Source organism: Martes martes (genome assembly GCF_963455335.1).
Source record: "Martes martes genome assembly, chromosome: 5".
In the NCBI taxonomy this organism is placed as follows: domain Eukaryota; kingdom Metazoa; phylum Chordata; class Mammalia; order Carnivora; family Mustelidae; genus Martes; species Martes martes.
In genome coordinates, this window is record NC_137892.1 from 157410394 (window position 1) to 157529334 (window position 118941).

Consider the following 118941-nt stretch of genomic DNA (forward strand, 5'->3'; position numbering starts at 1 on the left):
AAGGAGATTCAGTTACTAAAGGTACCTCCATCTCCCCCCCGACTCCCCCCAAAAAAACTCATTACAAGGGGGCTTTGGGCTGTGAAGATGAGCAGATGGCATGACACCCCTACAGTTGTTAGCCCTCTTCCAGTGCAGAGTAACTTCCAGATACGTGTTAGTGGTCATTGTGGCACTGACAGCATCCTATCTGTCATGGATCACACTTTGAACCTTGTCCGTGGGTCACATGGACCAAAAGGGTATGGCTATCCCTGGCTGATGCCCCCAGCAGGTCCTCTCCTCCTTACTGGCCATCAGAATCCCAGCTGTGTTGAGAAGTTAGAAGGCCCTATGCTTCTGAGGACCAGACTCTCTCTCCAGTCCCATGATAAATCTTGATTGGTCTAAGCCAGTCACTACCATTTTATACCCCTTGTAGGTGACTGATTCAGGTATGGAAGGAATGCAGTCATGGTCAAGTGCCGCGGGAGAGGGAATCTGCCGGGAAATACCAGGGAAATTATTCACTGTTCATAAAATAGGACACAGCTGCCATCCATGTGGCGTGGCTGGAACTGTAGCAGCCTTCTCTGAACTGTGAGGGAAGCCAGCCTCACAGGACAAGCCAAGCCACCAAGGATAGCAGGGAGAGCAGGTGGGGTGAACTGAGTCCCAGTTGATTTTGTTGTTAGTTTATTCGTGGCTTCCAGCCCAAAGTACCCTAGTCTGTATAACTCCCTTTGGTCCGTGTGGAAGGGTTTGGCTCCTCTTCACCTGGTGCATCTCTGTTTCCTTCACCCAGACTAGGAGAAGAGTCTAGAGGTCCCCGGGCCGGGCTCCATACACCAGCGGTTACCTATCCCGGAAACAGCTTCCTCTTGGAAGAACCCGGGGAAACAAGTACACGTTCCTGGTAGCCAAAGTCACACATTTCATGCTGACTTCCTCCCAGTTTGGGCCTTCTGTTCTGGAGTAACTCCCATTGCTTTTCCCTGGACTCCTTCCAAAGATTTCAGCATCCTGGTGCTCGTGTTTCTAAACCCCAATGCAGAATTCCAACTGTGGGCTCATCAGCTTTCTCCAGACTATGTTCTTAGTGTCTGCCAGGCTTCTTTTCTGATATGAGTCACAATGCTTTTCCTACTTTATCTGCCGATAAAGAAGCAATTCAGCCTCTCCACCCTGCAACCCTGGGCTTTCTGCCAGGCTCCCCAGATCCAAGATCCCTGCTGGACCTGAAATAGTCGCCATTGTAACCGTGCCTTACAATGCACAACACGGTTCTCAACAGTTTACAAAGCACTTCCACACGTGTCATCTAATTTAATCCCTGCACTGAAGGACGACATAAGTAGAGCAGACGGGATTATTCCTAGGTTATGGAAAGAGAAACACGTTTAGAGAGGATGACCGGTTGGGCCAAGGCGAACTGGCAGTTAGCTGGCACAGGGAGGATCGGAATCCAGCTAGACTGAGTAACTCTGCATCTAACTCAACTCTGTCCCACAGATATTTACTCAGTCTTCCCTCAACCGTGAGGAGGAGGACTATGTTCATGCCACACTTAAAAGACAGGGAAGGAGGTTCAGCTGATGCCAAACACCAGTGCTTGATGTTTGTGTTTGTGCTTGTATTTGTCGTGTAAATGTAATGTGGTCCCAGGAATTTGATATACTCTGCTGTTTCCTCTACTGGGAGGAAGGTCTTTGGTGTGTTTTTCTTGGGTACTACACAGGGAAGTGAAAGGCAGGAAGTGGGGGGGCGGCCATTGTGTGTGAAGCTGGTGCTTGGCCCAGAGAGCAGGGGTTAATGGCGACCGGAGAGGAGAGCCACACAGGAAGGAGGGCTCGCGCGGAGCACCCGGGACTTCCTTGGTGAGCTGATATGAACTGAAAATATCAGCCACATGTACCAAACACTTATTAGTTATTGATGAGTAACAAAATGCCCTCAAAGTCCAGTGCCTTAAAACTACACCCATTTATCATTTCTGAGTTAGCTGTGTGGTTCCAGGGATGTGGGGCGGGCTGTTGTCGACCTGGCATGCTCGTGAGTCTGTGATCAGTGGGTAGGGTAGCTGGGGACGAGCTGCTCTGGGATGGCTTTGGCTGCGGACTGTCCTCCAACAGGCTAGACTTGGCAGGTCCTCATGGCAAAACAGAGTAGCATGAAAGGGAGCAGAAGCACCCAACGTCTCTGTCATCCTGTCACATCCACTGTGTCTCTGGGTCAAGTCACATCACAAGGCAGCCCACGCGCGGGGGTGGGGAAATAGATCTCATACTTTGATAAGCAGTAGCTTGACAAAGGGCTTGGGAAAAAGGAGGGTTAAGGAATTGAGGCCCATTCCATGTGTTGAATTTTGAGGGCTGAGATAAAAACCATTTACAAGTTTGTCATAATTCTACCACGTGGAAAATAATTAGAGGTTGCTTCCATGACCTGTTAATGCACACAGAGTAGGACCACTAGAAAAGCATCATTTGAGACATCACTGGTGACTGCAAGGTTAAGAGGATATTTTTGCATGAGGAAGGAAGGCAGTCCATGCACCTAGAAATTAAAGAGCAGACCAAGATCAATGGCTTTGGTCAAGGTCAGGGCTATCAGCACCCCCAGGGACAATGCCATTTGGGAGGTTTTGAACACTCACCATGTCCAGTAGCCTGTGCTCACCACCTGAAGACGGCTTTACACACGTTGTTGCATGTAATTCCCACAACATCTAAAAGTAAGGACTGCTCTGTGATTTACTGAGTTTTATTCAGCATACTTTTGAGAACTCTGATGGAGGGAGCAGATGTCAGGTACATCTGAGATGGGCTGCACAAGAAAACTTTTTTGACTGGAGCAAAGAGGAAAGGAAGCTCTCTTCTACACTTTGTGTTCCACAAAGAACATCATTATCTCCAACCAGGCCCCTCAGAGCTATAGAATATTTTAAGGCTTGACATTCCTCTGTTCAAAGCTAAAATCAACCCTTAGAAAAATATAGTATCTGAAACTTAGTATTCTGAATATATGTTTGTAATTATCTAAATACTGATCGTCAAAATCTTCATGGAATGCTAAAGATCAGACTCAATGTGACATCCATTAACAGTAAACAAGTGGGCCAAAAATGGACATCTCTCAATGCTAAAAATCAAAAATTTATGAAATTCATAAGCTTATAAAATTTTAGCATATTCCCTTTTACTAGCAAGCAGTAAGATGACAGCCATGCTCAAACAAACAGATCCGGTTAAGAAAAGGAACACAACCATAGGCCCTATTTGATCCTTGCTAGGGTCAGAGTCATTAGAACGGCATCAAGGATATTGGCCTGTAATTCTCTGCTTCCTGGGAAAAAAAGCCCATGAAGGCAGCCAGACCGATGAGCTGTCAAGAGCGTTGCTGTTCATGCCTGCTTTGCCTTCTTCATCTGTCACCACGTATTCGGAGCATCTGCTTTCTGCAGAATGTGGCCTCAGAGGTAGAAATCTCTTGCTGGCCCCGGCTGTAGCTGTGTGAAGTCTAGGCTCTCTGGGGAGGACAAGAGGCTCGTGCCCCAGCAGTCACTGGTTTTGGGGTCACGTCAACGACGCCCACATTTACGTGGCTTCTGCAGCCCCATCAAGCACCAGGCCATTTCTGCATCTCTTCTCAGGCATTCCTGTGGTTCATCTGCAGCAATAATCTCCTGTCACCTTGCAAGGGGTTCCATGCACCCACCCTCCACCCCCAGCAGAGCCCAGTCTGTACTTTCAGGTGGAGGGAAGGGTGCAAGGTGGGCCTTTGCTGAGCTGGTGGCGCACATTCTACCTTGGGCAAATCTCTGCACTCCCACGGCTGTAGTTTCCCCCACAGTAGAAGAGGGCCTAGACGAAGGGCTGGACACCCTCCTCCAGCTTTGTCTGTCAAGTCTCAACAAGGGGCCGTCTCCCACCAAAGCTGGGGCATGGAGGCAAAGGCCACACAGTGAAGCAGACCCTTGCATAACGGGTTCCACACCAACACCCTCATGTTGGCCTGGGAAGGAAGGATTCTGATGGTTAGGCTTGACATACAAAATGCGTTGAAGGGAGAACCATGTCTAAAATCACAGAAACCTGCAAATAAGCTAAAAAAAAAAAAAAAAAAAAAAAAGCTTCTGCCCCCCAGACAGAATAGAAAAGCGACTTAGAGTCCAGAACTTTGGCGTTCACCTCTGCTTCTGCTACTTGCCGGCTGTTAGATCTGGGGCGAGTCACTTCATGTCTTGGGATCTCAGTCTGCCCAGTAGGGAAATGGGAGTATGAGGGACCTACCCCAGTGCATCCCTGTGTAAAGACTGTAGAGCAAAGAGGCAAACCATAAGCACATGGAGGGGCTGGAGCAAGCCAGCCTCAGGGCACAGAGAAGAAGCCCCAGCTCCTACCCACATCTCTAACTCTGGGTGGTCACTCAGGCCTAATAGGCTAAACAGTAGCTACAATGGCCAGAAAACAACCAAGAAATGCACAAGGCCACAGGTCCCTGAGTTCCATCTTAGTTTTCACTGGGGAGGAAGAGGAAGCCCAGATGGACGTTTCTAGACAATCCCCAAGGCTCTGACATGTGGACAGCCCACAAACTCCCCCTCTTACCAAGTAAACAGGCAGCATTAGCACTCCCGCCTCTCCTACCCCACCAACCTCCCCATTGGCCACCATTTCCTGAATGTTAAGTTTAACAGACAGGAAAGAGCAATAGACAGGAGAAGGGGAAAAATGGGATGGGAGTTGCCCCTGTCCCCAGTTCTCCTAGAGAGCCATTCCTCATTCCCACAAAGCCACGTACTGCCCTGAGCAGCTGTTTGCCTCAGCTAACAAATGCCCAGCCCCGTCCAATGGGGGCTGCTTTGTGAGCTTGCTGGCAGGAGCCTTAGGACACAAGTACACACACACACACACACACACACACACACACACGCACACATACACACACGTGTACACACAGGGTCAATCAAACACGCATGCAGAAATGCACACATGTGCACACATGCACACACAGGGACACACACACATTCTCACACACACACACACACACACACACACACAGGCTCACACACACAGGTACAGCAACAACTTCCAGGTGACTGATGGAGGAGGTGGCAGTAGGAGTGCCCGGCTTACTCATCTGCTGATAAAGCCCAGACCAGTTTCTTTGACAGTGACTTTCTTTCCTGCTTTTCTTTTTAATATAACCCATTTATGATTAGTATCATTGTGACAAAAATATTTCTGAAGGAAGCAAAATATTTCAATCTAAGCCTACAGTTACTAAATTTAAGTAATATTCATTTGAATAACAACTAAAAAAATTTTTTTTATTTTTTTGTTTCAACTTTTTATTTAAATTCCAGATAGTTAACATATAGCAGAATGTTAGTTTCAGGAGTAGAATGCAGTGATTCATCACTTACATACAACACCCAGTGCTCATCACAAGTGCCAACCTGAATGCCCATCACCCATATAGCCTCTCCCCCACCCACCTCCCCCCAGCAGCCCTCAGTGTATTCTCTATGTTAGGAGTCTCTCATGGTTTGTTTCCCTTTCTGTTTATGTCTTCTTTTATTTTTTCTTCCCTTCCCTTTGTTCATCGGTTTTGTTTCTTAAATTCCACATATAAGTGAAATCATATGGTATTTGCCTTTCTCTGACTGACTTATTTCACTTAGCATAATACTCTTTAGCTCTGTCCATGTTATTGCAAATGGCAAGATTTCATTCTTTTTTATGACTGAATAATAGTCCATTGTATATGTACACCACATCTTCTTCATCCATTCATCAGTTGATGGACATTTGAACTCTTTCCATAATTTGGCTATTGTTGATAATGCTGCTATAAACATCAGGGTGCATGTGCCCCCTTTAAATCATAAAGGGGAACCCTCTTATACTGCTGGTGGGAATGCAATCTGGTATAGCTACTCTGGAGAACAGTATAGAGATTCCTCAAAAAGTTAAAAATAGAGCTACTCTACCACCCAACAATTGCGCTACTAGGTATTTATCCAAAAGATACAAAAATACAGATTTGAAGGGGTACATGCACTGTGATGTTTATAGCAACATTAGTTATGAATAGTGGAAGTCTGACTTTTCCTTGCTAAGTTGGATGCCTTTTATTTCTTTTGTTGTCTGATTGCTAAGGCTAGGACTTCCAGTACAATACAAAACAGTAATGGTGAGAGTGGACATTCCTGTCTTGTTCCTAACCATAGAGGAAAAGCTCTCAGTTTTTCCCCATTGAGGAACATATTAGCTGTGGGTCTTTCATATATGGCCTTTGAGGGATGTCTTCTCTATCCCTACTTTGTGGAGGGTTTTTATCAAGAAATGACGCTGTGCTTTGCCAAACGCTTTTTCTGCATCTCTTGAGAGAATCATATGGCTCTTACCCTTTGTTTTACTAATGTGGTTTATCACATTGATTGATTTGTAAATTTTAAACTATACTTGCAGCCCAGGAATAAATTCTGCTTGATTGTGATGAATGTATTGTTGGATTAGATTTGCTAGTATTTTGTTGAGAATTTTTGCATCCATGTTCATCAAGGATATTGGCCTGTAATTCTTTTTAGTGGGGTCTTTATCTGGTTCTGGAATCAAGGTAATGTTGGCCTTGTAGAATGGGTTTGGAAGTTTTCCTTCCATTTCTGTTCTTTTGGAATAGCCTTGAGAATAGATATTAACTCTTCTTTAAATGTTTGGTAGAATCCCTCTGGGAAGCCATCTGGCCCTGGACTTTTGCTTGTTGGGAGATTTTCGATTACTGACTCAATTTCTTTGATGATTATGGGTCTGTTCAAATTTTCTATTTCTTCTTGTTTCAGTTTTGGTAGCTCATGATTCTAGGAATTTATCCATCTCTTCCAGATCGCCCAATTCGTTGGCATATAATTTTTCATAATATTCTCTTATAATTATTTGTATTTCTGTGGTGTTGATTGTGATCACTCCTCTCTCATCTATAATTTTATTTATCTAGGTTCTTTCTCTTTTTGATGAATCTGGCTAGGGATTTATCAGTTTTATTAATTTTTTCAAAGAACCACCTCCTAGTTTCATTGATCTATTCTACTGTAGGGTTTTTTTTTTAATTTCTACTCCAATCTTTATTTTTTCCCTTCTTCTGCTGGCTTCAGGCTTCATTTGCTGTTCCTTTTCTATCTCCTTTAGGTGTAAATTTAGATTGTATATTTGAGATTTTTCTTGCTTCTTGAGGTAGGCCCATATTGCTATATACTTCCCTCTTATGACCACTTTTGCTGCATCCCAAAGGTTTTGGACCATTTTGGTTTTCACCCTCATTTTTTCCCATGTACTTTTTTAAAATTTCTTCTTTAATTTCCTAGTTAACCCATGCATTCTGTTTTTTTTTTTTTTAAGATTTTATTTATTGATTTAAGAAAGAGAGAGAGAGAGCACAAGTGGGAGGGGCTGGGGGAGAAGCAGATGCCAGCTGAGCATGGAGCTCGATGTGGGGCTCCATCCCAGGACCCTGAGATCATGACCTGAGCCAAAGTCAGACACTTACCTGACTGAGTCACCCACGCTCCCTTCCCCTGCCCCATTCATTCTTTAGTAGAATATTCTTTAACCTCCGTGTATTTGTGGTCTTTCCAAATTTTTCCTTGTGGTTGGCTTCCCATTTCATAGCGTTGTGGTTGGAAAATACACATAGTATGACCTCAATCTTTTTACACTTATTGAGACTTGATTTGTGACCCAGTATGTAATCTATTCTGGAGAATTTCCCATGTGCACTTGAAAAGAATGTGTATTCTGCTCCTTTAGGATGAAATGTTCTGAATATATCTATTAAGTCCATCTGGTCCTGTGTGTCATTCATTGTTTCCTGGTTGATTATTTCCTTACATGATCTGTCCATTTCAGTGAGTGGGGTATTAAAGTGCCCTACTATTATTGTATTATTATTATTATCAGTGAGTTCCTTTATTTTTGGTATTAATTGTTTTATATATTTGGGTGCTCACAAGTTAGGGGCATAAATATTTGCAATTGTTAGAGCTTCTTGTTGGATAGTCCTATTTATCATGATATAGTGCCCTTCTTCATCTCTTGTTACTGTCTTTGGTTTAAAATCTAGTTCATCTGATGTAAGTATGGCTATTCTGGCTCTCTTTTGACATCCATTAGCATAATAGGTGGTTCTCCATCCCCTGACTTTCAATCTACAGGTGTCTTTAGGTCTAAAATGAGTCTCTTGTAGGCCTGGACAACATTTACAATGTGTCTTCTAGGGTTTGTCACCAAGATTCAACAGCCATAGGCACTGGAGAACCATAAATATTTAAGAATAGGATCTCAGGGTGGGAAAGGGGCAGGAAGGAGGCCCTGGTTTGTAGGACTCGTCAATTCCTGTGGTGTAAATACTTCTTCGAGGCTGGTTTCAAGCTACCAACATGACATTGCTGAAAGCCAGGCTGGGAGAGAGAGGAGTGTGATCAGCTCTAATAGACTCCCATCGGCCGCTCAGCTGCTAGGGAAGCAACAGTATGAATCACAGGAACAACTTACCTTCCCAAAGACCATGACACCAAACTCTAAGAAGGAACAGAAACAGATCACCTTCCCAACTACAGGCCAAACTTTATTTGTTCATTTGACAATACTTACTCAAGCTAACTAAATACTATGGAGAAATATTAGGGGGAAAATTAAAAACTTCCTTTCGACGTTTGGCAAAATGTATAGTTAACAAATGTAGGATATTTTTCTGTCCAGAGATTAGCAGAATAAATATGACTGGGTAAGCTCCAGCAGCCAACTTTTATGGAAATTTTTTTGGTCTGTTTGGGTATGGTTTAAATAACTTCAAACAGCACATAAAGTCAGAAAAGAAGAACTGACTGGAAATGCACCCCAATCTAAGTGAGGCCAGTGTGGAAGGATCCTCTGCCTTATGTATGTAGTTTTCTTGAGGGATGAGGGGTCCTAAGAATCCTCAAGAATGACGACTGGGGTGAGCAGACACAAATGCCCGCCTTCCCAAGAAACCTCCAAGTCGTCCTGCAAGGACGCTCTGTGCCATTGTTCTGCAAATCCTCGCCAAACATCTTCTTTTCATTCCCCTGCTTTAGCTCAGTTGTTTGCTGCCCACATTTTTATTCCGTTTTCTGAATGTAAACCTGAGATGACTCCCAATGCAAACAGAGAAGCTTCTGTTACAGTCCATTTGAAAAACTGCCCACTGGAATAGAGAAAGAGAAAACACATTTTCGTATTTATCCAAAAGCAATGGAGCCTCAAACAATAAGTTAAGATTATAATATTCTTGAGGGAGGCAAAATTCTCAATGCCAATATAAACTGTACAATTGGTTATCTCTATACCATTAAGGAAGTGTCCCAGCCGAATGAACTAGATACACTCTGGATGGCCAGGATCCTTTACAGAATAGCAATCAGAACAAAGGCAAAAGAGAGATAAAAATAGAACACCTCCCCGTGACAGCAACCTCCAAGCAGAAAGCTCTAAACCTATTAGGAGTGTAAGTTTAACATCTCATCCTCAGGGGTTTATTAATGAATCTGTGTGACTATGAGAACCTGGATCTGTGATGCTTCAAGACTCACACCAGGACACCAGAAAGGTGAACTTGGAGCCACGTTACCACTGTAGGTATGTGCAGGAGGGAGGACCAGACCCTCATCCTTCTGGCTCCAGGATAAATTCTCCTTCTACCAGATTAGGAGGGCATGGGGAGACTACACAACAAAGCATTCTTCCCGTAGTCCCTCTTTAAGAAATGAAATGCCCCTTATGAATTTGAAAAATACAAGCATCCCGTTTTGTGTCCTCTCTAGAAACTTGTATGCTAAGTGAACTGAGGTGCACCTGCTTTCTGGGGTAACTGGGAGTAGAAGAGAAGCAGAGGAAGACACAGCCCAGTGTTCACCAGAAGGCTGACGCCTGAGAGCCCTGGAGTTTATCTTTCTTCCAACATTTTGGAGCTCTGCAACCCTGGGCAAGTTACTTAACCTCTCTGAATCTCAGTTGTCCTCATCTAAAACACGGGGATAAGAAGAAGTATCATTGCATGTAATAGGCATCACCCCATTGAAAGTGTTCAGTGAGATAAACTGGGCATGTGCGAAAGGCTCAGAGGTTGTCAGGTATCATTTCTGCTCTTCATTGATCCTAATATGCACATTTTCCCACATTTTAACATTTCTTCAGTGCATCTGACAGTCTACAGCATCCCAGATTGTGTCAGATTTTAATGGCACATCTTACAATCAATGGATTGCTTTGATGAAATATGGCGTTGTAATTATCAATACTATTATCGCCAGAGATTTGACCATAAAATAATAATGAGACTGCTTCCACGAGCTGTGGACAATAAGCAGCCTTATTATTTTATAATAGCACGGCAGATTTCCCAGCTAGAAGACTCTCCTGGGGACAGCTGTACAATGGCTAAGATGGATGAATGTTGCCTTCTAGCAGTAACAGACTTGCAATAGATCTGTCTGACTTTAAGCAAGCTCAAGATATGAAAATCCACCTTTCTATTGAAAAACTAATTAGAAGGTAATACTATAAAATAGAAGAATACGAAAAGTACCCATTGGGACAGTGTTTCTCAACCTTTTTTTTCCATATCCCACAATGAGCCTTTTAAAACGTTTTAAGACATTTTTGCCCAAATCCCTCTCCCAATGAAATTTTAATATTAAAGACATACTGTATATTTATTCATGTATTGAATGTATATCTATGCTTTACGCATAAAAATCTACATAAACATTGTAAAAAGGAGTCTGATTTTCACGCTCTCTTGAGTACAATGTTGCTCCACTGAGAATGCATGCTTTAGAGACAGCTCTTAAAGGACATTTGAAATCCTGTATGATGGGAAGTTTTCATTTCACTCAATTTTTCCATGATGCATCAACTCTGGAAAAGAAGAAACACAAGTAGCCTGTTTGATAAAATGTCCACAGCGGGGTTCCTACTCCACAGTCATTGCTCTCTCAAGTCATTGTCTCTCGCGCGGTTCTTTAGACTGTGTTACCCAAACACACCAGGACGGTGGCACACCTATGAGAGAGATTCGACTATTTATAATTGAAGAAAACTTGTCTCCAAGTTAAGTAGACTTTTTTAAATGTACACGAGTGTTTATCTGCCCCGTGACAAACAGGCATGGGCGATAAGCATTTCATTCAAATAACAGTGGAATTATCTCTACAAGAGTTCTCAGTATTTTTTTTTCTTATTTCACGCTGCTATTTCTCTAGTAGCTGAAATCAGCATCCTGGTCAACAATTTTCCTGAATGTTCTCTACAGGTTAGCCCCAAGGGCAGGATTCTCTGCATCACTCATCTCCTTGCCCCTGGGCAGGCTAAAGTTTCTTGGACCCCAGAGGAAGAACACTTGAAGCAGCACAAATAACTGCTTCCTGCTTTCCACTTCCTGCTTCCTGCTTCCCATTTCCTACTTCCTGCTTCCTGCTTTAGTTTTGGCCAGAAGTCCAAAGCAGCAGGAATGATGGACTCCAGGCACCTCTGCCTCAGAGTAGGTGGGAAACCCAGGCAGAGGCCTGGACAGAAGATGCACAGAAGGTTCACAGGCAATGAGCTCTGCAGAGCTGGAACTCTTTACCCAGGGGAAGGGAAGAAAAGAGGCTAAAGGAAGGTTAATAAGGGGAGCCCCAGCTTCTGTGATGGCAACAAAGGTGGGGAGCCAGTGGGGGAAAGCCAGGAAGGAGGCGGCCAGCTCACAGGGCAGAGCTACCAAGGAAATGGTAGCTTCAGTCCTGGGCTGCAGAGGGAGTCTAGCTGCCCCCAGCCCATGCTTGGGGACATGTGTGCAGAAACTTGGAGGCAGCAGCAATGGCTCACCAGTGAACCTGACCCCCATCCAGAGGCCCCTCAGGAGCAGCCTGGGAGGTTCCTTTGAGGACTGCTCCAACCCAGGGTAAGATTTCAGAGGGACCCGAGGCTGTGCTCAGAGCAACACCCATACCCTCACCCCACTGCACAAGAGATAGGCCATTCCGTCTGCTAATGCCTGTTTAAAGAGGCCAGGGCCTTCCGCTTCATAAATGAGATCGTTTACCTGACATGTGGAAGGAGGATGGTAAGGAAGGGAGGGAGGGAGGGAGGGAAGGGGCAAGGATGAAGAGGGCTAGAAGGGGAAATGGGCCTCACCGAGGAGATGAAGGGCAGAGAAACAGGAAGGAGGGCCCCTTGCTCAACGCCCCAGCTTCTCCGGGCCCCACTTTGCTTCCACTGACACTCACATGACAGACATGTTTTCAAACAGGTCATTTCATACCCGGTGTCCACAATCACGCACAACTCAACAAGAGCACTGGCAAGAACCACTTGTAATTTTCAATCGGCTGAGTGCATACTTAATTACTTCTAATTCCGCAATTGGGGTAAATTCAAAATTTACTTTGCACATCTCTACCTGGCAAATGATGGAAGGTGACATAGGTGACCCAGTGCTGACATAAAGGTATGTCAAGAGAATGTAGCTCTGCTAAGGGTACATAAGCCAGAAACTGGAAAGATTAGTATTGGAGGAACCTGGGAGGAGGAGGCTCATGCACACACACATGCACATGCAGATACACACACGTGCACACACACATGCACGTGTGCACACACCTTGTTGTCCTGTCTACTTTCAACACTGCTGTTATCACAACCTGAGCATACTTCATTGGTTTTCTTGCTTGTCACCAGGTGACCCACCATTAGAACATCCCTGAGAGAAGGAACCTTGTCTGTCTTGTTCAACCCGAGGATCCCCAGGATCTAGAACAATGCCTGGAACCAGAGCCCATCCCTGTCGGTGAGGGAGGTGGGGAGGACTTAGCAGTCAGGCACCTGTTCCATAATAAACACGGAGACCAGCCAGGCTGTACGGCCACAATCAATGTGGTGATGTCAACCTCTTTGTTGCGGAAAATCTGAAGCGACCAAGGAAACTCAAGCGCCACACGGGACATCAGGGAAAACTTGGCTTTATTAATGCCAGCGGGCTCAGCAGGATTCCTTCCCAAAGGCTGAGCACCCAACAGGGTTAGGAGTGAGTTTTTATGGTTATGGGTAATGGGGGGTGATAACGGGGTGTTTTCATGCTTAACCAGTCTCTCAAGGCCGAATGGCCCTTTCATGTGGCAATATAATGTTTGTGGAGGTGTCTCAGGAGAGTGTTAAATCACCCCCAGGATGGTTTCTTTTTCTTCTCTTATTCAAACAGGGCAGGCATCTGGTCTTTTTCTTCTGTCTCAGCAGGAGCAATGACTTGTTATCTTATCTTAGTCCAACGGGATGGCTCTTTGGTCTTTCCTTGGCCTTAGCAGGAGCAAAGGGGAGCCAGGGACAGAAAAGGGCTGGAGCCCAGAGTCTCTGTCCCCCTCATCTTCAGTCGTTTAGGATAGGAAACCACGAGTCTGGGACAATGACCATCTCTCAAACTCTGAAGTTATCTAAAGGGCAACTGCATAAGCTAAAGTAAAACAGTAAGATGGAGAAAAGGAAAGTCCTTCCTGGTTTCAGGTACACAGGAGACTTGCAGTCATGGAGGGGAGGGAGAAAACCAGCCATTGACCAAGCCCCGCTGCGGGCTTGCTCGCCATGAGAGGCCTATCTAAGGGGGGGATGCTTGATGTTGGCACAGCCCCGTGAGTTGGAAACGTGGGGAAGGGTCCTAACAGTAGGGCCTTTGCTCTGTCCCAAGCCCTAGGGCTTGCGCACCTTGGTTTCTAACTTTGCCCTGGTCTAGAGAGTGGGAACGTACTCTTTCAGCTGATAGGAAGTGGGCATCGAGTTCTGGCTTACAATGCGTGCTTCGCCCCTGTTCTGATACACTTGCACAGAAGGGACAGAAACAGCATGTCATCTGTCTTGATAAGACACTAAACCCATGTAGCTGGGAGATTTTTGTGTACAATGAGCATGAACCAACATTTGGAGTAGGACTGTGTCCAAACCCAGTTCCAGTCTACACTGCGGACAACACTTGAAGGTGCATCAGCAAACCGGAGAGGTCCAAGGAGATGCAGCCACCGTGGTCAGAGGACTCGGGGTGTGTCACCCCGGAAAGAACAAGGGTGTGTACCCTGCAATAGTGAACTCTTGGAAGGGCCTAGAAACCCTCTACAGGCTTCTGAAAAAGAAGAGAAATACTGTCAATCTGCCCCCCCAAAAAGACAAAGGAATTAGACCAAGGGCATAGGGGAGCAAATACTGTCTCAAAGCAAAGACTTGCACAACAGTTAGAACCTCTGACAACCGAATATACAGCAGAAAAAAGCATGGAGTTTGGCATCATTCCTCCACTGCCTTCTGCTACTGGTGGGGCCTTGGGCAAGTTAGCTAGTTTCTGTAATTTCCGGAAGCCTCAGTTTCATTGTCTCCAAACTGGGAAACATAACAACATCTTCAAAGTTTGCCGTGAAGCTTAAGATTAAATACTGGGTGTTATACACAACTGATAAATTATTGAACCCTACATCTGAAACTAATGATGGTTAATGAGTATGTTGGCTAATTGAATTTATATAAATAAATAAATAGTATATGTAAAGCACTTAGCATAGATCGTAAGTACCCTGAAACATTAGCTCTGATCGTGTTAGTATCATGGGACGCTCACAACATAGTCATCTGTTATGGGAAGGGGTACTGTTATGGGTCGAATTGTGTCTCCGGGGAAAGGATATGTTGGAGCTCTAACCATCGGTATTTCAGACTAGGACTTTATTTGGAGACAGGGTCTTTACAGAAGTAATTTGATTAAACTAAGTTCATGAGGCTGCCCAATCAAATACGACACGTGCCCTTATCAAAAGGGAAATGTGGACACAGACACACGTAAATGGAAGACGGGCTTGCAGAGACGTAGGGAGAAGATGGCCTTTGACCGGCCACAGAGAGCAGCCTGGAGCAGACTCTCCCTTCCCGCTGCAGACTTCCAGCCTCCGGAACTGGGAGGCAATAAATGTCTGTGGTTTAAGCCCTTGGTCTGCAGTTCTTTGTTACTGAGGGGCCAGGAAACCAAAACAGGTCCCCACACACCCAACAGGAGAAAGGGGTGGGGAGTGAACAGGGGAGGGGGTATGACCAGTATTGTTACATTGTTATACAATATAACAGTATTGTGTTATAAATACAGACTCCTGGGCCCCACCACCAGACACTTCGATTCCATTAGATCCAGACAGGACCCCAAAGCTTCATTTTGGAAAATAGGCCCAAGGTACAGCCAGCGGAGGCTTGGTTTAGAGCCTCCGGCTGGACAAGCCTCAAAGTTTTCTTCAGCTCTGTCTGCCATCCACAAGAGGCAAAGCATGACAAGGGAAGGTGTGTGTGCCCACAGGTGTGTGTGCATCCATGTGTCCACGCCTGTGTCCTAAGCATATGTCCATATTCAGAAAGGAGCCTCATTTCCAGAGTCCACAAATGTACATGAGAAAAGGTAAAGAATACAAGTCCAGTGGATTTGTCTTTGCCCAAATTGGCTTCCATCCAGACCCAAGTAGCCACAGCAGCGGTCCTGCCTCTGCCCCGGTCACAGTTCCCTCTGGCAGGTTTCCGGCATCCCCCGACGCCACTGCCACCCGACCCAGAGCAGCCTCGGGGCCCCAGGGCAGCCGCGGAGCAGGACCAGACCCAGCAGGACCAGACCCAGCAGGACCAGCCCGAGCAGGACCAGCCCGGGCAGCCACAGGCGGTCAGCGCCGGCCGCTCACCCCTCCTCTGCCGGACCGCGACGGGTCCTGGGAGCGGCCAGAGCGCCCAGGCTGGCCCGCAGCATGCCTACAGGTCCAAGTGCAGATTCTTACCAAGTCCAGATTGTATTTGTGATAGGCCATAGGTTCATGTTCAAAGAAGGAACTAGCAGCTCAGTACAAACCGACTTTTCTGGCGTCTTGGTTTAGATACATATTGGCCAGTTCGGATACATTGAGACCATTTTCGCATCAGCTATGGGAGCTATGGCATCAGCTCTGGGCGTAAAGATCGGTGGACACCCGCCTGCACGTCCTGCCCGGCCCCAGAGCAGCAGGCTAACCTACACCACGACACGGAGGCTACTAGATGGGGACATCTGAACTCATGGAAAATAGTAGTACACTTGGAAAGAGCACTAATTTACCTGCTGTATCGTACGGGTGGGGGGTTTCTGCGATGTGTCCCGCATAACCGACCAGCTGACCTGCACGTAGGCAGCCAGGCTAAAGCATGTTGTCCGTGAGACTCGCGCTACAGGAGGGACCTCGGGAGCCTGGTTAGTTGACATTAGCTGGCCTCCGGGTCACGAATGGCCCTTCTGATCTGGATGCCAAGAGCTGTAAATCTCGCCCTCCGTCCCCTCTGGCTCCAGCCCAGCCTGGAGGAATGGAATCCGGGAGGGAAAGCAAACACACCTAACCCATCGTCCTTGAAGATGTCAAGGCGTGATAACATAGAAAGGCAGCTCGCTCCAAACTGCACGTCAGCACACAATTGTTTAACTTCAGACCCTGTCATTTGCACTATAAAAAAGACCCACACGCAGATGGTCAGGAGATGATCAGTTGGAAGTCTCACCCGAGGGGAAGATGTTCCAACCAGGTTCTCAATCGAGACTCTAGCCCGGCTATCTCTGGTGGGGCGGGATGGGGGGTGGGGGGAGTTCCCACAGCTAATGAGGGGCTTCCCACCGGCTTTCCCGGCTGATGAGGTTGGATGCTGTAAGCCCCTGATCTGCTGTAACTCTTTTTTTTTTTTAATTGCTTTTCTGCATAACAGGATTCATTGTTTTTGAACCACACCCAGTGCTCCATGCAATCCGTGCCCTCCTTAATACCCACCACCAGGCTCCCCCAACCTCCCACCCCCTGCCCCTTCAAAACCCTCGGGTTGTTTTTCAGAGTCCATAGTCTCTCATGGTTCACCTCCCCTTCCAATTTCCCTCAACTCCCTTCTCTCCATCTCCCCATGTCCTCCATGTTATTTGTTATGTTCCACGAATCAGTGAAACCATCTGATAACTGACACTCTTCATCTTCACTGCTCACGGTTGCCCTCATCGATGCCAGACTTCCCTTGTCTTCTGTCTCCATGAGATTTTTTATGACATCAATAATGTGGTTCTCCTCTTCGAAACTGGGAGTACGGCTGCCGTGAATCTTGTCTTCAGAACACCTGTGTAATGTTTTCCAATGTCATTTAACTTAAATAAAGCAGACTGAAAAAGTTACATCCGCCCAAAGTTGTATCATTTCCTAATTCAGCTCTGGTGTTTCTTTCCCAGTAATAGGTACCTATAGCTGCGTCACAAATTACCCCCAAAATGTAGTGGCTTCAAACAACAAGCATGTGTTATCTCACCGTCTCTGTGGGTGGGGATCCGAGGCGGCGTAGCTGGGTTCCGGCCGCTCAGCGTCTCTCAGGAGGCTACAGGCAAGCTGCGGGCCGGGGCTGGGCCCTCGTCGGGGGTGGGGGCCCGGATTCAGCTTCCGGTTCACTCCTGTGGTTGTCGGCAGGGCCCAGTCTCTTGCCCACGGGTCTCCTCACAGGACTGCTTCCCGGGCCGGCTGTCCCAGCGGTAAGCAAACCAGGAGAGCGAGAGAATGAGAAACAGAAGTCACGGTCTTTTCAGGATCTGATCTCAGAAACAACATCCACCCCTTCTGCCACATTCTGTCCTAGAAGCAGTCATCAGATCCAGCCACAGTCAAGGAAGTGTGCTTACACAAGGACACGACCGCAAGGAGGAGGGGACGGGGCGTTATCCGGGAAGCTGCCTCCCATATTCTGACCCAAAGAAGAGTTTCAGCATGGCCCCTGGGACAATGTCTTCCTACATTCTACCATAAACTCTTCTTTACAGCTCATATCACCATGTCACAGGTAGGAAAGATGGCACTCCCTCAAAGGATCTATCTGTGTTATATTTCTAAACACAAAAGAAATAAAGGCTTAAAAATAAACCATGGGGGGGGGCACCTGGGTGGCTCAGTGGGTTAAGCCTCTGCCTTCGGCTCAGGTCATGATCCCAGGGTCCTGGGATCGAGCCCCGCATCGGGCTCTCTGCTCAGCGGGGAGCCTGCTTCCCTTCCTCTCTCTCTGCCTGCCTCTCTGCCTACTTGTGATCTCTGTCTCTCTAATAAAAATAAATTTAAAAAAATAAATAAATAAACCATGGAAAATCCTAAAGCAGTCCATTATCAAAATATTTACCGGGTGGCAAATCTCTTTGCTTCTACTTTTTTTTTCCCCCTGCACTCTATAGGGTCAGCAAACTTACTGCAAAGGATCAGACAGTAAATATTTTTTGGCTTAGAAGGCCCTATGACCTCTGTCACAGCCACTCAACCTTGCCATTATAGCACAAAAGTGGCATTAAGCAGTTTGCAAACAAACGGGCAAGGCTGTGTTCTGATAAAACTTTATTCACACAACAGACACCAGACAAAATTTTACTCACAGGTTGTAGTTTGCCAAGTGTGCAGTAGAAAATAGCCTGTGGTCTATTTGAGAACAAAACAGAAATTGGCAACAAAAATGCAGTAGAACTAACATGTTACTATTTCTGACAAAGGCATTCAGGTGACACATGTATGAAATGCTTCATCATAAACACATGCAAATAATACTGAGTCCATATAGGCAATCACCATCCAGGTAGAGAATGTATGACCTGCAAACTCTCTTGTCATCTAGAATATTAGTAGTGTGCGGCTGTTGAGTCAATGGGGTGAGACTGGAGGTTTCTTTAACCGTCTTAATGAACTTCTACTAATCACCTGGAACAGCACTTCCATTCATTTCTTTTGTTTAATGACACAACAAAAGAACATGGGGCTGGCCATGAACATCCCATCTGTTAGGCGGATACAGATCATCTAAATGGAAGGAAAAGCTCATACACATAATTTCTGACTCTGAAGGGAAGACGGAGGAAGAGCCTTCCTCAGGATGGTTCTTCAAGTCTGAGCATCTGGAAACCAGAGCCAGACCAGCCACGAGTTCAAGGGAGTTGGATGACATTTTTTCTGCCTGTAATTGATTCATGTTCCTAGAGAAATGCCGAACAACGGGCTGAGGGCTCCCAGCACTTACCTTCTATTTCATCATTGTCCGTGCACTTCAGAAATCCCAAACATTTAAACTCCATGTGCCCCTGGCTCAGGGTTTTTTCCTCTTTAGAGGAGGGCGAGAGTGGGCAAGAGTCAGCAGCACCACCGGGTATTGGTACCCTGGGGAAGAAGGGGCGGCATCTGCATGCCCTTCCTGGGCCTGGCACAGCAGTCTGTCCCCCTGGGACGATAATCACCATGCGCTGCTACCAACAATCAGTCAGCATCTTCTGCTCAACAGCGATCAAAAATTAATTTAAAGAGATTTAATTTTAAAAGGAACATTGATGGGATGTTCATAAATCAATGAGCTAAATATTAGCCCCCCCCCCCCCAGTGTTACAAACTCAGTTAATGCTCCTTTGTGCCGTGAACACCGTTCTTAATCATAATGCCATTAGATATGGCTTCTCTTAAAATGCCTCAGCCAATGCATCTCAGTGTGTGATGCTCCCTTCCTAAGTGATCCCATGAAAAAATAGGGAGAGATCAGGAATGTGGAAACTGCTGCCGGACTTTGACTAACCGGTAGGTTATGTATGGCTCCTTAAAATCATAAGGGAAAATCATATGTTGGGTGATTCTCAAGCTTTAGCTCAAATCAGGATGCCCTGGGAGGCTCGCTAAAGCACAGGTTGCTGGGCCCCAGCCAAGTCTCTGACTGAGTACATTTTGCAGGGGGGGCGAGGCATGTGAACATGCATTTCTTTACAAGGCTTCGGGTGATGCCCGTGCCTCTGGAACAGGGACCACACTTTGGGAACCACTGCTCTAGAGAAGGAGTCTGCAGACCTTCTGAAAGAGCCAAATAATGAATATTTAGGCTTTGCAAGCCAGACTGTATCTGAACTTTGCCACTGTAGCAGGAAAGCGGCCATAGACGGTACACAGATGAATGCAGGTGGTTTTGTTTCAGTAAAACTTAATTTATGAAACAGCTGGTGGACCGGGGTTGATCTGCTGGCCACAGCTGGCCCATCCCTGCTCCAGAGAATGAAGGACTCCTACCATCAGAGGTGCCCTAGATCCCAGGGCAAAAACAATGCCTGAAAGGGGTAAGGGGTGTACAAAGACAATCTCTCCCACCCCACGTTTCTTCCTGAAGGATATTACCCAGAGAGGAACAGAGAACCAGAAATGATATGACACCTGAATTTTGTCTTTTAAAATGTGTCCCAAGGACCTCTATGAAATATTTGTTCAGAAACAGCCCAGGATATTGACATTGCAAAGCTTCAGAAATTGGAGAGTTGTTCCGCATTTCAGCCTATTTTAGAGGAGAACGTGGAACCTTAACTCTGTTCCTTGTCGCTATGCACAATTTCAGCCTCTAATAGACTACAGTGTAAGCTCTGAGAAAGCTGAGACCTTATCTCCAATTTCTAGAAAAGTACCTGGTATCGGGTAGGGCCTCAAAAATGGTTGTTGAGAGGCGCCTGAATGGCTCAGTGGGTTAAGCCTCTGCCTTCGGCTCAGGTCATGATCTCAGGGTCCTGGGATCGAGCCCCTCATTGGGCTCTTTGCTCAGCGGGGAGCCTGCTTCCCTCTCTCTCTCTCTCTGCCTGCCTCTCTGCCTACTTGTGATCTCTTTCTCTGTGTCAAATAAATAAATAAAATCTTTAAAAAAAATAGTTGTTGAGTGAAATCAAGTCTACACAAGCAATACATCACTTCCTAGTCTTGAGATTTCTAGATTGACCCTCAGAGCCTGGTAGCCAACGGTGCTTCCCCTGGGATGGTAGGAACAGGACAGGGACCCTAGGAAGGATATGTCTCCCAGGATCAACACATGCGTTGATGATAAGGACAGGGCTCCTTTCTGTCTCTCAGCTACCTCAGCAGACCCAGCTTGCTCCCAGAGTCTCAAGGAACACTCGGTTCTCCAGCCACCTCAGTGAAAGTTGGAGAAGTTGGAAATGAAGCCCAGGGAGACTGGGATAAAAGCAGAGCGCCTAGGGAAGTTGATAGATAGAGCCTGCAGTGAACGTTAGGTTTGATGAGATGGGACAGACTTCAGTATCAGAGGTAAGCAACAAGGTAAAAACAAGGGGAGACGGTGGGGAGGAGGGGAGGGAGAAAGGGAGGGAGAGTGAGACTTCTTGTTGTGTAAAGAACCCATTAGAGGCAGTGCTTTGAATTTATGTGCAATTTGTAAATGTGCAAGGAAGAAACATTAGACCCCAGGGTCTGAGAATCTTCTGACAAGCAGGAGAATTTCTGTAAGATACCTATATTCTATGGTGGTTGGTTAAACTGATACAAGGCCAGTGAGGTCATTTTGCAGCGTAATAATGCTACACCCAGCGAGCGGTAGCTTTAGAACCTGATGCAATTCTTGCTGTTACGGAAGGCATGGGGCTAAAGGGTTACAGTCACAATGAATAAACCAGGGAAAACAGGATTGTTCCTATCTCTTGACATCAAATTCCAGGAAAAACCTGTCAGAGAGGATCAGTAACATTTTACGAGAGGTAGCAAGGCATAATCAAACCTAATGCTACTTAAATTCTTCTCAGCCTGGTTAGTCAGTTAACAGGGCTCCTCATTGGAAATGCCCTATCCCCTTCACCTTATTTAACAACACCCGGGAAGGTCTTTGAAAACATAGCACCTGAATTAAAGTAGCTTGAGACCTAAGGATGTTTCCTGTTCTCTGAATCAGATCTCAAATGGAGATGGAAAATAAAACAGTGGTAGCTCAGGGTATGAGTCAAGGTTCTCCAGAGAAACAGAACTAGTAGGAGGTCTCACTGTCTCTCCATGGATAAATGATAGATAGATGGATAGATAGATAGACGATAGATCGAGACAGAGAGAAACAGAAAGAGAGGCAGAGATTTATTTTAAGGAACTGGCACGTGCAGTCATGGCAGCTGGCGAGTCCAAAATCTGCAGGATAGGCCAGCAGGCTAGAGACCCAGGGATGAGTGGCAGTTTGAGTTGGAAGGTGGTCTGTTGGCAAAATTATCTCTTCTTCCTGGGAGGCCAATCTTTTTTCTACTAAAGCCTTCAACTAGTTGGATGAGGCCCACCCATCTGCTTTACTCACAGTTTACTGAGTTAAATGTTAGTCTCCTCTAAAAAAACACCTTCAGGGGATCCTGGGTGGCTCATCTGGTTAACTGTCTGCCTTCAGCTCAGGTCATGATATTGGAGTCCTGGGATCGAGCCCCATGTCCGGGCTTCCTGCTCATTGGGGAGTCTGCTTCTCCCTCTAGCTCTGCCCTTCTCCCCACCCCCACTCCTGTGCTCGCTCGCTCTCTCTGCTCTCTCTCTCAAATAAATAAAATCTTTTTAATAAGATAAAATAAAATGAAAAACCACCTTCACAGAAACATCTAGAATCACGTTTGACCAACTATCTGGGTGCGGTGCCTCGCCAAGTCAACACACAAAATGCACCCTCGCACGGAGTCGTCCTCCGACAGCAGACCAAAGAGAAGGTCACCCTCGGAGGGTCTGGAGCTCCCCTGCTGTGCCTCCTTCCCGAAGCCACTGGCAGCCTCTCCCTAATCCCATGAGCTCCACCATATTCCACAAACGTTCCAGTAACCATTCAGACTAGGTTTCCCTGAGGAGAGGAGGGGAGAGCCGAGGGGAGGAAGGGAGAATCACATCCTCAGCTGACGAGGAGCAAAAAATAAGCCAAACGCACCCAAGCCCAGTCCGGCGTGTTACCCTCTGCTATTCGTGGGTGTGACGTCACCACCTTTTCCAGGGACCCTCAAGGAATAGCCCAAGGGTAGCGTTTCTGTACCCAAACATGCTGTGGCTCTGTTAAGAGGATGAGTAGTTATGCTGTAAGTCTTAACCGAGCTACTGAAACTCGTGTATTTTCTTTTATCTTTTCCACGGTCAAAGGCAGTTTGTTAATTTATGTCAGTAAAAAGGTCTGAATGGTGCCCCAGAGGGTCCCTCCACGCCAGAAGGATGGACTTGAGGTTCGTTCTTATCTGGATTAATCGCAGTTGTATTTCCCAAGCTCGGAGCTTTTCCTAAAAATCGAGCAAGAGCAGAACTGGCTTTTCTGAAAACATGGGGAGAAGCGGGACGCCCGCCGAAATCCTGATTTACAGCCTGCTTCAGCCTGCAAAGTCAGATACTTGAGCCTGAACGAAAGAATTGATCAATTTTCTTAAATCATTTCATTGAGAAGAAAGATGACTTAAAAAGAAACCCAGGTGGGACACCTGGGTGGCTCAGTTGGTTGGGCAGCTGCCTTCGGCTCGGGTCATGGTCCCGGCATCCTGGGATCAGGTCCCGCGCCGGGCTCCTTGCCCCGCGGGGAGCCTGCTTCTCCCTCTGCCACTCTGTCTGCCTATGCTCGCTCACGCTCTCTCTCTCTCTGACAAATAAATAAATAAAATCTTTAAAAAAAAAAAAAAAAAAGAAACCCAGGTAATTTCAGCAGGGAAATAGGCTTTAAGAGTGTTAGGGAAATTACCTGCCATCTCTAACTTCAGAAGAGTGAGAGAGAATAAAACAGTCCCTCTCACTAGCAAGCGAGCAAGCAAGAGAGAAAGACAGAAGCGGCCAAAGGTATCTTCCAGAATCACGGACGTGCATTTGTTTATTGATACAGGTTCATCACTTGAAGGTTACGATGCAAAAAACAGCCCCTGTTCACACTGATTCCTAAGAGCTGAAATCACCAAGAAATTAACTTAAAACCATAAAATAACCATACATAAAGCCCTTTCTATCCACAACGTAATCCGGGCTAACATCAGCTGTGGTAAGTCACAGGGATAACACGTGCCTTTGAAATTATGTGACAAAAGTGGCACCTCACTTCTACGGTATTCCTTCTAAAAACCCATAACCCCTATTTAACAATGAGAGAAGCATTAGACAAACATAAATTGAGGGACAGTGTACCTAATGAGGGAGTTCAGAAGAATCCTGATCTATTTTTCTCTGGAAGCCAGATGTCAAATGTGGCACACGCGAAGGCTGACAGGATTATTGAGAAGTGGTGACGTGCTTTCTCCTTTGGACACTGCTCTGTCATGTAGGTTTTCTAAAGTATATTAATTTTATTTATTTATTTTAGAGACTTTATTTCTTTATTTGACAGAGAGAGAGAGACAACAAGAGAGGGAACATACATGGGAGGGGGGAGTGGAGAGGGAGAAGAAGGCTTCCCACCGAGCAGGGAGCCCAATGCGGGGCTCGATCCCATGACCCTGGGATCATGACCTGAGCCAAAGGCAGACGCTTAATGGCTGAGCCACTGTTAAGCAAAATTAGGCTGCCCCTAATTTTATTTTTTAAAATGTATTCATAAAAAGTGATTCTCACATGAAAGTCCCCCATCTACTATGTAGTTGTCAAAACATCTACGCCTGCTGAAGTAAGTCACAACACGCAGCTTTGAAGGGAAAGAAACAGCCACCAGGCTCTTGAGATCATTTGCCATTCCTCACTTAAAAACCTGTCAGTTGTTTTTTCTGTTTCTGTGAGAAATGCCGTTTGAATTTTGACAGGGATTGCATGCAGTCTGTAGATAGCTCTGGATTGTGGGTGGATGCTGGGGGACATTTCGATTATAGTAATTCTTCCAATCTATGAATATGGGCTATCTTTTCATTTGTTTGTGTCCTTAATTTCTGGGTTTTTTTTTTTAAGATTTTATTTATTTATTTGACAGAGAGAGCAGGCACAAGCTGGGGGAGCGGGAGAGGGAGAAGCAGGCTCCCCACCAAGAAGGGAGCCCGATGGGGGGCTCGATCCCAGGACCCCGGAATCACAACCTGAGCCGAAGGCAGACGCTTAACCCACTGAGCCACCCAGACATCCAAGTGTCTTTAATTTCTTTTGTCAAAGTCTTGTAGATTTCATCGTACAGAACTTTCACTTCCTTAGTTAGATTTGCCCTGGAGTCTTTTATTGTTTTGGATGTTGTTGTGAATGGGATGGTTCTTGTGGGCATTATGCTATGGGAGATAAATCACCCAAAGACAAACACTGTGTGATATCACTTATATGTGGAACCTAAAAGAAATGAATCATAGAAACAGAGAGTGGATTGGTGGTTACCAGGAGCTGGGGGTTGGAGGAATTGGGGAGATGTTTTGGAGTACAAACTTGCAACTAGTAGACAAATACATTCTGGAGAGCTAGTGCATAGCACTGCGATTATAGTCAATAATATTATATTGTAAATCTCATGTCGCTAAGAGACTAGGTCTTAAGTGTTCCCACTGCACACAAAAAAAGGATAATTATGTGACCTGATAGAGATGTTAGCTAATGCTAAGATGGTGATCATATTGGAATATATAAATGTATCAAATCAACATCATACTGGTACAATGTTATCTGTCTCCGTCTTTTGAAAAGCCGGTGCAAACAGCTTTTTTGAAAACTCGTGTCTATAAGACTATCAACATTCTAAGATTGCTCAAACTGCCTTTTCGAAGGCAAGCGGCACAGCAGGCGGGCTTTGTGGATCTGGAAACAGCTGCGGTAAGCAGGGAAGCCCAGACAGTGGGGGCTCCGTCTGTCATTCAGGAAGCCGATCCCCACCACCTTCCCATCTGACCTGGCTGGCCCAGCACCTGCGAATCAGGCCAGAAGAGGAAACCCCTGAGTGTCCACCTGCTGATCCGGACCACCCCTGGGGGATGCCAGGTGGCATTGCAGTGCAAGCCTGTTGTAGGGCTGACGTCCCCACTAACGACAGAGTGGTGGTTGGCTTTTCTTTTTAACCCAAATGCTTTTTTATCCTTACTCTTAAATCAATATTTGTCTAAACAATGATTTCAAACAGCAAACTTCAAAATGTGGACCAGGGACCTCTGGAGGCTCCCTATACCTATTCAGAGGAACTGTGAGGTCAAAACTGTTTTGTTTTGTTTTGGTTTTTATGATACTGAAATGCTTTATGCTTTTTTGCAATTTCATTCCCTTTTGAATGTACGAGGAAGCGTTCCAGAGGCTACAAGATGTGATACTGCAGGAGACTGAATGCAAGAAACAGAGATGAGAATTCCACTGTCTTCTCTTCAGCCAGACCTTAATCCAGGACCTCCTGGTCTTCCGTTACCTTCCCATGCCCATCCCGCCCTCAAGTCACACTGGGGGAATCACTGTTTTGGGCACGTGGGCCGCTGCCTCCCACCACCAAGCTTCTCCTCTGTTCTTCCTCCACATGGTAGGCCCTCCTGCCTCCTGCCGCCTGAAAAGGCATTCTGCTCAACCCGCCAAGATCAACTCCATGTCCCCTATCCCTTGAAACCAGCTCGTTACCACCATTCCTACTCATCCACAAACCAGTAGGAACCTCGTATTGTTCCAGAGTATTTCTCCCATCATGTTCTATCTTGCGCATGTATACCTTGAATATTCATCATGTTCTGTCATGTGTGTTTTGCCATTTCTCTAAAATCTCTAACAAGTAGGGTGCTTTGGGTAGCCTTGTATTTAGTTCCTTAAACTTTACCCAGCAACTTCAACATGCTATCATATACACTTCTTGTAAAACTTCTAGAAGGGTGCATTATTACTCCCATTTCTTAAGAGGAGGGAGGCATCAAGACTCAGAGAGGATGGCATTTCCCCAGTGTCAAACATCGGTGTGATCAGGCTGGGTCTCAAACCTTGGTCTGGTCGCCCTGAGTCCAGCCCTCCACCACCTGCAGATTCCCCTTCCCAGGCTGATCCCACGTGGAAAGTCTGAGCAGAGGCTCATGGCTGAAAGGCAGAAACAGCCCCTCAATGTCCCGTTTGTCCTTCACTTTAGCTTTCTACAAATGACATACTCACCTTTGAAGAAATTTCTGAATTTTTTTAATGGGAAAAGGGTCAAATGATGTCCTAGTACCACTGAATCCTGGATAGATTAAGAAAAAGAAGGAGGGAAGGAAGGAAGGAGAGAGAAGAAACTAAGCAATATATGTCGTTCTTCAATTTCAGACTCCCTTGAGATGATTTTATCTTGCTAAAAGCCTCTTCATTCTTGATCTTTGTCATGTTTATTTTTTATATGTAGAGAAATTCATACACCCTTGTAAGAATTTTATTTAAGGCGATAAATGCTAAGACTAATATTGAATAACTCTTTGAATCCCCGAGTAAGATTCGTATTATTGCCTCCACCGTGGAACAATAATCCCAGAATGTGGAAGTAGCTTTGCACAAGGTCAAATCATGACTCCGTGAAAGAGTCAGAAACGAAATTATCCCTGCCCCCGCCCCATGTCTCTCCACTAAAACACATTTCTCATAAACAGCTCCTACAGCATCTGTGTTCCATGGGAAATCAGCATTCGTGGCCGTAGCCTTCTCATCTTTTTGTCTTTTCTATCTCTCACTTCCAAATACAGATAAGAAGAATATGTTGCCAAGATTCAGGCTGGTTATTTTTCCTCCAAATATCCTTAGCAAAAGGGTAACCTCCCATGTGACCAAAATTGACCTCCATGTCCTTTATTGGCTATTGAATTACTTTTGAAAAATGCCCCAAAGTGCTTCTAGATTATCCTGTGACTGACTGACAAGTCATAGCCCAATGAAATCCCAAAGGATTCCCGTGTGTGTGTGGGGGGGGGGGGGGTGTGCGTGTGTGTGAGACACATGATATTCTATTATTTTTATTTGTCTCTAGGATATGCATATTCTCCTCAAGTACTGTACATGTATGTGTGGGTGTCACATAAATTATCTTTAAACTAATATTCTTTAAAAACTCCATAATAGGGGCACCTGGGTGGCTCAGTGATTTAAGCCTCTGCCTTGGGCTCAAGTCATGATCTCAGGGTCCTGGGATTGAGTCCCACATCGGGCTCTCTGCTCAGCAGGGAGCCTGCTTCCCTCTCTCCCTCTGCCTGTCTCTCTGCCTACTTGTGATCTCTCTCTGTCAAATAAATAAATAAAATCCTAAAAAAAAACAAAACTTCCATAATATAATAAGAAATCTCTTGGATGTTACAAAGTCAAGAAGACTGCCCTCCCTTTCTGAGCAAAATCAACAACGGAAGAGCAATTCTGTATAGTGAGTCATAAAAATCCTCATCCGTCAGACAAAGACCACAAGAAGACAGAACTTATGGGCCAGTCTGGAATAAGGAGGGAACATTCATCAAACTGATTGATAGGTGGGGTTCCTTCAATACTCCCCAGGACAATTTGTGTATTTCCTGAGTGCTAATGAAAACTCCCTTTGCAGTAGTAACACTACATGCAGCAGTATGTTACGGTTTACAGAACAGGACGGCAACAAGCACAGGGTTCTCTCAGGTCTCCCCACACCTGCCACGGGTCCCTGTGCTTGGACTTTCACAGGCTGGGTTTCTCCATCAGTGAGGACAGAGAAGCCCTTGGGTCTCAGGATCTTGTGGGCACTTAATGTGACCACAAAGAGCGATGCAGCTTGTAGGCAGCACTTAATTCTGAATTCACATCAGGAAATGGGGACGTGAGAGTTCACATCTCTGATGTATCCTGCAGATGAGGAGATAGGCTCAGAGAGTTTCAGTGCTGTGGCCCAGAGTACAACATACATACATGGAGGAGAGGATGTGAACTTTCTGTTCCTTCCTTGAATACTTTTCCCAGTGCTTAAGTATTCACATTCAGAAGTATCTCACATTCAGCATCATTTTTTTCAGCACCGTCTGGGATCCAACAAGTCTACTTAAAGAAGAAGGGAAAACAGCTCCAATGCTCTATTTAAAGGCAGCCAACAGTGGGAGAAAATGGGATTGGGACTTTGAAAAGCCAGCTTTTGGTCCCAGCACACACTCAAGTGTTGTGTCCCATATCAACCCAACAATCCTTCCTTCTCCCTTTTGTTTACTTCTCTTTTTCTTGGTAAAATAAGTGAAACTGCCTTGTTCTCAGAATTAGAGTGAGCTTCAAATAAGATTAGTCACTTGGCAATTCTAATAATTCCTGGGTGTGCATGGTGACATGGGAACCTTCCCATGGGTGTCACCTGGCATTTTTCCTCAGCATCTGGGACCGGTGGGGCTTAACACACCCACACGTACACATACACATGCACATACACATGTGCATCCACAAACATGTGCACGGTGGAAGTGAATGTTAGAAAGGATATGTGGCCATCTGTATTGATGGTACCCTACATACTAGGTATATTTTCATTCTCTGCATGATCCTAATTTGCTGCTCTTCATTTTGGCAACAGCTGAGAGAAATTAAACATATCCAGGCTCTGGAATTATGCGGGAGAACACACACTGAATGCTTTTTGGTTTTAGATGCTGCCCATGCAGTGGGCAAAGTGGACAAGGTCTCTTCCCACGTGGGGCTGATGCTTAACCGGTGTTATAGTCAGGAGAGACAGAGAGCTAATGCCCAGAAGATGGAAGAGGAATTTTGGATGAGGACAAAGTGCTGTGATCACAAGGGTTGAGAGTCGAGTACCTGGGCTGGCTTCTTCAGATCTGGTGGGCAGGGTAGACTCTACAGAAAAGCTGACTCCAAATAAGGAGCGAGTTGTGCAAGGATCTGGGAGAGGTAGTTCCTGGTGGAGGGAACAGCTAATGGTAAGACCCCAGAGGGAAGTATTGGCTTGGCACACTAAAGGAGTACCAGAAAGGCCACGGTGGCCAGAGACAGGGGGCAAGAGACACGAGCTCCTAGAGGTGGGCATGGCCCCCATCATGTAGGGCCTGGGAGACCATGTGTGTTGGGGACTGCATTTGGCTACATCTAAAGACACCAACCAAGGAGACTTGATCTAATAGGGGTTTGTTTTCCACACAACAGAATAGTCTAGAAGTGGGGTCCATTGCTCTGCAGAGCCTCCATGGGACCTCACATCCCACGTGCCACACGCCTCTGATCGTCATTTGGCGTGCAGAGCTTTATTTGTCTCCTGCTTGCAATATGGTTCCTCTGCCTTCCACGTTCTGTCTCAACTCAAGGCAATATGAACAGTGAAGTCAATGAGAGGTAGTCTGCATATCAAGCACGCAAAAAAAATTTTTTTAAAGATTTTATTTGTTTTAAGGGGGGCCAGAGAGAGAGAGAATCTCAAGCAGACTCTGTCCTGAGTACATAGTCTGACCCAGGGTTCGATCCTAAGACCCTGAGATTGTGACCTAAGCCGAAATCAAGAGTTAGACACTCAACCAACTGAACCACCCAGGTGCCCCTCAAGCATGCAAAATTTTGCCAGAAATCTCCCAACAAACTCTCACTTACATTCCAGTGGCAGAATTTGCCCCCGACTCCCAGCTGCAAGGGAGGCTGGGAAGCACGGGTGGTTTTCCCAAGCCAAGTTGCTTACACAGCCACACCTTCTTCAATAGCAATGCTATTGATTAGGGAGTTACCCCACACTGCAGTCTTGGTGCTATTCTAGGTGGGAAAGTATTATGCAGTAGGTGGGTGAATCAGGAATTCTGCTTTGAACAAGTAAAACTAGACCTGATGATTATACCAGAGTGTTCCAATCAGTGTAGACCCAGAACAGGCCTTAGGCAAAGAAATGGATCCTCTGAGGCCTCAGAGCAGCCCAGTGGGGCCAGCAAGGCCCACGGGTAGCTTGACTTCCTTCTCAGAAGGCTCCTTCTTTTACCCAAGGATTCCCTAGGAACGCCACATGTCACAGGAGAGAAAATGTCATCACTCTCAACGTGCAACCTTATATATCACTAAGGGAAAAATGCTGCCAATTAAACTGTAACAAAATGTTTCAAACCTAGGAATGGTATACTTCTTAGAAATGGTTCCTTTAGACTTATTAAAACATGAGTTTTAAACGATATAGCACTCATTACATACATAAAAAAGAAAATATTCACACAATTAATTGGTAAGGTATCCTCAAAGGGCCTTTCCATTCAGAATCCAAATCAGTAGTGTCCGTGGATTTTCTCACTCTGTTCCACTAAGCATGTTAGTGATGCAGCATGTCTTAAAAAGAGTGCTCTGCTATTTATTTCAGATTTTCTTCTAAGCTGCTGACACCTGTCTGTGAGTTTTGATGTGAATGAATGTAAGGGAATGACAAGTATATCATGACTGTCATCTGGCCAACAGCTATCTTGCTATTAATGCTGTTGAAACGCGGGGAGAAAGCCTCGGACACAGGGGCAGAACGTGCCCTTCTATGCGTGCTGCGATGCGGAGTTGGGCAGTGCTGTGTTAGACATCCAGAGGTCAGGGAGACAGATTTGGTATTCATAAGCATATGGGTGACGGTCATACCCATGGGCCTGCGGGGGACCACTGAAGAAAAATCCAAAGAAGGCTGGTGCTGAGCCTTAGAATACCCAAATGTTTACAATCTAGAAGAGAAGCCAACACACCCACAGAGTTAGCAGCCAACCACCAGCCAGAACACTGAACGTCAAGGAAGGGATGTAGCATCCCTAAAGCTAAGGAGGTGGAGGGTCGTCTAGGTCAAGTGCTGCGGAGAGGCCAAGAAGGATGAGAGTGAGAGAGCAGCCACTGGACTGGGCAGCATGCAGGCCAGAAGCAACCCGGACAAAAGAAACTTCTCCGTTTGGCGGCAGCCTCTTGGCAGCTGGGGGATCACCAGATGGACTGGGCTGAGGGATAAGAGGGGGTGAGGTGCTCAACCTCTTTGATCAGGTGTATCGTCAAAAGTAGATGTAGAGGCAAGAGAGGTGGTGGTGTTTCCGTCTCTAAAGACACCGGGCATGTCTGAACGCTAACTTAGCAAGGCGGGATTGATGGTGCGGGAGGGGAGATCTGTTCATTGCAAAGCACTTGAAAAGGCGGGAAGGATTCGAACCAGGACAGGAGAGCGAGGGATCAGCTCTGGACAGAATCAAGAGATCCATCCCAACAAGAAGACGGCACCCAGGAGGCACGGACGCTAACAGTCCAAGAACTCTGTGCAGGTCCCTGGCTTCACAGCGCTGTCTTTCTCAAAGTCCCATTTGCAGCGTCTTTTAACAAATCCCTGCAATCTTGAGACTCCTGGTCGGTGCCATCTGGGGTCTCACTTCTGCACGTGATTAGTCGCTCCAAGCGTGAGCTGGACGCAGGCATCTGGCAGACGGGCCGGTCGCCAGATCACCGACACCTGCCCCCGAGGGCGCCCCACCGCCGACACCGTCCAGCAGGCGGGCTGGTAGAACGCGGCTGGGGGAAGGTGCCACCCTCCCGCCGGGCCATTTCAACCTCCGCCGACAACCCTTGCCAGTACCAGCCCCGCCTCCTTCACCACAAACACACAGCCCTCACACAGCCCTCGCCCTCCTTCCTCCTCCCGCGCCCCAGGACACCGCTTCCAACGTGGCGCTGCCCACTGCGCAAGCTCAGCACACTGCAAGCGCCGAGAGCCGGCGGGGCGGGGCCAGGCGCGGTGACGACAACGCGCAGCCGCGGGTGGGCGGGCCGCGCCACGTCGGCGCGCGCCGGCCGCGCCCCCTCCCGGCGGCCGCAGTCACCGCCTCCGAGCGCGGCCCCGTCGCCTCCCGCGCGCGCCTCTCCGCTTGTCCGGCGCTCCCGCTCGCGCGCTCCACTCGCCCGGCCCGCTGGCCCGCTCGCCCGCTGTCTCCGTCGTCGCCGTCCCGGCCCCTCGGACACGCGGTCGCATCATGTCTTCGCCTCCCGAGGGGAAGCTAGAGACGAAAGCCGGACACCCGCCCGCCGGTACTGACTCGTTCCCACTTTCTGTCCTGCCGCGGGGCGCGAGGGCGGGCTCGAACCCGCGGGCGCGGGCGCGGGGCGCGGGGCGTGGAGGGGGCGGCGGGCTCTGGGGGCCGCTCGGGGGCTGTGCGGACCAGCTCGGCCCGCGCTGCCGGGACCCCGGGCGCGCAGGGTCCGCAGCCTCGCCAGCCTGCGGGAGCTGCGTGCGGATCGGAACGACGTGAAGCCGCCCGCGTGCCCAACTTCCCCGAAAGTTTGCGCCGAGCGCGCGCTCTGGTTGGCAGATGTCTTAGGGGAACGAGTAGCCGCGACGGTGGAAAGTCCGTGTTTATAGCGTCGTGGGGATGACGGATTGTAGGCTGACAGCGTTTCGTACCGACAGAAGACCCGGAGGAGCGCAAATAATTTTTATCATTAATCACTCGCTGTGACGTTCCCCCCCCTCGCTTGACTTTCCTTCGCATTCAGCTTTCTCTTAAGTGTTTTTTCCGTGAGCTTCCCCCTCCCCCCAAGTCCTAAACTTCTGAGCCAAGGAAGTTAAATCCAGGAAAGAGCCATTTTTCTTAAAAACAAAAATGTATCCGAATCTAAGCAGGCTTTCGGCTCGGACCGCCTCCTTTCTGAGCGCGGTTCCCGTTCGTTCTTTACTCTGTACGAGCGCGGTGATGTCTGTTCCTCCGCTCCTTTGCCGTGACAGTCCATCCAGGTGGAAGGACCCCGGCGGGGAAGCAAAGGCCACCCGTCGCAGAAATGTGAGTCACTCGGTGCGTGGGCTTCTTTCAAGGGTCTTAGTTGCACCGTTAGTGTTACCGTCGGTCTTCCAGGGGCAGAAGCCCTGTGGAAACATGGCTGCTTTGGGGGCCGTCCGTGCCCCTTCTTGTTACACAGGAGGGCCCCATCTCCCTCTGCCCTCCCCACCACAGGGCCCTAACTCTGCCTCAACAGGGACAACAAAGCAGCTTTTAAATTAGTCGCATTCCAGAGTCGGTGGTATTTTTTTTCCGCGGTGAAGGAGGCTGTCCGCAAGAGTGAGTGAGTGGCACAGGGAAGAAGAATGGCTGACCGGCGGCCTGTGAGGGGCTGGCAGGGCATGGGATTTCCGAAGACAGCTCTGCCGTGCTGGAGAATAAGCTCCGGGGCCCTCTGCGTTGCTTTAGTTATAAAAAAGGGAGAGAGAAGCTCAAAGGGATTTCTTTTAAAGATAACTCTGACCTTTGGTTCTACTGCTATTGATCCACACCCAGCTGCCCGCTGACCTGGGCTGTCCGGCAGGAGGAAACACCTCTAGTCACACTCCAGGGCCTTGGACTACGTGGCAGGAGTCTGCCCATGACTCCCCTGTCCCTGGCTGTTGTCTGTTGGAGCGATACCAAATCAAAGTCGCCGTAATTAGATTGCATGGAGAGACACATCCACGTGCGATGGATATCCAGATGAGATTTTTAAGATCAGAGATATAAACTGTGCATATTAGCTCCTTGGGAGAAACTTCATAAAGGACCCTGATTGTCTTTGAATTGTAACGGCTAGGCTTTGTGAATTACAGATTAAATAGCTTACTTATGCCCTGAGGATCAAGGAACCAACTTATTTGTGCTGGTGAGCAATGAACTTGGGTTCTAAGTTTTGAGGCCCGTCTCTTCGCTCGGGCTCAGTGTTGCTATTCTTCCAAATGGGAGGGTTGGTCCAGCTGACCTTCCTCTGGGAAGGGCTCAGGACAGGCCTGCCTTTGCCACTTCTTCATCTCCGTTCCTCCCATCCATCAGGACCAGCCCCAAAAGGGCGTTTAATCCCACAGGTAAACTCCTCAAGTGACTTCAGTACAGGCCCCTTAGCCTTTGGGGCCCCAGTCAAACAGATGCTACATAGGGATCTGTCACTGTTATCCTGCATTTTCCAAGACCAGTCACTCTTGGCCAGAGTTGGAGGAAGGGCCTGGCATCCTGGCCCAGGGGTACAGGTTAGAAAGAGGCCCCTTTGCTGCTTGAAGCATTTTGCTTCCCGGCAGTGCCCCTCAGTGCATTCTCCTGTATCATAGAGGCTCCAGCAAGAAAGCTCAGGGTGTCCGTACTGACTCTGGCATGGCCAGAGAGGAGGCAGTTCTGCAGAGTAGATGTTATTAAAAAATAAACCGAAAAACAACAACCCGCTATAATAAAGAGTAATCTATCAAAGGTAGCCAAGAGCACAGTTCATAAATCAAAGTAACAGCCTTAAAAACGTCGGGAACCCTTTCATTAAGTGCTTAAGCTGGGCAACGAAGACTTGTGTTTAAATCCTCGATTGGAAACAATAAAATGCTCTCTCATAACCATCTTCATATCCTTTGGTGTTTTCGCCTTCCTGCTATCTGAGCCAGGTGCCCTCCTGTGCATTCCCACAGCATCCCATTGCCTTATTACCACACTTAACCTCACCTATGTGCCTCTCTTCTCCTTGCTTCTGGGCTGAGTCTTTTTTTTCTTTAAGATTTTATTTATTTGAAAGAAAGCACGCACACACATGGGGCGCGGGGTAGGAGCAGAAGAAGAGGGACGGGCAGACTCTGCTGCACTCAGTGTCTCTCACATCCCCCAGAGCCTATGGGATCTGCCACGTCCCTCTACTTCTGAGCCCTCTCCAGTGTGTACTAGTGCCACAAGGGGCTCTCAGCCAGTTCAGGTAGCATGTTAGTGGTGGAAGTAGTAACTAATGGGTGCTGGGTATTGCAGTGGACGGGTGTTTCCCGCTACCCTTCTAGACTCGTGGCAGATTAACCAGAGAAAAACAGAAGTCTAGTAACATGTGGGCCTCCTGTCTTCATAGGAGAGGCAGAGGAAAACTGAGTAACTCCCTGATGTGGCCCGGGCCACCACCTTGAGTACCAGCTTGAGCTAAAGGGCCGGAGGCTCTCCCTCACCCCACAGGGCACTGTCATGGGGCTCTCAGTAAAAGTCATGATGTCTTAACGACTTGAGACCCCTCCACGCCTCTCCACTACAAAGCATCCTTGGAGAAATGGACTGAGACGGCTTGTTTTATGAGCGTTATTGCAAATACGGATTAGCAAAGTGAGAATTTGCCAGTGAGGTTCTGTTCCATCAAATAGCAGGACCGGGATGCCTCAGCAGTGTGGGGAACGTAACTTTGAGCCGCGCTGTTACTCATTCCTGCCTGTCTTTGGGCGTGTGTGGTGACAACGTGGATGAAGTCTGTTAAATACATTCTGCTGCCCCATTCCCCTCCATTTCCCAGGGGAGCCAAAACCATATGTCAGTAAAGTTCTTGTAAGTCTAATATGTGGTAGCTCTGCACATTACTAACTTTACATATGGTTCCCTTTCAAAAGTAGACTTTCTGTTCCTTCCAGAACTGAGTCAAGTGGAAATGTAAACACAATTGTGTTTAGTTAAAGTGAAACGGAAAACAGATTACTTTTTTCAGTAACTTCAGGAACATTAAATTCTCTGTTACATTAATCATTCAAACTTGAGTTAAGGATGCATTTAAAAGGTTGTGGGTGATAATTCTCCCTAAATTGTCTCCCGCAGGAAGGTTTTCAGGATGTCTATGCCACTCTCTGGCCAGCAGTGGACGACTAATGTGTCTTTTATTGTAGTAACCATTCAGTCACGGATTTGCTAAGCACGGTCCCAGTGCCCTCCATCTAGTCACTGACTAATGCTTACAGAGTACGGGAAAGTCGGCTTTTGCTCCCGACATACCAAGAAAAAAAGAAAAAAAAAAAAAAAGACCCTTCTAGTCACTGCATTTTTTCCAAAAAGAAAAAAAGAAAAAAAAAAAAAAGACCCTTCTAGTCACTGCATTTTTTCCAAAAAGTTCCAAAAGTTCCAAAGGGTGGAATGCAGCATTTCTAAAACATAGTTCAGATTTTTCATTCTTCCGTACTTGGTTTCGTCTTGCCTGTGCTCTGTCCATTCCACACGATGCCGCGTGCATTCTTTGGTGATTTGGGGAATGCTTTCCGCTTCCCAGCGTAGGAAGTCTTCCCGTTTATGTAGGGAGCACTCACAATTGTGTCGAGTGCTGTGTTAGTTACTGTTACATCCAAGTACAAAGCACTAGTCACAGTTAGCTGAGTGAGTCCAGTGGGGCTCACTGTTGTTTACAGACGACCAGAACCTCAGGGCTGGGCTGAACGAGGGCAGGTGTGTTTCCTTTCCCGGGAGCCTTCCTGCAAGGAACAAGGCAGAGGCCAAGGCCCGCTTTGTGTGGCCTGTGTGCAGGGGACGGTGAGTGGGGGCTTATGGGGACACCTGTGGCCTACATCTGTCACTGCATCGCTTTCCTGTGGCTGCTGTAGGCACAGCACAAGAAACTTAGAGCCTTAAAATAACACAGCTGTCCTGTCTCTAAGTCCGGGAGGTGAGACCTGCCAGTAACATGTCGGTCGCTCTTCTCCGGTAAGAACGAGAGTGGCGCACACCTGCCGGTCATGTGGCGGCTCCTGCAGCCAGTGCTTCAGGGTCAGAAGCGAGGCTGAGTCGTGAGCAGCCCCAGGAGAAGCCTGCTTGTCCCCCGGCCCGACTTGCAGCTGTGGATCTTTCCAGCCTGCTCCTGAGTGCGACAGAGAAAGCTGTCAGTGACCCGCTTACAGCTGGGCACCCTGACACCGAGGGGATGCCCCAGCCGCAGGAGAACAAATCAGCTACCTCCCCAATCCTCCTTACCTGGCAAAGGCCGCCACGCAGGAGGCTTCCCCCCCACCCTTCACCCCATAGGCAGGAAGCCGTTGTGCAGAGCCTTTGAATGTCAAACTCCTCCTCTCCCTCTCCTGGGGGGCATAGTAACCAGAGCCTGCCCTTGGCCCTCACTCTGTGTTTCTCTGAGGGGCGATGACGCTCTCCGTTTCCCGGAAGGTCCAAGCCAGGAAAGGCCTGCAGGGTGTGACGAAGGGCGCAGGCTGCCAGGGTCCATTCCAGCTCCGGGCTTGCTACTTGTGCGGCTCCGACCTGGCCTGCCACTCTTCACCCCCCCAGGATCTGCTCCCTAGAGTCATGTGGCCGGCGGTGAGGAAGGGGCCTGCACATAGCAGTGCTGTGTCGAAGCATTATCCAGAATCTGTGATTCTCCAGAAGCTTCCATACTTGGCTGGCGATACACTGACGACAATCCTAGGGATGCTAAGCCGACCACGTCAGTGGAGGGCCACAGGGGGAGCAGTTCACGGGGGTCTCACTCCCCTCCGTTCCCACAGGTCCTTGCTGCCATCCCCGTTTTACATCCAAGGAAACTGTCAAGAGGGACATGAAAGCACCAAGGACACAGACTATAGCGGTCTAAGTACTAGATGCTAATTGTTAAAACCCATTTAATAAGAGTAGCGAACAGTCGAGAACTTGCTAGGTGCCGGGCCTAGTGGGAAGCATTGCCCGTGTGCTGACTCATTTAGTCCTTGGCAAACCCCTGGCGGGGAGAGCGCGGTCACCCTTTCTTCACAGACGGAGCACCAGAGGCACAGAGGGCACCAGCAACGTGCCCAGACGTACACACGTGCACACACACACACACACACACACAGCCACACATGCACACGCGCGGGCAGAGCTAGGATTTGAGCCCGGGAGTCTGCCTCCGGGACCCATGTCCCTGTCGTCTGCAGAGCATTTCTGCTAATACTAGATCCGGCATTTGGTATCCTTTTCAGTTCAGAGCTCTCCTTTGAGTAACGACCACTACACCAACTATCCGAGTTCTTTTTTTTTTTTCCTAATGTCTCATAAAAATACTTATATTTACAAGTCATTCTGCAAAGATTTTTGCAGAAATAACTCTGCCTTTGTATTTGTCACAAGCGAGAGTCCCTCTGACGGGTAAAACAATCACGATAAATATGTTGCCGTCATACATTTTGGCAGTATTGCAAGTTCAAATGAACCTGTCTCGGCGTTGAGTTATTACTATTATTGCCACTTTTTATTGCAGCATTAATCACCACACACACTGTGAGGGATTGATGAAGTTAATTGTTTTTATAAGCCAAATTAAATGAAGCACTAATGGGGGGGTGACTGAGCCTTGACATATGTAGTCAATGGAGGGGGGGGGCGCTGGGCTCCGGGCTTATTCCAAATGTCACCTTGACCTTCATCGTTGGTCTTCTTTGTAGTTAGTGACACAGCTCCTTTCCCTTCAGCCCCCTTACAGGGCATGTCTGTGAGTTGTTTAAAGTTTGAGGTCTGCCAAGTTGAGATGATTCAGACATCCTCTTTTTTTTTTTTTTAAGATTTTATTATTTATTTGAGAGAGAGAGAGATCACAAGTAGGCAGAGAGGCAGGCAGAGAGAGAGGGGGAAGCAGGCTGCCCACTGAGCAGAGAGCCCGATGCGGAGCTCAATCCCAGGACCCTGAGATCATGACCTGAGCCGAAGGCAGAGGCTTAACCCACTGAGCCACCCAGGTGCCCCTGGACATCCTCTTTTAAAGGATATTCATCTACTCTGGCTGCTGTAACAAAATCCGCTGGCTGGGGGACTTAAACCACAGAAATCTGCAGTTCTAGAGGCTGGGGGACTAAGATCAGGGTGCCCACAGGTCCGGTGTCTCCTCTGTCTGCGAATACAGTCGCAGTCTGAGGTTATAGGGCTGAGGGCTTCAACCCATGAGCTTTTGGGACGCAACTCAGCCCATAGCAGTGCCTCTAACCAATTCTTAATGGGTGTGCGCTAGGGGTGGGAGGGATGGGAGGAAATGAATTTTAAAAAAAAAGTGTAGGGAGACAATTCTTCCAGCCCCCTCCTTTGGCCAGAAACACACTTATATTTCAAAAGAGTAGAAAATTATCTTAACATAGCTACAGAATTTTATTTCCGTTTCTGTTTCTTGAGGTTTGACTGACTACCCAACCGGAAATATCTTGATAAGCCACCTGCAATGGTGTTTTTGTTTTCTTTCCTTTTGAAAAACATCTGAGCCCAGAGGGAGGGAAATCCCTATGAACCACACCAGAAGAAACTGAAATTCAGTGCTGTTAGCACAGATCACAGGCCCCCACGAGGCAGGGAGTGACCTGGTTTCTCTTCCTCCTCATGTAAAGACACCAGTAGATTGGGTTAGGGCCCACCCCCACTGGCCTCATTTAACCCAAGACCCCAGGGTACAGCGGGGGGCTCAGAGGCCAAGCCTCCAGAGCCAGGCCGAGCATCTGTGCCCAGCAACACAGTGGGATGATGGGGCTCTGATCTCTTTCCACCTGGGCTCTGGGCAGCGGGACAAGAAAGTCTCCCTAAGACTTTGCAGGCCTCCCTTTACATGGGCTGTGGGTTCAAATATATACTGTTTCTCAGGTCCTGTTCTGAGAAATCGGACATAAAAAGGATTTCCAGGTGCCTCTACTCCTGGTTTGACGGAAGTATGTCGAGCATCTTTCCAAAGGGAGGCTGTGTACACAGAGAGCGCCATACCGAAGGAAAGCTCATAATCCGCAGTCACCACCACGAGAGGGAGACTCAGCAGACAAAAGCAAGCAGTGGAATTAGACTCCCAGGGGCCTCAGATCATAAAATAATCAAATGTGCAACTACAAAACAAGTATGCCTAAAATGATTAAATATGGAAAAGGATTAAAACCATGAGGAATGACGAAGACCCTATCAAATAAAGACGGGGTGAACCTGACAGGGAAATAAAAGCTCTAGAAATGGAAAATAAAATGATGTAAAATAAAAATCAATAGATGGGATAAAAATCAGATTTGGGGAAGAATTAACCAAACAGGATTATATTTCCTTCTCTCCGAAGCAGAACGTCCCCTTCAAAAGAATTAGTGGTGGCAACAGATACATGGTTTTCCAGAGTCCTTTTTGTCACCTGTCCTCTGCCTTGGATTTTTCCAGCAGCCTGCTGCTAGGGACCATTAGCCACGCAATGGGCACCATCAGCTTCCTGAAGGCAGGGGCCCGCAGACTCTCCCTGGGAAATTGAAAAACTGACAGCCTCGAAGTGTGTGAGCCTCAGGGTGTTTTTCACCTTCTCCCTCCTTTTGCATCAGAAGGAGACTCGTCCTGGACTTTTCTTAATGCGGCAGGGTCCAACCCAATTTGTCACAGCAGAGGACGTGGCCTGACAGGCTGGGTGGCGGTCCGTGTGATCGGAGCTGTGCTGTGGCACCTGGGGGGTAGCTGACCCGAGGAGGGAGGATGCCACGAACCGGGGGGCCAGTGAATGCAGATCACACAGCTCTGCTTTCTCACCTGTGCCGAGAATCTTCCAACACCTCTGTCTTAGTCCCTATAACACAGTACCACAGACTGGTGGTTTGTAAAGAACAAAGATTTCTCATACTTCTGGAGGGTAGAAGTCCGAGGTCAAGGCACCAGCAGATTTGGTGCCTAGGGAGGGCCCACTGCCTGGTTCATAGACAGCTGTCTTTTCTCCACGTCTTTACATGGGGGAGAGAGAGGACAAGGTGCCTCTGGGGGGCTGGGGGTGCGGAGGGAGGGGTCTCTTTTACAAGGGCCCTAATCCCATTCAGGAGGGCTCTACCCTCATGACCTAATCACCTTCCAAAGGCCTCACCTCCAGATACCATCAGGGGGAAGGTTTCGCGGCTTCTCTTATTTAAAGATCTTAGGATTCGGCTCTTACCCCTTTCTGCGGATGAAGCAGCAAGGCTTTGAGGGACTGAATGGTCTGAGACCTATAGCTGAGGACGTGTTGTAGCTGACCGAGCCCAAAGCCCATGCTGGTGACAGCCACATGAAGCTGGCTTTTTGATACAAGGCCAGCATTTCCAAACTCTATTCTGTGGAACACTGAAGTCATAAAGGATAATAACCAGCATTACTGGGGGTGGGGGGAGTTGTGGGGTCAGATGAGTTTGGGAAAGGTGGTACGCTCTGTGTCCCCCATAAAGCTTACGAGGCATGCTAGAGGCCAAGGAAATATGTCTTGATAACACCCATATAATGTGTTCAACTGCGCATTTCCAACACTAAGAGATCCTCGAATCCCCATTTTGGGGGGACGGGGGTTGGTTAGTTTTCTTGCAAAGCAGTATTAACATATTAGCCATCAAGAAAACACAAATCAAACCACAGTAAGATAATATTCCACTCCCACTACAGTGGCCATAATTTAAAAGTTGGACAACAGCTAACATTGGCAAGCATGGGGAGAAATTGGAATGCTCAGACGGGCTGGAATGTAAAATGATCCGCCATTCGGCAGCTCCCCAGAAGGATGGAGAGTTACCGTGTAACCCAGCTCCTCCACTCCTAGGTCTGTACCTAAGGAAATGAACGTGTATGTCCATGTATCCACATAAAAACTTGTACACAAGTTCTTCACAGCTGCCCTATGAGTAATAGTCAAAAGGGAGAAACAGCCTAAATGTCCATCCACAGATGAAGGGGTAAATAAAATGTTGTCTGTCCCTGCAGTAGACTGTAATTGTGCCATAAAAAGGAATGTTTGAAGGCCTGACCCAGGCTGCCCCCTGGGTAAACCTTGGAAACACAGAGTGAAAGAAGGGGGTCGAATATGCAGAACAGGGCACCTGGGTGGCTCAGTGGGTTAAGCCTCTGCCTTCGGCTCAGGTCATGATCCCAGGGTCCTGGGATCGAGCCCTGCATCAGGCTCTCTGCTCAGCAGGAAGCCTGCTTCCCCCTCTCTCTCTGCCTGCGTCTCTGCCTACTTGTGATTTCTGTCAAATAAATAAATAAAATCTTTAAAAAAAAAAATGAATACACAGAACAGGCAAGCCCAGAGGAGGGGTTGCCAGGAGCTGGGGTAGGGGCTGGGGGAGCGACCGTTCATGGGGATGGGGTTTCTGTCTGGGCTCTTGGCAGTGGGCTCGAACTGATTGTGGTGATGGTTGTGGTGACGGTTGCACAGCCCCGAGTACATTCAGAGCCCTAGCACTAGGGCTAGCCCTAGCACTAGTCCCTAAATGAGTGACTCATATTGTATGTGAATTACATGTCCCTAAGGCCATGTTTAAAAGTTAACACGTGCCAACACTGAGGCTTCCCAACACAGTTTGGGAAAGGTTGCCACAGACGTCCCTGGCTGCCGCCTGAGTGGGCTCTGGGACTGTCCCGTGTCCCCCAGGGGCCGTATCGCCCCATCAGGAGCATCAGTGGTGTTTGAGAAAAGGTCACGGACGGGGATTAAGGGGGACCCCGTTATATCGAAAACCTAAAGCAAGCAGCCACTTTCTCCACGTGATTGGTACTGCTCTTAGGAAGTCCTCGTAAGAAACAAACAGAGCCAGCAGGAGCCTTACGAGGTTTCTAAGTGGGTCTGGAGTAAAAGATCGCATCGACTGCCACATCCTACCGAATGTCCCTCAACAGCGGGAACTTCTGTGGTTCATCCCTGTCGCTGCCGGCTTATCTGGACCAGCTTGTGGCTCCAGGGCCGCTGAAAGCTTTCAGGGTTGTTCCCCTGGTCCCCTGCCAGGTCCATCACACCCCCCTCTGTTTTCGTTTTAGTGAAAGCTGGTGGAATGCGCATTGTGCAGAAACACCCGCATTCAGGAGACACCAAAGAAGAGAAAGACAAGGACGACCAGGAGTGGGAAAGCCCCAGGTGAGAATGGGGGCGCTCTCGGGTCTGTTCCCCAGACAGCCGTGACTTGGTTAAACATTAACATTTGTTCTCTTCTCCGAGTTTCTGATAACCCCTCGCATCATGGAGCCCTGCACTGTGTGTTTTTCCTTTCCTAATAATCAGTGAGGCTCTGTCCCCTCAGACGGGAGACGCCAGGCCCCTGGAGCACCTGCCGTCCCTCCGTGTGCAGTGGCCTTGACTCCCACGACAGTAATGAAATCACCTTGAGACCTTCGAACGTGCCATTCTAGTTGATTCTCCGGGGTGGGCCTGGCGTCTTGCAGCCAAGGGAGGGAACTACTGGTTTAAAACCGTGCACACACGTCTGGACTCTTCCATTCGGCAGCCAAATCCAAACCAACGAGGCCACACCCTTATGAGTGCTCAGGTGTCCTTAAATGACATCTCTGTCCCCAGCTCCCCTGGTCCCCGACAGCTCGTCTGTCTGCCGTGCCCCCGGCTCAGTTTACTCCCTGTTGTCCTCAGAGCTTCTGGTGTCGGATTTGGGTCCAGAATCTCCGTACACATCCATTTCCTTCCACCCGTCATAGGTAAATGCGTACCCCTCTGTCTGAGCTTGCCCACGGAGACGAAGGTGAACGCTGAGCTCTCTGCCTGACACCTTGTCCCGAGAGTGTCTCCACCAGAGGAGGAAGCTAAGTGCAGGAAGGGTGTGGAAACCAGCTAACCTGTGTTTCTGTGGGCCAGGTGCATTATTTTGCTTCAGTGCAATAGCCCTGAACAGTAGGTAGTGTTCTCCCCAACTTTTGCATGGGAAACTGAGTCCACAGGGGCTATAAACTTGCTCACACCAAGTGCCTTGCGAGTGAACGGATCGGGAAATTAAACCAGGGTCTAACAGGGTCCCAAGAGGCCCAGCTTCCAAGAAAGAGTAGCTCCCAAGAATGCACATCCCGTAAAAGGACATGAGTGTCCCTGTGCGTGTGTACCACTGAGTGTTTTCTGTAGAATCTTGTAGGATGTAAGTTCTAGTGCGGTCACCTGAGGGGCAAGCAAAATTGGGGACAAAGTCTTTTCTGAGTGATTATTCCCTGTTTAAAATCACGAGATCCACACTGTGGTGGTTTGGCCCAAGTTCTGGTTTTAAAAGAAGGCGGCATTTAAGAGAAAATTCTAGAATTCCCTTTTTCACTGGCTGTTTTCACACACTATCTGTACAGAACAGAACAGAACAGCATCTGTATCTCTCCTAGAGGTCCACAGTCCCATACCTGAAAACCTTGGGACCCAGTTTATTTCAGATTTGGGACATTTGGGGGAAGGGGGCTCATGAGAATTAAAGGGCGTGCATTCCATCCAGCGCCCATAGTGGGGCCTCGGGCGTCTTACTCGATCTGTGTGTGATGTTCACAGCAAAGGAGGTAAGTTCTTTACTCTTACAGGCGTGGGCCGGTTCGGGTTGATTTTCGCCTCCATACAGGTTGTAAGTAAGTTTTCCGTTTTTAGAAAATTCTTGATCTCAGTATCAAGCATAAGAGAGTATGAGCCTATGTCATTCCCCTGCTAGAGGACCCGGGAGGTCCCGTCTGCGGATCCCGAGCTTCCGTGGGGAGAAGGAGAGCGAGAGAGAGGGCCTTGCCTGGGGAGTTAATGGAACACGCTCATCTGTGTGAGTTGAAGTGGAGTAAGGTACGGCGAGCTCTTTCCCTGTGAAACACAGTGTCAATACGGTGAGAGTAGATAATTTATTAGCATGTTTAGAAATAAAGACAAAACAGCCCACCCGTTTTCTTTCTATTGATTTTTTTTCATGAGGTGAAATACAGTCTTTATCGGAGACATGCAATTTGAATAAATATGCCAGAGGATGAGTGATTGCAAGACAAAGGAGCGAGCTCCCCGGCTCTCCAGACCTCGGCGTCTTCTCACCTCTCAAGATTTGTTCTCTGTGGAACCAGGAACTCTGTAGCAGGCTGAGTGCAGGGTGGGGTTTGCATAACACAGGAGCAAGGGGTTTTTCCTGTGGCCGAATGGCTGTAGTGTGTTCCTTATGAGTGTGTCAGCGGCTGTCTCATGACTTCAGCTTTGCTCTTGACTGCTGTGGGTTAGACCGCTCGACACGCCGTAGGCAGGTGGGGTAAGCCTCTGAGCACTCCGAAGCTGTGGACAGGTGTGGCCTGCGTGTCTCCTTCCAGACCTCTGCACCGGGCCAGTACTCTGTGTGAGAGATCACCCCCTCCACGATGGCCGCCTCGCCCGTCTGGCGGGCGGGCTTGATCAGTCTAGCTAACCATCCTCGCCGGTCTTCTAGAGTGTGGTACCTCTGGCCTCGTTCTCTGTGCTCTGTCCGTATCAGCTCACTGGGTCCTGGTACCTTCTCGGTTTGCTGCCTGCGCTCTCTCAGAGTTGGTTATTGATTATTATCCCCTCTCCACGTTACTGCTCCCTCTTCAGCAGCTCAGAAAGGTTCAGTGACTTTTCCAAGGTCACACAGCCAGTGAGTGGCAGAGCCAGCATTCCAGCAGAGCCCACAGTCCTCACTATTAACTGCACAGCTGTGCTTCCCCAGGGAGCACTTGGTTTGCAGCGGGTGCTTACTGAGTTTTTCACGTCAGGTTCAAAGCTCTTGCCACCCACAGGTTGGTATCACCGTGCCCGTTATCGAGATGAAGAAACCGAAGCTTAGGGAGGTTGTCTGGCCCAATGACATATAGCTGGTTAGTGAGAAGGCCAGGATTCAGCCCCTGTTTTGTCTTGACTTGGAGACTTGTGCCCCTACTAGGCTACCAGCTCCCCTGACGTGACACAAAATATACCACATATTGACAGGTGTAGAATGTCGATCCAGATCCCTTTATGAAATAAACTTGTTGACTCTGGATCGCCCGTAACCTTTTCCATATCCTCAAGCCTGTGAGTCTGCCTGCACGGCTTTGCTGTCAGTAGATGGTATGAGCATCGTTGTACAAGGTTTTTGAGGATGGGGATGTCTTTACATATAAAATGGCCTATTTCTTTGAAGAATTTGCCACACATTTAATTACTCACTTGGAAATGTCATGGCATGTGACTTCACTATCCACATTACCCTGATCCTAAAGTTTTACTATTTTTCATGTTTTGATCCAAGTGTCCTCTGGATAAGTGTAAAGTCTCAGCTGCCAGTTTCCTCCTTAGGTCCGCATTTGCAAGACTCTTTGCTTTCCTTCCCAGATTTCTAGAACTGGCTTTACGTTCACTGACTCATCCTGGTGACTTCCTTCCTCATTAGTCTAAAAATCAAATCCTGATTTCAGAGAAAACGAACAGCTAGAGCCTTACTATGTGACAAAACAAAAAAACACAGCCTTTACTCAGAATGATTTTTTCCCTGCAAATATTTGTGCTACTTAATTTTCCAGAGATTTACAAATCATTCTCTAGGCTGCCAAATTGTTTTGGAGATGCTACATTTTTAAAAGGAGGGAGAAAAGGAAGTAGAGGAAATTTAAAAATGTTACCCAAGAATTCCCGTCAAGCTGAGCGGTAGTTACCCATGGCTCTTCATCTCCAAGAAGAAGCCTGGGTTTCATTATTATTCACCAGTACTTTCCTGAGTGGCTGCTGGATGGTGTGCACTGGGGCTGGTGGGAGAGCAGTGGAAGGAAGGGGAAGATAGGGATGACAAGAGGAAGAGTATGCAGTCCTTCTAGAGTGTGGCTCTCTTTTCAGCTCTGACTTAGAACCTCATGTACCAGGGCGCCTGGGTGGCTCAGGAGTTAAGCGTCTGCCTTGAGCTCAGGTCCCAGCCCGCTCCCGGCTCCGTGGGGAGCCTGCTTCTTCCTCACCCTCCATCCCTCCCCCCGCTTGTGCACTCTCTCTCGCTCTCTTGCTCACACTCTTTCAAATAAATAAATAAAATCTTTTAAAAAAAGAAGAAGAAGAAGGACCTCACATACCCAAAAAATGAACAATTCAAATTATCCAGCATGTGGGAGAAACCCAAAATGGACTCCGAACAGTAACAGATGAGCTTAATTATAATACAGATGATTACTGTAACCCATTGCAAGGACCGGGGGAGACAACACCTTACCCAAATAATTTTTGAAAACAGTGTGTTGACCGGATACTCTAAGACTAATAGCAAAAAACTGCCCAAAAATGTTGTATACTCCGGTTAGCAGATGTGTTTTTTACAGGGGCTTGGGTTAGGAATTCTGAAATGACTTTGTGTGTACACTGGGTTCAACAAGTATGTGAATGGGTGGTGGGCAATGAGAGCCAAGTTTCTCACGGCCCGAGAGCAGTTACAGCTAGAAAGGAGGAAGACCGGAACGGGCTTTGTGGTGCTGGATCAGAATCGGAGGTATTTGTCTGAAGTCAGCTGTAAGTGGCGGGTGGATGGAGAGTAGATACATGCAGACGTGTAAGTCCGTGCAGGGATAAGGGGGATGGGGCGGGCTGGTGCACATACCGGGACGACCTTGCTGTGTTCACCGAAAGAGCCAAAACACCCATGAGGACCCGTGTAAGTTATGTGTAACCCATGTGAGTTACCGTGTAAGCATGAGCATCCCTAGAGCCCAGATCCTTGTTTCTAAACACTTTTCTCCCCATTGAGGGAACCGGGATTTCTTGGAGAAGCGGCAAATTCCAGGGCTGGGACAGGAGAAATCTAGATGAGCCTGGGACAGCTCGTAGTGCCGAACGCGAGGGCATGTGCTGTAGAGGATGGGGCTTGTCTGAACAACAGAGATGCCAACCCGTAGGAGCTCCGAACGGCCAAAGCCAGAGCAGTTTGCAACGAAATGATAGTATTGGAGGGGTGCCTGGGTGGCTCAGTGGGTTAGAGCCTCTGCCTTTGGCTCAGGTCATGATCTCAGGGTCCTGGGATCGAGCCCCGCGTCAGGCTTTCTGCTCAGCAAGTAGCCTGCTTCCTCCTCTCTCTCTGCCTGCCTCTTTGCCTTCTTGTGATCTCTGTCTGTCAAATGAATAAATAAATAAAATCTTTTTTAAAAAGTTAGTATTGGATTATAACTCATAAAGTGAACATTCATGAGTGCATCCTGATATAAGCAACTGAATGTATGAATGAGGAGAAGGGGCAGCTCTTTGCAGAAGAATTTTAATTAATAGGGGCACCGAGGTGGCACAGATGGTTAAGCGTCTGCCTTTGGCTTGGGTCGTGATCCCAGGGTCCTGGGATCGAGCCCCGTGTCAGGCTCCCTGCTCAGCAGGGAGTCTGCTTGTCTCTTGTCCTCTGCCCTTCCACTCCCCTCCCACTCATTCTCTCTCTTTCTCTCTCTCTCAAATGAATAAAATCTTAAAAGAGAGAGAGAAAAATGGAATATCACCCACAGGCAAACAGCTCAGTAACTATTGCAAACTGGATCTCCCAAGTTTCTCCCCCAGTGTCTTTATTAATTAAACAAGGAGTATCTGTACAGTGGAGACCCTGAAAAGTTTGCTTGTTTGCAGTGTAAAAGCTGAAATAAGAAAGCCGAGCACCATCGTGTTCGACCTCCTGTGGGAGCCGGACCACTTTTTCGCCGCTCTGCGCGTGTCTGAGGACCAGCACACAGGTGCTGCGAGCCCCTGCTTCTCATCGGGTTTCACCTGCTGCCTTCACCATTCGCCCATAACCCTTGGCTGAAACAGCCACTGCTGTGTGGACGCCCTGTTATTACAGGGCCACAGTGACAACACAAACTGGGGGGCTGAGATACCGCAAATGTAGTTTCTCACCGTGCTGGAGGCTAAAAGTCCAAGGTCAAGGTGTCACCAAGGTTGGTTCCCTCTGACGCTGTGAGGGAGGATCCGTTCCAGGCTCCCTCCTGGCTTCCGGCGGTTTGCTGGCAATCTTTGGCGTTCCTTGGCTCCTAGATGCCTCACCTCGCTCTGTCCCCATGGTGTCCCCCTGTGTCTGTTCACATCATCTCTCTCTGTGTCCAAGACGCCCTTTTTGTGGGGTATCAGTCACCCTGTTAACTTCATTTAACTCAATTACTTCTAGAAAGACCCTGTTTGCTACAGAGGTCAATTCTGAGGTACAGGGGGGTGAGGATTTTACATATCCTTTTGGGAGAAAGCAATTCAGTCCTGACAGACACCAAATGGCTGTGTTTAATGGTTCTCTCACTTGAAACGAATTCTTACAAAATAAAAATTTTAAGGGACACCTGGGTGCTTCGTCAGTTGGGTGTCTGCTTTTGGCTCAGGTTGTCGGGGTCCTGGGATCGAGTTGTGCTTCTCCCTCTCCTGCCCACCCCCCGCTTCTGCTCTCTTTCTCTGTCCAAAAATTAAAGAAAATCTTTAAAAAAAAAACAAATAAAAATTTAAAACTCTGAAGTTAAGAGGTGGCACAACCTATATACCTAGGGATTTTTTTTTTCTGTAAGCCATTATCTGTGTGCTTAAACTTCAGTTAAACCGTGTGATGAACCAATTTCAACACCATCCTTATTTTCCAAGATCATCTTTTCTGTCCAGGCTACTTGCTGGTTTGGAACAGATGTGTCCTTTCCCGTGAGACGCGTGGAGATGCCAGTGGGCTAGGGGTGCTGAGCACCCACCAACCCCCAGCGCCTCTTCTGGTCCGGGCGCCCTGTGTTGGTGGGCGGGGCCCATGACCCAGACATTGAGGGGGCAGCAGGCCTCAGACCCCTGCCCCAGGCCCAAGGCCGAGTGTTGATGTGGTGAGGCATCCAGTGACTTGGAATGTCCTTGGGAAGGGGCTAAGTGGTTGTCACCTGCTTATGGATAAATGCCTCCTCCAGGGAGAGGCAGTTCTGAAGGCGCTGTGAGAACCTGGAGCAGAAAGCCTGAGAGGCACGATGCTGTGGTGGAGGGAATAGTGGGGAACGGCCCTGACTGCCCTGGGGTGGGAAATAGGGGAGATTCTAGGCGCCGTTGGCCACCTCTCACTGTCAGATTTGCCCCCATGAGACTCGTAGCTCAGTGTTCTCTGTCTGCAGGCAGCATGGGGCGCTGATGAAGGGCTCGCGTTCATACACCAGCAAGGGAGTGATGAAAGGGATTGTTCTGCCAGAGGCGGCTAGGGCAGCAGAAAGGTGGCAGAGTGGGGACCGGTCCCCACATCCCTGCATTCACGGAGCCTGCAGCCTGTCGCGATGTCCGCTCTCTTCCCTCCCTCCCTCCCTCCGTGAAGGCTCGGAAGAGCCCACGCTCACGTCCCCCGGGTTAGAGCAGGCAGAACGCCTGTGGGCTGGCTGCCTCCCTTAAGAGGCAGGGTGTTCATTTCCTAGGACTGCCAGAACGAAGTCCCACAAACAGAAACAGTCTCTCGCAGTTCTAGAGGCCGACGTTCGAGAGGAAGGTGTCAGCGGGGCCGTGCTCCCTCTGAAGCAGTAGGGTTGGATCCCAGGCCTCTGTCCCAGCACCTGGTGCTCCTTACTCGGGACAGCATGACGGCGATCTTTGTGTGGCCTTCACCCTGCGTTCCCGTCTTGTGAGGACACCAGTCCTGTTGGATCAGGGACCCATCCCACTCCAGGGCGACCTCATCTTAACTAATTGCACCTGCAATAACCCCATTTCCAAATAAGGTCACATTTTGAGGTACTGAGGGTCAGGACTTTAAGTTAGAAATTTGGGGGGGGACACGGTTCAACCCATAATAAGCAGGCAGCATGTCGTGCCATAGGCCTCAGTTGACAGTACCCAGCTTCACCAACAACGTACCAACAATAACGGCAGCATACTAATTTATTGAGCATGACAATTACAAGGCGAGTGTCTCTTTTCTCCATGCCAGCCTGCACCATTGCCCGGGTTGAGCACTGCAGCAGTATTTCTGCCCAGCTGGGCAGACACTCTGACCCAGGGATGTGGGGCCCATACATTGGTCACACAACCCATCAGTTGAGGGCCTGCACCCACAGTATGTGTATATTCATTTTTAAATATATGCATGGGTACTCTACTAATGTTTTATAAATTATAAACGGGATCCAAAATGAGTGTTTGTGTATTAGATAAATAAGCAGTATCTTCAGTGTCTTGCTGTCGCTGTGACTTTGTATTAACATAAGCGAGTAGATCTCAAGGTCCAAATACCCTTCAGGTGAGCTTTCTCATTAGTGATTCAGGATATAAAACTAACGTTCTAATGGCTTTCTTGGTGATTTGGGGTTTTGTGGGTGAGGGCCACATCTTGTCACATCTGATTAGACCGTTGGTGTTTGTAACGTGGCTCATGAGGCCTTTACACGAGGAGGAGAAGGGTGAGCCCTTCTCTGTTATTACTGTTCACTTGGGCTTCTGTGGGTAGGGGCTCCGCCACTGGAATTCTTCTGTGGGGAGCTTTTTAAGCCATCACGTTAAGTTCATTTTGTAAAAGTTAGGTTAAATTCATTCCTAATACATTTGAGCACAGTTCTGGGTGTGGATATGTCGAGGATGACACTAGAGAATTGAACTCGTTACCCCGTTAGCTGGTGTCCTGTATGTTGGAAGATGCTAGAAGCCACTGAAGAGGCACAGGGTATGTGGGAGGGGCCCCCGCTCTTTCCTCCGGAGCCCCGAGGACTGTGAGATCCCAACAGAGCAGACACATAGTAAATAGTGCGAAAGTGTAATTCATTTTGTTTGGGGTTTTTTTCAGATAAAAAATAAACATAAATAGAAGAGATGTGCGTGCTTATCACATTTTCCTGACAACACTGAGGCCCAAAAAAGCACAAAGGATGGCTTTTGTTGCTGATGGATTAGGGGCAGCCCCCCATACCAGTTTTCCTGTTACGTGTGGTATGAATGAAACATTCCCTCCAAAAGCTGCAGCTTCGTATGCCTTAGTGCTATCCTAATAGGAAGGCAGCTGCGCACACGAGGAAGTTCACAGAATCGCTGGACGGACCCAGAGCGTGATGTGTGGGACCCAGACACTTTGTGTCCTAGAACTCCCGGGCATCAGCCTCACCAGGAACTCAGTCTCTGAGTCCTCTTTTCACGTGGACAGGCACTAGCGGAACGCCTGAGTCTGGCAGGTCGTGAATCAAAGGCTCCCTGCTCCGCCGAGGGTTGGAGCATATGGGCGTCCATATGTCTCGGGAGCTGGGCTGGACTCCTGCAGTTTGGGGATGAGAAGGAAGGTGCTGAAGGCCCGGCTTTCCTCCAGCGCCTGGTGCTGCTGGTGATGCGCTCGTGGGCAATGCTTCCACGGCGTCCGGTTCTCCGGCCCGTGCAGAAACCAGGTGTGATGGATTAGCTTCCGAGCGCCCCGTTCCTGCTCCCTCTCCCTCCACGGGCCTCCAGCTCCTTACAAGGCTGTGACACTCCCCTCCACACTGGGAGAGCTCTTCTTATCAGATGGAAGGAGGGAAGCAAGGAAATGGAGCTATCAGTTTTCCCCTCCAGACACCGCTCCGTGCATCAGCACCGGAGTCAGCCTCTCGGAACGGATGACTCTCTTGTTTTTATGGTGTTACTCAAAGGGTTGCACTGTTTATCAGGAGTGTTTTCTTATTACATAAACATATGAACTGAATTTAAATCAACTCTCCAGTGCTTGGATTTTATAGAATGAAAGATGTAACAATAACTTCATAGAATAAGGTTACATGTAAGAATAACTGTATAGAAACGAGCTCTTTATGGAGTTTATTACGTTACAATGATTACGCTTAAAATTCTTAAGCCTTCTATTTACTTCAACTCTGTTGACTTCAGCTCTCTCAAACGCATAGCACTCAGAAAATACGTCAGTGAATCAGTAATAAACAGCTTAGACTTTGATTCTTTAAAGGCAAAATAGTTAACCAACTTTATTAACTTAATTACTTCTTACTTCCCTGCTAGAGAAAGAGGTCAGTGAGGTGAGGTCAGTGTGGAGGAAGAAAATTCTTTATACTTATGGACATCTTCTGATTTACCCTGGTTTTTGGCTGTGTACACCCTCTAAGGCGTTAGCATAAAATGAATGTGGACTGGAATCATGGGGACAGTGTTCTAATCAGGAAATTCTCAGAATTGTCAGAGTTCGAGCTGGACATGACCTGATAGTCACCTAATCTAGGGAAGATGTCAGATTTGAGTAAAGATCTACAAGGGTCTAGATACCAAAAGCAAAATATCTGTGAGATAGAGACTCAACGTTTTTTATGTTAAAAAGAAGCCCCTGCCATCTTCTGGGTGTATCTCCAAAAGAGTTGAAAACAAGGTCTCAAAGAGATGTTTGCACACACAGGTTCACAACAGGACTGTTCCCAATATCCAGCAAGTGAAAGCGACCCAGATGTCCTTCGACGGATGAATGGAGAAACAGAATGTGGTCTGTCCGTACAGTGGATTACTATGCAACCTAAAAAGGGACAGAAGTTCTGTCCCACACTACAACATGGAGGAACCTGGAGGGCATAATGCTAAGTGAAATAAGCCAGCCACAAAAACAAAACTGCATAGACAAAACTGTGTGGTTCCACTTGTACATGGTGTCTAACACAGGCAGATACACAGAGATGGTAAAGACAGCAGGATTGCAGGGTCAGGGGGGAGGAGGAAAAAGGGAGTTGCTGTTCCATGGGCATAGAGTTTCGGTTCTGGAAGATGAAATCTTCCAGAAGATTTCGGCCAGGTTGTGGAAATCTGTTTCACAGCAGTGTAGATCTCCTGAGCACCGTTGAACTATACATCTAAGAATGGTGAAGATGGTCGGTTTTATCATGTATGTTTTTTACCACAAAAAAAATTTTTTTTTTGTACCACAAAAATATTTGTTAAAGATCAAACATAAACAATGAATCTTGGAACACTGCATCAAAAACTAATGATGTCTTTTATGGTGACTAACATAACACAATAAAAAAAAAATAAAGAACAAACAGAATATTTAGACTCAGCGCTGCAGAAGGCAGTCCGGTGGCCTCTCAGAAGGTTAAACGTGGCTGCGCCATTTGACCTGGCAGTGCTCCCCGGGAGAGAGTCCACGGAAACGAGTGTTCACACGGAAACAAGTACATGAACGTTCATCACATCATCATTTACCACAGTCAAAGAGTAGAAACAACCCAGATGTCTGCCAGATGAGGAATGGATCAAGGAAACATGGCCTGGCCCTACCGTGGAATATTATTCAGCCATAAAGAGGAGCAAAGTGCTGACACATGTTACAACACTGGGTGAACCCTGAAAGCATGATGCTGAGTGAAAGAAGTCAGACACGAAAGACCACAGATTCTGTGATTCCATCCATTTCTATGGAATGTCCAGAATAAGCAGATCCCAAGAGATAGAAGCAGATTCCTCGTGGCCAGGGGCTGGGGAGTGGAGCGGGCAGGGGGGAATGTCTACCTGAAGGGTATGGGCTTTCTTTAGGGGATGGTGAACGTGTTCTGAAATTAGGAAGGAATAATGGCATGACAGAGTCAGTGGATCAGACGAACCACTGAATTGTACATCAAAATGGTTAAAATGGTGAATTTTGTAATACGTGAATGTTGTCTCACTTACAGAAAAAAATAGTCCCCATGCATGAAAGGTTGGGAACCAGGACTGTAATCCAACTCCCACCTTTTTGTAGCTGGGAATATGGGGAAGTGATGAGTCAAGGAGCCCGCAGGGGGGCCATGCCTGTGATATTTGGGGGACACCCGGATGCTTCTGGGGGAGCTGGGGAGGGAGGCATCATGGGATGCTTTCCCCTGCAAGCAGCAGCAGCAAATCCAGCTCAGACCAGATCGGGCAGCTAGGACACACGTGATCTCCTGTGAGAGAGCCCGGGTGGGATTGGCTGCAGGTTGGGGAGAGGGTCCCTGGGGCTCTTCTGTGCCCCATCTCGTTGCTCCACCTTCCTCCTGGAAGAGCATCCCCCGTGGGAGGGTGGAGATGCCTTCACATCCAGATGTGAATGCTGGACCTGCTGTGGCCAGCACACGGGCAAACAGGTGCCCCAGGTCTACACAGAAGAGGAGGGAAGGCCAAGGAACCTGGCAGAACCTGAGGTCAGGACCTCAGCCTAGAGCCTGGAGGACAAAGCAGCAGGGTCCTAGGCCAACAAGGCTGGCCGGAGGTCAGAGCTAGGCCCAGGGTCTGAGTGAGGACTGGCACCCAGCCAGTCCCAAGAGCTATCAGTAGAGCCCCCTCTTAAAGCCACATCCAGTCCACAGAGCTTGTGTCTTTGAAGCCAGAAGTTGGCACAAGTCGTGGATATGCATGTTTAGAATAAAACCTGGGGGATTTGTGAATAATCTACAGGCGCCATCCAGACTACCAGAGGACACTGGCTAAATTACGAGAGTCGCACTGGCCCCCATTCTTCAGCGGATTTCTCTGAGACAGAGGTTTTGTGTGCAGTCGTTTTTCAAAATGGCAGCCGTGAGCTGGCTTCCCAGTGCACACGCATCCACGTAGTGCACTTTCCCGCCGGCAGCATTCATTTGTGCACTGGATACCTGTAAGTTCCTACTGTGTGCCACGTTGGGATACATCAGTGAACAAGGCGAAACCCTTTTCTCACAGAGCTCACATTCGAGCGGGAGTACCAGACGATTTGCACACACACAGTTGAGCAGAAACTGTGGCAGGTGGAGTCACCAGTGCTAGGAAGAAAAAGAAGGAGGAGGGTCTCAAGGGTCCGTCATCCCCTAGAAAAATTGCACATGGAGGACAGCTCAGGGGATGTTCTCGGCCACCATTAATGGCAGCCAGAGCCCTCTCAGAATCAGTGGGCTTGAGGTGTTCACAGATAGGAGAGAGGACATGGAGATCAACACTGTATCACTGTCCCAGGACCCGGCTGCGCAGACTGTCCCTATGAGCTCATGAGTGGGTCTGAGCTCATTCAGTCCCCTGCTCGTCGCCAAGATACCAGGCACTGTTGACATGGCATTTCTGGAAGGATGAGTTTTCTCCTAAGGGGAGGCCAGAGCAGGATCTTGATGGAAATTGCTTCAAGAATTATGGTCGAGGGGAAGCAGAGGCAAAAATGAACTATTGGGATTTCATCAAGATCAAAGCTTTTTGCACAGCAAAGGAAACAGTTAACAAAACCAAAGACAACTGACAGAATAGGAGAAGATATTTGCAAATGACATATCAGATAAAGGGCTAGTATCCAAAATCTATAAAGAGCTTAGCAAACTCAACACCCAAAGAACAAATAATCCAGTCAAGAAATGGCCAGAGGACATGAACAGACATTTCTGCAAAGAAGACATCCAGATGGCCAACAGACACATGAAAAAGTGCTCCACATCACTTGGCATCAGGGAAATACAAATCAAAACCACAATGAGATACCACCTCACACCAGTCGGAAAGGCTAAAATTAACAAGTCAGGAAATGACAGATTAACAAGTCAGGAAAAGTCAGGAAACGCGAGGATGCGGAGAAAAGGGAACCCTCCTAAACTGTTGGTGGGAATGCAAGCTGGTGCAACCACTCTGGAAAACAGTGTGGAGGTTCCTCAAAAAGTTGAAAATGGAGCTACCCTACGACCCAGTAATTGCACTACTGGGGATTTACCCTAAAGGTACAAATGTAGTGATCTGAAGGGGCACGTGCACCCGAATGTTTATAGCAGCAATGTCTACAATAGCCAAACTATGGAAAGAACCTAGATGTCCGTCAACAGATGAATGGATAAAGAAGATGTGGTATATATATATATATATAATGGAATACTATGCAGCCATCAAAAGACATGAAATCTTGCCATTTGCGACGACGTGGATGGAACTAGAGGGTATCATGCTTAGCGAAATAAGTCAGTCGGAGAAAGACAACTATCATATGATCTCCCTGATATGAGGAAGTGGAGATGCAACGTGGGGGGTTAGGGGGGTAGGAAAAGAATAAATGAAACAAGATGGGATCGGGAGGGAGACAAACCATAAGAGACTCTTAATCTCACAAAACAAACTGAGGGTTGCTGGGGGGAGGGGGGTCGGGAGAGGGTGGTGGGGTTATGGACATTGGGGAGGGTATGTGCTATGGTGAGTGCTGTGAAGTGTGTAAACCTGGCGATTCACAGACCTGTACCCCTGGGTCTAATAATACATTATATGTTTATAAAAAATAAAAAAAATTTTAAAAAAGAATTATGGTCGAGCTTGAGATTAAAGATTTTGCAAATAGGGCACAGTGGTGGGTTGTTGGGTGTGCTGGTTGAGAGGTGACGTTCTGTGGCCTCCCTGGCTTTCTGCAAAGTACACCCTTCCCCAGGACAACTCCATAGCACTGGAGAGAAGAGTGTGTCTGGGGTAGTCCCAGAATGTGTCCAAAAGCGAGACTGCCACCACTAACTTATTCTAGATAACTTTGAATATGTATGTCAGGACGAAAGCTGAGAACTGGGTGAGCAAAGATGATAAATGACATCTGTTAAGGTTCCTTCGTAGAGCAGGTTCTTGAAGCGCGATGACAGTGGGATCTAGAGCGCCTTTGGCCAGTCTGACTAAATTTAGAGGAGTAATTGCTGTTTTCTTTTTTGAGGGGTGTCGTGGGAGGTGGGAAATGAAGGGAAGGACAGCTAGGATGACAGAGTAGAAACACGACGTTCTGACGTGGGCGCCTCCTTCCCAAGATGACAGTTGAGCGTGAAGTGGAAGTTTGGTTCTAGAAGTACTAATCCGTTCCACTGATGTAACAACAGCCCTTCCTCCAGCATAGCTTGACCTCTGCAGCTGAGCTCAGCTCTCGGCACACGCGCATTCTGGAGGAAGTGGACACGATGGGGTATCTGGGACCTTCAAAGTCTCCCCTCTTTGTGGGGAAAGGGTGTTTGCTCCCCTGCGATACTGGGTAACTCTGCAAGTTGACAGAAAAACTAGGACTGTTAACAACATGCATGCTGTTAATTAACATGCTGTTCAATTAACAGGGAAGAGGTGATATTCTTTGAATCTAGAAGCACATACAGAAATGTGATAAGCAGAAATACGGGGAGTCTGAGTCAGGGGGACGATGTAAATGAGCATTTTGAGAGAGGTAAAGGAAGTGATGAGATGGCTGATGCTGAAGGGAGGGCTGAGCTGGCTCGCTCGCTCTCTCCCCTGCCTCGTCCTCTCAGCATCCTTCTCTCAAGCGCGCACTTTGGCACAAGGACCCCATCTCTCCAAGGCGGCGTCAAGGGGTGCCGGGGCGCGCATGCCCAGTGCTGTGGGCCATGGCCCCGGACTCCTGTCTTCGGGCAAGGTATGTTCCTCCTGAGTTGCCACTAATTTGAACCTGGGGGTGTGGTGGTGATACCCATTTACCTGGGCTTACCGGAAGTTCAGGGAAACCTTGAGCATTTGTAGATCAGTAAGATTATACACCAGTGTCACTGTTTCAGTTTCTTGACCCCAGAATCTTCCACTCCGTACATCATCTCTTTCTGTCTCATTTCCCTGAGGTGCTAGAAGACAAGGCACAGCTCTTCATTGTCTTTTTTGCCAGTCCCTTGGGCTAAGTCTGAATTTGCTCCCGGGCGTTTTAAGGGTGTGGGAGGGGGCGGATTTCTGGACTCTTGATTCTGTCCCATTGGTCTGTGTATGTTCTTGATGTCGGTACCATACTGTTCTGATGACCGTAGCTTTGTAATGTGGTTTGAAGTCAGGAAGGGTGATGGCTCCAGCTTTGTTCTTCTTCCTTAGGATTACTTTCACTCTTTGGGGTCTTTGTGGGTCCATACCAAGTTTAGGATCATTTTTTTCTGTTCCTGTGAAAAGTGCCATTGGAATTTCGATAAGGATTGCATTGAACCTGTGGATTGCTCTGAGCAGTCTGGACATTTTAACAGTATTAATTCTTCCGATCCATGGGCACAGGCTATCTTTCCATTTATTTGAATCTTCAATTTCTTTCATCAACTTTTCATAGTTTTCCCTGTAAAGATCTTTAACCTCCTTGGCTGAATGTATTCCTAAGTATTTTATTTTTGATGCTGTTGAAAAGGGGATTTTTTTTAAATTTCTTTTTCAGCTAGTTTGCTGTTTGTATCTAGAAAGGTAATCCATTTCTGCATGTTGATTTTGTATCCTACAACCTTACTGAATTTGTTTATTAGTTCCAACAGTTTTTGGTAGAGCCTTTTGTATTTCTTAAGATCATATCATCTGTATACATCCTTGCTGACTTACATGCCTGTTATTTGTGTTTCGTGACTAATTAATCGCTCTGGCTAGGACTTCCAGTACTGTTGACTAGGAATTTTGAGAGTGGGCGTCCTTGTCTTGCTTCTGATCTTAGCAGGAAAGCTTTTAGTCTTTTGCTGTTGAATATTATGTTAGCTGTGGAATTATCCCAGAGGTCTGTGTCCGGTGGGGGGGCATGCATGCATTCGCACGTACGTGTACACACACACACACACACGCACACACACACTGTGGCAGGCTACCTGGTTAAATGACAGGTAAAATAAAAGCTCTGCCCCTTTCCAGTTCCTGATTTAACAGGGGGATGGAAGGGAGAAGTACGTAAAGTGATGTGATTGCCCAGTGGCGCTCCGCTAAGCAGAAGTGGCAGGGGCTGAGTAGCAGTCAGCAAGATCCTGGTCTCCCAAGTCCCCAGCCAGTGCTCGTCCCATCCCACAGCCTGTCTCCTCTGAGTGCCCAAGGAGTGAGCAGAGCCCCTCCAGCTTCAGTGTGTTTGCAAATCACCCCGGGGGGCAGTGGTCAGCTGAGACTCCACTTCTCAGAGGCTCCCAGGGCTTGGCACTGCTTGCTCCTACCACACTGAGTGCAGAGACTCTGTCCCAGGCTCTGTAATGCTAATAACGTCCATGTGCTTTTCAGAAATGTGTCAAAACTATGTAAAATGTAGAGAATGTTATATGAATAATTTATCCTTTAGCTATCTATAAATTTAACTTCCTAATTGACCCCCATATTTGTAAGTACTCCAGGGAGGAGAAGGGAGACTCTATATGTGAGATGTGTGTATAGGACTTTTTTATGGGACTTTAATCTATTTGGAATGTGAGTGTCATTCCACCTGTTGAGTCTCTGATCTGTCTCGTCCTAATTGGGCCTTGGGGAGTAAGATGCTCAGGTGATTGGCCCAGCTGTCAAACAATGATCAGCCTGGTTCAGAAAGTCTACTGCCAGATTAAGTCTAACAGCCAGATAATGACAGGTACAAGCCACCGTTAGACCAGGTGCTTTATATACTCAGTATTACTTTGTCCTCACCGCCTACAAAAGGAGGCAGTGGCCCCTCATTTTAAGGATGAGGAAGTCTGTCAAGAAAGCCTGATGCCATGCCTGGGGTCCTTCCTGTAGGAAGTGACACAAGGAAGATTTGAACCCAAATCTGTCTGATTCCAAAGACTGGCCACTCTGTGACCCACTGCTTACATTGTAGCAACGAGCCCTCTTTTCCCAAAGAGTTTGGGAGACATTACTGAAATGACAGCCTAAAATGTTACTTTGAATTTTAAAGTTCAGAGATGTAAATTGTAGCCTGAGGGTTATCTTGCTGGACACTGATTTCCATCCAAGCTCCTTTAAGATGGAAGAGTTCTTGTCATTTCTTTTTTCTTCCAGCCCCATTGTCAGCTCAGGCTTTGCTCTTGTCCAAGCCCAGTGCTGGGGTGGCTCAGGCTCCCCACGAGGGCATCCCCCACGCCCTCGGGTGGCAGGATGGTGGCTCTGCTCCTGCAAGTGCTGACATCTGTGTGATGGGACCCGAGGAGCTGGGAGCCTGACCACCGGCCTCAGAACGGAGACACAGAGCACGAGGATTGGGTCCACCTCGATGTCACAGGCCATAAATTGCAGATTCCTCAAGTTAGCAAAGAGAGGAAATCAAACCCGAAAAGCTCAAATCAGAGGAAGTTGGCATCGAGGTAAAACCGATGACTCATGGCTACTGAATTCATTATGACTTTAAGTGGAAAAAAGAAATAAAAAGTCTTAAATGGGTGGTGCCGCATGGGCCCAGGAAAAAATACTGCTAAAGAATGGGAGGGTCTGTTTTCATCTTGCCAGAGGCCCGGAATGTGATTATAGATAGAAACGAAGGCAAACCCTTTCCAGCTCTGGCACGCCTGAGCGTGTGGGGTGGATTTCCACGAGAAATGCCTTCGTTGCCTCTGTTGGGTCCATGGGGACCCCGAAGATGAAAGTCTGGGGGGAAGGAGGCTCAGGGCGACAAGAGTCCATCGACCCTCCAGCATCTTCTGGGCACTGGGAGCTCGAGACTGTGCCGGTCTGGCTGTGGTCCCTGAATGCGAGGTGTTGGAAACCCACACCCGCCACGGCAGGGAGGGGGTGTGCGGTGAGCATGAGGGCTCCTCCCTCTGAGTCACTGAGTCACTGAGCCGGCCTCCCTTAGGGGACAACAGAACCAGGAAAGAGAAATGTTTCCACTTGAAGCTTGAGCTTGATCCAACTCAGCCGGGCTTTTTATCTGTTAGTTTATCTGTTGGCCTTGGCAGCTTTCTTTTTTAATCTTGGGCCATATTTAGGACTGTGACACCAAGCAGTGTAGGGACACGGAGTCCCCTGGGCTCGGCCTTCCACTGTCTGCATGAAATGGACATGAAGCAGCTTGGCCGGGAAAAGCCTCATGCTGGGGATGGAACTGGGGCTCCCTGAGTCCTGGCCCAGGGCTCCTGGTGGTCCCAGGCACAGCACTCACCTTCGGGACCGGGCTCTTCATCTGTAGCGTGACATTTATACATAAGTCTTTTCTCTAATGGGACCTTGATGATGAAAACCGAATGAGGGAGAATGAGTATCTGTAGGCTTTGAAGATAATGAAAAGCATGCGTGAATTAATAACAGTCGTGCGTTTACGGAATTCCTGTTATGTGGCTGGGACCTCACTGGACAGTGGAGGAGACGAGGAAACACAAGTCAGCCCTCGAGACCCCTAGGCCAGTGGACCTGCCCTCAGTGAGGCCCATCTGTATTCTGTTGGTGGTAGAGTGGCTCCTGGGTAGGTAATGGCTCATTTCAGACTTAAACAGGATTAAAGGTGCTGCGCCTGTAAATCTTTTTAGAGTTTTTACTAAGAATTATTGTATGACATTTTTAGGACAGCACAAGGAAATGGACTGCCGGTGCACTGTGGTTCGTGGAAAAAAATCTCTTGGGTTTTCTTTTGTGCTCTCTGGGTTTTTTTCTGCACCCAAACAATGCATCCTTTGTATTTCAGTATTTGCTTCAATAATCTTCCAAATGAACACCCTGGAAATGCACTCAGATAACACACAGTCCCGACAAAGATGCAGAGCAAGAGGGACCAGTCTCCTTTTCATATTTCCTTGGGAGCCCTGTCGCTGCTGAAGGTGTCACAGTATAATGAGGAGAAAGATAATGGCATACAATAAAATGTATGGCCAACTCAGACCAAGATTTTTAATGAGGAAGGAGCTTGGTTTCGCACATTTATTCTTTACCTTAGTGTCTGGCCCAGAGCCTGCCATATAAGCTCTCCTCGTGAAGAGCCGTGTGTTAATTAGGGACTGTAGCATGCTGTGTTTTTCTTTACTAAAATTGCTTGAGAACTGCTTTGTTTTATTTCTTGCCTGGGTATTCTTAATGATCATTCCTATATGTGCCTCCATTCATCATCTGTTCGTTCTTCCCAAGAGTCCCCAGGACATGAGCTTAACAGGACTCTCGTTAGGAGACCCCAGAGGCACCGAGTATCATTTCCAGTGCTCTGTAGCCACGGGGTTGTTCTTACGAAACACCAGGATGTGTGAGAAGGACCCAGGCGGGAGACCTGAGCTGGGCCAGCTGCACCGCTCCCTAGCTGAGCGAGCTTCGCAACTCAAATTTTATCTCTAGGAGAGGAGATCCATACATATGTAGAAGGGTGACTGAATTCTTTTCCATAGTTTTTAAAATTTTTGTCTTCTGTTTGCATCTAATGGGCTATTAATACTGTATCTTCCCTCTCCTCTTGGCTTAAGAGTTTGTGTCCATAAATGCTGTTTTCGAGGGACTGAGAGTTTAGCTTTCTTTCTTTCGTAAACTGCTTACCCTTTCGAGGGGACCGAGGCGGCGGAGGCCGGCGAGGCTGCAGGTATGTACGGTGTATCTGTCTGTGTGTCTTGGGCATTGACGTTTGATCAAGGGACGTGGCTCTGAAGGATGACCGTGTCTTCTAATGGCCAGGACTTTGTCGCCCCAATGGCCAGAAGCATGAAGATGTGCAAAGAGGATTTTTCGGTGCGTTGATTACTGGGTGTCTTGCCACGCAGCTTGTGATGGCTCCTCGGTTCTGCGGGCTCCTTTCTAACCGCAGTGTAAAGGGTGGTGGGGGATAGTCACTGCAGGAAAGAATCACCATGAGCATTAGCTGCTGGGTGGTGGCTGGGAGCAGGGTACCGCTGTCCGGAGCTAAGTGTCGCCATGTAGACGTCGACATCTTCCCAGTGGCTTTCCTTAGGGTGACTGGTGCGCCCTCATGGCCCCTGGGCCTGGTGGGGTGTGGCAGCCAGCAGCCGGTGCCCTGGCAGCAGGGCCCAGGTTTAGAGCCGCCAGCTGCTTGTGGGAGGGATGGGGGAGGCAGGAGAAAAGATTTCTTGTCGCTCTCCCGGGACACACAGGCTTCAAAAGGAGTGTACTTGGCACCGTTGATGTGTTCTGAAACATTCATCATAAATCACCGTTTCTCTTAATCAAACTTGATTTCCCTGCCGACGTGACTTCAGGACGCTTCGAGCCCCATTTTCCCTGACTCCCCATTGATGGCACTTGCCTTCTCCTGCTCCCGTTCACGCTGTTGTCTCTGAAAACTGAATGGCCGGTAAGCCCGCTGGGACGCCACGCTTCTGAAAACTGGCCACAGCTGGCGGGCAGAGGGGCACGGTCACTGTGGGGTGGGCGCCGAGTCGAGCGGGATGGAAATGACTGAGAGCGACCCCCATCCGTCTTGCATCCTCTGCTGGAGAAATGAACAGCCGTGTTCATCTCTGCTGAATCCAGGCCCGCTGTGTCCGTAAGAGGATTCCTGTTGGGTCCGATTTGGGATCATGCAGTTAATTGTTGCATGCGACACACTGACGTGTAAGGTGGTCAACACTTCGGTGCAGCCCCACGGTTAGAATTCCGAGGGAGTTTTTGTGGCCGGCCAGGGGCTCGGATGATGGAGGGGACGGAGAGAGCTCCCCTCCTCCAGCAGCCTGCCCTGTTCCTTTCCCTGGCCTGTTTGCCTAGAAACCTTCCTTAACCCATTTACCTCCTGGCGGGTGTGTAAATTCCCAGCATTTTCCTTCTGCCCGCTCCCCAGATGAACTCTGGGGAATTGCTCTGGAGGGGCACCCTTCACCCAGCACCTGCTTTATAAGCCGGCCCTCGGGCGCTGCGTGTCAGACAGCCCTCAAGTCCCGCAAACAAGTGTCAGCTGCCTGACTTTGTCAGACTCAGAAGCTGTAGCTCTGGGAACCCACAAATGGCGTGGGGGCTTCTGCCCCAGGTCCCCCGAGAGCAGAACAGGGCCCAGGCTCGGCCGGCCGAGCGCCCCCTGCAGGCGGGAGGAGGCATTAGCAGCACATGGGGGTGGAGAGGGCGGAGTTACTCCTGATGGTTTTAGAGCCATTCCGGTTCCTTCCAACGCTCTCTCCTGTTGGACACAGCAGCATCCTTCTACGGAGCAAACCGGGGACACCAGGCAGGCTACGGTGGCTTAAGTCTCTGCAGCCTTTGCCACTGAGACGTCCCCTCTCTCACAGCCCCACGGCCAGCTCAGCTCCCGTGCTTGCCATTCCCTTCACTACTGGTGTGAGCTAAGGCTGCGCTGCATGAAGTCCCCGTGCGGGACGCCCCCAGTGGCTCCCATAGTCTGTGGCTTCACCGGGAAAGAACCCCAGGCTTAGTTGGAGTGATTTGGCTGCGTGTGCATTGCTGCCAGTCCCCGTTACCGTTTTCGTTCTCACATGCAGCGAGAACACGCATGGGCAGACCCATGAAATTTCACCTCCTTCGAGGAACGTTCCTGACGCTCAGCCCTCGGACCTCAGTGCTGTTTCCTCAGTGCTGGTTGGAGAACACACATATCCTCCCGCCCGAGCCCGAGCTCTGATGATGGCTGCCCTCTGAATGACTCGCCTAAGCTTGGCTGCCTGTCCCCAGCTGCCCCCTGGCTGGGGGGGCCAGCCCTGGAGGGTGGCGGGCTTCTGCTCACCTCTACAGTGGCATGGAGCACAGAGAACTCAGTTTGGGGTAGAAAACTTGGGTTTCACTTAGCTTTGTGACCTGTTGCCTGTATGTCTGTGGAAAACGTACTTAAATTCTCAGAGCCTGGGCTCCTTGGGGATAAAATGGGGATAAAAATGATGATGACCCCCCCTGCCCCCACCGCCTTCACAGGGTGAAAAGATGCCAGCTCTCATACGACAAGGCACTTTTGAGTGATGGCTACTGGTTGATCATTGGGAAGGCCAAGGGCTTCTTCAGCCAAGATTTCGAGGCTCATTTATAGACCCTTACGCTTACCTGGCCCTGGCGGGGGGCTCCTGGGGGCCTTGTGGGCCCCTCCTCTGTGTAGCCCCACCCAGTCTCACTGCATCCAACCCTCCTTGCAGACCTCTGTTCCCACACGTTTCCCTGAATCCTGGGCCCAAGCAGGCCCTGTCCGCTCACTTACTGGAGCTGAACCGGGCCTTCAAGACCCAGGTGAGCTCCTTCTGCACAGAGCTTTCCCTCATCACTGCCGCAGCCCCCGGGGACTGCCCCCCACCTCACTTCTTGACACATGAGCTCTTTGTGCTTCTGCTTCAGTCCACTGGGGCTGACACAGTGCCCCAGGCGCGGGGCTCAAACAACAGACACCAATCATGTCACAGTTCAAGAGGCTGGAAGTCCCAGATCAAGGTGTCAGCGGGGCTGGTTTCTCCAGAGGCTTGTGGATGGCTGTCTTCCCCTTGTGTCTCCCCACGGTCTTCCCTCTGTGCATGCCTGTGTCCAAGTAGTTCTCTCTTCTAAAATCAATCCTGGTGGATTAAAACTCACCCTAATGACCTCATTTTAACCAGAGGGTCTTTGGAAACACCTTGTCTCCCAACATGGTCATATTCTGAGGTCCTGGGGTTAGGACTGGGGGACACTGTGCAGCCGGTAACAACTCCTCCCTTAGCATGTGCAGTCATCACCCGCCGAGTCCTTCCCGCCTGCCCGTGCTCTGTGTTTCCCACAGACTGTCTGCTCATTGAGGGAGCATCACGGCCTGGATCACTCACGCACCCCTGCAGGGCTTGAGGCCTCACGCGGAGTATAGCGTGAGAAACATGTAAACAGGGACCTCACCCCAAATCAGCTACTTAAGGATTAATCCGGGAAGATAGGGCCTAACTGCTGTAGGGCAGGGCAGGGAGAAGCACCAAGAATAAAGAAGGGAAAGTGCTGTAGGGGTGCTGAGGATTTGCAGTGCTTAAGGAAACCAGGGGAAGAGGCCAAGTCCCTCCCCCAGAGTCCCCGTTTCTAAAGAAACAAGGCTTCAGTCCCCAGCTGGGTGGGAGGCTGGCCATGTGGCCAGCCAGCTGGGAGCTGTGAGTGTTGTTGGGCCCGTGGATGGATCCCCGGGCCCCGCCTGCCCTCACCTTTCCCCATACAGCAAACAGTGAGTCTAAGCCTTTGCGCTCCCTCATTCCAGAACCTGGAAGTGTGTACCGCTGACACACTGTCATGTTTGACAATTTCAAATACTTCAAGAGGTCGCGTTTTACATCCTCTCCCATCTAAATGAAAACTCACAATTGTTATTAGCTCCGTTTGATTTTTCCTCTGTCCCTTGTTTCCTCGTTCGGCATGTGCCCAGGGTTAGCTCATCCCCACTCAGATTTTCTGCCCGTGCACCTACCGCTAAGCTCCTGTCCAGCTCTGTAGCCCTCGCTGCCGCCCCCCCCCCCCCCCCCGTTCGCTGCAGCTGGGTATCTCCGTTTGGATGTCCGAGACAAACGTAATTCCATCAGCCCGTCCCCTTCCTGCACCGGAAAGCCCAAGGGGGTGGCTTTATTATTGCAGCCACCCCGCGCCCAGCATGAACACAGGGGGTAGGCTGCGCTCACCTCTAGTCTGTGCCCACGGCACTCTCTGTGCCCGTCCGCAAGAGTCTGGATATTTCTAGAGAAAAATCACACAGCCTAGGTGACTTGACTCATTCCTGATTTCATGGCAGAGCTCTGTGTGGTTCATAGTCTGAGCCCCCCGGAGGGTGAGACCCCCCCCCCGGAAAGGCGGGCCTCTGCCACTTGTGCATTCCTCCCTCCTGGGCAGTGGTGCAGAGGGGCACCTGGCGACTCCCTCTCCCTCTTCAGACAAGCTCCTGCTCACCCCTGTGCCTGGGGTGGGGCGCCTCTGCTTCTACCCCTTAAGGCCACAGAGTGTTGAGGTTGTGTTTTTAAGATCTCTCCCCCTCCTTCAAATACTCAGTGTGCTGGGCTGCGGAGGGAGGCCCGGAGGGCGTGGACCGCGTTGCAGGCGGTCAGTCCCCGCAGAGGCCCTGCGACTGGTCCAGGCTGAGCGCCTGCAGAAAGATAGCCGAGTCTGGGCTCCAAGCCTGGGGCTAAGCTGAACCCGGACATTTTCCCCAGCACCATACCGCATGCGAAGTGGGAGAGCACCCTCTGCCATGTCTCTGACCCGCCAGGGGCAGAGCCCTACAGCTGTGAAGGGCTCCCCATCACCTCCAGGGGACAGTGCACATTCCTCGGCCAAAGTGTCCCTACATGTGGCCTTCCCAGGCCGTGTTCCCTCCACCTGTGCTTGCCACTGCCCCTGACCACCAGGTCGTGGGCTTGCTTCCCTTCCCCCCTTCACTCTCCCAAGCATCCCTACCCCCACGAGGCTTTAAGACCTGAAGTAAAAGTCAGCTTGATCTCACCAAGAACCTTCTATCACCTGTGAACCCCTTAGCAGACACCCGTGACTCAGGGTTCTGTGTTGTGGTTGTGGGGACCGGTTTCCCGGAAGCATCTTGGTGCCGTGAGCGGCGTTCAGGATCGGGAAGAGGGGCGGTTAAACCTGGTTCTGCAAGGGTCACCCTGTGGCTTTGGCCACATACCTGTGGCGTCCTGAGCCTCAGTTTCCCATCTTGGAGAAGGGGCAGCAACACCTCATTCAGAGGATTTTTTAGAGGATTTCATGTCCTAGAGGCTGGGGAAAGGTTTCCACGTGGTGCTGGCCAGTCGCAGCACTCAGGAAATACGAAGTTGCTTTGCTCCCCCTAAGACATCTGACTGTTCTAGATGGGCATGGGGCATAGTTTTTGCACTGTGTGTGTGTGTGTGCGAATGCAAATTAAAAACCATTTCCTTGCCTGTCGGAATTGCCTCAGCATATGGTCATGAGTTTTCCCTAAGTTGTTCCTGAAGGCGGACGTGAGCAGGTCTCCAGGGCTGGCCCTCCCACGCCCCTCCCACCTTCAGGCACAGCTTTAAGTCCTGCCGGCACCTCTTGGGGGAGGGGGTTGAGACTCAGATCGCCAGCATGCCCCCCCCCCAGGTTCAGATTGAGTAGGTCTGGGTGGACCCCGAGAGCATGCATTTCCGGTCAACACCCAGACAAACCGACGCCTCTGGGTAGGGACCACACTTGGAACCCCGGGCCCTCAAGAATGCCAGCAGCATGTCTATGCATTGTCTGGAGACAACACTCTTCCCTTTTGAGGGCCTCACCTGGGACTTGTCACAAGTAGCTAAATGTCAGCTGATTTCGTCAACCACGTTGTCAGTGGCAGTGTGAGCTGTGGGAACAGTGCAGGCGGCATTGTTCAAAGCCTGCTTCCTAGCGTGCGCGTCCTATAAATACTCTGATCACGAGTCCCATGGTCGGAGAGGTCAGGCTGTCATCCTCCTGTGGTCCCCAACTGGGAACCTATGACCTGGCTGGAGAGAGCCACGCGACCCCACCTGCTCCCCTGTGCACCGTGCCGTGGCCCTTCTGTGAAGATGGCTGGCCAGCGGGGTGGGAGAGAAAACCTTCCCCAGTGGTGGGATTTCTTGAACACGTTAGCTCTTTATCCCTTCCTCTCTGGGCGTACATTCTGTGTGGGTCTTCAGCCTCGAGCAGCCGTTACTCTGTCTTAACCAGACTGTTGTGGGAGCTCATGAAACTAGGCTTTGGTCATCGGCCCTCCCCCATGATTTGCCTGACTTCGTAGGCTCGTGTGTGCACAGTCTGAGTAGCAAACCTAAGGAAACTCACCCGTCTGTGTTAATTCTAGCAAGTGGTCGTGTGATAGGCTTTTTAAATTTCCAAATTATAAAACATTTATTTAAAAAGATAGGGTATTGTTACTTTCGTCATCATCCCATAACTTGGACTTGTCTAATTAGTGCTGCCAGTAAATTCTCATGGCAGAGACGTGACTTAATGCCTAAGTGAGATTATTTCCAACTAACATATCAGTTATTGGTGTGTAAGTTTTCACTGTAGGGTGTTTTGGGGGTTTCTTCCCAAAACCTTATTTGCTTAAGGGGTTAATATTCTTCCTGCCATCTCGTCTATGTTGCCTGTGTGCCTTCCTCCTTTCTTCTGATGAACACAGATGTCAAATTAGTGAAGCCCAACTAGTGGAAAAACCACTCACACAAATACACACAAGCAGCCCCAGCCCCCACCAGCCGCTGCCCTGCATATCTGGTCTGAGGACATGTGACTGTGATCAGAGCCTTAGCTGTTTGTCTCGAAACCCTGTTCCTGACCTGTAACACGAGGGTAGCCTGTGTGAGCCTGCTGTGCCTTTCGCTCATTGGTTACGGTTACAGGGAGAAAATGGAAGCATGGGAGGCTTTATCTTTAATGCATTTCATCAGAGAAACTGTTTTCCAAACTGTGGGTGGATCATGAAATCAGGTTAGTAGGTGGAGACCAGCATTTTTTTTTAATGGACTAGGATTGAGCAGAAAAGATCGGAGTGCGTTCCAGGCTGTAAGCGTCAGACTCTGTGTTTTATGTATGTGTGTCTGTCCGTGCACTGGGTCACAGCGTTAAAAGACCCAAGTTTTTATTGTGGGTCATGTTCAAAATAACGGGACAGCCATTTGAAAGAACACAGCTCAAGCCGTTCCGGATAGAGGAGGGTGACTAACGTAAGATGACACGTGCCCTCCTCAATGTCACACTGGGGCCCCCACGCGCCGCATCCTCTCTGAGCTTTGGTGGTGCCACGTCTTGTGACCCACCTGCTAAAAGAGCTCCAGCAACTCCAAGTTGGTGCCGTGCGTGGAATTCCTTCCCACCGTTGAAGGTTAATTCGTGCTTTGGGGCAGCATCCAGCTGTTAGGACCCCAGAAGACAGAGCCGCCTGCAATCCTCTTTCCCTGACTCCCGCCCACCTCGTGTGTGGTGCTCACCTGGACCGAGGCCCCTCCCCACTCGGGAAAGTGCTCTCCTTTCCGAGCTCTGCAGAAATGTCACTGTCTTCCGAACCAGCGCCCCCTGCTGTTCACATTCCTGTAGCACCTTGTCCTTCCCCGGCCCGCTCGGCCTGAATGTAGGCCTTCAAGTGCACGTTGTCTGCTCCGCGTTGGCCCCCGCCTTCCCCAGAAGACTTGTGCAGCCTGGCCCACTGCTCAGAGGCCGATCTCTGGCTTCTCTTTAAAGCCCCCTATGACTTCTCCCTGTAGGTTTCGGACTTAGCCTACCCCTCTGCGTCTTACAGTTGTGGGACTCCCGATCAGGAAAAGAGAAATCACGTGGCCGAGGTTCCGTGGTTAGGGGAAGATGGGGTGGTTTGCACCCTGTTGTTCCCGAAGAAAGACCAGAATACTGTCCGTGCGCCGGGGTTCCTGACCTCGAGGTACTTTTCCCCACACCTGCTCTGTGACCTTCAGTGTGGGGCTGATGTGCACACAGCTGGCCGCCTCTTAGATGCAATTTAATGTATTAAATTCGGATAAGCACTTCATGCCCCTGGCTGCTGTTCTCAGGTTAGAAAAAATACTTTTATTTTTTTCCGTATAAAATTCTCTTTCGGTTTTGTCTCACGAACTATTAAAAGAAATTCTTCTTGGAAAAAATGTTTCTTATCTGCCTAGTCATTGATTAGTAAAATCAGTCTTTTTTTTTTTTTTAAAGTATTTATTTGACAGAGAGAGATCACAAGTAGGCAGAGAGGCAGGCGGGGTTGGGGGGGGGAAGCAGGCCCCCCACTGAGCAGGGAGCCTGATGCGGGGCTCCATCCCAGGACCCTGAGATGATGACCTGAGCTAAAGGCAGAGGCTTAACCCACTGAGCCACCCAGGCGCCCCAGTAAAGTCAGTCTTAACCAGCCTGTCTGACTTTCTTGTAAACCCAGCAGCGTTGGGGTGAATTCACACAATTGTGCCTTACCCGCAAAAGGCCTCCAGGGAGTTCAAGGTTTGGGCTCCGAAAGGCACCAGCTGCTGTAAGGGGCCCAGGCTCCTGCGCTAGGATCCGGGCTCCCCCTCTTACTGGCTGTGTCGCCTTGGGCAGCGTGCTAACCCTCCCTGTGCCTTGGTGTCCTCACCTGTAAATTGCGAGTGATGACAGCACTTACCTGAGCAGGCTGTCGTGAAGATGACTTGAGTCGTTGCGTCGACAGCAACTGGAGCAGCCTAGGGTAAGAGAGAAATACTAGCCTCACCAGTAGTGGTCCATTAGGACTCAGTCTCTGGCATTTTACAGTGAAAACCCTGGAACTAAGGTAACCTCACCGGCTGTAAGTGGCTAGAATATTGAAGGCCCAGCGTGTCTGGAAGGTTCATGCAGTTGCTGACGCCAAGCTCCAGCTCCCAGGGCACCGTCCGGGATGACTGTGGCTACTGCCTCGTCCCCCCTCACGAAGCACGTCTCAGAAATGCTTTGTCTTCAGGGAGCTCACGTGATTTCAAGGCCAGTCATTGCCCAAACTCTGTCACTTGGGGCTGGCTCCCGAAACTGACCTGCCACCAAGGGCTCTAGGGCCAGCTCGCTCTCCCACCTGACCAAGGATTTCAGAACTTCTAGAATTTTCTAACATGTGCATCTATTAAAGAACTGCAGAGGGGAGTCAGAGTGCAGAGGTATGACATCACCTGACTTTTAAGTCTGCCTTCCCATCCCCTTGCTCATAAAAAGCTGTACTGAGTTGGCAGGAAAATCGGAGGAGAGCAGAAAGCATTTTTATTTTTTTTATTTTTATTTTTTAAAGATTTTATTTATTTGACAGACAGATCACAAGTAGGCAGAGAGGCAGGCAGAGAGAGAAGGGAGGAAGCAGGCTCCCTGCTGAGCAGAGAGCCCGATGCAGGGCTCGATCCCAGGACACTGGGATCATAACCTGAGCCGAAGGCAGCGGCTCTAACCCACTGAGCCACCCAGGCGCCCCCAGAAAGCATTTTTAGACCGAAGCTGAGTTCTCCTTACTTCACTAAGAATGCCCGCTGTCCACCAGGTTTTGCACAGACCATGCAGGCCGGCGAGGGCATCAGCCCTGGAAGTGACGCTCTTGTCCCACCACAGATGACAAGGTGCCGGGCCCCGCTCTCCGACAGCAGTGGCGCGCTCAGTCTCGTCCATCCAGGGACCCCATGGCCCGTGGCTCGGAGGGAGCTGGCGGTGGTGGTGGAGGAAAGGGAGGAGGACAGAGAACTAGGTTCCTTGGACAGGGTCTCCTGATCATCCTGATGGGTTCCGTTCCAGCCTTTGAGGTAAAACACTTTCCCAAATGCATAAGCTGCTTTCGACTCTGCGTCAAATCTAAATTCAACAGCAGAACGGGCCTTTAATCAGCGTTCCAGAGTGTGCTAGTCTGCCCGCAAAGGGTTCCAGACTCGAATGCATCTAGGAAACACGGGTTCAGTGAAGTTAATTCTCTTTCCATAAGTTTTCTCCGGGCCCTAGTATCTCAAGGGCATCTAAATTCCCAGGAAGAGGATACAGGAATGATGGAGCCAGAACCTGGTCAACCACGGTCGTGCAAATCACGCTGCAGGACTGGAGACGGGCTGATGAGACGCGGGACCACCATCCTGAGGGCTGTGCATGTGGCAGGTGTCAGGGGAACAGTTTGCCGGAAAATTTGAGGACCCAGGTTCTTGTCCCAGCTCCCCAGCCCCCTGACCATGGGGGGACGTGGCCGCCTCTGCCTCTCTGCTACTTTCTTGTGTGAAATCAGGAGGCCAGTGTTTCCCCTGTGCCGGCCACCCTGCACACCCGGCAGTGAAGATGCTGGGATGCGGGCACAATGGGTTCTGTGATCAGCAAAAGGCCTGCAGACGGAAGTCGGAGTGTTTGTACACCGTTCCCTCCGCCAGGAAAGCCCTGGGGGGAGCTGACCCACTGTGGGGAAGTCTCTGCTTGCGTTTGTTTTCTGCCTTGTGGAAGGTTTTGCTTACGCGCATGAATCATGCTTGCTCTGTAGAGATAAATGTATAGAGCTGCCCACAGCTGCTCGGTGCCATCCGGAGTAAGGCCTGTGATGTTTCTTACCCCTTGACAGATGCACTGTCTTGTTTCTTCCAAATCCATTTCTCTTTCTTGGTGCTGGAGAGAGCGGTAGGCAGAGCTTGGTGGGAAGCCCTCATCAGAAGGTGGCCAGATGTCCCCAGGACAGGCAAAATGCACAGTCCAGAGGCCTTGGGAAACCGCAAAGGTTTTCTGTCTTCATGCTAAAACTCCTACGGTGGCAAAAAATGAAGTGACAAGAGGCTATTTATAGTCCTTATTTATCCTACTTCGTGTAACATGCATACATTTTGCTGTAGAAGATATTAATAGGTTTAAATACGGGTTGTTGCCTCAGAGTCCTTTGGGAGTGGTCATGATACAGGATCTCTATAACATGTTGTCTTTATAAAATTTGCGGGGGGGGGGGATCTGAATTCTGAAACCTGTCTGTCCCCAAGGGTTCCAGGTAAGAGGTCAGGGGCTGTCATGGAAACTGAGGCACAGAAGCACATTGGAAGACGAACGACACTCTCGCTGGCCAAGAGTCTGAGGGGCAGGTCACACTGTTGCTGGTTGGAGGCGACAGGCAGCCACACCCGAAGGAATGCCCGTCACCATCGTAGCCCCGGCGAGATGCCTCCCTCCTCCCTCCTGTGGCTTCCCTCTTGAAGCCGTGGACCAGGTGGTGCCAGGCCTTGGAACAGGGTGGTGGGGACCCAGCTCTCCTCCATCAGGGCCACTGGGAAGAAGGCTCCTTGGGACCTGCTCAGGCTGTTCAGTAAAGAAGCAGTTGGCACACGCCCCGGGAAGAAAGCTACCGCCAAAGGCCAGCAGTATTTCCCGAGCCCCAGAAATCTCGGTGCACCCGTCCATTATAAATTATTGAATCAATACTGCATATTTATAGCAGCTTCTTAATAGTTGAATAATTTACTCATCCCTTATGGAGCCTTCGGTAGATTTCTTTTAATTGGTGGGAAAGAGAGTCCTTTTAGAGCTGACTTCACTGGGCTCCTCCCTCGGCGATGCTTCTGGAACACAGCAGATCGCCCCGGCCACCTGGAGGGCGGCGCTTACCTCCCTTTGCCTGCCCCCCCCCCAGGCTGCCACACTGCAGAAGCCGGCCAGCTGGGCTCCCCCCAGTGCCGAGACGAGGGTCACTGGCATCGAGCGTCTAACACTTGGGTTACGTGGTTACAAGGGGCGTGACATCACAAATATTGTTTCTAAGGGGAAAAAAATTCTTTCCATGTGCAAAGACATGCCCACTCTGCACATGAAGCCCTCTCCTTCGTGAGGTGCGACCTGCTGCCCTACAGTGGGTGGGTCATCCCTCTCCCTCGAGGAGCCCCCATCCCCCTCGTGGCCATCAGTGCTTGGTGATGACAGAAGCAGGCTGTGTGTCTGTCGCAGCCGGCGCGACAACACGACCAGGGTCGAGAGGGTAAGAGGATGGTGAAATGAAGACGAGACACAAAGAGATGGGGACAGGAGGGCCAAGGTGGATGATGTCCACGCAATGCCAGTTTATTCAGAAGAGTGCTCTGGTATAAGTATCGTACAGAGACAATCACAAGGAAGCAGTGATCCATTGCATTCTTAGAATAGTTTCCACAGGTTCCCCTTAGAAGGTTTCTTAAGGCTCATGTGCAAACATCATGGCGCCAAGAGGGCTGCTTAAAGATGAGTTCCCTATAGGGACGCCTGGGTGGCTCAGTTGGTTAAGCCACTGCCTTAAGCTCGGGTCATGATCCCAAGGTCCTGGGATCGAGTCCCGCACCGGGCTCCTTGCTCGGCGGGGAGCCTGCTTCTCTCGCTGCCTCTGCCTGCCTCTCTGCCTGCTTGTGTGTTGTCTCTCTCTCTCTCTCTCTCTCTCTCTCTCTGGAAAATAAATAAAATCTTAAAAAAAAAAAAAAAAAAGATGAGTTCCCTATAGATAAATAGACAGAGAAGGGCCAAAAGGGCATCAGGTGCAGTTTATGGCCCCTGCAGGGACAGCAAGTCAAGTTACTGATTCACGGCTTTAGGCCTGCACGTCCTGTTCCAGATAAGCCCCAGAGGGTGGTCGCGCAGGAGAGCTTGAGACCCGTGGCACAGTCCCATTCTCAAGCACCTCAACTTATTAACCACAGGATTGCTTTAACCCTTAGGTTTCAAGGAGGCGCGAGTCAGGGGCTGGTTTGGTTCTCTCTCAAGCTACTGCGCGGCCTCCCACATGTCCTAATACAGACTCGCAGGTGAGCAAACCCAGTCGCCGGGGGACGGCTGTAGGGAAGGGAGAAGGCCCTGATCCTCCAGGCATTCGAGAACGCAGCTGAGGAGGCAGAGTCAGCCAGACTGTCCGTGTTGAGGGGAAGGATGGTGGCCACACGTCTTTATCTTCTCCAAGCTCCTGAGACAGTGCCTGGGACAGTAGAGTCCCTATGGCATGGAGCTGGGCTTTTGCCAGGAGTGAAGTCACACTTCATAAAGAAGACGCTGGTTTCTTTCCACGGTCGGCTGCCTTTGAGCCTGGGCCTCAGTCTGGTCACGTGTTCATTCTGAACCATTCTCGGTTTTTAAGGAAGTATGGCAGGAGTCCTGCGAAGAAATCGAGCCTTTGTTGACAGCTGCCAGGAATCACCATACAGAAAGATGGTGGGCATTTTCTGATAATTTCCTAATTCAGACTCCTGAAAACGGATGGACCCTGTAAGGAGGACGTACACTCCCTCCTCCTCGTCCTGCCCCAGCACACTGATGGTTGAAGATCCAGCAGACAGTCCCATCCCCGTTCTCGGGTCTGGCGTGCGGTGATCTGAAGAAGTGCCTCTTGGCCTGAGCGCTTTCTTACTAGGGAGAAAACCGTGTACAAGCTCGAGATTAGCCCGGCCCACTTGCTCAGGAACCCCAGGTTCCCGACCCATCAGCCGCTGGTCTGACGCAGCTACCTTGGGAGGTAACAAAAATAAAGCCACCTGCTCTCTGATCGCTCCCTCGAGAGCCTTGGAGGCTTTCCCCGCACCAGGAGCTCCGTGCATTTCCAAGACGGGAGCAGCCAACAGCCCCAGTTAATCCTCCCGGTTCACGAGCTCCTGCAGACCGGGCCAGCCACGAGTGAGGCATGAACGGCATCCACCAGGCTCTCCGTGTACCGGACATTGCAGGCGCTGCGATCAACAAAGTCCACCACCATCCTCGACCTCGAAGGGGAGCTGGGCGTGCGAGAGCCTGGGCTGCACAGAGCAGTGGGCAGTGTTTGTGGGAACACAGCTAAGAACCCGCTTCAACCAGTGGATCGCGGAGGGCAAGGGAGAGAGAACGTGGTGCAGGCCCTTGAGGCAGTATTTACCAACAGGCTCAGTGTCAAGGTCATACAGGCAGGGGCGACTGGGCGGCTCAGTTGGTAGGATCCCAGGACCCAGGGTCCCAGGATCAAGTCCCGTGGCGGGCTCCCTGCCCGGTGGGAAGCCTGCTTCTCCTTCTCCCTCTGCCTGCCACTTGCCATGCTGGTGCGTGCCCTCTCTCTCTCTCTCTCAAATAAATTTTAAAATCTTTTTTTAAAAAAGATTATTTTTAATTTATTTGACAGGAAGAGACACAGTGAGAGAGGGAACACGAGCAGGGGGGTGAGAGAGGGAGAAGCAGGCTTCCTGCTGAGCAGGGAGGCCTATGCCAGGCTTGAATCTGGGACCTTGGGATCATGACCTGAGCTGAAGGCAAGAGCCACCCAGGCACCCCAAAAAATCTTTAAAAAAGAAAAAAAAAGAGTGACGATGCAGCATGTTTGGACGGGTGTAGTGTTGAGGGTGCAAGGTGGTGCTCCCTGTAATTACATTGGGACGGGGGCGGAGCCAGACAGCCAGCCCAGAGGTCAGGGACACACACGCACACACACACACACGCGCACACACGAGCATCCCAGTGATAACCGAGGCGGATTCCACCTCCCCTCTGCTGGTCAAGGAGGAGACAGCAGGCGGTTAGCTGCCCTTTTTTTTTTCCTAGAAAAGGATAGGAAGGCAAACATCATGCCATCTGCCTTTGTATCATTTTTGAAGACTGCATTGCAGAAAATGTTTGTACTTATGTCACTGAGAGTGGTTCAGGACTGTCTCACAGCCGCGTTACTGCACCATAAAGATGCTGTCTTTTCCTTTCCACCCAGCTCAGCACTCTTCCGAGGCAAATGCTGAGGGAAAAGGATGAACTGTATCTTGAGCTGGAGAAGAACTCGCCTTTGCGGTTCTTTGTACCTGATGGAACTTCCTTCTTTAAGGTGGTGCTCCAAGTTAGTGCTCCCACTCCCTCTGCACCTGCCTTTGTGAAACAGGCACCATCGATGCAAATGATTTTGATCTGGGTGCTTCGCCCACGGCCATGTATCTCATTTAAAATACGGCACCTTTGTTTCCTTGGCTGCTTTAGGTCCCTGCCATGCCTCCACTCACCCCAGCGGGCTCCCTGCTCTGCCTGGGTGTCACCTTTCCTTGGGTTCCTTCCCTCTGGTTTCCAGGGTGATGGCTTGATCATCAGATGCTTCCCTGAGGCCCTGGAGCAGTGCAAACACACGGGATTTCCACCCACTACCCCAGGGGCCACAGAGTTTCTGGAATAGTCCTGCTTTCAAATATTCTCTCCCACTGTCCACACGAGGATTTCCTTTCATCAGGCAGTGTGTTCTGGTTTTGGATAACAAAATGCAAAACAAGTGGGTTATCCTGCCTGTAGGGTAAGGGTCCTGGGTTCACTGGCAAAGAGGTCAAGTCTGGAGTTGCAGTCCACTGTGCAGACCCAGGGGCCCTCATGCATTTGGGCCCCATCTATGTCTGAGTACCCAGCCCTGTGGCTGGCACCAGTGGTTGCTCAGAAAATGCTTCTTCAGTGCAGGGGCCCAGGCACAGCAGGGGCATGGAGAGACCCGCGGGCACAGACCCACCATGCCCCTGGCCTCTGCGCGGTCTCTGACCCCAGCTGCGTCCAGTTGAGCTCCCCAAACAGAACCGACTCTTCAACTGAAATGTCCACCTCTCTCAACCCTAACAAACTCCCCTTCCTGTGGGGCCAGCAGGGTTAGAGGAAAAAGAGAGAAAGGCCCCACCTTCCTTTTCCCAGCCTTGTTAGCGTTGCATTCTAGATCGTTTACGTTTGTTGTGATTGGCCGCTGTCAATGACCCCCACTGTCATTGACCCGGAAGTGCTTATGCTGCTGTGAACCGGAACCAGGCTGCTCCTACACTCTGCCTCACTCCCTCAGCAGAGGTGGGCCTTAGGTGTGGGTTTACTTGCCCGACCGTGGTAGGAGAAGGCAGGCTCTGGTATGAGGCTCTGTTCAGGCATGCCATCTCCAAGCGAACCTTATAAACTCTAAGTTCCCCTTTGATCCCCCTGCACTCACCTCTTCCCCCTCGAAACATGTCACATCCAACCTGCCGAGAGGTCAACCAGGGTGTCTTGGCAGGGGACTCCCTCTTTGTGGCTGTGGCTGTGGCACAGTGTCTCCTTAGTCCCCATCCTGACCCCACCTGGCCACATCCACACTGTGGTCCTCGAGCACAGCCTCGGCTTGCCAGGAGCCATCCTCCAGGCACCGGGATTGCTCCTTCGCTCTTGCTTTTACACATGGGATAACAGCCACCCTGGCCTCTATCCCCGCTGTCACGCGGTCCCCACACTAACCTAGTAACGGCTCCCTCCTTGAGGCACTCTTTGTGTGCACAGTGTGCCTACCAGGGAGAGCTCACTTGACCTTCCCCAAATTCCCATGAGCTCCGGAGGGGGTCGTTAGCCCCTTATTTCCGGTAAGAAAACAGTCTCAGGTGCCTGCTGCCCCCTGGCTGTCAGTTCGAATGTGTGCTTTCCCTCTGCCACCCGGTTCTCTCTCCGCCCCTTGGAGCCGCCTCGCCATCCAGTTACCTGCTTCACTTTTTAAGACAAGGCACAGTGAGCGCTTCACTGGTGGGGAAAGCAGGTTCTCTGGTTGTCTCCGTGGAAGGAAAGGAAGCAGGGGCTGGAGCATTTGGGAGGAGGAGGTGGTAAGGGGAGCTTGGGGCAGAGGGCCCAGGGCAGCACACGTTGGCAGCTGGCTCTGTCTCGGGCCCCGGCTCTTCCCTTCCCCGCCTGAAGTCCTTATTCGCCAAGTTCAGGGAGATTCTGATTCCCTCGCGTCCCCAGGAGCAGCCCCAGGGGCCTCGGCAGCCTTGACGGAGATCAGCCCGTGGAAGTTCTTCCCATCGTTAAGGACAAGGACGCGCTCTGTTTTCTTCTGGTTGCCACAGAGACCCGCCGCCTTGAAACAGGGATGACTCGTTTCTGGAAAATCACTATGATCTGTGTCCCACTTTAGCTTCTGACAAACCTCACAGGGTGCCCTGTGGGCCTCTGGATGACATTCAGGGGGCCCCTGGGTCCAGCACTCTGTCGTCTTTCATCTCTAGCCAGACCCTAGTGCGGAGTTCTGGACAACAGATGAGCCGCAGACTCTCGTTAGTGGAAGAGAGATGGTGACGGGGAGTGGTGGCGAGCCCCGTGTCTCCCCCGGCTACTGGACAGCAGGAAGCAGGAGGTATGCCAGATACAACACTCGACGCTGCCTCATTTTGAGGCATGCTTGGTGCTTTCAAACATCTGTCTGTTGCGGGAGTAAACAGGTGATACCGACAGATAAACAAACCACAGATAAACCTTAGGGCCCCGAATCCATTAATTTCCCCAGGTAGGGACCTGGTTGCCAAGACCAGAGCATCATGACTCCTCAGTGTCAGGGAATGAATGAGGACTTGAGTCACGGCCCAGAGTGCTTTTCTCACGCCCGGAAGGGACTCTGTGTGGGTCCATAGCACGGTCCGTCCCTGTCGCGCTACTGAGCTGTTCGGGTATTTCTGGAGCATCTGCTCTCAGCAGCTGCGTGAGGGTGGGGTTCTTGGATTGAGCGCACTCGCTCCCTCCCTGGCTTGTACGAGTGAAGCGGGTTAGAGGCTTCGGTCTCTGTGCTCTTGACCTTGCTCCTCTTTATCTGTTAATTCCTGAAAATGCACGAGCGCTGCTGCGACCCAAAGAGGGTCCAAGAGCTGGTGTTTTCCGTGCTGCCGTTGCAGATCTGGAGACCTTTGAAGGCAGCCGCTTATCGCGTCTGCCCGGCTGGCGGGGCTGGGACTGCCGCTCTCCGCTTACCAAATCCCTCCCTGCCAGGAGTTTGGAGGGTGGATTAAGGATATAATTACAGGCAAATCCAGCAACAGAGCAATCCAAAAGCTCTTGTCCATCATGCCATGTACTTGACTTCAACCTAAGCCGTGTTCAGTCCTCCCACGGCATGTTTTGACTTTTGCTAGATGCAAAGCTCCCATGGCCGAAAGTCTCCCGAGAGCAAGTGAAATCTGGCATCTCTCCTCTTTTATTGTTGGATTCTCCACAAAAACCCGCCTGGCGCTGGCTGGTCCCGTGCCGGGTCGACCACCTATGCATCTGGAGATGGAAGGAGACCCAGGCCGGATGCGTTCTTGATGCCTATATTTGATTTAACGTCCGTGTTACTTCATTCTGATAGAAGTTCTGTTAGCAGTTGTCAGATTTTCTTCTTACACAGTCATTTTCCTATTGAAAGCTGAAGACGCTCTAGAAAATACCTACTTTGTGCTTTCAACCACAGACACCCTCTTCCCAAGCTCATATCATCATAAACGTGACCATGACCCTGAAACACCCCACTAGATCTGATTTCAAACTACAGACAGTAAATACTTTAAGTCAAGCAGCCACCCGCACTGCACTGACTGTCCCTGTCGTTGAGTGACGGGTCACCCCCTGCAGACCCCGCCCGACAGTGTAGCTTCGGAGCTAACCCACAGACAAACCTTGTTTTCCAGCATCTCTGACATGACCATGTGGTAAAACAGATTTTTTTTTTTTTTAATTTTAAAACTTAGCGGTTGCCTTTAGTGGTAATCTACATTCTTCCTGAGACGTATCTTCCCTAGAACATTTAGTGACATAAAGGAGTCCATCTTGTTGTTTTCTGTTTTGTTTTTTCCCCCTTCCGTGTGCTGTTTGAACAACACAGGGTGCTGGGAGTGGGGCCGGCAGGGGCTCAAATTCTTTGGCACTGGGACCTTTTCTCTCTGTAAAAACCCTCCAGTCCTACCCCCACAGCACCGCATGTGCTCAGAACAAGGAGTGAGAAAACAAGGTTCAAAGCTCTCAGAAGCCCTGGAATTCTCTATTACAGGGGGAGAGAGGGAGGGAGAAGGAAAGAATTTTTAAATGACAACTTTAGAAAACAAAATAGCAACTGGGGGCCCGTCTTTATATAGGAAATTAATTCAGTGTCTCTTGCCACTAAACGTAATTTTGTCGGAGGAGACGGCACCCTGAGCACAGTGTATGTACGTTATTCTGTTCCAAGTAGCAGCTGTTCTGGGAAGTAGCGTTGTTCCCATGACACGGGTGGACACGGAGGCTCAGAGGGGCTGCTCGTCTCAGGTGAGATTGGAACCCAGAGCTGTTTGTCTCCAAAGCCGGGGGCCCTCAGACGCTCCAGGACTCCCTGCTCTCATTGCTTCTGGATCTTCCCCGAGCTCTGTGCAGACCCAGGTGGGCTTTCTCAACCGTGCAGGTGCCCAGCACCGGGCAGCGCCCGTCCACACCCGGCAGGAAGCGTGGCCCGGGTTTTTGTCATCCGATGCGGTCGCCCCTCTATTGCCATGAACGCAGGGACCATCTCCGGCCGGGATGCCCCCTGTGTGTTAAGTCCCTCAGATGCGAGCTAACAGTCAGAGTAGCTGCTGCCCTTGCCCGCAGGGAAGAGGGACAAGGGGGGAAGGACGAAGGGAAGAGGAGGGCAGGTCCTAAGCCACACCAGGAGGTCTCTGTGTGGAACGAGCACTAAGCTTAGAGGAGCTTTCTGGAAATACGGGTCGAGGGGGCAAGTGGCATTTGCAGGCCCTGGGTACACGGTCCGCAGCTCTCGCCAGGGGTCCTGCGTGCGGGGGGGACACATCGTTTATGCAGAAGCCGCACTGGCCCTGCTCTCGGGGTTTGGGGGTCCGCCGCCTCACACGAGACGAACAGCGGGGACGGGGTGCTGGCGTCTGGGCCAGCGGCGAGCCGCGCGGGTGGCTGCCGCTGGAGAAGCCTGTCGAGAAGCCCTCGCACCCGGGGACCGGACCCCGCTCGTCTCCGGGACAGGCTCCGAGGAGCAGGCCGGGCGCAGGGCCCGTCCCAAGGCCTGGACCAGGTGGGGAGAGGACCCCATCGCTGACCCCGAGCCTCCGTCCTCGCCGTGAAAGTGAGGAGACCGGTCAAGGACCTCTGCTCAGGCCCTTTAAACATGATTTCACAAACTCCATATACCACACTGGGGAGGAACTGGCTTCCAGATGATTTTCTCTCAGATCGAGCATGTTATTGAAAGCACCGGGGTTGTGTCTTATTTGCCTTTAGTCAGACTCATGGGACGGGGGGACACACCTGTCCTGAGGTGCCAGGGACCCCAGCCCACCGGGGACACCCAGCATCCAGCTGTCCTGTGCACCGGGCACCAGGCACCGGGCACCGGCCAAAGCTCGGCCGCCGACCGGCGGCGGCTGAGAGGAACCGCAGCGCCATCTTGTGGGAATGTTCTCGGCCCCGCGCTGCCAACGAGTCTGTGAGGAGCGACGTGACAAAGGAATGTCTGGGTGCAGTCAAGTGAGCTGTTTCCCTCCGGTCACCAGCCACGCTAATTGTTATTTTGGTGTCTAGAAAATTAATAACCCAAATAAATTAACAGCAAGCCAGGAAGAGACGTCAAGGAAAGGCGGCTAGGGAGGATTTGTTTTCCGTCTGTTTACAGGACATACATGCACATCGCCGCAGGTGGGAATCTGTTTTTCTGTAAACTCCGTGGAAACATGAATCCGTGGATTTAGAGCAAAGTCGAAAGTCCGTGGCAGAATCTGCTTCCGGGTCGCCTGGAGAGCTCTACCCCCTCACCAGGAGGGCCTGTCCCACGAGCTGGGCCGCACCCCGCGTCACCCCACCTCCGTCGGTGCAGAAGACCAAGAAGAGGGCGCCCTTGGCCCTCACCCACTTTGTGACTTGGTGCTGGCCAAAGCACACCGAACTGTGCCCCTTCTTCTGCTCACTGCGGCCCAGCACGCGTCCTTCCCATCACACCTGCGGGCCTCGACTTAGACATCGCCTTGGCGGGGTCTGTGTTGACCCCCCCCCACCCCGCCCGCCCTTTCAAGAGACCCTGTTTGATGTTCTCCCGGAGCTGGCCACCAGGTCGAATTCTGGGCTTGCACCCGGCCTCCTGGGCCGGGTCCCCGCCGAGGGGGCAGCCGTGTTCTCGCTCTGGCCTCAGGGGCGGCTCAGTGAAGCCCTCACAGCCCGTGTTTCCATTTGCGGGGCTGCGTTTGGAGAGCTCCTGCCTCTTCCTCCCCCTCGGACCATGCACGACACCCCTGAAGGGCTTTGTGGTCTGGGACCGGCTCGGTGCCCCATGCGATGGGCGGCAGGTTAAATGGGGAAGTGCTTCTGTCATGTGTCCTCATGGGGAGGGAGGCCTCGTGGAAGTGTCAGCTGCTTATTGGAAAGTGAAATCGAGACTCTGACACAGGCTTTTGGGCCCGAGAGTTTATGTGAGCACCGCTCGCTGACTCACCAGATGATCTGACAGTTAGGGAGATTTGGGGGGGGGGTGCGGGGAATCCCCTCCTGAGCACACACTTGCTTTCTTACCGGGAAGGGAGGGAGTGTCACCCGATGACGCCCTCCCAGGTCCTGATGGCGCCTTCTCTGGATGGTGGCCTGCCTCCACCAACCCCTGCCAGCATCCCAGCCAGGCCTCCGTCCATCCTCGCCTCCTGGGCTGGGACCAGGAGCTGTGGGTGCAGGAGGGGCTGGTGGCCCCAGTACGAGCACTTGGAACCCCTTCCTCCCCAGCCTTGTCCCTCAGAGACACCAGCCTCCGCTGTAAGCGCTGGTGGCCCCATCACAGTCCCTGGCTGCCTCGTCATGACTGTTCCCTCCTGGCTTCAGTGGGCTGAGAAGCTAAACAAGCTGTCCGGGTCATGTCAGCATAGAAACGGAATAGATGAAGGGCAGAACTAGAGAGTTTCGTTTCTCTAGAGAAACTAGAGAGTGTTTCTCCAAGTCCAGCGTATGGGTTTGGGGTGTCTGATTTATCGCAGGCCATTCTGCTCACTTGGGAAGCACTCATGTCCCAGACAAGCGTGGTGTTCTACACGGCGGATGAAATAGAATTGAACCAGGTGTGACTTGGCAGTGGAAACCAAAGGCAGGGTTTGGGGGGGTGGGGAGTAAGGGGAGGGATGTGTCACTATCTCAACACGTGACATTGGCAGAGAGTCTGAGCACCGTGTGTATGTACGGTCACCTGATGGGGTCGGGTCCGTGGCCATCCCGTGGTCCAGAGGAGGACACTAAACCCAGAGCCCTCAGACACCATCCACCAAACCGGTCATGGGCAGAGCCAGGAGGCAAACATGGACATCGGGGTTCAGAACCCATGCTTGGCTCGGCGCACCTGCCCCCTTGCCTCCTGGCCGCCTTCGTGGATCACGTCAACTGTGTTCTGGCTTGAGAGTTTGAAACCTTCACTGGGACAGAGCCAGCAATGACCCAGCAAAGAGCATCGAGCTGAAAGCTAGGGGGCCCACACCCCTCCTGGCTCTGCCTCTGGGACCGCGAACAAATTTCAGCCAGTTGCATCTGCCATTGCTTTGTCCGAAGGATAAAGACGACCCCTACGGAAGAGAATCGGAAGAGTTCGTTTACGGGGATGTGCTCTGTACCCTAGTGAGGGCCTATAGACATAAATGATAGTTTTCAAGAAAAAAAAATCCATTATCAACTCAGAAAGTAAATGCTGAGGCAGATACGAATCTATTCAAATCTGTCTGGTTAAGTAAGGGACTCTGTGACTACAGTTAGATTACTTAAAAAATCTGCATCTCTAAATTGTACATAAAAGACAATCTGAAAATACAGGCCACCAAGTGACCCACTTCTCAGCCCTAAAAGGAGGGCATTAGGCTAGTGCTGTGGCCTGCCCTTGTTCCAAGTCTGGCTGTGAGCACTTCTCTGCTGGGCAACCTTCAGGCAAATTAGTACCCTCTCTGATTTACCATTCCTTCATTTATAAAGTGGACATAATCCTACTTCACAAGTTTGAGGGGGTTAGATACAATAATTCTAGGTAAAGCACTTAACTCGGTGCCTGGCCCCTGGTAAGTGATCCATACACAGGGGGCTGTTATCATCTGAGGCCATTCCCATCCTTTTGAGAAATTAAGAAACAACGCATTAAAGGCCGCATGGCCCCATCTCTGTATGAACACCTCCCTCTGATATTTTCAGAGTACATTTTCGTGAAGAGGAGAAAGTATTTGCTGAGGGTAATTTGGTGGACTTCCTTGAACTCAGATCAAAAGCACTCACATGAAAATGATTCTGTTAACTAGAACTTTCCAGTAATGTATTCCCAGTCCTACTGATCACTGTGTGTGTGTGTGTGTGTGTGTGTGTGTGTCCGTCCGTCCGTCCCAGCGCGCTCCTATACAGCAGCTCAGAACCCTGATCTCTGCGAGACGCTCGGGAAGGCAGAGGCCTACAGCTCCTGTGGCCTTGAACTCCTCCTCCCATTCCTAGAAGCCTGTTTTTCGATGAGGGTGGTACAGCTCTCCCCCAAGGTAAAAGCAGGAAGAGAAAGGACCCCATAGAACTAGCTGGGAAAGCAGGGTTGATACAAACACACGCTGACCCTGTTTCCTGTCACTAGCAATCCTGGGAAGGTGAGCATTTCGGTCCCTGCCAGGGAGCTCAGAATCCTGTCCCCAGGCTTAGCTTTGAGCAAGAGCAGTCTTAGCTTCCTGGACCAGGTCGGCGGACTGCACAGGCCTGGGTTGCTGGGGCACATGTGGACGGTGTGTGCCGTTCCTGGGCAAAATTTTAGAAACTACACTAGAATCGGGGTGGGAGGAGGGCCCCAGAAAGTGAGCAAATTTGCAGTCGGGTTCCGGAATCCAGGAAGGGGGTGTCCCAGAGGCCTGTGGTAGCTTCCGCAAACATCGCAGTCCTGTCCCACAAGAGGGACTTAGAAGAGGCCTTCGTCTTGGGTTGGAGCCCCTGGGCAAAATGCCAGGGGTCAGAGACAGCGCAGAGGCCGCCCCGAGGGCCCTAGAGGTCCTCGCCTGCCAGCACCACCACGGCACAGGCCAGGGCGGCCGTCCCCGTGGAGGGAAGCTGGACCGAGTCATGGCTAGGCTCCTTCACAGCCCAGCGGCCGAGCTGCACCCCCCAGAGCTGGGCAGAAAATGGCCCGTCGCGGGGGACCCGCACTGTGACAGTCCAGGTAGGGAGACCTCAGGACATCAAGTGAGCTCGATTGTTTTTCCGTTGATCCCATGTTGGCCTACTAGTCACTTGGGTAGGTTGAGTTAAATTAAAAACATTGACATTTATTTCACTAGTTGCTATTTTCGATTCGAGAAGAGTTTTAAAAATGTGAATTGTTTTCTCAGCCCTGGGGACTTTTTTTTTTTTTAAAAGATGAGATCAGGGGGCTCCTGGGTGGCTCAGTCTATTGAGCGTCCGACTCTTGTTTCAGCTCAGGTCATGATCTTGGGGTCATGGGTTCGAGTCCCGAGTCGGGCTTGGCGCCCATCAGGGAGTCTGCTTGAGATTCCTTCCCTCTGCCTCTACTCCTGTTCTCACTCTCGATCTCTATAATAAATAAATAAATCTTTAAACAATAAATAAATAAATAATCTTTAAACAAATAAAGGAAATAAAGATGAGACCAGCAAACCCTGTCTCCATTCCTCTGGGTCACTCATTCCCTAAGCATTTGATCCTGCCTGTCTGGAATGCCAGGACCACAAACGTTATCCATCAAGGAAACTTACAAAATAAATACTAAGAAAATGTAGTTAGGCCAGACGACCCTGCTGCGACTGTGAGGTCCCGAACAGGGGAGCCCTGGAGCACTCCGAGGTGCCTCAGACACTCGGCCTGGGGCAGGTGCGACAGGTGTGGGGCTGCTGACGAGTGAAGAAGCCGTTGCTGGGGCGCTGATCGCCCCTGATTCCGCCTCGCTTGCCGTCCCTTGAAGTTTAGAGAAATGCAGATTTTAGAAACGGGAAAAGCCTGAGGAAGTGGGCAGGGCAGGGCTGGTGTTTTTCCCCGTCTCTGTTTCCTGAGAGAAAGGAGTGTTGCATCTTCAACACAACATCTGTCAGAGCGATTTCCATCGGAATAATTAAATCCTCAAAGCCGTGATCACAGTTTATAGAATCTTGGAAATGTAGGTTATGCTTTGCGCGGAACCCTAATGCAGTTTAAAATCTGTGTGTTTCTGCAAACACAGCTTGGTAAGCAGACTCGTCGCCGGGGTTCTCGTCTTGAGTTTCTGTCGCGGCTGCCGGAGCTCGAGGCGTTCGGGCAGGGTTTCCGCTCCACAAACATAACAGACAGTTCCCAGCGTGAGAGGCTGTGCGCGGCAGGTGGAGAAGGACAAGGAGCGAGGGGCGCTTCGGCCAAGCCTGATGAAAACCCACACCCCCACGCGGCCTGGGCCGGACAAGAGCTCCGTGCAGATCCGTGTCTCTGTGAGACAAGAGGTCAGCCTTCCGTCACCTTGTCACTGGCGGCTCCCTTGATGTCCTTGCAGTTGATGATAGGCTTTTCCCTTTCAGAGGGGAGAGCACTTGTTGGGCGGCGGGGGAGGAACGTGGTGGTGTCCTAAAAACCATGGCCAATGATCAGTGCACACTGATACTTTTACTCCCTGCTGCAGGGAAGCTCTTCCCCGCCCCCCCCAAGATTTAATTTATTTATTTGAGAGACAGAGAGAGTTCATAAGTATAGGAGCAGTGGGGAGGGGGAGAGAGAAGGGGGAAGCAGACCCCAGCTGAGCAGGGATCCGGATGCGGGGCTCAATCCCAGGACCCTAGGACCATGACCTGAGCTGAAGGCAGATGCTTCACTGACTGAGCTACCCAGGTGCCCCAGGGAAGCTTATTCTTAAACTTTAGTAGCTAAGTCTAAACAATGACGATATACCACATTTCACACATTGAGATGCCTGCTATCAAAAAGCCCCAGACTATGATAAGAATGGGTGATGTGCAGAAATGGGACCCTGCGCTTTGCTGATGGGAATCTCAAATGGTGGAGCTTCCGTGGACAACCAGTCGGTGGTTCCTCAAACTTGAATGAGGGATTACCGACCACAGGACTGAGGAGTCCACTTGTGAGTGAATACACAAGAGACTTGACAGCAGGGACGCAAACAGATCCTGTAACGTCAGTGTCCACTGTGTCATATGTCACAGCGGCCAAAAGGTGGAAAGAACCCAAGTGTCCATCAGCGACAAGTGGATAGAAGAATGTGGCCTACCCATATAATGGCACATAATTCAACCTGAGAAAGAAGGGAATTCTTTTTTTTTTTTCAAAGATTTTTTTTAAATGTATTTATTTGTCCGAGAGAGAGCACAAGTAGGCAGAGAGGCAGGCAGAGGGAGAAGCAGGCTCCCCACTGAGCAAGGAGCCTGAAGTGGGACTCGATCCCAGGATCCTGGGACCATGACCTGAGCCAAAGGCAGACGCTTAACTGACTGAGCCACCCAGGTGCCCCGAAAGAAGGGAATTCTAACGTACACTACAACCTGGGTGAACCTTGTGTTTTAAAGGAAATAAGCAAGATTCCATTCATCTGAGGTCTGAGGTGCCCAAGTAGTTCCATTCTTAGGACAGAAGGTAGAACGGCAGTTGCCAGCGGCTGAGGAGAGGACTGGGGGATGGGTCATGGAGGGGGCTGGGGGAGAGGCTGGAGGAGGGGGTCTTGGAAGCACTGGGGTTGCTGTGTAATTGTTTCTCCTAAGGTTGCTGAAAAGCTCTGCAAACGGATGACGGTGATGGCTGGATAACATTGTGCATGTACTTGCTGCCATCAGGTGTACAACCGAGCAATTAAAAATCGCTAAAGTGGTGGGGCGCCTGAGTGGTGCAGTCAGGCCGCCGACTCTCAGTTTCAGTTCAAGGCCCGATCTCAGGGTCATGAGATCGAGCCCCACATTGGGCTCCGTGCTCAGTGCAGAGTCTGCTTGAGACTCCCTCTCCCTCTCCCCCTCCCCCTCCCTGCTCATGCTTGCTTGCTCTCTCTCTCTAAAATAAATAGATAAAAATCTTTTAAAAATAAATTAAAAAAACAGTTAAAATGGTCAAGAATTTTTTGAATTAGTTGCTGAGCTAGCTAGGGTTTTAAAGCAAACCTGGCAAGGAGGGGAGAAGGCGCTCCAATCTTAGGAGCACTGTTTACTTGGAGCTGACGGGAGGAGCTAGCAGACGCCCGGTTCTCCTCTCCGGGCCAGCTTAAGAGCTTGCACGTGCCACCCAATCCTTGAATGCTTTCTGTTTTTTTAATACTTTTTCTCCAAATTTTTATTTAAATTCTAGTTAACATATGGAGTTATATTGGTTTCAGGGGTAGAATTCAGTGGTTCGGCACTTCCATATAACAGCCAGCGCTCATCACAAGCGCCTTCCTGAATGCCCATCACCCATCCAGCCCGTCCCCCACCCACCTCCCCTCCAGCAACCCTCCGTTTGTTCCCTACCATTAGAAGTCTTTTACAGTTTACTTTCTTCTTTCTTTCCCTTTCCTCTATGTTGATCTGTTTTGTTTCCTAAATTCCACATATGAGTGAAATCATGTGGTATTTGTCTTTCTGTGACTTATTTCACTTAACACAATACCCTCTGGCTCTAGCCACATCACTGCAAATGGCACGATTTCATTCTTTTTTATGGCTAAGTAATATTCCATTACACACACACACACACACACACACACACACACATACACATACACCACATCTTCTTTATCCATTCATCATTCAGTGGACACTTGGGCTCTTTCCATAGTTTGGCTGTCGCTGATAATACTGCTACAAACAGCACATCAGGATGCGTGTACCCCCTTCAAATTTGTGTTTTTGTATCCTTTGGGTAAATCTACTCATGCAATTGCTGAATCTTAGGGTAGCTCTATTTTTAACTTTCTGAGGAACCTGCATGCTATTCTCCAGCGTGGCTGCACCAGCTTGCATTCCCACCAACCATGTAAACAGGTTTGCCTTTCTCCGCATCCCTGCCAACATCTTTTGTTTCCTGTGTGGTTAACATTAGCCGTTCTGAGAGGTGTGAGATGGTATCGCATTGTGGTTTTGATTTGCATTTCCCCATGATGAGTCATGTTCAGTATCTTTTCAGGTGTCTGTTAGTCATCTGGAGGTCTTCTTTGGGAAAATGACTATTCATGTCTTCTGCCCATTTCTTAACTCGATTATTTGAGTTTGGGGTGTTGACTTTGTTAAGTTCTTTATAGATTTTGGATACTAACCCTTTATCAGATATGTCATTTGCAAATATCTTCTCCCATTCCGCAAACTGCCTTTTAGTTTTGCCGACTCTTTCCTTTGCGGCGCAGAAGCTTTTTATCCTGATGAAGTTCCCGTGGCTCCTTTTTGCCTTTGTTTCCCTTTGCCCCTGTTGACATGTCTGGGAAGAAGCTGCTGTGGCTAAGGTCGAAGAGGTTGCTGCCTGTGTTCTCCTCTAGGATTTTGATGGTTTCTTGTCTCACATTTAGGTCATTCCTCCATTTTTAATTTATTTTTGTGTGTGGTGTAAGGAAGCGGTCCAGTTTGATTCTTCGTGTGGCCATCCATTTTTCCAGCTCCATTTGTTGAAGTGACTGTCTTTTTTCCTTTGGGTATTCTTTCCTGCTTTGTCAAAGATTAGGGGACCCTATATTTGTGGGTCAATTTCTGGGTTTTCTACTGTGTTCCACTGGTCTATGTGTCTGTTTTTGAGACAGTATCATACTGTCTTGATGACTACAGCTTTGTAATAGAGCTTAAAATCCAGAATCGTGATGTCTCCAACTTTGCTTTTCTTTTTTGGGATGCTTTGGCTATTTGGGGTCTTTGGTGGTTCCGTACAAATTTTAGGATTGTTTGTTCTAGCTCTGTGAAAAATGCTGATGGTATTTTGGTAGGGATTGCTTTAAATGTGTAGATTGCTTTGGGTAGTATAGACGTTTTAACACTGTTTATTCTTCCAATCCATGAGCATGGAATGTTTCCCATTTCTTTGTGTCCTCTCCAATTTCTTTCATAAATGTTCTATAGTTTTCGGAGTACACATCTTTTACTTCTTTGGTGAGGTTTACTCCTAGGTATCTTACTGGTTTTGGCACAGTTGTAAGTGGGATTGATTCTTGATTTCTTTTTCTGCTGCTCCATTATTGGTGTGTAGAAATGCAACAGGTTTCTGTACGTTGATTTTAAATCTTGCAACTTTGCTAAATTCCTGCATTAGTTACAGCAATTTTAGTCTTTCAGATTTTCTATGTAGAGTATCATGTCATCTGGAAATAATGAAAGTTTGACTTCTTCCTTGCTGATCTGGATTCCTTTTATTTCTTTCTGTTGTCTCGTTGCTGAGGCTAGGACTTCCAGTACTACGTTAATAGTACTTTTTAATACAACATCAAAAACAAAGATTTGATAAGAGGTTATTTGGACTTTTAATCCCTATTTAGTATTTACTTATTTTTTAATATTTATACTAATACGATATTTTAGTACTTACTTCTGTCATTTGTATTATTTCCCACGTCTGTAATCCTTTTCCGAGGGACCGTGGGATACGTGCGCCCCATGCGTATATCTGCCGGGTTTGCCCCAGGAGCTTTGCCATGTGTCCCTCTTCTTACCGCTAACCAAGAAGTGGTTCGTGAATTCCAGGAGAATGTGTCAGAAACTTCCCCCCCACAACCATCTCAAACCTAAGGAGCCCTTTGGGCAGGCCATGAAACATCTGATTCAGAGCCCCAGCACCCAGCTTTCCACCACCCGCCGCCCCGGCGGGTGTCAGAGCGTATGTCTGTACTCTGAGCCCAGCTTGTTTTTCACCAACGTACTTTCCCATTATGAGCAGATCCAGCAAGCCGTGAAAACCCGAAAGCTTAAGGCTTGTGTGTCAAAGCGTAGGTTCCTCAGGAAGACGGGGTCAGTGAGGAGAGGGCCATCTTGCAGCCCTGTCCCTGGGGGGAGCCTTAAGTGCTGCACCCAGAGTCCCCGGACACCCCTCAGGGAATGAGCCGGGCCGGGCGGGAGCATTCTTAGGGTCTCCTTCAGTCCCCAGAGTCTCCATGGCCGCCCCAGCGGTCGTGTGGTGAGGTGTCCTTGAGAGGCTCATGTTGGGGGGAGGCTCTGGGAGTTGGATTCTAGTGGCCGTCCCCCTGCACATGCATTCTGTGACACTGGGGCTGGTCCCAGGTCACTAATGACCTCTAATTGTGACCGTTTGCACACATTTCCCAAGACCTTCTGAAAGCGAGGCCTGGAACCCACATTCATGTTTAACGTGGGAGACGCCCAGGGCCTGACCTGGGCGGAAATACCCAGGCTTTGAAGGGTCACCTCCGAGGAGGAGAAGGAGGCCACGGGCTGGAAGTGTGGGACCTGATGGGGCTCCTGGGGCCTGGAAACCCTTCCTCCCTGCACGCGGAGGGGAGCGGGTGCTGCCAGCAGCCCCCTGAGAACCAGATTCCCAGAAGTCAGGGGCAGGGGCTGCCGACCAGCGGGGGCTGGGTGCACCGGGGAGCGGCAGGAAGGGCGCCGGGGGCGCGAGGGGTTCAGGACGCAGGGACCCGCGGCAGCCTGGCCTTTGCTCCGCGCTGCCTGCTGTCGGCCGCCTCCTTTCCCCAGAGCCGGACGCTGCCTCTCCCAGGTGCGCTCCCCCTCTGCCGGTTGGGCCGCCATATTCCTACAGGCCAGTTCTCCGTGAAAAATGTGCGCTTGTGTGCTTGCTACACACAGCCATATAGCGATTTTAACATTGTTTTTGCTTGTCTGCTCTTCAGCAATGAGGGTGTACATACGTGTATACAGAGACACCAGGAGGGGAAGAGAGCCTGCCTGTTTTACGTATATAATGGCTCAGGCTTCCTGGGACACCTTTTGGGGTTCCCTTTGGGCAGGCAGTCACTCGACTGTGATTTATTTTGACTAGATTCACTCTCTGTGGGTGACTTTCTCATCAAGTACTTGCGGGGGGCGGTGGAGGTGTGGGGGGCTCCCTTTACTGCCTTTGAACACCTTGACTCAGGTTACAAAACTAAAAACAGTGGACACGATCCAAGCAGTCATGCCGTCTGGGTACAAAAGGATGGCCTGGAAGGAGATGTTACGTAATCAGTCCACAAAACAGAGCCCTCCCTACTTCAGGCTTTTTCCTAGATTGTTAAAGGAACATGCAAAATGTAAGAAAGTCTTGGGGTACCATTTCCATAGTCCTCTCTAAAACATTCATGAAACGTTAGAATCCGGAAGACGGTTCCGCAGCTTGGGATGCGAAACCCTTGGCCGTGAACACCCTGGGGGCCCAGCCTGTGGGTGGTCGGGAGCCCTCGCAGCAGGAAGTGTCTGGATCGCAAAGGCTTCCAAATCTACCACGTGGGGGACTTACCCTCGAGCTGAACCTACTCATCTCTGGCCGGCTGTTGCGCTATTGATCTTGTAGCCAAATCGTATTTGTAATCGAAGAAAAAAAAAAATCCAACCCACTTCACCCGCGCGACAAAAGCAAAAATAAAACCGGTCATGTAGGGACATCTCTCTACTGCTTAGTAAGACTTGAAGTTTCTTAATCTCTCGGAGTAACAGAAATCACTTGGGAGCATTTCGGGTATATAGCAAAACTGTTGGGGAGATAAACAGTGAACTTAGTGAATCCTGGGACGTTTGCCTGGAGCAAAACAAAGCTAAGACAAGTGGTTTCCCTCCCTGGTGCCCAGCAGCAGAACAAGAGCAGCAGAGCAGGTGGGAGGGGGCTGGGCAGCAGTGGGGATGGATTCCCCGCCCCCCATCCGCCCAGCAAGACTGGCCTTGACCACAACCTTCTGCCTCCTGGAACTGCCCCCGCGCCCCCCCCGGCCCTCTCCCTGCCAAGCTGGCCTTGTATTATTCACCTGTCGTTCCCAGGTCCCCTTAGCTCTGGTGGGGGCATTTCACAGGGGTGTGTATCTGCGTACCCCCCGGATCGGTGTTCCGATGTTCTTAAACTGTGCACGCGCAGCCATTTGAAAACATGCAGAGGAGAGCGTGTGCTAACACAGGAGAGTGTACACGAACGTGAAAGTGTGCTCAGCATCTCCTAAATGCAGAAAACAGTATGACTCTGCTGTAAGAAAAAAGTTTGATGTGAAAACAAGTGCGTCCGTCTATCCAGAGATAGGCTGGACAGAGAACCGTGTATTAACTGATTATTTCCATGTGGTACAATGACAGCTGATTTGAACATGTTTGCGTTTCTGTGCTTTTCGGCAAGGGACATGTGTTACTTTGGTCCTTTCTCCCACCTCCCGGGGAATGTTGACATGTGGGTAGCTCAGTAGGATTTCAGGTGTTAAGAAATGACAGTAGCTTCACAAGGACCCTACATTTTTAATCCCTGGGTCTCCTAAGGGCCAGGAGCTTTGTACTGGCCCAGGGCTTTCCCCCTTAGAAGCTGCTGGAAGCCGTGGCAAGGGCAGGGAGGAGAGTCCCTCCTCGGTGGGAGTCTCCAGCTTCCGCCCCGTGTGACCACACGTCTTCCCTGCTTCAGGAGGCGTCCTTGTCCGTAGTCTCATGAAACAGAAACTGCTCAAACAGCCACTGTTTGAGGATGACACCCCTTCCCCCGCCAAAAATACAAAGAAAACACATGACTCCCCTGCTGCCTGCTAGTCCCTGGCTCTTGCCTGGACGCACCTCAGGAGATGGACCCCAGCTGGTCCAGGGGAGAAGAAATAATTCAGAAGAGGAGGTTTGCTCCCCTTCCTCCGTCCTCCTCCATCCCTGTCTGTTGCACTCCCCCAGACCCTCCTCCCCCACGCTCCCTCTGCCTGCCTCCTTCCACTTCTGTTCCCTGACTTCGCCTTTTCCCTTCTTGTCTCGCAGCCCGCCCAAGCCGACCGTGTTCATCTCTGGTGTCATCGCCCGGGTAAGAGCCGTTCTGTCAAACCCTTGGCACGGGGTCGGATCCCTCCTGTCCTTGTTAAACCCCCCCCGTGTCGGGGACCCGGGGGCCCCTGTGCTGTGTCGCCTCTGTTGCGAACACCCTATGGAACGGTGACCGCATGGCGTGCACCCAGGGGCTGCAGCTGCCAGGCACCCCCAAGCCTGGAGTTTCTGGGTGACCTGTGAGCTGAGCATGTTTCTTCATCTTTAAATGGTTGAAAACTCAAAATAAGAAGTATATGTTGTGACACGTGAAAATTACATGAAATTCACATCCCAGTGTCCGCAGGTGAGGTCTTAGTGCACCCAGCCACGGCTGTGCCGCCGGGTGCGTCAGTGGCTGCTTTCCTGCCGCAGCGGCAGAGAGTGACCCGCAGAGCTGCCGTATCTGTGACTTGGCCCATTACAGAAAATGCTCGCCGACCCCTGGACTAAACTCACGGGTGTTTGTCGTGCCCTTTACCTTTCAGGAGCCCCTTTTTCTGGTGAGACCCAACTTCCTCTTTTTTTTTTTTTTAAGATTGATTTATTTATGTATTTAGAGAGCGCGAGCACAGCGAGAAGGGCAGGCAGAGGGAGAGAGAATCTCAAACTGACCCTGCTGAGTGCGGAGCCCGAGGTGGGGCTCGATCTCACGGCCCTGAGATCAGGACCTGCCAAAACCAAGATTCAGGTGCTTGGCTGACTGCACCACCCAGGCACCCCCCACAACATATTTTTTTTTAACGACGTGTCAGCAAACGTGCATTTGAGGGAGGCCCCGTGCGTCGGCCCACAGCCCTGGGGCTCTCGGGACAATCGCACCCTCAGTGTGCGATGAGTTAGACCCTGCGGTTGCTCAGAACAGCTCGCCCCGGCACCCCAGGGCCCCGGGGACAGACGGGTGGCACACCTCCTACGTGAGAGAAAACTGCGCGGCAGCCCGAGTCCAAAGTCAGCCCAGGCCACTTGGCTCGGCCACAGCACGCCGCGGCGGCAGCCCGGCCCAGCCACCACCACACTTGCATGGTGGCACTAGAAGGCAGTTCTCCCGACAGATCCCGGCGCCGCCTTTGCAACTGGGCGGGTTGGCTCTGGCGTCACTTCCCAGCTTTCCGCCCCGCCGTGGGTGTCTCCTTCCCCGGTGCCCTGACTCGGCTGTGACAGCAGATTAGCATCGAAGACTGGAGTTGGCTCTGTCTTGCCCCAGTTGGAAGGGTCACGAGGTCAGCTCCAGCAGAGGAAGGTACCCAAGCCCGGCTTAGTTCTGAGGGAGCCCCATGGTGACCTGAGCTCATGATGAGGGGGCAGAGACAGCCTTCTCCCCCTCAGGATGGTGTCCGGGCCTCGGTGCCCCCTTCCCCTCCCCAGAGAGCTTCCGGACTGCTGCCCGCCGGCAGGTCCCCCTGCCATCAGCCGCCCTGCAGGGAAGCCGGTAGGTGTGGCATTGGGGGCTCACTGTCACCCCGCCCCACTGTCCACTCTGGGTGAACGTGTGCCTTCTGTCTCCTGACAGGGCGACAAGGACTTCCCTCCGGCGGCCGCGCAGGTGGCTCACCAGAAGCCCCACGCCTCCATAGACAAGCACCCGTCCCCGAGAACCCAGCACATCCAGCAGCCTCGCAAGTGAGAGGCGGGACCCAGTGCCTCCAGCAGCAGTGCCTCAGTTTTCCAACCTTTCGTATTTCCTCGGCAGAGAAAACCGGCATTTTCTTCAAAAATACTGCTCCCCTGGGAAATCTAAGACCAAGCCAAGTGCCCCCGCCTTTGCCTTAAATTTCTGTATCTGAAACTACAAAGGATCTGACCCCCCCCCCCCCCCGCCAGCCTTGTGTCCATGGAGGCTCCGGTTGGTGGCCTTTGAGGATCGTGGTTTCCCTGTAAGGGCCAGAAGCTGAACTTGCCCAGACCTGAGTCAGGGAAGTTTCCAAAGCTTTCCAGAGTTTCCAGAGGGCGCACATTTTGGGAGGACAGGATAGATGAAAGCCAGAGGAAACGTCGCCCACTACATGCTGTTCAATAACACGACACTGTGCCTTAACAGCTAGGGGAGAACGGGGCATTAATTAGGGGGCCGGTTGCAGGAAGGCAGGGCAGGGAAGGTTTTTGGTGGAAGTGACACCAGATTCCCCTCCCCGTGTGACAGGGGTCACTGCAGAGCGCCGGGGTCACTGCAGAGCGCCGGGGGGTACCAGGTGGTCCCGGGAAAAGCCAAAGAGAGAGAGGCGCCCATCGTTGAAAGGGCTCTTGAGTCTCCAGAGCCGCCTCCTGAAAAATTGGAATCTAGGCAGTCTGCCCGGAAGAAGCATCTCCGGGAGATCGCAGTGTGCGTCCCGAGTCCGGCACTGCCTCCTGACGCAGACAGCCTCCAGCGGGGCCATCGGGCAGAGCCACGAGGTTCAGAATCCCGTCTAGAGCTGCTCCTGAGTTCAGACACAAAGCTAGTTCTGGAACACTCAAGCAAGGGCATTTGCTCAGCAAAAGACCAGACGAGAACCTGTCCGTTGTCTCCCAAGAGAAAGGTGGAAACCCCGTGTTCCGTTTGAGCTAGGAAAACCCCGTCCATCCAACTGCCCCGAAATCCTTACGCACAAGCGCGGGTCTGCCCGGGCCCGCGACCACCGGGGCGAGTCCGATTGTCCTCTGCTTTCAGCCCAGCTCACGGCTGGAGAGTGCTTTTTCTTTCCTGAAAATCCAAAGGGCTGCCCTCCTCAGACGTAGCCGTCTTCCAGAGCAGGTGCTTCTGGAGCAGGTAGGGCTCCAGCATCCCACCGGCAACAGCCCGATCTGCTGCGGGTCAGCAGCGTGCGTCCCACCGGCCCGCCTCACGTCCTGATCAAGGCCGCGTCTGCCCACCGGTAAAAATGATGCAGACCTCATCAGAGCCACCTCCCGCCCTTCCCCGAGGGAGCGGCACAGCGCTGCTTCACGTGCTAAAGGCAGTGTTTGGTTTCCCTTCTCACTGATTCGCTGGGAGCAGGGTCGAACCATCAAGGCGCCCTCTGGTCACACCTGGGATTCCTTAAATGAGGAGATGTTGGTATAACCTGGCTTGCAGAGATGCGGACTGGGGGTCGGGGAAGAGCGTGCCCTGGGAGCACAGCAAGCCAGTAGCCGCCCTCAGCTACCTCCTGGAGCTAGGTCAGGCCTGTGCAGACCACCATACCCTCCCCTACGAAATTCAGAAATTCAGATGCATCCTTGCTACTTTCTGGTTTTGCAACCCGGAGCTCTGCGGTGTTTCCCAAGGTACATGGTTCACATCCTTTTGCTACTTCTGACATGTCTCCCTGGGCTCTAAATCCTTACGTGCAAAATATTTTCCTGAATGAGTTCATCTGTTGTGAACCTCGAGAATAATAATGATTGTAATAAAACTTGCATTTCTTCTCATGGCATGTGTTTTCTTATAATTCAGAGATTTTTCTTTTACATTTTACAGGGGTTCCCAGATGGTTTCAGTAGTCACAAACATGCCTGTGTGATGGATATTTTCACAAATTGTTGCCCAGCCACAAAGTCGAGCTGCTGGACACCTGACACTTTGAGTCTCATCATCTACTTTCAAATGGCTTAAAATGGAAGAGCTTAATGCAGCTGATTAAAACATATTACTTGTGCCCAGCAGCTGGCCCTACGCTAGGTAGGCGCTTTGGGACAGACTTAAGAAGGAATTAGTAGTAAGCCCAGGAGTGGCTGCAAGCAGCTTTTGATGGAAAACACATTTGCCTCTATCCAGAGCTGTCCAGGAACCCTAGGGCTGGGAGGAGAAGGTGAGTATGACTCTCAGACCTCGAGATCCAGCCAGATCGCAGGCTCGGACTGGGAGGGTCCCTTGAGGTTTCCCCCACAGGGACTCCTTGGTAGACTGAGGACCTGGGTGTCACCGGGTTGGGGGGGGGGAGAAAGGGGGGAGTGACAAGCCAGAGTCAGCATCTCCCAACAAACCTGGCCTTTCCTCGTCCCTGGTGTCTTCTCTGGGGCCACTGTGCAAGTACATTGGTGGTACTCCGCTGAGACCTAAATGAGGGTCTGTCAAATTTAGTATCACTGGGTGGAGAGTCAGTTTCCATAAATAAATGCTGGTGGCCAGAAATGCCAGACACACAACCAATGTGGAAAAGAATTGCCCCAAGAGCTTTATTATTTATATGATGGTCACCTGCATTGTTCCCCCACTGTTGCCATAATAAAGGACCCCAAAGCGGCCAGCTTACACCAGTGGAAATGTATCCTTTCATGGTTCTGGAGCCTAGAGGCTTGCAATCAAAGTATCAGCAGGGCCCTGCTCCCTAGGAAGGCTCTGGATGAGGCTCACACCCTTCTTCTGATGGCTGCTGGCATTCCTCAGTGTTTACTGATGGCTGCAAGATAAATCCAACAGCTGTCTTTGCATGCATCCATGTCCACCTTCCCTTCTTCATCTAAGGATACCCTCATTGGACTAGTGCTCACCCTAATCCCCTATGACCTCATGTTAAGGAATTAGATCTACAAAGACCCTATTTCCAAATAAGGCCACGTTCACAGAGAGCAGGGATTAGGACCTGACGTGTCATTTGGGGAAACGTAATTCAACCCAGAACATCAACCACGTGCTGTAAAGCCAAGAACCTCCTTCCCTGCTCACCCTGTTCCACTCACTGTTCTGAAAGTCGCTTTTCTGAATAAAGCTGGCTGTAAGAATGCTTTCCTGGCTGCAGATTAGTGGGAACGGTCACAGCCTTGCAGGAGACGGGGAGAAATGCGGGGGGAGATTTGTGCATGCCTGGGTCCTCCAGCCAGGTGTCTGTCCCCTGTCCCTGCAACTCTCAGCTGTACCTGTTCTCATCCAGAGTCACACATTTCTAGACCCCACCTTTCTGTAAGAGTTTTCCTTCGGTGACAGTGGTCCCCTTTTACAGATAGAAATACTGAAACCAAGTGCCCGGTGGCAGAAGTTGCTGTCAGCAAACGTTTGTCCAAGGGGATCTACAGATAGCCCATAAGCACGTGAAAAGATGTTCAGGATCCTCAGTCACCAGACAAATGCCAATCGCAATCACTTCCCACCCATTACGATGGCTAAAGTCAGAAAGTCAGATAATAACAAGTGTTGGCAGAGATGCGGAGAAATCAGAACCCCCACGTGGTGCTATGGGGAGTGTAAAATGGGGGGCAGCCACGGAGAGCCATGGAAACACATGTCGACACAAAAACTCACACACAGTCCTTTGTAGCAGCAGTATTCACAACAGCCCGAAGATGCAGAAAATCTAAATGTCCATCAGCTGAAGGATGGATCGACTAAGTGTAGTGTATCTGTCCAGGGGTGTATTATGTGGCCCTAAAAAGGAGTGAAGCTCTAACCTCAGGCACAAGACAGACGAGCCTTGAACACATTATGCTCAGTGAAAGACGCCAGGCACAAGAGACCACGTAGTATAAGATTCTGTTCCTGGGAAATGTCCAGAACCCAGACTATCCAGAGACAGCAGATGCTCAGGCTTGGGGGGGGGGGCGGGAAGGGAGGCTAGGAACCGGACTTCTTCTGAGGCCAAGGCGTGGACAGGTGTTGGGGCTGGAGGGGGCAGCCTGCACCCATCTACAGGGGGCTGGGGGCAGACATGATGGTGGGGTTCGGGGGCCCTTGGGGACACACTGAAGATGGGAACCCAGGGTGCCGGGCCAAGGGGAGAGACGCAGCAAGCAAGCCAGGGGCTGCACGGGCATGGGTTCTGGAGAGTTCTGCTGACAGGACCCAGAGACTGGGGAAGACCAGGAGCTACATGAGGAGGGGACAGATTCTATAACCCTCGGGGACCTGAGAGCAGGGGTTTCTGCGAAGTGGAGAGACAAGCCAGAATTCCCAGGAGTCGGAGTGGAGCAGCCTGCTAAGACCCCAGCCCTCGGGGAGAGTGGGTTTGAAGGAGAATCAGCACGAGCCAACGAGAGACCCTTGACCGAGCTGGCGGGGACGCCGCAGAGCACTGAGGACAGGAGGAGTCCTGAGGGCTGGTGGCAAAGGTGCTGGAGCCCAGGAACAGGGGGCCGTGAGCCAGAGCGGGAACTCCCGCTCGCAGAGGATGGAACAGAATCGACGTGGGCCCAGGACGATCACACCAAGGTCAGGAGGACAGCGGACGCGCTCTTGGCACACGCAGGTGCTCAGCCTCCCTCGAGCCTGTTGGCTGCAGATCGGGGCGGCGAAGAGCCGGGGTGGTGATCGTCGGGGCCCGGTAAAGGGGGTCGAAGCTGCTGCCGAGCCTCAGAGAGAATGGCTGAGACACCCAGAGAGAGGCCGGGGTCTGTAGTGGGATTATTCCATCACATCTTGGGGCTTCCGCCAGCCCTGATGGGAGGAATTGGGGAAGGAAGAGCTTACCCCACACTCGAGCACAGGGATGGGTGGGTGTGACCGGGCACGGGGACTCGGTACGGGGCGCAGGTGCAGTGTGAGCTAGCGGAGACTGGGGGCGCCCCGGGAAGGTCGCCGCCACCCCTGCTGCGTGTTCGTGCCGGGCCAGGCGTCCATCCGTCACTGCGTGGAGCGCTGTCCCTGCGCTGTCCACCAGAAGCCTCTCGACGATCCCCGGAGAGCAGAGATGGCTCACTGCATCATCACACCCTCTCACAAGGCCAGGGAGACTCGGGACACTTGGACTCACATGCAGGCTGTCTGGCTACAGAGTGCGAGTTCAGTGAGACACCCCACGGCCTGCTAGCCTGGAAGGGCAATGCCGTGGGGAGGAACCATGGGGCTCGGGAGATGGCCCGAGGGTTGGGCAGGCCGAGGAGTTCAGGGAAGCCGGGCAGCAAGATGGCAAAGATCAAGTGAAAGGAGGCGAGGAGATGAGATGGCCTGGAAGGGGCAGTCCAGATGCTGAGACCCCAAGGATTATGACTTGGATGCTGAAGTCCTGGGGGAGACAGGGAGTCCCAGGGGTGACCGGATGCCAGCAGTTTGGATAGGCACAGGGTGAGGGTAAGCAGAAGGCACAAAGCACAGAGAAAGAAGCTCTGTGATGAGGACCAATGCTGATCTAAAAACCTCACAGGGACTAAAAGCTCCGCTTAGCGGCTATCCTTTGAAAGGGGAGGGCAGCGCAGGCATGGGCTGGGCTGTCCTGTGCTGAGCTGAGCCTTAAGCAGAAGCCGGGTCTTGAGCAGACACGCCCAGACATGCCCCGTGGCGGGGAGGTGGTGAGGGGGCCTTGCGGAAAGGCATGGGCAGGGGGCCATGCCCTGGGGAGGGGAGACCAGCTTACCCAGCTGGTTCCAACCTCGCCCCTGCTGAGGCTGGCTCTTCAACTGGCATCTCTGGTCCTCTGTTCTCCACCTGCCTGACTGGGCCATTGTGCATGCAGAGAAAGGGGGTTTGCAAGGATGGAAGCAATCACGCATATGAACTTCCTGGTTGATACCAGTTTCAAAAGAACAGAGCTCCCAACATGGGCGGTGGCACGGGTAGGGTGCAGAGATGTGGGATAGCGGGGCCTGAAGAGTGCAGACAGGGAGGGCCGGATCAATGCCGGTCCAGGCTGTGTCCTGGACCAACGGCAGCATGGGACCGGAGAGGAGGCCAGAGGGGCCCAGATAAAGATCAGCAGAGCAGGGATAGGCAGATCCTTAGGACCCTGGGGACCCAATGGGGCCCCCTAGGACAGAAGTCTCCCGGAGGACAACAAAGCTTGCCTTCGCCCCTGGCTTCTGCATGCTGTGAACTGGTGGTCCCGTCGCCCCAGTACAAAGCTCAGCCCCTCGACTGATTTAACCAAGAAACCCCCTGGTAACGTTTACAAGGGTTACTGGGTTGTTGGGAGACTTGGGCAGTTATGGGGAGGCACACGTGGTCTTCCTGCCGCCTCATCCAGCTGCTGCCCTTGGAGCCAGAGCCCTGTGCTCTGCCCTGGGGTAGACTGAGAAGCAGACCCCCTCTCCAGGCTGGATCAGCTGTGGGGACCACTGCCACCCTGGCCTGGTCTGGGGACACTGGGTGCCCACGCTCAACAAGTCTCCACCTGCACCATTCCTTCCCTGGGTCCGGGAGAAAGGCAAGGGACGTATGACCAAGCTCTCCTGGTCCTCAGGTCCACACCTGTGGCATCCGTGCCCACCCACCACAGGGGACGACCTCAGCTCCAGTCTTCAAGCCAGGGTCAGCCCCTGATGGAGCTGTGCCAGCCGCCATCAGAGCTCAGAGCCAGGGCAGGCCCTCCAAGGTCGAGGTCCACTCTTCACTTAGAACCTGCAGAGCCGGACACCTAGCTTTTCTCCTCTGGGCCTCTGCTTTCTCACTGCCAAAAGGAACCTTCCTGAACTTTCCGGGGGCGAGGGGGTGGCTATGTGTGTATTGCAGCGGTGAGCATTCGGTCAATCTTAATTTATCTTCGTCATCGTGATGGTTGTTAATTTATGATGCAAGACCAGAGACACCATAAGATTCTGCCCGATTCAAGCAAACACAGGGCAAAGGCAGTGGGGCGCCAGCAACGGGCCTTTCGAGCACCCTCAGGCACTGGGATCTCAAAGCCTGACTCCAGGGCACCCAAGCAATGCCCAAACCCAGACAATATGCATCCCCATCCTTGGTTCTGGTGTATTCAGAGGCTAGGGAGGGATGCAGAGAGCCAGTGTGTACCCACGGCTTCACCAAAACCAGCCAGAAACGGTGGGAACCCCCGGAGACCGTGGAATGACCACCAGTGAAGTGGACGGCACAACCCCTCCTGGGTGGGGGCACCCCGAGAAGGCACAGGACTGGAGGGAGGACCTGGAAAGAAAGGAAAGATATTGCCAGGCCCAGCAGGTTTTTAATTAATTAATTATTTTTAAGACATCTGTCTCCTGCCTCGGTGGCCTGTGCTGTTCTGCCACTCTGCAGTTTTTTCTAACTTCACAGCTGCTGTGCTGGTTAAATGTTTCTTTTTACAAACCCCAAAGTAAATTTTTTTTCCCCAAGACTTGGTATCCTGCTGGCTCTGCAGCAGAAAAACAAAAACAAAACAAAACTTTTTTTTTTTTTTTTTTTTGGCATTTCATAACCATCCCAGGAGGCATCTACAGCCGTATGCTTCTGGAGTGGACGGGGGCTGAGTGGGTGGTACTGGGTCACCATGAAACTCGAGTATTTGAAATTTCCTCAATCGCTGCATTAGCCAGAGTTCTCCGGAGAAGCAGAACTGACAGGAGGCGAGGGTGACTGACAATCGGTATGGATAGACGATCGCTAGCTGGAGAAATAAAGATTTATTTTAAAGAATCCCGCCCCCCCCCCCGTTTACAGAGGCTGACAAAGTCTGCAGGGGGCTGGCAGGTGCAAGACCCAGAGAAGAGGTCAAGGCCAAGTTCAAGCCCAGAGGCTGTCTGCTGGCTGAACTCCCTCTGGCTGGGGGAGGTCCGTCGTTCGTTCTTTTCAGGCCTTCGCGTGACTGGGTGAGGGGCGCCCGCAGCTCAGAGGGCGCCTGCTTCCCTCGAAGTCCACCAGCTTCGAGGTAAGTCTCAGCCAGAGCCTCACAGAAACATCCAGAATCATGTTCGGTCAAATACCTAGGCCCCGTGGCCCAGCCAAGAGGACACCTAAGATGAACCATCCCGACCGTTCATTGCCGCTCACTGTTCTGCGGCTCCTCATGGCATCTCGAACCTGTTCCCACCTTGGCCAGGCGGAAGCATTTGCATCTCTTCGCAACGTTGTGTCTTGTGTCGAACAGCCGAGCGGCCCTTCTGAACAGACTGTCTAAAATGCATGTAAGGGCCTCTAGGACGAGAGAAAACAATTTCTCCCTCACCCTCCCCTTTAATTCTAAATATTATTACAAATCCAAGAGCTATGCTTCAAAAAAAAAAAAAAGATCAAATTTGTCAACTGAAAAAGACCCAACATGATGGGATCTAATGAACTGGTTTGGTGAGGAAGATTTGGGACTTCACCCCAGAAGCCCTGAATGAGCCTTTGGATGACCTTTCAGCACCGCATTCCGTGCTGCCGAGGGTCGCCTGAAAGAGAGTCCACCAAGTCGCACAAGGGCTCGGTTTCCATGCAAATGACCAGAAACCTATTGGCATCGTTCTTTAAATGGAGATGTGCCCAGAACATGGAATGCGTTTGGAGTGTTGATGAAATCGTCATTATCTCTGGGACCGTGGTTTTCACCTGGGGGCAGTTTTATCCCCAGAGAACCTTTGGCAATGTTTGGAGGCATTTTTAGTTGTCCCAGCTGGGGTTTGGGGAGGAAGGGAGAGGAGCTAGTGGTAGCATCAGGTGAGTGGAGGCCAGGGGTGCAACCAAAAATCCCACAATGCCCAGCACAGCCCCGACGACGAGGAATTATCCAGACCAAGTGTCAACAATAGCAAAGCTGAGAAGCCATAATGGTCCTGTTCTAGAACTCCACGCCGTCTGGCAAAGCAACTACATCATTAGGGATGAATTTCCTGCATCCTGGAATCTTGAAAAAAATGGTACCTGTGTTTCAGTGACGAGGGCACATTCGGTACGAGCAGCTGGAGTAGCTCGAACTTGGGTACGCCCTTCAGTCCCCACAGCAGCAAACAGCAAATTGCCCGGATGCAGATCGGCTCCCGGCTGGGATGGAAAATTTTAGAGAAAGCAAGCCTTTCCTTCAGGGAGAGCGTGCAACGCTTCTCCAGCGTAAGAGTGACCTCCCCGGTCGCCGATGCAAGGAGGAGACAAGATAAATGTCTCCTCCGTGGCTTCTCCAGCACACTCACTGGGACAGACAGGACAGACCCTCGGGCTTTTGACTCAGCTATTTCATATTCTCCTAGGAAGATCTAGAAACCTCTTTCCCAATGACTGCATCCTGTTTTCCAGAAGGGACTATGTACATCTCAAGCTGATTGACCCTGGAGCTAGTGCATGTGGGAGAGGGGTGAGGAGTGAAATGGGAAAGTGGGCATCTCCGTGCCACAGCGAGCAGCCAGGCATGATGAGGCGGGAGGAGAAAGCTGTGTGGGTAGAGATCTCCTTCAGGCAGGGACTCTGGCGGCACCTTGTACCCCTGCGTCCTGGCAGAGTCCCCAGCCCCACAGCAACAGCCCTTCCGCAAACCCTGCTTTCGGCCACAGAAGGACTAACGCCACCTGTGACCTCTTGGAAGAGGTGGCCGCTTCTGACATACAACACTTGCTACCTGGGTGACGCGCTGGGAGAGGGGACATCCTCTCCACCCCTCCGCGACCAATGAGCTCTACGTGGAGCAGCGGCGCTCCACGTAGTACGGCCGTACAACTAGACCACGCTCCAAGGTACGCAGGAACCACGTTTCAGGGCACGAGACGGAACAGAAGTTTGCCAAAGTCCCACGCTTCATCACAGAATTCTCCCCCGTCAAGGCCAATGAGGCCTCGACCTCTGTACGTCAGTTGGCTAGAAACTTTCGGGTTCAGTCACTTCTAGAAACACTGTGTGTCAGGGTGTCATCACTCATGGGGGAAGAAGCCCTGTGTGACTACAGGAGTCGTTCGGTACAAAGGAATAGCACTTGAGCTAATTCCGGCCCCTGGAATTGCCGAACATCAGAGGCGGTGTCAGGCCTGAGCCAGGAAAGCGGTCCCCAGATCTCCTGTGCCCACCACAACCGAGCACCGCGGGCAAGTCCCCGTCCTCGCCTGTGGGACCGATGCGAGAAACCCACATCCTGGCACACGTCACCTCTCCGTGGGCCTGAGAAGGGAGATTTTTAGTAGAAAGGACCTCTGAACAAAAGTTACAACCAAAACAAACAAACGAACCTAAGCAACAGGGTTTGGGGTCACGATAAATCAGATTTCCTTCAAGCAAAATCGGGAAACCCCCTCAGGGACGTCTAATGTCCCATCTCATACGTTTCCCAGCCCTAGGACGACGCTAAGCCCGTCCGGCCAGTTAAGATAATGGATGGAATCCTCCGTAGATCTGTTGTTTGCCTTTCGTAGCTAAAGCTTTTTTCCTGCCTTAAAATAAGGAATGTTGTTTTCAACTTCATAGGTGATTCTAGTCTCCTCATCGAGGCTCTTAGTATATTAAAAGGAGCCCCCAAAAACGTTATCCTAGGAAACAAAAACAAAACCGAAGGGGTATTGCGGGCACAAAGCACTGCACTGTCTAAGGAAGAGAACCTGCGTCAGCGTGATAAACGAGCATTGTCTTCGAGGACAAGTAGGTGACCCGGAACATAATAAGAAAAGGATAAATGGGCACTTATTAAGTAATGCTTTGTTTCAACCACGCAAGCTTACCAGACTTGCAGTTTTCTAAGAATCCCGAAGGCATTCAAGTAGATGTATTTCCCACCCCCTCACCAGCATCTTCATCATCATCACCACCATTCTCCTCTTCCTCACATTTACTGAGCATTTACTAAAACATGTCTGTCCTCGCCCCCACTGCAAGCCATTATTATGCTGACCTACCTTCCACTGGGAATCACAAGGGTTCTTGAGAGGTGTTCCTGATCACTTGGAGGTCATGGAGGCAGAGAAGAGTTGGAGAACCCCTGAGGACCATCAACCAAGGTAATCAACAAAGAGTCTATGTTCAGAGTGGCCCCCCAGCACTCTGTCCAGGACCGGCAACAGGCAGGGTGTGCAGCGTTCATTCAGACACGCATTCTCTAAGGAAATGACAAGCCCCGCCAGGGTCACAAGGTAAACATGGAGCAAAGCCAGGACTAGACCCCTGTCCGTCTGTCTCCAAAGACCTTTCCCCACACAGCCTAGAATATGTATATTGTCATTTCGTTTAATTAAGCAAGCCAAGCATCTTCTTTCCCGTATGCTTTTCTGGGAGAAAAGCCAGGTTGAATCTAATAAGGCAGGGTACTTCCCACATTGCTGCTTCTGCCAAGCTGATTGAGCTAGTTTCGACTGTCATTTAACATTGCTTTTGTTGAACGCCGGTGCCCTCATCAACACGGCCTGATCGGCAGTATCCCAAGAGGCACTTGGTACCCAGAGAACCACCACTGCCCCCTCAGCCAGGGGCAAGCAGCCGGAGCAAGTCAGTTTTTTCCCTCTACCTGGGCAGGTGAAGGGAGGAAGTTGGTGGCTGTCCCAGGTGTGCTTGGGGCCCCCTCCAGCTCCTGCTCACCTCCCGGGCACAGAGTGCAGACCCCATGAATGACCCCAGGAGATGCGGACAGAGAGCAGCTGAGATGGGGAAGGGAGCCACAAGACCCCAAAAGACCCACAGTCAGAAGCCGCAGCTCAACCCTCGAGGCTGTCCCAGGACCAGGAACAGAGAGGGAAGTGATGCCCCTTTCTTCTTGCTCCTGCCTCTGTGGGATGGAGGGACTTTTGTCTGGGGGATGCCAAGGGCATTTGGTGCAGGCGCCCGCTGTGACCACTCTTTGGGCATCGGGATAAAAAGGAGCTTTCTGAGCCAGCGGGAAGAGAGCAGGTGTAAGTGGGAGATGGTGCGGGGGAAGGTGGGGGTTAGAGCTGCAGTCCCCGCCTGGGAGTCTGGTCTAAAGTTAGAAAGCAGCTGTCCCTGTGACTGTCCTTAGGTTTTAGTCTGGAGTACAGCAAAAAAGAAAGGGAGAGAAACGAAAGGGAGGAAACAACTTTTCAGTGGCTGCCATCTCTGTGTCAGCCTCGTTCAAGATCTCGGTACAGTTTCTGTGTCCTTGAATTGGATCTTCACGAAAACCCTGCAAACCAGAAAAAGCCCCACTTTATTTACTTTATTTTATTTTATTTTTTAGAGAGAGAGAGTGGATTGTGGGGTGGGGGGGGGGCAGAGGCAGGAGGAGAGAGGGAATCTCAAGCAGGCTCTGCACGGGCGTTAGATCTCATGACCCTGAGATCACGACCTGAGCCAAAATCAAGAGTCGGACGCCTAACCGACTGAGCCACCCAGGTGACCCCACTTTACAAACCAGGGCCCCGAAGCATGAGACTAGGTTACTTGCCCAGAGCTCGGCAGCTGGAGTTGGGCAGAGCGGACCCAGCATCTGTGCTCTCCCGGCTCCTCTGGGCGGACTCCGCAGGACTCCGCCCACTCCCCGTGCTCAAGGGCCTCAGTCCCGAGTCAGGAAGCCCACGTGCAGCCCCCCAGCCCGCAGATACCACTGGAACGACGGCCAGGAGCCAAGCCCTGTTCCAGGTGCTGGAAGACAGCCGTGAACCACAAAGACAAGGGCTCTACACTCGTGGCCTTCAGGGCTGGAGCGAGGAGAAGGGGCTGGTGACACCAGTGGCCAGCAAGGTGGGGGAGCTGGACAGTGAGTGTGGGGAAGGGTCTCGTGGGCGTGCAGGGTTTCGGGGGGCAGCGTTCCCGGGCTCCCAGCATCTCTGCCTCCGTGGTCTGAGGTGGTGTGGGTTGAATCGTGTCTCCCAACAAGATCTGTTGAGATGCCTGCGAATGTGACCTCACTTGGAAATAAGATCGCGGCACATATAATTAAGACAAGGTCATCCTGGATGGGGGGGCTAACCCAATGACTCGTGGACTCATGAAAAAGACATGTGTGGACACAGAAGCTGGAAGAGGCAGGGAGGGACCCTGCCCCCCCACCCCGCCCAGAGCTTTCAGTGGGGCACAGCCTTGCTGACGTGGTGACCAAATGCCTGGGCCCAGACCCGGCAGGGAACACATTCCTGGGTCCTGAAGCCATCCGAGTTAGTTCCGGTTATCACCGCAGTCACAGGAAACGAATACAGGTGGGACCAGGATGTATTTCTGACCATTTTCCAAGTGATGCTGAGGCTGCTGGTCCTATACATGCGGGTTCCTTGAAGAGCCACTGGTTTATGGGACTGTGGAGGTCAGTCCACGGACTCAGGGAGAACACGAGCACGGCCACAGCATCTCCAGGGCGCCTGGCCTGAGTGCGGGACTGGGACAAGTCAGTAGAAGCCAGAAGTCAGAAGACACAGGTGGGCGCTAGCGTGGGAGGGGACTTGCGCCCAGCTCCTGCACAGCAGTGGGAGAGAAAGGAGGCCAGGGAATGCTTTTCCCATCCAACCCATGACTTTTCCCCTCCAGCCCCAGAGGGCATCATATACTCCAACCAAGGGAGTAGGGCCATCCCGATGGGGTTTAGTGAGGAAGGACACCATGCCTGCCCCTGGCAATGACCACTCAGGACAGTTAGTACATAAAGGCCGGTCTCCCCTTCCCCAGGAGGAGCCCAGGGACAGGGGGTGATGGGGCAGTGGATCGGCTAAGGGCTCCCAGCCAACAGACTCCTTTGCCCAGGGAGTAAAGACGCTGTGCAACCTTGTCCACTGCAAGGTAACTTCCCCACTAAACCCCACCCCGAACCCTCCTGCTCTCCATGGCCCACAGAAAGCCACCCAGTCCGGCTTCTCATGTAGGTTCATGGCACGATTAATAAAGCTGCTTTTTTCAATAAGAGCTAAAGAAAAGTTGAAATCCTACCCTTGCAACTAATTTCTTGAGTTTGTTTTTTAAATAACACTTTTGAAATATCAAGGTCAATTAGAGCTTGATTTATACATTTTACTTATTTATTTATTTATTTATTTATAGCCAGGAAGATGTATTAACGTTCTGTTAGGGTTTTTTTTTTTTTTTAAGTGAGAGCCATACTACTGGGTATTTACCCCAAAGATACAGACATAGTGAAAAAAGGGCCATCTGTACCCCAATGTTCATAGCAGCAATGGCCATAGTCGCCAAACTGCGGAAAGAGCCAAGATGCCCTTCAACAGATGAATGTATAAAGATGATGTGGACCATATATACACTATGGAGTATCATGCCTCCATCAGAAAGGATGAATACCCAACTTTTGTAGCAACATGGACGGGACTGGAAGAGATTACGCTGAGTGAAATAAGTCAAGCAGAGAGAGTCAATTATCAAATGGTTTCGCTTATTTGTGGAGCATAAGGAATAACACGGAGGACATTGGGAGATGGAGAGAAGTGAGTTGGGGGAAATCGGAGGGGAAGATGAACCATGAGAGACTGTGGACTCTGAGAAACAAACTGAGGGTTTTGGAGGGGAGAGGGGTGGGGGATGGGTGAGCCTGGTGGTGGGTATTAAGGAGGGCGTGGATTGCATGGAGCTCTGGGTGTGGTGCATAAACAATGAATCTTGGAATACTGAAAAAATAAAATTAAATTTAAAAAATAGAAAATAATAAATAAATAAAGTGAGAGCTATAATGAGCTCAAACACTGAAAAAATAAAATTAAATTTTAAAAAATATTAAATAAATAAATAAATAAATAAAGCGAGAGCCATAATGAGCTCAGGCAGGAGAACAGGTCTTGGGGCAGGCAGTGCGAGGTGACCCGCCGCTGCCGGTCTGTGAGCCCTGGGACGGGTTGCTGCCAGCCATCTGCACATCAGAGTTTGTTTCGTCAGCAGACCGGAGGCTTTAAGGACTCCTGAGCCACCTTCCCTGTCCCCGGCTGCAAACTAGCCGGGACGTCAAGGGAGATGGCAGGAGTGACCGTGGAGAGCCAGCAAGCAGGGCTGCATGCAGGCAAGAGTCCTGAGGCCCAGGGGGGCTGACATTCTCGACCACAGGGCTGCCCGACATGGAGACACTGCTCCCGAGGCTGAGGGACAGAGTGGGCAGTGCAGGAATGCACCTGCCTGGGGCCGGTCCCACCTAGCCCTCGGCTGCAGTGGGCCGGAGCGTGGAGCCTCACCGTGTCCTAAGCAGACTCAGTGATGGAAACAAACCCGACGAGACCACGCCCCTGTCCCCCCTCCGTGTCCCGCCCTGCACGTCCAGGTTTTCACTTGTTTTAAGGACAATCCCTTGTATGTGTTCCTATTTCCTAATATGTCTATCCAACACACACACACACACACACACACACACACACACTTACACGTTTGTCACAAAAAAGACAAATCTCCAATCACAATTGTGGCCGAGAAACTTTTATTTAGAATTTGACTTCCTATTTAGGTCCTTCCTTAATAATTATGATTAATGGGTCAGACTTCAGACTTCCTAAAGGCAGAGGGGCATTTCCCAAATAAATAGCTATTTTCAGTCTCATCAAAAATAACCTGGGGGCAGTTAGGCACCCACCTAGGGTTGGTGGAGCGTGTGACTCCGGATCTCCGAGTCCTGAGTTCAAGCCCCACGCTGGGGTAGAGATTATTTTTTAAGAAATAATGAAAAATCTTTAAAAAAAAAAAAAGACAAATGCAAATATTTTTAAAAAAAGAACTACGTTTGGCTCAATCATAATTTCACACTTTTATACAAGACACCTTGAAGATAATGTGATAAAATGGGAAAGAAAACCCCACAATATGTGTCAAAGAACTATGATCTAAAATTTATAGCAAAATCCTACAAATCGGCAAAAGTGACACCAAAAAGTACAATCAAAACCACGAGAAACATACAAATAAGGAATGTGTCGAACAGGAGATAAAAATGGTCAAAAGACATACGAAAAGATGCTCTACCACACCAGTAATTGGAGAACTGAAAATTAAAATGCGATACAGCTTTAACCATCAGACCAGCAAACGGCAGCAAGATAACAGCAGGTGTTGCTGCGGGAGGGACAGGCCTCTGGTCCACGGGCGGGTGGGTGAAGATCACTCCGGAGACTTTGGAAAGAACGAAGCCGCCGTGACTGTTGAAATTAAAATCTGCCTTCCCTTCAGCCCGGCCAGTCCCTTCTACAAGCCAGGCCTAGAGAAACATTCCCTGTGCACACCAGCAGGTCAGGTCAAGGCTCTTCGTTACTCGTAAGTAGTAGGGACCAAAAAAATCCTGCAATAACCCCAGACCAGGAAATGGTTCAGTGAACCAGGGTGCTTCTCTGGGGAGGAATACTGGAGGGGATCCGTAGAAACAAAGGGGCCAAGCGTGCTCTCCCCAAAACAGGAGTGAAAGAGACCGTTCGTATAGCGGGATCTTGTTTGTACAACATATGAAGGGAAGAAATCATTTAAAAGCTATTTCTAGGGGTGCCTGGGTGGCTCAGTGGGTTAAAGCCTCTGCCTTCAGCTCAGGTCATGATCTCCAGGTCCTGGGATCGAGCCCGGAATCTGGCTCTCTGCTCAGCGGGGAGCGTGCTTCCCCCTCTCTCTCTGCCTGCCTCTCTGCCTACTTGTGATCTCTGTCTGTCAAATAAATAAATAAAATGTTTAAAAAAAAAAAAACTATTTCTAGAAGGATGCATAAATAATTGGTCGAAGGGACTGCCCAAGGGGAGGGTCAGGTGCTTTTCATCTGAGACCCTTTTCACAGTGTTTGGTTTATTTTTTCCGAGTGTAAGCGTTACTTTTTTAGCAAGAAAATAAAATTAATTTTAGAATTCTTTGATAAGCTTTTCAAGGACATGTTTTCAATAAAGAAACCCCAGAACAACATTTACATTGTATCACTTCGGTAAAAGAATGCATACAGAGTTGCCTGGGTGGCTAACTAGGTTAAGCATCTGCCTCCAGCTCAGGTCATGATCTCAAAGTCCTGAGATCAAGTCCCGCAAAGGGCTCCCCACAATGTGAGGGAGTCTGCTTCTCCCTCTGCCTGCTGCTCCCCCTGAGTGTGATCCCCCCTCTGTCAAATACACAAATAAAATCTAAACACACACACACACACACACACACACACAACCGGATGCCCCCCCCCCGCAAAGAGGAGGACAGCAACGGGATTATTTTTAAATAAGTGAAAATATTCCTGGATAAATCATTAGTTTAAAATCTTACCGTCGAAAAGTAGTGTATCGGAAGAAGAAAGTGCACATCTATTTCGAGCAAAGCAACTGACATTAAAAATACGGACATATTTAATTGTCTCCTTTTCTAATTTATACACACTTTGGTTCATTCTACTACCACACCATTGTACCATTAGAATGTGTATTTCACAGGTGATTTTTTAATCCTGTAGCCACAATCCCCCCATATTTTTACATCATTTTTTCTATACTTTTAAAATATGAGATACAGAATTTGTTGGAGGTTAAAAGGGACAGACACATTCTTTCTGCTGAATAAGGTATCATATTTAACTTAAAGATTATTATTAACCTTTTGGAGCAAGAATTTGGAGCTGCTGGGAGTCACGTGTATTTGTAGGTCCCAAAGTAGCCCTGAGGTCTAACTAGGAAAGTAGCTTTTAGAAACTGTAACAAAACTCACCTCAAAATAAAAACTATGAAATGTACACAGTTCTATCCACAGTCAACGTTTTTATAACATCCATTTTCAGAAACGACCATGAAAAATAGCCTCACGTTCAGGAAACAGCCTCTATATCGAGATGGCCTAACTTGCAATCAGACAGCCCGTGCTCAAGTCTGTCCAGTCCTCCCAGTATTAAAAACACCCATCTTTGGGTGCTCTAGAAAACGCCACGCGGGACCATGGTTTGAACGAAGGGAATTCCAAGGAGAGCTGTTTCTGTTCATCTGACCAGAGGATCCCATTCCCATTCCTCAGCATGTCCCCAAGGCTCCCAAGGTTTATGGGGTCCTTCTATAGTTAGCAGCCAGTTTTCCAAAGTTGTACAGTTCCAAACCAGCTTCTAGAACATCTGCTCAAAAACTGGCATTACAGTACTTCAATGCAATCTCTCAAAACGTTATCATCAGGTCAACATAGGTCATTGCTCTCCCTGGAATGCCCAGCTTCATTTTTGTTTCTCGCCTACATTTCCTTCTAAAACAAGACAGAGGTGTAACAGGAGGATGAGTCAATTTCTCTCAAAACTCCAACTGTGTCTGCTTTCCTTAGACTACCTAATACTTGGGCAGACTTGGGAAAATCCTAGAGCTTCCTCAGGGAAAGATGTTGAGGATTCTACAGCTAACCTGGCACCAAATTTCAAGAAACTCAGTTCCCACCCCATGGCCACCACGGAATGGCTGGTGGAGCTTGGGGACAAGCAGAGTCGTCCCGGCTTCCGGCTTCCGGCTCTCAATGCAAAGGGTGAACGTCAAAGGCAAAGAGATGTCCCAGATGGGCTGCTGGACATGGCCGAGGAGCTCCTGCAGGAGGCGTCTGGGCCAACACTACCTCGCAGCAAGATCTAGGATGTGACACGCTGGCTGTGTTGTGTGTCCCATTGGATGAAGGGCTTCCAGTGAGTCTCAGGCTGTCCATCGAAGCAGGTCACCTCTGACGCTCCCTGGGAGCCACAGCAGAGGTCACCTTGGCGAGCACAATGTCTGGTCTCCCTCCAGTTCACCTGTGCGCACGCCCGCGCATGTGGGCACGCTCGCACCTTAGCACGCACTGTCCACTCTGGCACGGCTGGCGACCGAGGGCCATCGGAGCCCTGCAGGGGCCACGCCTGCCACACAAGTCCTGTATCAGACTGGCTCACAGTGAGGAGATCGTGTGCACAGCACAGGCATTCAACGGAGTCCCTCGGAAATTAGCTGAATCAGTTCAGGTAGTGGTGGGTTTGTGGTTTTGCTTTTTTTTTTTTTTTTAAATTCTCTGCCCCCCCCAAAAAACAACCTCCAGAAGCATTTTTTTTAGCCTCTTCTTCTAAATGTTAATGAAGAAACGTGTGAATTCAAGGTCCCAGAGATGAACAGCTGACTCCAGAGTCACCCAGACAAGTTTAAACGCATGGAGGTGTGAAACGGGGAACGCGGCCATCAGCCTTTTAGGAAGAACTGTTCTAACTTCTCTGCCGGTAACAGCCTCCCACTGGGATTATCCACCCGGCTCCGGCTACTGGGACGGACCCTCGGCCTTCCCTCCTCTACAGCAAGGTGGTCCAGGAACCGAGGACCCCACAGCCAGGGGCCTCGGCCTGCGGAAAGGCCACGGCCGGTAGAGCCTCCAGTTCCCCGCACGGGCCGTAAAGGGCCCCGAGCAAACACTGGGGTACCGACAACAATGTCATCACTTAAAAGCTTGTGACCAGCAGCTTTACACGGTTCATGATGGATGTCCAGAGCCCGGGGGGGCTCGTGTGTGGCACGAGACCAGGAAAGGGGCCAGCAGGACTCTGCAGGTGCACCCGGGGAAAGAGCACAGCCGACTTGCATCAGGCCTGGACTCCCGGCGCAGCGCAAACCGAGAAAGGAGACGACGGTCTGTTCTCCGACTTTGTCATGGGGACGAGGGGGTGCTGGCAGGACTCTTGCCAGAGGCTGCAAGAGATAAACCAGGTCCACTTCTTAGTCTTGGCTCCTTTGCTGAACTCTCGGTGGCGGCGGGCCCTTTCCTCACGACTTGCTACCGCGGATTCCTCTCTAAGGATGACAGGCTTTGCATCCATTTCGGGACTGGGGGCTGGCCCCACCTCGTGGGATCCTGCTTCACGCACAGCCGCCTGGCCCCCACTCAGACGCTGGACCGCCAGAGACCAGCTCACCCCACACCAGCATGAGAGCAAGCGGGCGGAGGCGGTCCACACCCGCGTGCCCCGTGTTCCAGCTGCAGCACCCATCTCTCCGTCCCTCTCCCCAGAATGCGCCTGGTGTCCCCGGAGGGCCCGAAGCCGAGACGAGGGGCCGTGACTCCCACTCATCACGTCGCTGAGGTACACAGTGTGGCCCGGAGCGTGCCGGGAGGAGCCTCGGAGACAGGAAGGAAGGTCCGTGATGTTCTGGGCTGTTTCTCCAGGGCAGCCAAAGACATGGCAAGTTAATGCTCTGAACGCTGAGGTCATCCCAGACGAAGCTCTCCCAGCTCTTCCCTCCTCCTGCCCAGCGGGGAGCCTGGTGGCCAGGCTGACCCTGGAGCACTGGAGTCCCATAAGTCAGGATAAGAAACTGTCACTGTCACCCTGCCCACCCTGGTGGCAGAGGGGGAGGGGCCAGTTCTAGAGGTAAAATCAGAGGCTGGCCATCCGTGTTCGCGCAGCCACCACCACTGAACATACCGGCGGAATCCGTTTTAAATACAAGGGTTCGCACCCACAAGAGGTAACTGAGAGGGGCTGAGGCGACGTCCCGTCCACCCCAGACCTGTTCCCAGCTGCCAAAGTCCCGGGTCTCCAGGAACCAGAAAATCCCAACTGAGGGAGATGGCGGACGTCTCCCTGGAAGACAGCAGCACTGACGTCGTCTTGGAACTATTTCTTCCGTCTAGTGTAATCATAATTCACTCGAAAGTATTAAAATATACTTCATCTTTTCCTCTAACTACATTTATATATAAATCCCTGAGAAGGTACCTGTCAACTTGAAATTCACTATTTACAGGTAATAAACACCAGGGGGGGCAAGCAGACCCCAGGTCCCTCCCCGCTCCGGGACAGTGGAGCAGTGCTTCATCTGTCAGGAAAGCAAACTAGGTCTCCCTCCCTTAAATGGGCACAAGGGTGGTGGGGGACGGGGGGCTGGCTCAGTCGGTTGAGCATCCGATTCTTGGTCTCGGCTCGGGTGGTGATCTCATGGGTTGTGGGATGGAGCCCCACCACCGGGCTCCTTGCTCAGCAGGGAGTCTGCTTGAGAGAGTCTCTCCCCCTGTCCCTCCTCCTCTCTCTCTCTCTCTCTCTCTCAAAATAAATAAATAAATAAACCTATCTTAAGGGGGGGAAAAAAAGGCATGGGTGAGAGCTGTGCCGAAATTCTAAGACCATCCACACAGAAGCTGGTGCAATCTGTCCCTCGTTCACTGGGTCGGTGGAGGTCTTTCCGCAATTCAACAGGGACACCGCACTGCCTCTCGTGATCGCCTCGCTTTTCTGCCCTTTCTTAGACCTCAGAGTGGTGGGGCCAGGGAGGGTCAGAGCTGTTGGCCAAAGCTGCAGAAGAAAACAGGCAAAGGGAGAAGAGGCAAGCAAGGAAGGGAGCAGGCAAGGGGGAAGGCGGGGAACCAACGTGGTGACGGAGCGGAGCGGACATGCGGAAAGCAGGGGGAGGTGACCGCCCATCACTGCCCCTGCCCCCGACCACCGCGGGAAGCAAGGTGGCAAAAGGTGACCCTCTCAGTGAGAAAATGTGGCCAGCCACTCAAAGCAGTGAAAATACATGAACCAGACAATGATGTCAATGGATGCGGGACCAGACTGTTGGGGAGACTAGGCATGTTTCTCTTCCCCTCGGGGACCAGCCCTCATTTCATCCAAGGGGACTTGGCCAATCCCAACTCTTGGTCACTAGGATGACCTGCAGCCACCCAGTATCAGCGATGCTAAAAGCAGGTCCAGACCTCTATGCCGTTCTGGAAAGAGGGAGGAGCTCGCTTAAATCTGACCTTGAGAGCTGCATTATTATCACCCCTGACCATCAGGCTGGGGCTGCCCAACAGCCCGTTAATTGAGGTATCTTGAGAGGTAAGTGTGAGACCCCAGATAAGCTCAATGTCTCTCGGTGCCAACTGGGAGGGACCAGGGAGAGGCTAGCGCCAACCCTGCCCACATCATGAGACAGGTGCTCAAGTCCCAGCCCAGCCTGGGAGCACGATCTGACATGCGAATCCAGGCTTGTAAGAAACAGCTTCCCAATCGGTCTCTACGCTTGGAAATCTATGGCTCCCGAGTAGGATCATCTTTAAATAAAGTGCTGTCAGTAGTGCATATGCGACCG

The 118941-nt window shown here is 50.4% G+C and overlaps 1 protein-coding gene across 1 annotated transcript; it reads left to right on the forward strand.

Annotated features, from left to right (window-relative positions):
- The first annotated feature begins 32509 nt into the window (after positions 1–32509).
- Positions 32510–98904, forward strand: DAP (death associated protein). Its single transcript, XM_080803444.1, has 4 exons — positions 32510–32707; positions 43138–43234; positions 95473–95515; positions 97028–98904. The coding sequence occupies exons 1-4, from the start codon at positions 32653–32655 to the stop codon at positions 97139–97141; spliced, it is 309 nt and encodes a 102-aa protein (XP_080659570.1). The 5' UTR covers positions 32510–32652; the 3' UTR covers positions 97142–98904.
- The last annotated feature ends 20037 nt before the right edge of the window (positions 98905–118941 follow it).

Excerpts from the sequence above, each read along its gene's own strand:
- DAP (XM_080803444.1), top strand. The coding sequence starts at position 32,653 with ATGTCTTCGCCTCCCGAGGGGAAGCTAGAGACGAAAGCCGGACACCCG. Across the intron at positions 43,235-95,472 it reads CAGGAGTGGGAAAGCCCCAG|CCCGCCCAAGCCGACCGTGT; the intron begins GTGAGAATGGGG and ends CTTGTCTCGCAG. Across the intron at positions 95,516-97,027 it reads TCTCTGGTGTCATCGCCCGG|GGCGACAAGGACTTCCCTCC; the intron begins GTAAGAGCCGTT and ends GTCTCCTGACAG.